This window comes from Saccopteryx bilineata, chromosome 5 (assembly GCF_036850765.1).
Source record: "Saccopteryx bilineata isolate mSacBil1 chromosome 5, mSacBil1_pri_phased_curated, whole genome shotgun sequence".
NCBI classification, from domain to species: domain Eukaryota; kingdom Metazoa; phylum Chordata; class Mammalia; order Chiroptera; family Emballonuridae; genus Saccopteryx; species Saccopteryx bilineata.
In genome coordinates, this window is record NC_089494.1 from 53874104 (window position 1) to 54018282 (window position 144179).

General features: G+C 37.2%; 1 protein-coding gene, 1 long non-coding RNA gene and 1 other non-coding gene across 4 annotated transcripts; 1 reads left to right on the forward strand and 2 right to left on the reverse strand.

Moving 5' to 3' along the window:
- Positions 1-3589: 3589 nt before the first annotated feature.
- On the reverse strand, positions 3590-42399 carry ITPRID2 (ITPR interacting domain containing 2). Of its 2 annotated transcripts, none has more exons than XM_066278697.1 (18): positions 41835-42399; positions 41427-41472; positions 38426-38475; positions 37529-37585; positions 35233-35272; positions 35045-35140; positions 33634-33842; positions 31854-32551; positions 25430-25502; positions 20745-20833; positions 16794-17996; positions 14255-14332; positions 14048-14175; positions 13505-13655; positions 12359-12424; positions 11209-11673; positions 5033-5154; positions 3590-3726 (listed from the first exon to the last, which is right to left on the reverse strand). In XM_066278697.1, the coding sequence occupies exons 1-17, from the start codon at positions 42046-42048 to the stop codon at positions 5050-5052; spliced, it is 3768 nt and encodes a 1255-aa protein (XP_066134794.1). In that variant the 5' UTR covers positions 42049-42399; the 3' UTR covers positions 3590-3726; positions 5033-5049. The 2 variants fall into 2 exon arrangements, with proteins under 2 accessions (XP_066134794.1, XP_066134793.1); XM_066278696.1 differs by having other exon boundaries at positions 35045-35143; positions 41835-42397.
- Positions 23206-23281, forward strand: TRNAD-GUC (transfer RNA aspartic acid (anticodon GUC)). The gene has a single exon. It is a non-coding gene; the product is annotated as a tRNA-Asp (tRNA).
- Positions 42400-48513: 6114 nt separating the features above from the next.
- Positions 48514-105088, reverse strand: LOC136337515 (uncharacterized). The gene is made up of 3 exons (XR_010731846.1): positions 104958-105088; positions 103437-103579; positions 48514-48607 (listed from the first exon to the last, which is right to left on the reverse strand). It is a non-coding gene; the product is annotated as an uncharacterized lncRNA (long non-coding RNA).
- Between the last annotated feature and the right edge of the window lie 39091 nt (positions 105089-144179).

Genomic DNA, 144179 nt, shown 5'->3' on the forward strand with positions numbered 1-144179 from the left:
TGTTGGCCATGCCTGCTCTAAGGTGATATCTCCTTAGAGATAAAATGTCCTTTTTCTGTTTAATAAATTTCTCCAAAGCATCTGGCAGACATATAGTAAGACCTGTTATTCTAAATCCTTGCTACCAACAGAGACACTCTAATTCCTAAATGTAGTGATTCTCTCAAAGTTCTAAACAATGTGTTTTATTACCTTTTTCTTAGAACATGTGGTTATTCATTTTCTTTATATATCCATCTTCCTAAGGGTGGATATATAAAGTACTGTAAATTTTTAATGTGAGTGAATGGAGTGAGCAAGTAAGCTAGTTAATCACTGTTCACAAAACATTTAGTTGCCTTCAGGGTATCCAAAGACATTCCAAAGGAAATGAACCCTCGTATCTGGTTGCTATGTTTATCTTTGAGTACATTTCTAATTTACTGCTGAGCATACTGACATTGTGTATGCAAGCTAGGATTCAAAATGAGTATCAGAACATCAGCTGTGATAATGAAAACAAAGAAAACAAGGTAAATGGCTTAATAGCAATAGAAATCTAAAAACTGTTTAGGAGATATTAATTAGATGTGACACCTTAACTTTATACTTTAAATGTAGCCAAATTAAGTGCTAAGTTCTTTCAATATTCCCAAATGATTCCAATAGTCATATATACCTTACTACAAAATTTAGATCCTTAGTTTTAATGACAAGATAGAATGTTTCCTCCTCTTACTTCCTAGAACTACAATAAATTCTTCCTTTCCAAGAGGAAAAAAAAAGAAAAAAAGGAGAGGGGCTCCTCGTCTTCTTCAGTTTTGAGCTATTCTTCCACCAGCACCATTTCCATTTGGACAGGTGAGGAACATAGGCAGTACTTACCTGCAGGAGTCCTCCAAACATACTTTTTTTATTACCTTATTTTACATCAATTCTTATTTTTCTTTTAAAAAGTTTAAGTATGTCTTAAACTTAAAACTGCTCTAAAAAAGTCTTAAAAAATGTTGAAGATGGCCAGCTGAGCAGTCTTAACTCACATAAAGCATATTTTAAATGTTACTGAAATTCAACTGAATATACTTAGAGGAACATGTACTTTAAGTGTGAGAAGCTGCCCATTATTGACAATGGTAGATCATCATTCACAGTGATGACTCCCAACTTCCAAATCACCATTGCAAGACACTTTTTCTTCTCTGCCTTCTCCATGCAGGGTGTTAATACAGTATGTGCAACCTATAGACAACTTAGGTTCTGAGAAACATTCCTTTCACGACGCACAGTCATTGAAGCAGAATTTATGCATTCTGGATAACCTTTTTGCTAATGCTCTTAACTACTTGAACCCCATCCTTTCCACCTCCCATTCTTTAAGATTTTACTCAAACTACATTTCCTTGGCAAAGACTTCTCCAACTATCCAATCACTCAAATTCTTTTATATTTTTCTTCTTCTCCATACTTTTCATTTGGTACTTCCATACTTACTCATAAAGAAAAAAGTGCCTTGCTATTCCACTTAAGTTCATACACTGTCTCATTCAATTCTACGTAGCAGCTAGCATGGTGGCTTGAATACAGTAGCTATCAAAGGTTCAAGTACACAAAGGTTTACAATGGGGAGAGGAAAGATGAAAATCTAATAGTGTTGAGATTGATCTTATTTTATTTGTATACTATTGTGATTTGATCATTGGCTAAGCCTGTATTATTGCAATTGTTAATCTGTAATTTTGATTAGCAAATTCTGGGTATCTTGTATCATCAGAAATGAACTAAAAGTAGCTACAAAGCTGAGTAGTAAAAATCATTGATGCCTATATTACTATTGATATGGGGTGTTTGGTTTATCCATATCATTAGTAAGAATCAACTACATTGCTAAATAATTTTACCAAAGAATAAGATATTTTAATGTCTTAGTATTTTTTAGTATATTTTTTGTTTTGTTTACAGTATTTTTCATAACTATTTTCTCCCTGCCTTGTAAAGACATATATTCTCATTCACCTCTATGTGATTTGTGGCATATTCTTTTTGGTATCTTGCTTTTAAGGATAGATTATAAATCTATGTAACACATGCCACATCCAAAGGTATACTTTAAATAAAATTACGTGGATCCATTTCTTGATGCTGACCTCTCTTAAAAAAAACAGCAGGTGCTAGGAGTGGCTGCCCCTTTATGCATTCTAACCAGGAGTTAACCACCTTGATGTTGTATCAAAAACACAGCTTTAGACAACGCCCAAGGACAAGGAGACATGTAGAGGAAAGCTCCACAATCCTGAGCACTAAACAGATTGTTGTCGTAAGTTGACAGTGTATTTTAAAAAGTTTTATCTGGCCTCAGATAGCAATCATTTAGAACCAAAGAACTAGATGAGAAAAAAAGAAGCATCAGCAGGTACTCCTTCTCCAGGGTGGTCTAAGATAAACTGCATTTTACTCCTTCGGGGAAAAAAAGAATATCAGCCTATTAGTTATATGCTGTAATTCTTCTGAACCTTATTTGTTACTCATCAAATCTTATCCAATTTCTTCATGTTGTGGTTCCAGAAAAGAAACTGCTAAAAACAAGTTAGGCAAAATAAATATTTTATTGTTTTATTTTTTCTTTTTAGAAATGAACCTTTGTGTGATAATTCAAACATTTATAAATCTTTTAGACAGTTTTTCAAAGAATATTGTTAACATCTTGACCACTTTTGATTAAAATTTCACACAAAGAAATATAATAGTTGAAAATTTTAAATGCTAAAGGAATTAATTCTAATAACATTTGGTTGTTACTTTACATATTTATTTAACACATGTATAATCAAATAGAAAACCATCATTCTCTTTTTTTCCCATAAAAGCAAACCAGTTCTCAAGGTTAGAAGTGAATTAAAACCATCCATTATAAGGAGAATAAATCTAAATTACTTCCATTTTGAAAAGAGAAACAGCTTATTTATTTCTACCCATTCAAGTCACAGGCCCCATTATTTTGGTAACTCTCTACTATAAGTCTGAAAGAGAAAAAGAAACATCTTAAAATAAAGAAGTCTGGATGATGCAGAAAGTACATAGTGTTTAATATAAGGCACATTTCCAAAAGAAAAATACTACCATAAGCTATAATAAAATAACATTTGTCTTGGGTAAAGTAATAATGCTTACAGTGTAAGAACATTAAGTAGTTGTAAGAAACCTCATATGAGAAGTCTATCCTACTGCTATTTGTAACTTCCTTAAGAACTTTGAGCAAATTTTCACAACAGAACAATTTTTCTTCTTGGAAGTGATACTAATTAATAGCAGTAGAGGGAAAATCATTGGTTGTTTCAAGCTCTCAAAAAATGAATCAGTTATTGCACAGTAAATACCTCATAGAGGTCAGTGTTTAAGGAAGCTAGTCTGAAGAAATATGTTATTAATACGTTGGTTAAGTCTGGAAGTTTTCAAGTTTTAAAATTAATTCTATATAGGGAATCGACTGGAAAATATTGATATACAAATAAATATTAGGCTTTTCAAATGGCTACACTTTTGACAGTTTAGAAAAGAAATAAAGTCAGCAAAGTGCCTAAGTTTCTATGTATGTTTTTAAAAAAGATATGTATAGGAGAAATAAACGTTGTACACTGTATACAGCAGCCCAGCTTGGCAGTAGGTCTTCTGAAGCACAAATAACACCTCCACCAGTGTATAGCATTGATACCTCCAATATTACACAGCTCATACAAAATCCACACCAACCTAAAAGAGAAAAATAAACATTACACATTTCTCAAATATTACTAAAAGATTCTTTAAAAATGAAATGAGAATATCCTCTAAACACACACACACATAACACACACGCACGCACACATGGTCTTGCTCTGATCTCTATACATCTTCCTAAGAGATAATTCTTTTATCTCTGGCTTTGAAAAACATTTTGTTAGTTATTTTCCTTAACTATTTTATATATTTTTCAAATTATATATCTGTGTTCATATTCTATTGAATAAATCCTTTTAGTTCTGTTAAAGGCATTATTCTACTGAAGTGTATTATTGACTTTGGCATTCACCAACTATTACTATTAATATATACTGTATTTTACAAAATGTAACTAGAGCTATGAAATAAAATTAAAGTAATTCATTTAAATAAATACAACACATAAAATAATTCTATATATATTATAACATGATTAGATATGGACCTATGGGATATATTTCTTTAAAAAAACAAAAATTAAGAGAGGTACTAAGACTTTGTGATTAATTCTCAAAATCCCAGCCCATAAATTGTACATATGTAATGTCATTTATAACCAGTGGTCCCCAATCCCCGGGCCACGAACTGGTACTGGTCTGTGGTCTATTTGGTACCGGTCCGCAGAGAAAGAATAAATAACTTACATTATTTCCGTTTTACTTATATTTAAGTCTGAACGATGTTTTATTTTTAAAAAATGACCAGATTCCCTCCGTTACATCCGTCTAAGACTCACTCTTGACGCTTGTCTTGGTCACGTGATACATTTATTCATCCTACCCTAAAGGCCAGTCCGTGAAAATATTTTCTGACATTAAACAGGTCCATGGCCCAAAAAAGATTGGGGACCACTGATTATAACCATTGCAGTCAAAAGATGACTTGGGTTTGAAAGTCCTTATTTACATAATGAACTTTAGCATTTATTTACATAATGAAATTGCAGTAAAGTGACATAATACAGGGGTGGGCAAAAGTGGGTCTGTAGTAGTGAGTATAGAAAACAAAGTTTATTTTTGTACTTTATTTATTAATTATTGTATTATTTTCCATACTAAAAACTATAGAGCTACTTTTGCCCCACACCCTGTGTAACAATCCGTTAGAGGTTAGGATTATAAATTTTGACTTGCTTATATTTCAAAAGGGGTTGCTTGAGGTTTTCACATTGTAGGAAACATATTACATACATTCTAAAAATTAAAATTTCATTAGAGAAACAGACCTGTGTACTAAGAAAAAAAAGTATTAAAAACTATTTTACATAAATCTAAACAAAGAAATTCCATAAATTTACCTCTTAATTTCTTTTAGTTAGTGAGTATCTTGTTTAGAGTTAGATGCTTTACTTGAAGACACTGCTGCCAAAAGTCCACTTACAATTTCCCTCCTGATTTCCCCAACAATAGAATCTTTAATCTAGGATAAAAAAGAGAAAAAGAAGCATTTAATATGAGTATAATCCATTTTTTGTTTTCAAATAAACATAACTAGCATTTAATTCCTGCAATCATCTAAACCCTAAAGAAAACTAAAACATTCATGTGAACCTACAAGCAACAACACACAGAGTGTGGGGAATCATGTCCATCTAGCCTCACACAGGTCAGACTTCCTGGTCTGGTCGACCATAATTCAGACAACTATATTATAAAATATCACATTTCTTAGCTTGAGAACATTAGAAAGTATTACTTTACATATTAAAAAACTTCTATTAAATAATTTGTTTCATGACAAAATAGCCTGAAGAAGTGATGAAATGTTAGGTTCACTTCTATGGTTTTCATTAGTGTTCACCTTTGTATGGAAATCGGCAGGATACTCAAGGGTTTTCATTGTTAAGAAAACCCCAAATTGCTTGTCTTCTATTTCACTAATCCTACCTTCTATCTGGGCTGTTCTATTAGCTAAGCTTGTTACCTAGTTTTTCAGCTCGTGAATTGAGTTTTTCATTTCTGTTTGATTTGTTTTTATAGTTTCAATTTCCTTGGTAATATATTCTTTGTGATCGTTGAGTTGTTTTCTGAGCTCCCTAAATTGCCTTTCTGTGTTTTCTTGTATATCTCTGAGTATTTTTAGGATTTCTATTTTAAATTCTCTGTCATTTAGCTCCAAGGTTTCTAATATGTTAAATTTTTTCTCCATAGATTTTTCCACATGTATTTGTGTTACCTCTCTATCTTTTGTATCCATTATATTCAATTTCCTTTTTCTTATTGGCATCTGAGGGTGGTCTTGTTGATAGCACTAATGAGAATTAATAAAGAATAAAAAGTAAAAAAAAAAAAAAGGAAAAAAGAAAAACACCCCACAAAAAAGAAGTATGGTGAGATCTTGATAACATTATACGGAGTGAAATAAGTAAATCAGAAAAAAAACAAGAACTACATCAGGGGTCCCCAAACTTTTTACACAGGGTGCCAGTTCACTGTCCCTCAGACCGTTGGGAGGGTCAGACTATAAAAAAAACTATGAACAAATCCCTATGCACACTGCACAGATCTTATTTTAAAGTAAAAAACAAAACGGGAACAAATACAATATTTAAAATAAAGAACAAGTAAATTTAAATCAACCAACTGACCAGTATTTCAATGGGAACTATGCTCCTCTCACTGACCACCAATGAAAAGAGGTGCCCCTTCCGGAAGTGCGACGGGGGCTGGATAAATGGCCTCAGGGGGCCGCATGTGGCCCGCGGGCCGTAGTTTGGGGACCCCTGAACTACATGATTCCATACATTGGTGGAACATAAAAACGAGACTAAGAAACATGGACAAGAGGGGAGGGAGGACGTGGGAGGAAAGGAGGGAGAGGGTTAGGGGGAGGGGGAGGGGCACAAAGAAAACTAGATAGGAGGTGACGGAGGACAATCTGACTTTGGGTGATGGGTATGCAACATAATTGAATGACAAGATAACCTAGACATGTTTTCTTTGAATATATGTACCCTGATTTATTAATGTCACCCCATTAACATTAATAAAAATTTATTTAAATAAAAAAAAAAGAAAACCCATTAGTGGCAAAACAATATACAGTTCATACTGTCTGTTTATATCAACTGAAAGTGGAGTATCTGAAAAAGTTGTATGTTTTTCTAAACTAACATGCACTTCTAAGTGAAAAGAAATGATCATTTAGCACAGAAAAGTATTTTTAAAACATGAAAACATTATTTAAATGACCATAAACGCTAAAGAAATAAGTTTTTCATTAATTGTGTAGTATGTTTGTCACCCGTCTGAAACTTTAGCTTCAGATAAGAATATACACCTCACTTTATTTCTGGAAAAGGCAAATAGACCTAGGGGCAATGACAATTCCACCAAGATTTTCTATTCCTAATGCCTAAACATGCCTATGCATGCCTTTTTCTCTCTAGTTATAGCGTCACCTCCAAGTAGCCCTTTGTAAAGTCTTTAAATGTGTATTTCCTAAAATAAACTGATAATGCCTTCCTAAATTAGTACTTGAGACACTCAACCAGCTTTTAAAAATTCTACATTTCCACAGTTTCCTGTCAGCCTGATCTATTTCCTAAAATGTTTCTAAGTACATCCTGAGCATATTTCAACTGAAGTCTTCCCCAAAATGGCTTTGCATTAACTTGTCGTGCAAAATTGGTTCACAATATATAGATTTATACATAAGTAAACATAAAAACAAATGCTTCTTAGCTACAAACCCTTGGAATATATAGAATAAATATAAGCTTCTCATTTTGCCTTCTACCAATATTTCTAAACTTTAAACATCAAAAGTTCTTTAAGTTTATAGCACTTCAGATTCATTTTCTAAACAAATACATTAGATACAAACACCATGAGAACCAGAACCTCTTAGCCGCAATAGATAAGCACAACGGCTGCACATCTTTATTTATAAGACAATGAGTAGTTCATTGCAATATGTAATTTTATTATATCTCCTCATTCTTCAACATTAAAAAAAGAAACTTGTCAGAAAGTTATCATTTACCAACCAAAATATATGTCAACATATCTGGGGAGTACAGACATTATTGGAGTAAAGCATACAAGTCTTCACTATCGAGGATGTTATAATATTAGATGAGCATAAAATAAATACTGTTTCATAAAATATTGAGGAAAAATAATTTATGACATAAGAACAGAACAAATTGTGAAAACTGACAGACTACTTTGGGCTAGAAGAAGAGAAAATAAAGATTCTCAGAGAATGGTGAACTTTAACGTAGCAGGTCAGGAAAAAGGAAAGAAGATTTCAGATGTGAGACAACTGAAAATTGTATCAAGAGCCCCAGAGGAGATGGTTCGAGCAAAAAGGAGTCTAGCTAACAAGACAGTTCCTGCTAGGGAGTTAATGGAAAGCGTTTACTGTGAGCTTCGTGGGGAAGAGCACTGTGTCTCCTTTGTATTTGTATCATGGCATACAATAAGTGCTTAATAAATATTTGAATCAATGACAAAGCAAGAAAGACAGAGGGAGGGAGCACAAGAGGGAGAAATCATATCACATGTACAAAGAAACAGAAAGGAGAAAAACAGAGGACTACAAACTAGCATCGAAAATGACTAAAATGCCTTTAACAATTTATTGAATTAATGTATGAACAAATAAATTAGTTCTAAAGTCCACCATGCTACAGAGAGGCTGGAAGGATTAGGAGTGAGAAAACACTACTGAGATGGATGGTAAAGTTGCCTTTAGGAGCACAATTTCCAAAAGTGACACCGGCCGCAGACAGGCTACTGGAGGTTAAGAAATGAATGCTCATTGGCAGTAGAGACAGACCGAGTCTGAAGTATGCATCCACTGAGTGCTGACTTCATGGCAGTCATTATCAAGTGATCATTAACAGAAGTTATAAGAACACAGACAAGCTGGGCATTTACCAAACACATGTTTAAAGCATGTCAGATGAACTGTAATGAATATACTAAAAGGCATGACTGAAGTCTACCAACTTCAATGAACAAAGAACAGCTCTCTAAACACAAAGCAATCTATGTTTACACTTTGACATTTAATTCTGTTAAATTTGCCACTGTGGGCATATGTGCACTCATTCTGTTAAGTAATCTTTTTATTTATTTACTTTCATTTTTTTAAAGTAACTAAACAATTTCAGGTCACTGATTACATACATCACAACCACCTGGGCAAATTCCAGGAGAGTACTTTTCCCGCACAATATATACAATCTGCACAGAAAAGAAGTAACTTTAATCTGAGAAAAGTTTATTATTGCATAAGTATATTAAACATTTGGCTGAAAGGACTTTTTTGAAATACTGTCCTTCAAAAGAAAAATTCTACTGTATTAATACATTATAAACAATAAAAGCATTCTTTTCAAAAATTCCATATATGGTGAAATGATAGAAACAAAGGCCTGACAGACATCATTGTTTTCATGCACCAATGAGTGAAATAAGAAAACTTCCCTGAAAGTGTCTGCCGAACATGCTTAATCCTCACCTGCAAAACTGTTCAACCCACACTTATAACTTGCTTCCCCCTTTGTTAATGGGGTCAGGGGTCCAGAATTTACTGGGAAGACAGAATCTAATTTAATTTTCTTGGTAGTTGATACAATAAGCTTAAAAAATAATCGGAATTCAGTACCAAGTATATTTAGATAAAAAAGATTGTGGATTTGAAATGAATGGATGGAATCAAAACTAATCTGAATTTTAAATATTCTGTAAACAAAATTTAATAATACAACTGGCAACCAAGCTAAGGTTATATTAACATAAATTACTTTTTAAATTATAAATGGCATTGGACAATTTACCAATTAAACTATTTAAAAGCATATATTATTTTCTTAGCTTAAACCAATTATATATTTCACCTTGTTTGGTTTATATATTTTGTTTGATGACTTCTTTTTAGACAGTAAATGGGTAAATGGGGTAAATGTTAAGCCCAACTTTCTCCAAACTATACAAACTTCTGAATGAGTGAATTAAGGAGCTTCTAGTTAACAGGTTTAGTAACAAGTTCTGAAAAGTTTTGGAAACATTTGCCTTGCATGTCAGTTTAAATGTCTTCAAACTGTAAAATCTTCCCTTCTTAGTGGGACGTTCTCAAAGATGTTTAAGTAATTCTCTAGAACCAAGAGAACAATCAACTTTCTACATGCTATGTTGTCAAAGAATCAGCGCCTCATCTAGGAATATTTTACTCCTAGAACACTACTTACAACACACATCAGATCATCCATTAATGACTTTAAAAATGAGGACTCAAATGAGCATCATGGGAGCGTTTGTGACAGGTAAGTAACCTAAAGTCGAATTTTCAAAGAAAACTCTCAAACCAAAGCAAGCTAAAGGGAACAAAATTATCACATTTCTAAGGGGGGAAAAGAACCTTAAAACTTACTTTCTCAGTTACCAAATAATAGCATGAAGAAAAACAATTTACTTAATTTCACTCAGAAATTGATTTTTGGCAAGGAACACACATAAGAATAGGTGATAATCAGCCATACCTAACTGAGCAAAGGTGCATGCACAGGCTTGATAAAGCATCAGCCAGCCACACCAGCTGAGAAAAGTAATTACATCTGCAGGACAAAGAACTTTACAGAATTAAGACCTTCTAAACTTTAAAAGTTGGTATCTCATGTCAGGAAAAGAAATTACATACATCCGATTATAATGCTTGTTTTGAAAATATGAATTCGTTTCAAACATGACTGAAATATTAAGAAACAATATGGTCTCCCCTTTTAACTATATATACTATTCCTTATTATCTGATCCTAGTGCCAAACAACAGATATTTTGCTAATTTTCTTAATTAACTTTGGCCTTTTATTACTCATCTTCCTAAATTTTTGCAGTCTTTTTGATGACCTAGTCCTAGAACTATGGTTAAATGCTTCAGGTTTGCACACTGCTATCTGCCAGGGTAAACTTTCTCATTTCATTTTTACATCTTTGAACAATTCATAAAATTTCCCTAGTTCCCCACCCACTAAACCAAACAGATCAAATTATTTATACTTATTAAAGTCACAACACCATTTTCTCATGCCAATTGACTTAATATCCTGGAAGAGATCTAAATTGTAATCCCTCACTTTACAAATGTGTAAACAGAGATCTAAAATTGTATCAAGAGATCTAAAGAGTTTGTCACATATTTATTTCAAACTCTACAAATACCTTCTTCACCAGAGTGAATACAGAATTGCAATGATTTCACACTGTAGTATGAAATTTACAAAACTACCATTACACATATTAAAAAATATATCTTAATAGGTATAAGCTTATCGCTTCTCGGCCTTTTGGCTAAGATCAAGTGTAATAGATATAAGCTGGACCAAAAGGAAGGTTAATTTAAAAACTCCCTGAAAATTACTGAATATACTGAATCAAAGGAATATCTCATAAATAATTAATGTTTAAATAAAACCTCCTCTAACACATATTACCAAATAAATTATTGAGGACGGATGTTACTCACTTCACGTATAACTTGCTGCAACTCATCTTGCTCTGCATTTTTATGCATTTCCTCAGCAGCTGGCATTAGTGGGATTTTTCCATACCCTTCTTCCACTTTGGATTTAGGTCCTACAGCCTCCAAGGCCTCTTCAGCTGCTCCGGCTTCCTCAGAGCTTTCCATTTCTGGAGGTGTCTGCACAGAGCCTGCTCTAGAAGGAGCAGTTGGCGTTAGAGCCACTGATGCTCGGAACACTTTCTTGCTTGGTACCCGATGGGTCTTGGGTTTGCGTGGTAAGTCACTAGAAGGTACTCCAGCTCTCCTAATAGCGTGAGAGGGACTAGAACACACAGAGGAGGACTCCGATGTTGCTTGTGAGAAAACAGATTCTGAGCTTTCGCCACGAGGAATTTCAAATCCCATTTCTCCAAGTCTCAGGCCCAACTCAGACTTCAGGTATGACTGTTCCCGCATCAGTTCAGTGACCTGAAGATCAGAAAAACTGTAATTCTTCTGTCTTGAAATTAAGATTGGTAGTTAAAACAAATTAAAATCCTAGCTGTATTGCCAAAAGTCTCTTAATATGTAAAAACATGATTCTAATTCATTCATTTATTAGTTACACAATTTCATTTGTAACAATAGTGAAAGTAAAAATTAAATTCATAGTGAGATTAAACCATAGAATGTATAACTAGAATATCTAGTTAGATAAAATTTTACTTGTACCACATGAGTGTTCAAATTACTTGTAAGGAAGAATAACTAGTAAAAAACAAAAGAGCTACTTATAATGCTTTTGCCCTCAAATAAACTAATTTGTTTAATGTATAATAAAAATCAAATGTTCAAAAAGTAGTCATCCTTACAGTTCCAACTACCAAAGACCTAGAATCAGAGGGTGGAAGAACATTTCCCCTGGAGTATGAATTAAATACTTTTTATGATGCATTATCTCCTTTATAGGCCATAAAGATAAGACATTTATACAATTAATTAGCTGAGGTGTCAAGGGACTTTCAAAAGTGCCAAACTCAATTCCAATAAATTTAAATAACTTAATGAAATTCTGTATTTAAAAAAATACATATTTCATCTACAGTTAGAAAGTGGTGTTTATGAAATGTTTTATCATTGTCTTCCCTAATGATTTAAAAGGACAGAGACTTACTGGTTCCATTACATTCAACGGGGAAGTGCAGAACAAGTTATCAGCACTTCTACTGCCATACCTTCCCTGAAAAGTAAGAACAGTTTACATATGTATATGTAAATATATATCTCTCTATATATTGAAGATACATTATACAAATATTTTCAAATTGCAACTGTTTTATAATAAAATAAATTAATTATTACCACAAAGCATTCCTTTATGTCACAAAGGTTACCCTCAACTGTCATGAGATCCTATACAATGTGCTACTGTGAATGAAGTTGTATTAACACCTGCCATCATCAACACATTTCTCAGAGTGGGTTAAAACCTTTTATGGAAAAAGATATTCATCAATGACATAGAATAGCCTTATTCTATGCTATCCATACATATGTGTACACACACAAACACATTCCTATTCTACTTTATATGCATGTATATATTCATGTCTGTAATTATCCATTTATTTATAATAAAATCAAATATGTTATTTAGTTAACAGAGAAAAGTTCATTATTTCAACATTTCAAAACAATATATTCAACAACTGCAAAAATATCAGCGGAAATAAGTATTTAAGTTCAAACTTTGTGGAAAGGAACATGAGAGGTATAAAAAGTGATACTTTTATAAGTATAAACAGGGTTTCTTTTTATTCTCTTAGTTGTACACATTTTCCACCTTTACCTAGATCTTATTTGATTCCTTAAAAAAACACACAAAAAAGAATACAAAATAAAGAAAAAGCTTAAAGAAATCAGTTACTTATTCGAAGGCAAGAAAGGAGGGAAGAAAACTGAGTGAAATATATATTGCATTCTTTGCAATTAATGCAGTAAATACAATTTAAATGTCATTCACTAACTCATTCTCATTTTCCTTTAAAACCCCTAAATTTTTGTATTGCTGCTTATTCTCTATTATTAAAAATAATAATTAGAATTTTTCAATGTATTTCTAAATATACAAAATAATGTTCCAGAAAATAATCACAAGGTATATATTCAACTGGTTTTGGGGAAAGACTCCTTAAAAGTTCTGCATGCCTCTAATGCCATTAAAATAGGTGTTTTACATTAGGATATTTGTTTCAAATTACGTGGCGTACTATAAACCAGCCCTTACTGAGGAGTACTGACAATGCCCAGGGTACCGTACCATGAGCGCTGCGGAGCGGAAGGGAGAAGGAACGTGCCTCGCGCGCAGCTGCTCCTCCAGACCCAGCAGACGCTCCTCCAGCTGCAGTTCCAGGTCTTCAAGTTCCATTCGGACTGAATTTCGCAAACCCTGGAGCTGATCAACTTCACACCTGTCAGTATGAGACAGGCACAAGGTCTGAGTACAACAGTGTGGGCATTCATCGTCACGATTCTCTCACCAGCTATCAGAAGGGAGTGAAATTCCAAGTTCTAGAAACTGGCACAATAGCAACTGCAACTGGTGTGACCACCAGGGCAACTGGTCTTTCTCCCTCTTCTCTTTCTCATAGATACTCCAAACACTGAAAAGAGATGACAACCACTAGCTTCCTGACACACTGAAGGCAGGGAGGTTTACTTAGTAATTTTATCTATACTGGTTCACAAAACAGGTAAAGGGGTACACAGCAGTAGAAATAAAACCTAGTTAAAAAAAAAAGTTGACAGTGCTTTTTAGAATAAAAAATATTTTGAGCTACATTAAGACAAAATGAACTTTCACCTTTCCTCCTCAGTCATGTGATGGTAAACCATGGTTTGCTGACGCAGCATTGCCAATTCTAAATCCATCATCTGTGTTCTAAATAAATTCAGGCTCCGTCTCATTACTTGTAGCTCCTGAAAGGTATTCTGAAATACAATTTAACAAAATTATACTTCTATATCATACATACTGCTGTGTAACAGAATGATTTAGGGAGAAACTTACTTCATAAAGAGGTAGGACAGATGATTTCTGAGTACTGTATGGAGCAGCAGCGAGGTCGGGTCCTCTCATCATCGGGTACTTCAAGAGAGTAAAAGCATGGTTACAAATGAGTGTTACGGTGACTATTTCCAAATTATTTACAGTGATAGGAAGGTGGAGACTGAGGCCTTCATAAGCTTTCTCTATGAGGCAAAATTATTAAAAACAAAAGAAAACTTCCTATTGTAAGCAGGAACCAAATAAATCAGTCCTTCGTGTTGTTATTCCTATGTTTCAGGTAAAGTCAGTGTATTTGGAAGGAGGCTGAAGCAAAGAAACGTGTCCAGTTCATCTATGTCTTATAGAGCTTCCCTCTTGTCTTGAGAAAGTAGGAAAACAAATCTCAACAATGTAGAAGCAATAGCAGATGCCATTCTGACATAAGAGGACTACAGACTTGGAGAGCATAGCAATCAATCATTACAACCATTCTTAGACATTTGAGTATCTACTATATGTTCCTATTTTAAGCAGTGAAGAAAAAAAGGTAAAAAGAAGATAAAAAACATTCCTAGCCTTCAAGTATTCTCAGAATGTAAGAAAAAAACTGAAGTTAAAAAATTATTATAATATTGGGGTTAGCCCTGGCTGGATGGCTCAGCGGTAGAGCGTCGGCCTGGCGTGCAGGGGACCCGGGTTCGATTCCCGGCTAGGGCACATAGGAGAAGCGCCCATTTGCTTCTCCACCCCCCCCCCTTCCTCTCTGTCTCTCTCTTCCCCTCCCACAGCCAAGGCTCCATTGGAGCAAAGATGGCCCAGGCGCTGGGGATGGCTCCTTGGCCTCTGCCCCAGGTGCTAGAGTGGCTCTGGTAGCGACAGAGCGACGCCCCGGAAGGGCAGAGCGTCGCCCCTGGTGGGCGTGCCAGGTGGATCCCGGTCGGGCGCATGTGGAAGTCTGTCTGTCTCTCCCCGTTTCCTGCTTCAGAAAAATACAAAAAAAAAAAAAAAAAAAAAAAAAAAAATATATATATATATATATATATATATATATATATATATTGGGGTGGAGAGGAGTGCTATGATGGAAACACAAAAATCCAGTTTAGGGGATACCTAATCTGGTATCGGTGCTGATACCTGACTGAGCTCAGCCCTAACAGTAAACAGGACTCTGTCAGGTAAAGAAAGGCAAGGGAGGGGTACTCCAGGATTAAAAAAAAAAAAAAGGTGGCATATGTAAAACCAGCCACCTAGGCGAGCACGATTCAGAGGCCTGCGTGCAGTCCAGCGATGGCTGGCTCACACACATGAGGAGTAAATAAGCCTGGAGAGGAAGGCAGGGCCCAGGTCACAGAGAGCATCTGTCTACTGAGGTGGCAAGCAGAAACTAATTCGCTGAGACACTGATGGTGCATCCAGGAGGAGACACACCCAGAGCAGAGGAACACGCGGGTCTGGACAGAAAGGTGCACAGCGCAGGCCCAGCCTCACGCCATTAGAGTGGAAGGTTAAACCCCTCACTCCCACAGAACTCCTTTTTGTAAAGAGAAAGGAAAAACACCCACACTCTGTTTAGATTGAAAATCAGTTGGAGATAATGGTCATGACGAATGAAATCTGCATTTAAAAGAAGATATATTTTACATTTTACTACATAACTTGAAAAGTGACAACTTTAATTTTTACTCTCAAAGGGGCTTCCTGTCTACTGTCGTCATGGTAAGAGATGTGTTATACATGTTCCTGGCCTCCTGACTCCCTAGCTAAGCACTATGACCACTGCATTACACTGCCGTTTTCTTCCTTTCCTTAACTTTCTAAATATAAGTAGTTCAGAAAGAGATTTATAAAAGAAATATGAAATATAAAAGGCAACCCTAAGGACATTTTACTTATTTTCAGGGCTTTTTAGGCGGAATTATTTCTAGCCCACTAACAGTTCCGAGAGGAATGACTTTAAAAGTGATAAGACACACAAACTATTTTTAATCAAGTTCACATTTTTACCTGATTGTTTCCTTTCCTGGGGTAGTTTCAGTCTTTGAATCCACTGGAAGCAGACTGAGTCTGAGCCAGGAAACAGCCTCAGGAGTCAGTAGGTGAAGGGGAAAGCTTAGGCAGAGAGCTAGGAGCAGAACCAGACACACGGCGCCACTGAGGCCAAGGGCACGGACACTTAGAAAGGAAGAGATGGTGAACGCTGTCAAATGGCAGAGAAACGGAGAAAAAGTCCTTGAGAGGAAAGGCTTTTTAATAACAGGGACAAAAGAGCAGAGGCTGAGAAGGGAGCAATACCTAATGGGCAATATCTCTTCTAGAGAAGGGAGAACAGGAGCAGAGAACTGTGCCCTGCCCAGTGTTAGTTACAGACGTTCCCAAGATGGGAGGGGAGAGTGCAGGAGGAGGGCAGGTGGAGACGAGCTCAGGCGTGGAAGAAAATACAGGTGAGGAGCCTTGATTTTTGTGCCTAATGGGTCCTAGCTTCTCAGTGAATTAAGAGGAGCTCATTTCAATAAAAGGGAAAATAAAAAAGTTCAGAAAGCTATACTTTTCCTCATACCTGTGAAAGATTCTGCAGGGAGTTCCTAATATCGTGCAATACTCTTCGCAACTGCATTTCAATGGCGGAGGGCGGGTTCACAGAGCCCGCCCCGTAAGGGTGGGCGGCGTGTCTGTGTGAGTAAGAGCAGCCGAACGGGGAGCTGCAGGCACTGCAGGAGGTGGCGCCCGAGATGTTGGGGACACTGCGAGTGCTCAGGGTCCTCATGTGCTCGCACAGGGGCCTTTCCGGCCACTCCGAGTGCAGGGAGTGAAGGGAGCATGCGGACCGGGACATGGGCCCAGGAGCGTAGAGGGAACAGGTCGGAGTCCTTCGAGGATGACACTCCTCCATCTGGTTCGCCTCCCTTTGAGAGGCTTCTTCTTTCTTCGCAGAAGAAGGAGAGATGAAAATAGTGGATTTCACTACAGACTGACCGTCATGCTCCACCGGCTCCTTTTCCGATTCCTGTTCCCCTTCAGGTGTGTACTTATAGGTGAAGGAAGGTGGACTGCATCTGGTCTCTTTTCCTGGGGAGAGTCGAACATTGACAGAGGACACAACCCTTACTGGGCTCAACAGGGTGGTTGGTAAAGACTGAGACCTTCTTAGAGGATAGCCGGCTTTGGCAAATAGTAACTTCTGTTTCAACAGGTCTTTCGATTTTACCAAGCTACGCCCTACTCGTTGACCAGACAGACCACAGATCTTCATTTGCGCTCTTTGCAAAGCTGTGTTAACTCTGTCCACAGAAGAGAGAGGTGCAGGTAGACTTCCAGAGCCCTTCTCACTGCCTTTACCTTCAAGGGAAGCCAAGGATTTAAGAATATGGTGTGTGGTATACTGCACAAACTCGCAGTCGGCGCCTGGACTCGCGTCACTGTCCGCACTGGCTTCCCGCGGCAGTTCCTCCGGCCCGGCCGGAGACTGAGACGAGTCCTCTTCCACTGCAGTCACCTCGGCAACAGGACCCCAGGCACTGCGGGCGGGCTGTTTACTTCCTGTATTCTCCACAGTCTCGCCCAGGAGGAAAGCCTGGCTATCGGACCTTCTTTTGTCAGCAGCTCTTCCCTTCTGAAGAGTAATGAGGGTCTCCTCAGATTCAGGAAAGTAAGGCTGGTCATGCGCTGTGGGCGTGGCAAGGTTTTCACCAACTGAAGTGACTGTTGTCTCGCTGTCACAACTGTCAGCACTACTCCCCATGGCTTGCAATGATTCCTGAACCTGAGAAAGAAAAACAGGTGACATGATGAAGAAGTCAAATAAGCATCATTAACAAAATGCCAGAGATACAACACTTCTATATTTTTAGGGTCTCCTACCTCTGCTGTGACCCTGGTGCTACTGAAAACTGCTTTTACTGCCCCGAATCAGCAACCCTTCCAATTTCCACTAATATTATTCCAGACCTTTACTATTTTCCTTAAATTCCCTGTTCAACACCCATCACATTTTTTTTTTTTTTTTTGTATTTTTCTGAAGCTGGAAACGGGGAGAGACAGACTCCCGCATGCGCCCGACCGGGATCCACCCGGCACGCCCACCAGGGGCCACGCTCTGCCCACCAGGGGGTGATGCTCTGCCCCCCCAGGGCATCGCTCCTCCGACCAGAGCCACTCCAGTGCCCGGGGCAGCGGCCAAGGAGCCATCCCCAGCACCTGGGCCATCCCCGCCCCAATGGAGCCCTGGCTGCGGGAGGGGAAGAGAGAGACAGAGAGGAAGGAGGGGGGGAGTGGAGAAGCAAATGGGCGCCTCCCCCATGTGCCCTGGCCGGGAATCGAACCCGGGTCCCCCGCACGCCAGGCCGACGCTCCACTGCTGAGCCAACTGGCCAGGGCCCCATGATATTTTTATCCAACACATGACAATCACTCAGAGAAAAATGGACTAAACTTGCCTAACTTTCTTCCCTAGCACCTTCAAACTTCCCCATACCTCTCCCCATCACTCCTTCTCCAAATTGGAACAAAACTGTGTCTCTTTCTTCAAAACTAATGCCTGCAGCCTGTCCTTCTGATCACATCCTCTCTAGGACTAGGGTATTTCCCCAGAGTTTTATCCCAAATTATACTGCAGCCAACACTATTCTCTTAGGGCCTATTTCCTAACAACTTCCCTACGTCATTGCTGTATGAAGAAGACAGAAAGACCTATCACCCATAAACCTTTGAGTAGTAAGAACGTTCATGTATGTCCTCATACCTCCTGACCATCCAGAGTATGATCGATTTATTTTAAAAACGGGTAAGGTAACATTAAAAAATGGCAAATGTATGTTCTTCTTGTTTCCATAAACTGGTTATCAAACAAACATGATTTATGTTAATAAAATTGTAACTGGAACTAATTCCATTTTTTTGAGAAAAAAAAAAACAAAAACAACACCTCACTCCCAGGGGTCAGCAAGCATGAAAAAAATTCACTTCTCAAAGGTTTAAGCTATCATCCTTATTTGAAATAACAGCTAACATTCTTATTTTCTCTTCCTTATAGTGGATTTATTCTCCAGTAATGCATCTACCTCATAATATCAGTAGTTACTCAAGTACTCAATTTCCAAACAACCAAATTCTCATCTTTGCACTCCGATGCCCATAGCTTTCAAAAAGTTTCTCTTCCATATCCCAATTCTTCTGCTCAGTGGGTTATTCTTCCTGAGTCTCCAAGACACTTCTCTTATATGTGTACCCCAATGCTGTTCCTAGGAGCTTTTTGGTTTTTTTCTCTTACTTCAATTTTCTTTAAAATTTGTGCATAGGTGTTTTAAACATCTGTCATACATTCTGTGTACTGCACACAGACTACATGCTCCTTGAGAATAAACATGGGTTATCTAACATACTCTCACATAAAAGTCATATAATGTAAGCCACTGATCCACACTTAATGTTAGTTATTAAATAAACAATTCTTGGAAAATACTAAAACGCAATTATGGTAAGAAATAAGAAATATAACAGATCAGGTTAATAATTAAAATTCCTCTGGTCTGACCAAGCAGTGGAGCAGTGGATAGAGCATTGGACTGGGGCGCAGAGGACCCAGGTTTGAAACCCAAAGGTCACCGGCTTGAGCGCAGGCTCATCTGGTTTGAGCAAGACTCACCACCAGCTTGAGCCCAAGGTCAATGGCTTGAGCAAGGGGTCACTCAGTCTGCTGTAGCCCCCCAGTTAAGGCACATATGAGAAAGCAATCAATGAAAACTAAGGTGCCACAATGAAGAATTGATGCTTCTCATCTCTCTCCCTTCCTGTCTGTCTGTCCCTGTTTGTAACCCCGTCTCTCTCTTTCTCAAAAAAAAAAAAAAAAATCCTGTTTACTGGTGGTTCAAAATAAAATATTTTTCTGCTGTTTTTAATTATTCAGTCACAGAGAGATGAAGAATTAATGAAACTTAAAATTTGTAGTCAAATGCTTAGGTTACACATCTGCATTCCAGAAAGTTTTATTCTTATTGTCAATTAAAAGATAAAGAAATCACAGATTCAGTCTTGAAATACATAGCTACTAAAGTCACTTAAATATGAAGAAGTTAGGCCCTGGCTGGTTGGCTCAGCGGTAGAGCTTCAGCCTGGCGTGTGGGGGACCCGGGTTCGATTCCCGGCCAGGGCACATAGGAGAAGCGCCCATTTGCTTCTCCACCCCCATCCCCTCCTTCCTCTCTGTCTCTCTCTTCCCCTCCCGTAGCCAAGGCTCCATTGGAGCAAAGATGGCCCGGGTGCTGGGGATGGCTCCTTGGCCTCTGCCCCAGACGCTAGAGTGGCTCTGGTCGCAGCAGAGCGACGCCCCGGAGGGGCAGAGCATCGCCCCCTGGTGGGCAGAGCGTCGCCCCTGGTGGGCGTGCCGGGTGGATCCCGGTCAGGTGCATGCGGGAGTCTGTCTGTCTCTCCCCGTTTCCAGCTTTAGAAAAGTACAAAAAAAAAAAAAAATGAAGAAGTTAATCATACTGCTTATAAGAGTAGAAAGTTTTACCTGAAGGTGATTAAGGGAGACACAGTCTGCCGAGTCCTCAGCAAAACCACTGCTATCAGAATGCTGACTTGCAGTACGTAACAGATGATCTAGCAAAAGAAATGTAGTTTTACCAAAATGCTATGCATGACTTCGATGAGAACATTATAACAGATATGTGGTTCTCAACAGATACAAGATATACAACGTTAATTCTGTCTTAGAAAAATACGCATCAATTAGACAAAATTGTGTCTTCAAAGCACAGGTGTTAAGTCAAATTCAAACAAAAACTGAATCAGATCTATCAGAAACTCAATGTTCAATTATTAATTAAGCTCTAATTATAGTGTATTTTGGTTAAGTCCAATTAATGTGTTATCCATGGAGGACAATAGCCTGACACAAAAAAATGGTTCTAAAAAAATCCAAATAAACCATATCTGTTACATAAATATATAAAGGTGAAATATGTGAATATGCACTAGGTAAAGTCAGAAATGTAAATGTAGTGTATAAAAATTTCTGATACCTTTCTAATAAGAAAATAAATTATAATTAAGGCCAATATGCTAAATAATTTGTATACAAGGGTACCTAAACATCATAAACATTTGTAAACTAGGAAATAATTTTTTCAAAACAAATTGCATAAAACTATCAGTCAAATAGGTTCAACTAGTACATAATATAATATATTAATCTTATAAAAACCTTGTTGAGTTTTTGGTCCTAAAACTCTAATTTCCAGTTAGTATAACCTAAAAAAAATCGTCAAGTATGTAAAAAGGCCAACTAAGCACAACAAGCATAATCACACTACAAATACCAGAGTGGGAGAAGCTTTCTAACTATCCTATTTACTAAGGGAGACACTTCATGAGATATTCGAGTTCTGTGAAACTTCAAAAGCAACAGGCTAAATAACGTGTGATTACCAAATCCCTTCATTTAAGATTTGAATGATAGAAATAAAAAACTCCACATATATATTTGAATAAAGTTCAAAATCAAAGTTTTCTTGACTTTGAAAAATATCCCATTGTAGCCTAGAACATCATGGAATGGAGTAATTTTTTTTTCTCATAAATAATTTAGAATAATTCTGTAATATCATTTGGAAGTTAATAAGACTTCATAATAAAATATAAAAAACTGATCCATACCCTAGATGAGTCTAGGTAAACTGGAATAATTGTAAGATTGAGGCCCTAGCCGGTTGGCTCAGTGGTACAGCAATGGCCTAGAGTGTTGAAGTCCCTGGTTTGATTCCTGGTCAGAGCACACAGCAGAAGTGACCATCTGCTTCTCTACCCCTCCTTCTCCCCTCTCTTTCTCTCTCTCTCCCTCCTGCAGCCATGGCTAGAATGGTTCAAGCAAGTTGGCCCCAGGCCCCAGGTTGGCTCCATGACCTCAGGAGCTAAAATAGCTTGGTTGCTGAGCAACGGAGCAGCAACCCCAGATGAACAGAGCATTGCCTGTAGGGGACTTGCCAGGTGGATCCTGGTCAGAGCACATACAAGAGTCTGTCTCTCTACTTCCCTGCCTCTCATTTAACAACAAAAAAAGTGAAACTGAATTGGAATAAGCTGTTAGTTACCACAGGTACTAATTATGCATTACAGTAATTGAGAAAATGATTAACATCTTATGTTACAGCAGTTATCACCTTAATTGCATGTTTCTATATCTTTTTTTAAACTACATTGTAAGCATTTTGATGGCAAGAATTTTATTTACTCTTCTTTGTATCCCAGTATCTAGCACAAGCAAACAATAAAAAATGTTAGCTGAATGAATCAATAAGTATTCTCCTTAAAGCAACAACAGAATTAAGTAATCAGTTAGAGGATTTAGAAGTGAAACTGCCTATCTGGTTGGGCAAAGGGCAAGCTGCCAGAGGGCCCCGGGAAGCCTGCATGGCCAGCAGCACTCAGGCTCCCACTGCTAAGATCTGCTCTATCTGCAGAGGAGCAGTCTGTACCAAGTGCACCCTCCGTGGTCAGCCCTGTCTGAATTCACACAGTTAGTTAGGTCAGAGTGTAGACTGCTTGGGCTTCAGAGAAGGTATAAGGCAGCAGAAAGATTAAAGAGACCTGGGTTCAAGTTCCTGCTTTTTTTCTGTAAGCAATAACTTTCTGAAAAAACAGAATGATAATTCTCCTATCTCACAGGCTTACTTTAGAAACCATGTACAAAGCAGGTAAAACTATTCTATAACCTAAAAGTCACAATCTAGGTTCTTTAGACATTTCAGTTTCACAAAAAACACTATTCCAACAGGAGACTTGTAGAACTAAAAAGAAATAGACTTCTGTCCTAACTGAAGAAGTAGGACATTTCTAATTAAAAACTGGAAAATCAGAGCAAACTAATTAAAGTGAGAACAAAACAAAATCTGGATATTTTATTTGATCAGTATCATAAAGAAATAAAATAGAACACCTGCATACTCTGTTAGACAAAAAAAATACTGTTTTCGGCCCTGGCCGGTTGGCTCAGTGGTAGAGCGTCGGCCTGTCATACAGAAGTCCCAGGTTCGATTCCTGGCCAGGGCACACAGGAGAAGTGCCCGTCTGCTTCTCCACCCCTCCCCCTCTCCTTCCTCTCTGTCTCTCTCTTCCCCTCCCGCAGCTGAGGCTCCATTGGAGCAAAGATGGCGCGGGCACTGGGGATGGCTCCTTGGCCTCTGCCCCAGGCGCTAGAGTGGCTCTGGTCGCAACATGGCGACACCCAGGAGGGGCAGAGCATCGCCCCCTGGTGGGCAGAGCATCGCCCCCTGGTGGGCGTGCTGGGTGGATCCTGGTCGGGCGCATGCGGGAGTCTGTCTGACTGTCTCTCCCGGGTTCTAGCTTCAGGAAAAAAAAAAATACAAAAAAATATATAGATATACTGTTTTCTTATGTAATAAAAAAAATTTGCACTGCTCTCAAAATATTACTCTCAAAATATTTATGTCTAAATGATAGTGTATGACATGAGTTGAGTCACTAAACCTGTCTGGGCTTCAATATATGTAAATCCCAAGACTGGATTTGAGATTAAGATCATTGTTAATTTCAAAAGTCCTATTAACAAACTGCAGTACTTTTATACATACACTCTATGCATTTTTACTAAAGTTATAAGTATATACCAGTGATTCTAATTCTGCCATTATGATTAATCAAGGATATTTGCACATTTTCATCATTTCAAAAATGACTAAAACACTACATTGTTCTCTCTCCATCTCTCATGCACACACAAAACCATTTTACTGTCAACTGATAAAAATGTGACTCATAAAAGGTTAACATTTTTACTTATTCTGCCTGAAATAAGAGACTCTGTATCGATATGAGGAAGAGAACAAGATGTGACTACAAACCACATTCCATTTTTCCTACAAGAAGGAGAAACTTAATTTTGAAAGATTTTAAAGTAATTATATGGTTTTATTTTAATATATAAAATTTCCCCACATCCTAGAAATGTGGCAAACTAGCCTGATAGAGGGATTCCAACCTTGAACAAATATGAGTACAAATAGCAAACAGGTTTTAGGTAGCGTCCTGGCAGCTTTGAGCAATGAATCCATTCAAGAATAAGAAATGTTTCGTAGGCATGAGAGTAGAATGACCAACGTGAAAAACAGCTCAGAGGTTAAAGATACTACTACCCCGTTTGACACAGGGCAAGCCGCTTCTGCAATATATATATCCTTTGTCTACCGGTCTAAAGCAAAGACTCCTTGATGGCTATGAACTCTGCCTTAAAGCTCAGAAACATATACATGTATTTATGGATTTACAAGGAGAAGAAAATTAAATAATAAAGTTGGTTCTGTGTCTGATGAGAACTATAGTGACCTAGTAAGTGGAGCTCTTGTTTCTTAGTAACATATTGCAATAAAAAATATGCAAATTGTCTTTTATGAAGTCATTTCAGAGATCAGAAGAAAACAAACATGCAATTTCCTATTTTAGGAACATACATATGAATCTTCGCTTAGAAAAAGCAGGGTGGTTCAGCATGTGTAAAGTTTTAAAAATAAACAGTCCTACCTTCAGTGGTCATTTTAACTTCCACTTCCTCTGTCTTTTTTGCTAAATCTCAAAAGCTTTGTGACTTTAAAGGAGATCAGACATGCCTTTCTTGATGTAAATTAAAAGCGAAAGAAATGAATCCAAAGGTTCTTTGGTCAATAATTAATAACTCAAGAGAAGAGCGGTATCTACAGCCATTCACCTTTGATCCACAGCCTGAGTTTAATCTAACTAGTTTTAACTACTGCTGAGATGTTGGTGATTTTTGCCAGAGACATATTCATGGATCATACCTAGAAGCCATATTTAAATAAAGAAAACCCAGAAGTAGATAATACAAGTATATATTCCATCATAACCACATAAAACCCACAGGCTTGAATCTGTTGCTCTATCACTTCCCACCTAGCCCTACGCAGAACTGCAAAATATTTCAAGTACACAGAATTGTGCAATGAGGTCATTACAGGATAAGCTAACTAAAATTATGAGCACAAAAGTCTTCAAGAATACAAAAAATTCTATAACCAAACCATAATGAAGCATGCAAACCTGTGTTCTTAGCTGTCTTTTTTACACTTCTATGTACAACAAATACTGGTGGATAAAACCCTTTTCCACATCAACGGATGACACTTTGGTAATGTGTCTGGATCTAGTGGACATCTGTCTACTTACCTCGTTTTGACTTAGTGGGACCGAGCTGGTGAGTGGCTGGAATGTGAGGAGCTTCTCCCTCTGTACTTTGAACCTACAGAAGAGTTTTAAGTAATTAAAACTTAAAAGAATCTATGGCAAAGAAGGATACCTCTTGATAATCATTTATTAAACAAATTGACCTAACTAAAAGGGTACAAAGCTTTGTATATTTAAAAATTGCAAGACATCTTATCTCTAAATTATTAAAATGCCCCAAATCTATTTATCAATTAACAATAGGAATGCAAGTTTGTAGCTAGCAAAGAAAAATAACTACATGTATAAGCTTTCTCATTAAAAACAAATTGCCATTATATGGAAAATAGATCCATTACAAATAAGTTCTTTTCTAAATATTAAACTTTAAAGTGTACGGGCAACCCCAGGAGAAATGCTAATAGATTCACAGCAGCAGACCATGACATGGCTGACACAGAGCTGAGGCAAGGACAAGTCAGGCATCTTTGAAAACGGCACATTGTGCTCTCACTGCAAAATTTCATAGCATCTCATAAATGTTGAGGTAAAAAAAAATCACTCATGAGCAAGACTTCTTTGTCCATACATATTTTGTTCTTTTTAGACGTAACTTGGGAGCTAGCTGTAGGTAAAAAAGCATGTTTCACTGCAGAACTAAAATGTTGAAAGATCCTTAACCATAATTCCCCCCTGAAAAATCAGTCCAAAGAAAAAAATCAAACCCATAAAAGTTGTCTCTGTATTTACAGTCTTTTTTGCCAACTATATAACTCAGGAGTTTTCTGATTCCTTATTCACTACACCCACCCTCTAAATACTCTTATCTATTCTAACATAACCAACTCTATATTAAGATTGAACATTGGCCCACTGATGGGGAGAATACTAATTCCCAACACTTTATACCCTGTAATGATTAGTACTTAAAATAATAAAGAATATCCTAGTTATGTGGGCAAATTAACTAGCCAAATATATGAGATTTCAATATTCAACAAATCAGAGCAAATAGCAGACAGGTTTTAGGTAGAGTCCTGGAAGCTCTGAGCTATAAATCCATCCAAAAATAAGAAATATTCTGTAAGAATGAGTGGAATGACCAATATGAAAAAGCCCTAAGGTTAAAGAAGCTATTACCTAATTTAAAAACTGGTCTGATCTATAATATCTTTGTCCTAAACAGTTCCATGAATCCAAGTTTATAAATCTTTTGAAAACTGAAACCACACTGGCCATTTAAAAGCATCACCTATGAATCATATATAAAATAGTTTCTACTTTTCTGTTATTGAAATGTTATATTCTTCAAAGCAGCAGACATAAATTCAACAGGAAAACCATTGTTTTGTGTGCAAGGAAACAAAATATATTTTCTTTTTATATTCAACAAAGGGTCTATTATTAGTCTCTATTCAGGCCTAACCTATTTCAATGAGTTTTCTATAAAGTAAATATCAAATAGACTAGAAAAGTATAAAAGAAATACATATGTCTCTTTATATTCTAGGAATCTCAATTTAGGAAGAGCATGATGATATAACAAAATTATAAACTCTCACTTTTAAATATAGAATTATCACATATTCTGTTACTTAGATTTACAAAATTAGTCACAAAATAACATGACTTTAATGACTATCCTTAGTAGACTATCCTTCAAGATGCTCTCTACAGCAAAAAATAATCAATCTATTTCCTCTCTCCTTTCACCACAAACCCCAAAACTGATTGAAAGAAAAATGCCTTTTAAAAAAGAAAAAAGAAAGAAAGAAAAAAGGTGTGAGGGTCACATTTTACAAATAAAACTATTAAAGTCAGGAGCCTTCTGACCACTTAGCAAAATCATCACATTCTGTTGAAGGCAGAAAAGACACATTAGTGATAACGGTTGAATTTCATAGCTTATTATGTTCTATTATTAGTCACAGATGAGCAAAGGAAAGCAGTATATTTGGGATGGGGTGCACCTGGAAAATTAAGACACAAACATAGAACTTAGATTTACGTGGCATTATTTTGCTGCACTCAATGCTTTCAATCACAGGTAGAATTCTGGTCATTTACTCCAGGATGCCTTTCATTAAGTTAACTACAGCTCAATAATGACAACTGAATTGAGTGATGGATAATAGGTGCTTATTATCTTATTTTTTCTAATCTTTGGGAAAGCTTGAAACTTTTCAAAATAAAATGACAAACAAACAAACAACAACAAACCCCTTCAAGTCCTGCACTAAAACCAAAATGACAAACTCGCTGGCCTCAGAGTTTGGGGATTTAAAACTGTATAAAATAGCTTTAGAAGTAAGCCACACATTTGAGTTACTTCATTTTAAAACCATTTTAATAAAACAAAGATTATACCTTTTGAATCAATGTCCTGTTACCATGGCAGACACCTACTCTGTTTTTTAAACATCTGTCACATTTATATTTTAGGCACAATACTACTGTATTGTGTTTTACAGAGCAGCAATAAGTGGAATGTTCTAACTCAAATAACCCTTCCTCGGAGCTATGAAAAGATTGTATGGCAGTTTTTTAAAAAAGAAAATCAAAACTGGAGCTTTAGAAATTACAGTTCTGCCTAGTTTTCAATGACATCTCAAAACAATTCAAAGGGAAGCATTATTTTTCTAAAGAAGTAGTATGGGGCTGTGCATTAGATGAAATGAATTCTTGTCCAATGCCTGTGATAATTCTGTTTTCTTAACTACAAAATAAACCTTGAAACTCCCACCTCACAGATCCTTAGAATGATCAAATGTGGTTATAAGTATTTCTGAAACAGTGAAGTGGGAAAGATTTACAACAGCTCTCTGCCACCTCCCCCCCAAATCCCAATACTGACACACCCTTACCCCTCCCCTTCGGGAAGACACTGATGTCAAAGGGAACAGAACTACTCTCAATTATGGAGAGCCACTGCTGTCAGGTACTATCAGATATTAGGAAGGAAAAACACTGCCACATTCATTAGGGAGAAAATTGGAAAATGAACTCAAAGAACTCATTCTGTGCTAATTTATGATTCTATATATATCTTTTAAAACTTTTATCTTTAAAAAAAACCCTTTCAAGTTTTAAAAACACACATACATACAGATAATTAATTTTTACTGTTAGGTAAATACTTTAAAAAAAACAGCTAACTTAACTCTTTTAGATAAATATCAAATAATGAAACAATGGTTGACAGGGCTTTGAAGTAACAGACATGGGTGCATATGTCATGTGTTAGAGTCACATTCTGTTGCAGACCCAATGCTTGCTTCAAAACACATATGATTAAATTTGAAAGGTGAAAGGAACAACTTAACTGGCAAGTATCTGATTTGAGATTATTTTAGTTTAGGTCAATATATAAAAGGAATTCTTAAACTTAATTGCTAAAATAATTACAGTAAGTCTTCACTTAATGTTATCAATACGTTCTTCGACTTTAAGTGAAACGACGCATAACAAAACCAAATGTACCATATGCTAGTTAATATAAACAAAAGTTAAGTTCCTAGAGCGTCTCATCAACATTACAACAAAACAATGTTGAATAAAATGATGTTAAGTGATAACCTACTGGAATGAGGTACATTAGTTAAATCAACAATCATTGTGAAAACAGGATTAGAAACTTAGTAACCTCCCATAGCTTATGTATACTTCCAATTATGTCTATATTTAAATATAAATTCATTTTCAGAGTGAGAAAATAAGAACAATCTATTTACAGAAATATACAGATAAAAATCCTCTTTTCTCTCACATTTAAGGAAGAGAAATTTTTCCTTAACACAAAAAGAACAATTGCTTAGTGAATAGGATCATTTGGTTTAAATGTGAACACTACTAGTTTATGGCTCTAGAGTTATCATGGATTTATTCAAAATAAACAATTTCAAAATCAAGAGTTATCCAGGCAAGTCATTAAGAATTAGAAAACTCAAGAGCAGGGTTTTATAACTGTTAGACACACTGAAAAATTTTAAATAGTCTACAAGACATTTTTTATAAGCTGACTTTTAATTGAAAATAGTCTGTTTTTCCGTTTTTCTATTAAAAGAAATAGTCACTTTCATTCTCCAAGGCCTGAGTCATTTCTGTCATCTATTAACTCTCTTTACAATTACATTATTTCCTCTCTTTGCTCCTGGTGATGGTCAGATCTTACCTTCTGCCTCAAAGGTATCAGGCAGCTTCACGCAGAGCTGTGAGTGCAGCATTTTCTGCTACCTAGCTCCCAAGCAACTGGCAGTAGGACAATCTCTTTGAAAACTGGCTTACTGACAGACAGAGAATGCATGCTCTGACTTATACTTATTTGCTATTTTTACAAGATGAAATTTCCCAATAGGAATCAAACCTCAAGGGAAAGGAATCCAAAAGAAAAACAGTAACAACACTTTGAATGGGATCTTAATGTCTGCTTCAGTAAGATTGTTCTCACTCAGTACGATTCAAATCAAGCTTGGGAGGAGAGGAAATTCAAGAAACACATTATTTCCCCTCTTTATCCATTGTTCTACAAGCTTTCTTCAGAGTTCCCGAAAAAGATTAAAACACAATTCTAGGAGCTTTTTATCCATATTTAAAATATATCTGAAGAACAGGATTAATAATTCTTAAAATTCCTCATATTTACAATGTAGCTACGGTTAACCATATATTCGTTTTTAGAAAACAAAGTATTTATTCCCCTATTCTTCAACCATCAATGAATGGTCAATGTCACATTACTTTCTTTTCATTAAGTGCTTTCCGCCAGCAGAGGGAGCAAGAACAGCCCAGTCTATCATTAAATGTTACACTGCAGCCAAAGTGCATCAATCTAGCACTTTATAAACATTTTAAGACCTTTTATGTGTATGGTATCAATATGGTTTTTTAAAACTACAGCTTAGAAATCAGGAATTCTAGAAATTAAAAAACAGCATAAGAGAGTGTCGCTTCACCTGAATCACCGATATCAGATTTGTAAAAGTCAAACAATCTGTTTAAATTTTTATACTCTGCTATTGCATTGAAGCAAGTAAATCGTCATATCTGATTGTTACAGAGAGGGGTCCTAATGGAAGGCAAGATTTTACACTTGAATTATGAGTGCTAGGACAAGTTTTGATCACAACAGTTAAAAAAGGAAATAATAAAATGAAACAAAATGGAGTATTAATTAATCATTTTCTGAATTCATTCTAAGAAATATGTAAGGGATTAAAGAGTACAAATATAAAAATATATAAAATATAAAGAAGTTAGCCAAAAAATATAAAGTGTTTCAAAGGGCTTCTCCAGCTCCCTTTTTATTTCATTTTTCAGTTGGAATTAAAGTATTACAAGATATATTCAAAGACTACAAAGAGGTAAATGGTTAAATCAACAATTGTAATTTTGCAATAAGTGAAAAACCTTCGCTAATGAGAGATACACACTCACCTAAGAGGGCATTTATGGGCAGAATCAATTACCCATTTTCCAATTCCCTAATATAAAGACATGTGATTCTAAAACTACTTGGGCTGTAACTAAATTTATTCTGTAATAAATTTTAAAAAGAAAAATTGTACATAATTTAGAGCCACAACTCTTCAGCAGTACATATATGCCTCCCTTTCCTTCTGTGTAAAGTAAGACCACCACTGCCTGCCTCCCAGACTGAAAGAGAACAGTACTTCAAGGGCCTCAGTATAGTGCCTGCCACAGATAGGTTAGGTACTGGATAAGTATCAGTTTCCTGCTTCAAGCTATATAGCTACAACTCATTAGTATCAGCTTCTGATATTCAAAAGCAGTGTTTTTTGTCCAATTCAAAACTAGCAGGACTAACACTATGTAAAAGAAGAAAAGTAACCAAATATTGCTACTGGGCTTGCAGAAATCCCATTTGGTGGCCTTTCAAACCTCCTTCCTGGGGTTCCTTATCCTTCCCTTCAGGTGCCTATCCTTCTGGTATTTCCAGTCCCATACCCAAACCTATCCTCAAAGTCGTCTTCACACTTACTTCCGCTGAGATACATTAATAAAACCTTGCCCAAAGGCACACAGCAATTCAATGGCAGAGTCAGAAATCAAACGTGTTTGATTTCAAGAGACTATGTTTTTAACTCTTACGCAGTATTGAGTTGAATATGAATATTCTCTCAGGACTTTCTCAGGCATCAAACTCTGAGAGAAAGGGGGTTAAAGTTCAAGTATTCTATCAGCAGTGGACAACAGAGGATCTAGAGGAGCTGATAAACTGTACAGGACCTTGTTTCACATATTCCTGGGGCCACTTCTTGGTTTGTGAAACATAAAACAAAAAACCTAAAAAGTCAAAACTAGAGTTTTTTTCTAGTATAAATCTAGTCATCTTTCATTTAAAAAAAAGAAAGAAAACATATTTTTTGGCACTTTTATTTGAAACAGGTCTTAGTAATGTTTTACCTACCTCTTCCATTTCAAAGGAGTCCTTCTGCGGTACCATTATATTTCTTATGGACGGGATCGTCAGCGGTGCACACGGCTCTTTTTCAGCTGTGGATATGTGCGTGTTTTTCACCTCACTGCTATTTTCCAGCTCACTGTGGCTGGCCATGTGGAAATCACTACCTAAATCAGATCCCATATGACCAGATTCCTCAACCAGTTTATCATGACTTTGAGTTTTTTTGCTTTGTTCACTTTCAGTTTCTTGGTTAAAATTACTGTTTGCTTCATCAGAAAGTCTACCAATGTCATCACTCTCCATAATAGTTGAAGAACTAACAGATACTTCTTCTTTAACTGTAGCCAACATATAAGATGAGTCTTTCTTTTTTACAATTTTCTGAGACTTTTGATCATTTTTACTGCCACTTTCTTCACTCACTGAAACATTCAGAATCTTTCCTTTTTCAGTTGTTGGGGAAGGAGTACTACCTTCTCCTTTCTCTGTTTTATCAACACATAAATTTAGTTTTGATAGTGTTTTCATTAAGCGATTTGCAGTGTTACTTCGGGTTAAAGGTGGAGGCGAGTCTGTCTCCTTGTTAGAGGTGACTGAGGACACGCTTCCAATTCTCTGCAGGGGAGTCCCAGAGACTTGGGAGTACAAAGAGGAAAACGCATTGGCCACAGTAGTAAGCACTTCAATTTGACGAAAACGGCCTACAAAAAGTAAAAGTGTTAATTTTATGTATGTACATACACACACACACACACACACACACTACATCTTAAAGTATTAAAATATATATTTAATTTAAACTACCTCACAAAGAAACTTCTAGAGTAAGATTGGTTTCACAGGAAAATTCCACCATATACTTAAGGAATTAACACCAACTACATACAATCTATTCCAGAAAATAGAAGAAAAGAAATATATTTCAATTATATATTTAAGTTTTATATATATTAAGCCATTGCTATTGTTCAGAATTCCAATAACTGCACTTAAATCTAAACGATCATGAAACCAGATTTATTTTTTCTCTTGCCTAAACCTTAACTGTGAAGATTTTCCCCTCTAAGCACTAGCATTTACAGTTTTAAAAACCAGAAAGAAGCACAAAGCATGACAACACTGAATAAAACAGAAAGGACTAGGTATCAATCTACAGCTGTGATTCTGTTTTTAGGTCTTGGGCTCCATTAAGACCCTTCCAAATGTTCTCCTAATAAAGTATACATAAGTACATATTTATATCTAATTAGGGAGGGGGATGGATTTATAGATCTCTTAAAGATAACCCAAGGACTACCTAAAGATAGTGTTTTTGGAAGTTCTGGTTAACAGAGAAAAATAAGCAAAGTAAAAATGTAAATAAAAATTACCAAATTAGTCAGACTATTTTAGATTGACAGAAAAGCACTTGAAATTGACTTCATTTAAAAGTAACAAGGTCCCTTCCCTACTTCTTCACTTCTTGAAAAGCCATCTGGGATAGCCATAAACCTAAGGTTTTAAAAGTGCCCCTCTACAAGATAGCAAGTGTCACTCTGCAAGGTAACACGTAAGAATCTGGAAGGAGCAGAAGAAGAGGTAAATTAACTTCTATAATAAAATTTTAGATATTAAAAGTAGAATAATAAAATTTTCAAATAAGTAAAATAGCTATTGTGTCAACCTCAATAATTAAATCTATCTACAGTGCGAGTCCTAGAAATTAGTAAGGCTTTAAAAATAAGACCATCTTGCTATGGATGCTATAATTTTAAAAAATAACGCTAATATTTAAAAATCTTACTTGTTAAAGCATAATTTGGGTTTTCTACTTCCATCCGTTGCATCTGAGCACTCAAAAATACTTTAATATCTATTCCTCTGGCAAATGATGATGAACTGAAAAATCTGGGAGGAATTTTGGAAGCAATATCCGGTTCATCTCGTCCAAACCCAAGATTATAAAGAATTTCTTCAGGATCTTCCTCATAAAGTTCCAACAATTCTGAAACACTATAAAAAAAGAAAAGAAATACCAAGATATAAAATAAGTTTACAGTCCACATTACATTATAAATAAATTCATATTCCTGCTTTCCTATAATAAAATCTTTTTCTACAGCTTTAAATCATTGCTTATTTCAGTATCTTTATACACTGTGTACTAAATGTGATAAATAACTTTAAAAATGTCCATTCTCAAGCTGTTAATATTGGGGGAAAAGAGCTAACCCTCAGTAAGAGATTCTCTAAGTGATTCCTCACCTTATTTTTTTTGTCATTTTAAGAGAGTCTCAGTAAAGTAGCTAATACAAAACAAATGGAGGAAATGTGGGAGAGAATTAGGAATAAAAAGATTAAAGAAGAAATGAACAGGGAAAACACAGAAGGAAGTTGGAAGAACTATGGTACCAAATGACATTCTGTAGAACTTGAGCTTTTCTGCTCTCTTTGGCTGTAGAAGAGGTAATACAGGTAACAACCTGATCTCAGGAAAGTGAAGGAGGAGCTTGTTTGCAACTTCTCCCTAACCACTTCCACTCAGAAGTAGGAGGAGTCAGGTGAGCATGGATTATACAAAGGTAACTTCTTACTCTAATTCCATTGAAAATTGAACATTTAGCATCTCTCCTCTCTCATACCACTGATAATCCAAGCTAAGACTCACTGAGAAATACAGGACCATTTAGAGATAGAACTTGAACAGAAGAAAATTGCAATTTGTTTTTGAGAAAATGCTCAGATTCTAATGTAATAATTTGAATAACTGGTTCCAGAGGCACATATATTTGCTTATTTTAATATATAAAAAATCTTTGATTCACTAATGAAGAAAAATCTATGCTTAACTGTCAAACTTTACATTAAAAAGGTTGATCTGATTTTTATGTCAGAGCAACTCAAGACCCTAACGGAATAAAGAATTTTGGAAGCAGAAGTTACTCCACTATGGAGTTCTCTTTTGAGTTGTTGATGGGGCTCAAAATACCTGTTAATGAATTCCAACAGCACTATAAACATATTTGTTACTTTTTATGTAATCTTAATTTAAAATAAAAGCAGCAGCTGTTCCTATTAGTCATTCTGAAACATGAAACACTTTGGATTCCTTTTTATTTCATAATATTAAGCCAAATCCAAGTTAGAAAAAGTGGCAAGAGTAGTAGGTCATCTACAACACAATGTAACTGCAGCATAATTTCACAACAAGTTACCTTGAGACTGTCCCACTACTTTTCCCAGATCCAGTGGAATTCATACTTCTCCCTTTCTGATGAAACTGTAGTCTTCTCTCCTTGGCCAAGATATTACTGCTATAAATAAAATTAAATTATATAAAACCTTATTCTCCTAAATGTCCTTCATTTAAAAAAAAAGAAAGAAAACAAACACAGTTACATACCAATTTTCGATTTGAGCATCAGTTTCATGGAGGTGGTTGGCTACAGGTAAAAGAATAAATGTGGAGTCCAATTGTTAGTAGGACAGTAACTACTATAATACAATCAGCAAGAAAGCAAATTAGTCATAATAATATTGCTAAATGCTTAATATGCCAAATTCTTGTGTTGACTTATTCAGTCTACATCATTAATAGTAATGTACAGATTGATAAGAATAGATCCAGTAGCTTTTGAAAGTTGTTTTTGTGAGTTAGCAATATAAAACTACTTCCACTGAATAAAACAATACAAAGACATAGATAACCAATTAAACTTCTTTAACAGTTTAGAAACAAGTGGTAAGCAGGTGTACAATGTATATGATATATGTAGTTCTAATTATTAAACATGAAAGCTGTTAAAAATATCTTAAAAGCAAAAACATGATTCAGCATTAAATGTAGAAATAGTATACATCAACCTCTAATGTGTTTTTTTAAGGCTAAAAATTCACTCCAGTTACAACCACGTTTTAATGCAGATACTTGGAAATTTTATACTCATTTCAATGTTAAAAATTGCCTTTCAAGTTTATCTTAGACTTACAAGTTCTAAACAGATATAGATTGTTATTCTTAAATTTACAGTAAGTTAAATGTACTGCATTTAACGTTTTTAGACAAACATAAAGCATGACATTAATTTAAAACATTTATTTATGCACATCAGGTTTTTTTTTTTCATTTCTGATCTGCAAAGTCATGGTAACTTCTTAAGTTTCTTTGTACATCAATCAGAAAGATCCCTAACTCGTAGCAACTCAATAAATATTTACTGGATGAATGAAAATAATTTTAAAATAATTTCCAGTAAAATGGTATGAACTTCCCTCTTCTCTGGGATATCCTTTTAGGGTTTGATTTCCCAGAAAATCATTCAATAAGGGTAAACAAGCAAAGCAAAGAGGATTTTTAGGGTAGTAAAAACATGCTAGATGATGATATAGAGATGGCTACATGTACCTAACATTTGTTAACATCTATAAAACGAACAAGACCAAGAATTAACACTAATGTAACCTATGCACTGACAGTAATTACGATGCTGCACTGCAGGTGCATTACTCGTAAGGACTGTACCACTGTAGTAGTGGTGTTAGTCAACGGGGAGGCTACACATAACGGGGACAGGAAATACATGGGAAATATTTGTACCTTCCCTTCCATTTTTTGGTGAACCTAAAATTACTCTAAAAAATAAAGTCTTAAAAAATAATTATGTATTGCAAGAAACTACGAAGACAAATGTCAAAGTGTTATTTACAGCAATGCTGAACTGCATCTAAAAATGGGGTGACATGTGCGACTGTGCTGACTGGAAAGCACTGAGTTTAAGCTCTTTACTTAAGAGTTCACTCCTTGAAAGCACACTAACAGTGATAATAAAAACGGATATATTCCAGAATTTTCAATATTGACTAGAATGTTCTAACTCAGACAGATTGATTGAAAACAGCAAGAGATCAAGGATATTAATTAAATTCAGTAGATAAATTCATTATTCATCAAATTACAATTTTAAAAGATTTAATAAAATCCTTATTTTTTTTTTATAAAAAGCATACTGTATTCAGCTATACAGATATAGATAGTCTTAAAATAGCAATAAAGTAATAAAATAACCAATTCTTAATTTTACATTGTGGAAAGCTTTATAATCTCAGGAAGAAACTGTATAATATATAAAAATTTAACCATAGCACAACCCACTTTTAAAATGCTAATGAAGTCTGCAATAGACATAGCATAATTATTTCTAAAAAATTCTAGTAACTCTATTTTGTCTTCATCCTTTAATCTCCTAACACTCTGGAAAAAGCAGAAAGGGGGAAAGGTAGGAGACACTTGAATGCAAAGAGAAAGACAAGCTGCAGCTGTGAGTCTGACATAAGGCTACCTCATACTAAAAATAAGCTTCAATTTAGTTTTCTCATGTATAAATATTTAAGTTTCCTTCCTTCTGAGGGACAATTCTTCCCTCAGTTATATCACCATTGTTTGCCTCCAAACAGTTCCTTTGAGCATTTAACTCCAAGAAAGACACATGGGCATTTAACAATGGTTTTTCAGCACCATTCCTATATGTATCTTATAGGTTCTGACTCAATTATTAACATACAGAAAGTCCTATAAAATATGTCTGAGCCATTTTAATGACCTTAATATTTAGCTCTGAGAATCTTAAACCTGAAAGCAATCAACTTTATTTTTAAATTTTAAAACTATATGAAAACACAGTTCTTCCAAACAAAGGTACCTTCAGCTCCCAGTGACAAATCATCTTCAAAACTTCCTCCATTTCTCACAAGCACACCTGAAAGAAACATTAAAAGATTCATCCTGATGTTCTGTTCTTGCTGATACCCAGGTAAAATCATTTTTTACTAAACGAAATCAACCAAGCAAACTCTAATATATTGTAAAGTGTTTCAGACCTGAATTCCCTCAGAAATTATTCTGATTACACAATTTCAAGAAGCAAGTATAAACTTTATCATAAAGTAACCATGATTTACAGCCAGGTAAAGTTCTTAGAAGCTGATCTACAGGCTATTTAATACATATGCCTTTGAAGATGTTCAGGTAGATAACACATCTTACCCAAGAATTTCAAAGAAAACCATATCCTAAAGCACTCTTTCCTTTCACGTCCTTTATATTAAGTCAGAAGCTCAAGCTAGATTTTCCTGATACTGTAACTGTTTTTTATATGCCTTGCCACTACCTGCACATTCTTGTTGTGCTTTGAACTTTAGAATTCTGTCTTGCACAGGTGACAGAATTTCAGGTGTGGCCATTTCAGTTAGTGTAAGCAAAGAAATGCTTCACTAATGCTGACCTAGTTCACATGATATATATTTTCTTTATGTTCACATGTCATATTTCTATACTTAATTACTCTTTATAATCTCTTTATATGAACAACAGAAACACAAATTTCACGTTGTAAAAAGATCTGGTAATTTGCTTAAACTCACCACTGTTTTTAAAGTTTATTGACAAGACTTCTCCCTTTTGGCCTCTATCGCAGAACAACGTATATTAAAAATAAATATTGCTTTTTATAATTCACACACACACATACTTTCACTGACAGGACAAATGAAGCAGAACCCTCTTAAAGAATAGACTTAGAAAGGCAACTTTTTCTTACCCTTGAGTGTACCGCTGCTTTGCTCATCCAGTGAGGCTCCCAAAGGGGTACTGAAACCAGAGAAACATATAAACCTTAGTCTTGAAAAAGCTGTCTGGAGACCTGTCACTGCACAGCCTAACACTTAACGGGTTATAGCTAATCAAGCTTCTAATCACACTGTAACTCTTCTCCCAAACACACAAGGAATGCAAGTGGATTACATAAGTAACATGCTACTAACTAAGCAAATACTTATGTCAAGTCAGTTTAGCAGGAATCATTTAATCACACATCTGATCTGTCAGCAATTAAGAGCAAGCATGGCAATTACAAATGATATGAACTGGCATTTTCTTTACAGAAAAAGAAAATGACAACGGAAATTGAGAAGAAAATGTTTGCTTCCCTCAGTCCCCTCCCTAAACACAGGAAACAGAATTAAAAGAAAACAAATCTTCATTTCAGTAAAATCAAAAAGTCAAATCTAGTGAGAAATAAGGCTCAACAGTTTTCTTAAACCTTATCTGTTAAATCTACCATTAGCATTTTAGGGTACCACTTGGCACCTCCCTTACCCCACCTACTATCTTTCTTGATTCAAATGGAGAAGTTAAAGATTTATTTTCTGCTTTTAAACTAAAAAGTACATATGTTGTTCATTTAACATTGAAAAGAAAATTACTAAAACATTGGCTTGAGAATCAACCTTAAGAACTAGCCATTACTAAATCCTTTCACATTCTTGTCGTTCAGATAACTCAGAAATCTTTTTTTAATGCAAAAATGTTTTTCATTTCTTTCTCAAAGCTACTTTACAGAAACAAATTGTTTTATTTTGAAAATTCTACTTTCATAACATTTTATACCTGTTAAAAATTCCATCAAAGTCAACACAAAAATATCAGTTTCAAATAAATGTTACTGAAATGCCAATTAAATGTTGACTATGCAAATATATAAGCAATGGCAGTTTGTGAACATTAGTGCTTTTAGTACAATTAGTGCTTTTTATGATTTTTTTCTTATGGTAAAAGAGCCATAAACAACTACGACAGAGAAATTAATACAACCTTTAAGCTAAGTTTTTACATATAATTTAATCTCTAATTTATGTCTTCAAAAAGTCATTCTTCTCGATGGCTACTTTCTTAGGACAAAACACTGGATTACGTCTTCTTCAGATGTGTCCACTGATCTGTGCACTAACACAAAGTGGCAATAAGCAGAATATAACTGGCATTTTACTTCAAACATAAGTCTCTACTCTTATAATTGCTCTCTTCCGAATTAAAAAAAAAAAAAAATCTGTCCCTTCTTAGATGCTTATTCAAGCAATCTGTTTCCACTTAGCCAAAAAAAAAAAAAATTGTTATCAAAGATTTCCTTTAAGGAAAGACAGAATGGTATCTTTACTTAGGATATAGACAGCAATAAGAAAATAAAAACTATTCAAGAACTTATGGAGGAAAAACGCTGATTTCAAATCATTTGTCTGTAATGTACAAAATATTTATAGATACATGCTCAACTTGGGAAGGATCCTAAATTGTTATAGAAAAAAGATACAGTTGCATATGTCCTAGAAGTCAAATCTGTAATAATAAAACCAACATAAAAAGGCCTGTTCCAGCTTTCCTAGGCACAAACGAATGCCACTTTTGTACAGAACAGGTGCAACTGTAGGAACAAAAAGGAAACCTCTGAGGACAGGAGCAGCAGACTAAAATCTGACAATATAAATCGAGATTAGCAATAAAACTTCTGGAATTTTCAGACATGATGTGTCTTGCTGAATACTAACAATTGCCTATTGCATTTATCTAAAAGATGCACTTATTTACTATCTACTTGATACAATCCAGGAGCTATAACTGATCCTTAGTATAATCTCTTATACAAGCTTAATTCCTTTACGTCATAAAATAATGTGACACTTCTCTTGCTCTTAAACCTTTTTTTGTACATCTTTAGAAAGAAGGTCCACATATTTTATCATATTTCAGAAGGGTATATTACAACCCTAATAAAGGTTATGGAGTTATGTAATAAAGAGTATTCAGGAAAGCTCCAGGCAATTAATCAAAAAACAACATCAATACAGTAGTGGCCAGTATTTGATATATCTCTAGGGAAAAAAGGCAAAAGATTTCCCAAACTCTGGCACTTGAACAAAAGATTAAGAAAAGCCCAAAATGATGTGGCAAAAAACAGGTACAGAAGCAAACATCTTAATCAAAGCAATATTCTTCATATAATTTTATAAGTAGCAAATAAATTGAAAAAAAAATTAAAATGTGAAACAAGCATATTTCACTGTCATAAGATTTACTTGCAATATGATTCATCTCCTCATCTCCTTTATCAAACATTTTGTACCAGTTGCTAAAGCATGTAATTAAATTGATTTATGCAGTCTGAATGCCTTCAAAGCTCTATTTCCCTTCCATGAATTCCAACGCCATCTGACAAATGCATTTCCAAGAACTAAACTACAAGAACAAAGTTAGCTAGTTCTAATAGCTTTCCAAACAGGATTAGGGCACACACACAAAAATTAAAGCCCGTTTAATATACTGTAGTTAAAGTAAAATTAAACTCATCTAAAACACATTTAAAAGGGAAATGATTCCAGGCCAGATGTACAGATGTCAAACAAAAGCAAAATAAAATATTGTGTAAAATATTTTGTGAAAATCCTCTCGAATAAAAACAAGGGAAGCATAGTAACGCGGCTTGATTATCTGTTTTAGGTTTGCATTCTCTGATGCTAAACTAACATCATGCACCAGAGCTCAAGTACTAACAACTGTAGCGGCACCACGGTCATCAAATAATCCGCGGTCACAGTACTTCCATTTCTACTTGCTTAAAGGAGGAAGCTATCCTCAGGCTCACTTTCCGGTTTCTATCTTACAAAGGCCACGGGACCTGCGGGGATGGCGGCCCGAATCACTGGGCTCGGGTGTCCCAGCTGCGTGGATCTGCCTCCGGGACGCGAGCGGCGCCAGTGAGGACTCACCGGCAGTCCTTGAGCCATATCGCGATCTTCTCGTTGGGCACGTTTCCTGCGGGGCAGAGGGAGGGGACAGGTCATTAACCAACACCAGTAGGGCCCCAATGGCAGGGTTTACCTGGACGCTTCCACGTAGGAAAATATACTGGGGGCAAAATGCAGCCTGGGCAACATGTCTTAGGGTCCATCTGAAGAGAAAGCAGACGGCACCGGACTGTCTCCGCCGATCCAGGAGACGCCCTGCCAAGCCCGCGTGTTTAAAGGTCGAAGCGTCTCCCTTCCCCTCGGCCTATCAAGCCCCGGAGGATCTTACACAATTTACCGGAGTCGCCCCAGGCGTACAAGACTCGCAGTGGCCCGCCACCCGCACGTCCCCCAGGGCCCCTCGGGCCGCAGCCGCAGGGGCGCACCGACCTCTCCCCACGGCTGCAGTCAGCTTCGCGCACGGGAGGTCCTCCTCGTCGTCCTCCTCGTCCTCCTGCGTCGTCGCCGTCTCTGTGGACAGATCCTCGGTCTCCGACGCCTGCCAGGACCCGCGGCACTTGGCCCAGGCCTTCCTCCGGCGACTAGCCACTTGCCACTCCAGTTCCTCCTCCGCCTCCGCCGACCCCCCCAGGGGCTGGTCCATGGCCGCACGGGGGGCTCAGCGGCCCCAGCCGGAGGCTGCGAGAGACAAGGCAGAGGCAGAGCCCCCAGCCCCTGCTGTCAGCGCCCGGCCCGGCCCGGCTAGGGGCCCGGGGCAGCGGGCGCGGGAGGAGGAGGAGAGGAAGGAGGGGAAGGAGGAGGAGAGGGAGAGGGGGAGGAGGAGGAGGAGGAGAGGGAGGGGGAGGAGGGGATGGGAGGGAGGGAGGAAGGGAAGGAAGGGGAGGAAGGAGGAGGAGGGCCAGCGCTTCACGTGAAGCCAGCGGAGGGCGCTGGGAGAGCAAGTGGCCCCCAAGGAGGAGCGCTGCTGGAAGCCTAGCTCCAGCCGGCCCCACTCCCTGTTCCCGCCCCCTGGCCCCGCCTCTCACCCCCACCTCCCCTCTCCCGCCTGCGGCCTCCCGCCTCCGCCGCAGCCTGACAGGCTGGGGCCCTGTCGCAACTGCGCTTCTGCGAGCCCCTCCCCTGGAGGCGTGCTACGCCCCCTTCCGGCGGGGGCGGGGGCGGGGCGCCCCGGTGCCCCTGCGCTTTGTAGTGGGAGTCGCAGCCCCACTGTGGGGCGAGATTATGTTTGCTAATTTGTTAGCAGTGCTTTCTTCCTCGCAACTTTTTCTGTACCACAAAGCAGAAAGTATGGAAACACTGGGTCTCATCTCACTGGAGTGACTTTTCACCACGTTAAAATAAATGACTCTTTGGGCTCCCTGAAAGTTATTCGAGGAGTTCCAAAGCATTGTGTTCAAGGGACTGTGGATAAAGATGAAAAAAAGAGGCGAGTCCTCCTCTGGTCAAAATGTCAAACCTGGAAAAGATTGTGCTTCATGGAGTGCTACATTCATGCATAAGGAAGTTATTTATGATGGTTGTGTTATGTATGCAAATGAATTGAGAAAATATTTAACTGGATATTCCATATTGAAGTTGGACATAGAGAAGGAAAGAAAAATTGAGCAAGGAATCTCTAGAGAAACGTGCTTGGATTTTGGTACAACAAGATGCTACAAGAAACAAATGATGTCAAGGTTCAGAACTATTTTTCAAATGAGTTTGAGCAGTTCCTTTTTTTATTTTTAAAATTTTCAGCAGGAAGACTGTAAAATCCAATTCAAAAACCAGGCATGAATTTATGGGTTGCCAGTATCTATAAAATTATAAAATCCAGACTAACTTTCCATAACCATCTTAAAATTCTGGGCCTCATGTATTCTACGAAATATTAAAGGAGCCACTTTTATCTTATTGGTTTGAAATTTCACTATTACTTTTTTCTTCTAATTTTAAAGACTTTTCAGACTTCAAGAGTCTTATACCAAAAGCAGCTAATAGTTTAATGGTCCTCCTATTTTGGTCAGTCTAGCTGCTCTAGGAAAGGTAAGGAGAGAAAGTGAGGGAGGAGGTACTCAAAGATTCTGGTCAAAACCCACAGAGAACAAAATACACTGTCTTGGGTTTCATTCAGAGTCCTGGAGGACCCCACGCTGCCCAGGTGCCACTGCCCACTTCAATTCCATCATCTCCACAGGCTGTTGCTGACTCGATCCTCACTTCTCAATTCATTCCTGTCCTTTCTGTCCAATACTTCCATGATCTTCAGGATCTGACTGAGCCAGAACTTTTCCTCCATTACATCTTTCCCACAATTTCCTGGTATACAACTGAATGTCTATCTCATTTATTTGGGGACTGAATTGTGCAGTAAACAATATGACTGACCTCTGAGAGATGTTTGATGTCCCAGCCAAATTGTAAACTGTGGAGAGTAGAAAGCGTTTCTCAGTATTCTTCCTGCACTCCTTACACTTTTAGTACAGTGTGAATCCTACAACGAGTTCTTTTGAAGTAAATTTTCAAATTTTTTCTGTTCTTTAGAATGGACAGTAGAATGGATAAAATACTTGCTTCATGTTGTTTCTCTAAGACTTATCAATCTCTTATTTAGTTTTGTTGTTTAAACAGCTTTAGAGAAACAACAAAGTTTTTTTTTAATTATAATTTTATTTTTTTAATGGGGCTACATCAATAAATCAGGTTACATATATTCAAAGATCAACAAGTCCAGGTTATCTTGTCTTTCAATTATACAACAAAGAATTTTTGAGAAAAGCAATAATGAACCATATTTTATATTTAAAAATCAAATCATAAGAGTCAAATAATAAAGAAAGAAAAAATTGCCAGAAGCTAACAGGAATTATTGAATCTCCAATTTTTCTTCTACATTATAATTTTTAATGCAAAATATTAAGTACTACAGAAATAATAGAGAAGGAAATCCTTAAAATGGCAAGCTATTTCAAAAAAGTAAGGGGTTATAACTGTCTTCTCAACTTTTAGATTTTTCAGAAATGCTTAATGTGTTTCATGTATTCAATAATGAATACCATACCACACATGAGGAGAGTCTAGCTGTTTCCTTCTTCAAGGACTTTTTTTTTTTCTAAACAAGTACTATATTGTAGACCAACTGCAAATCCACATTGCAGAAGCTCTGCATAAAGGATAATACCCAAGTCACTGATGCTTACAAGACAAAGGAAGAAATAGATTTATTTTACATGTGGATAATTTCATCCAACATGACATAGTAGAAACAGCAGGGTCTTTGGTGTCAGACTGAAGTTTTAGATCTGTTTTTGTATCTCTAGTTGTATGACTTAGGATAAGACAGCTAATATCTCTGGGCATCATGTTTCTCATTTGTGAAATAGCACAGCAATCATGAAAACAAGGACCTTCCCTTGGCATGGAATAAAGTCGGTGCTCAGTATAGCTACTGGAATTATTATACTGCAGAAGGCAAAAATCAATTTCATATGGGGAGAGTATTCTTATACTAATAAATGGCAACTATCTTCATGCTCAAGCAAATAAATTTTTAAAATGCCATAAACTCAGGTTAGGACAGAAAACATACTCTAATTAGAAAGATTTAAATGGAAAAGCTTATTTCAAAACTGAAATATGTCTAACCAGGGTGGTGCAGTAGATAGTGTTGACCCTGGATGCTGAAGACCCCAGTTAGAAATCCCTAGGTCACCACCTTGAGCATGGGCTCATTGGCTTGAGCACACGGTATGCCAGCTTGAGCACACGGTAGCTGGCTTGATTGAGCCCAAGGTCACTGGCTTGAGCAAGGGGTCACTGGCTCAGCTTTAATCTCCCCCCCCCCCATCAAGGCACATAGAGGAAGCAATCAATGAACAATTAAAGTGAAGCAATTATAAGTTGATGCTTCTCACTCTCCTCCCTCTTTCTCTCTCCCTGTTTGTCTCTCTCTCTAAAAATCAATAATTAAAAAAAACTTAAACACTACACTCAGTTTAATTTAGTTTTTGTTTGCTTTACCAGATTTTAACACATAACTCAAGATTATAAGACAAGATTTACTATTAGGTAAGTTAAAACATTTTGGTTCTAGTTATGATACTGCCCTGGCCGGTTGGCTCAGTGGTAGAGCGTCGGCCTAGCGTGCGGAGGACCCGGGTTCGATTCCCGGCCAGGGCACACAGGAGAAGCACCCATTTGCTTCTCCACCCCTCCGCCGCGCTTTCCTCTCTGTCTCTCTCTTCCCCTCCTGCAGCCAAGGCTCCATTGGAGCAAAGATGGCCCGGGCGCTGGGGATGGCTCTGTGGCTTCTGCCCCAGGCGCTAGAGTGGCTCTGGTCCCAACATGGCGACGCCCAGGATGGGCAGAGCATCGCCCCCTGGTGGGCAGAGCATCGCCCCTGGTGGGCGTGCCGGGTGGATCCCGGTCGGGCGCATGCGGGAGTCTGTCTGACTGTCTCTCCCCGTTTCCAGCTTCAGAAAAATGAAAAAAAAAAGAAAAATAAAAAAAATGATACTGTTTCTTCAATAACATTCATGAAATCAAAATTTTATTTTGTGCATCAAAATCTTAATATAATTCAGAATCTGATCAGAAAGTGGTAGCGATGCAGTTTACCAAATTGTCACGCTTTATTAAGACAAAGGGAAGCAGGAAGGTATAAGGTAAGGTAAGTGCAATAGAATTGCAGATTAAATAAACAGTAGCATTATATATTTCAATAAGATTATGTAGAGAGAAAAATTCTATATGAAACAAGTTTGGAAAGTGCTTCATGTTATATCCTCATCTTCTCCTACCCCAAGCTAGTCATAATGAAAATGTCAAAGACTTGAGAAATCCAAAAGGTTTAATTTTAACGCATTATTTGCAAAATTCATTTCAACATGAAATCTTTAGGGCCTTTTAGTATCACTATTAACATTTCCAGGGATAACAGTGGAATAATTTGCCATAGGATAAAAGAGAATGAAAAGAAAATGTTACTCAGCAAGTGAATTCTTCAAAAACTTTAAAAGATTTATTTACAAATCATATACTTGAACTATGAGGAAAACTGGTTTGACTTTGGTTTTTTGATATACTTTTAAGTGATTATTAATCATTAAAATATTTTTGATTTTTGTATATACTTTAAAGTAATAAAATTGCATATTTAAGGTCTATAATTGCACCTATTATTTATTATTTCACATTAGCAAAATCCAAGGGTTATTATCTTAGTTCATTGTCCTCATAAGGAAGCAATAACACAGCATAACAATCTGGTATTTTGATTTCCCTTACTTTCCCAAGTACATACTAGGGGAAACAGATGTCAGTACCACAGGAACTTTACCTGGAAGATTATTTACATAGTCTGGGTAAGTTTATATACTCTCTGATTTTGTGCGTGTTGAAAACTTGTAATTTTATCATTGTTCATAGATCATAATCTCTTCAGTTTGCCACATTATGCGAAATTTACTCTCTCCGTGGTTAGACCTTGTGGAGAGCTTGTTTTCTTTTCAGCGGCTCAATTCTTTGGTGTTTCTGAGCAACAGGTAAGAATGGCTCATCTATTCTTCATCAACAATGGCATGAAGCAAGATTATATAACAGAGTAAGCTCTATTTGGTCTCTTTCAATCAATTAATGAAACAACTCAAAAGAGGTTTTGAAATCCTCATAACTGGACATAGTTATGCCATAGGAATGCCAAAATGCTTTTAATTCAGCTGTGAAGTCTTAATGCTCAAGATTAGGTCAGTCCTTTTTTCTTTTTATTAGTCCTATTCTGAAATACTGCTTTTAAAGATCTCTGACATTTTTAATTATAAAAGCTTTTAAAAAGGTATATCTGTCGCTATCAAGTGCTCAATCTATGCCATTTGAGAGTAGACATTTTTCCACAGTGCACAACAAAACGTTAGGATGCATTTCTCAGTTTTAACACTGTCCTATTATGTGATCAATTTATTGAGACACATCTTTTTCCTAATTTAAGATTATCTCTGGTATCATATTACATTTGTGATTATTTCCATAGGAAGCCATTTAGAACTATTACATTTTTATCATTTCACCATGCATATCTTTGGAATTACATATTTACATGGAAATAAATCCTACATTTTATGAGGATCAGAAAAAAAGAAGCTAGTGACTAGATAAATCATATATCTATCTAATATAATGTATCTTTAAAAGCTTTAAGTTGATGCAGACCTTATAAATGGTTCTTGGAAAGGTACACACATGCATACGTAACACACAATGTCTTTTTAAAAAATAACTCCGCTATGTGCCTGAACCACACTGGCCTCTCCCATCACATTTCCCTTCTCTAATCTCCCTTCTGCAGCTCCTTCATGCCCATCTCAGAACAAACACAATCTGCATTCAGAACAGGACCATTTACAAGTTGAATGGAGTTATTTTGGGTGAGTCATTGTAAACACAGTACAAAACCTTTCCTCACTCACCAGAAATGCATTTTTAAAATAAAGCCAAAGTGAACAAGCGTTGGCAAGTTTGAAGGTGGACAAAATGGGGAGAGAGCAGGGTTTCTGCCAAATGCAGAGAGAATTCTTCTAAACCATTTTTGGCTGTTCTTTACATTCAACTCTACCAATTTCTTTTACCATCACTAACCAAGAAGTGCTAGATTGAGCAGGTAGGACTTCAAAACAGGGATACCCTATTTCAACCAGCACTGTGATAGGAACAAAACTAGATCTCATGTCATTTAGCAACAGTTTTAAATCCCCCCTTTTTTTGTCATTCTTTAATTCAGAAGCTATGAAATGCATCCACTTAATATTTTCTGATTAAATCAATTTTGAAAATTAATAATACTTATAACCAATTTTTTTAAAAGTTGTTATAAATTCAGTATGCAGCTCTTTAAAATTGATTTTAAAATAGAGTTCCATGAGAGTTAATCAAACAAAATGTTAAAAGAAAGAGAGCGAGCTATAAGCCAGAATATAAGCCAGTTCCTAAGAAACTTTAAAAATTGAACTGATATAATAAAGTCTATACAATGGCTTGATAAATTTTGGATATTTAACATGCAGATATTCAAGATTGATGAATTAATGTAGATTCTTAATTACATATCTATAGAACATATTACTCACCCTTTATCCTACACAGAACTTTCTAGCAGAAATATAAGTTATCACTCTTCTACAACTTGCTAGGAATCAGTTGCGGTTCACATCTCATGAACGAGGAGTAAACTGAAATAAAGATGGAGACATTCTTAAATGTATAATGCTAATTCAGAACTCTTTTGCTATAAAATGTGATAGTCTTTGAAAGTCACCTTTAACCCAAACAGATACTATGGGCTAAATAATACACCCTGTAAGGGGCTCTATAATTATATGTTCCCTGTTCACAAAGGGTCTATCATCAAGCTGTGGGGATGCACTAGGTTTTAATAGATGTTTTTGTGCAAGTATTCTCCTTGAACTCCCTTCAAATTATCAGTTTCCACAAGGCATGGTGACAATTATTGGTTAAACAGAATATTGGTGTCTGAAAGTTAATTTGGCTGTGGAAGCAGTAGGGTCATAATAAACACATTTTTCCCTCATTGTAGGTGAGAGCATACGAAGAACTCTGGTGTTCCACATTTGGAGGAAATTTTTTTTTTCTTTACTGGTTAAGCAATTGTTTTCAAATTATAAAATACAGTGCTTATACAGCCTTTAAGACTTACCTTATTACACTTAGTTGTATTTTAAAATAACCTCCACATGGTCAAAAGTTAAAAGAATTAAATATCTATTGATGAGAACTCATAACTAAGAACTTCCCCACCATCTTGTTTCAAAACAGGCAGAAAGGTGAAGCAAACCTCCATTAAGATTTCTGTGGAGCAAGAAAGTTTATTATTGCTCTTAAGTAGCATATTTGTCCTGATTATATTAGTACAAATCAAACATCTTAAAGTTGTGTTTATTAATAGACTGCTATTAAGTAAAAGAACTTAGGGTAAAGGTCAGCACACAGGTGGTTTTGTTTATTTTTAAAAATCCTCTGTCTGAGCCCATGTCTATCCAATTCTCTTCTAAACAAATCAGCCCAAGTTGGCACCTTTAAACCTTTAAATACTGTACCTATAATAGTGCTGATATGCAATTTGGAGAAATGCTGTTAGAAGAGCAATTATTTCAATGGATTCAAGGAAATCATGTTAAAAATAGATGCTTTTGACTGAGTACTTGTTGTGTGCCAGATAACTGTATTTAGAGCTGGACTTTACAGAGTCTAATGCAATACAATTCTATAAGGGCTTGTATTATTCTCACCTTACGGATAGGGAAATTGAGCTTCATAAGGATAATACTTGCCCCGAGACACATACTTGTAAGTTGCAGAGTGAAACAGGACTAGTAACCTGCAAAGCCCATGCTCTTACCTAAGATCTGTGACTATCTCAGAGTACTCCTGGTCCACTGTTAAGAAACATTAGTAATCACTCTTCCCTGACTGAGCGGATTCTTCACATATGGCTGACGTGAGGGTCAGTGTGACTTATGCGTAGGAGGAGGCCTAGGAAAGCGATTAATTATTACAGTATCCTCATTTTACAAGGCTGGAAACTGAGCTCAGAAACTTTAAGGAGCCTGCCTAAGGCCAGCCATCTACTTAAGTGACAGAATTAGTTAGGGACAAGAATCCATATCTCAATAGCCCTACAAATACTCATAAAAGCAAAGCTCAAAAAACTACTTCTAGTTTATCAAATATGAAAACCTCAAAGAGACTATGAAAACAAAGATTTAAGTAGCCAGGCTTCTTCTGTGTTCCACGTCAGTTGAGTCTGTTCTGACTCCTGGCAACCCTCTGAATGTCAGTCCTCAACAGTGCTGCTCAGCTCCTATAGACTCATGCCTGTGGCTTCCTTTATAGAGTCGATCCATCTCATATTAGGTTTTTCTCTTTTCCTGCTACCTTCTATTTTTCCCAGCCTTGTTGTTTTCCCCAAAGGATCCTGCCTTCTTATGATGTGCCCAACACAGTACAGCTTCAGTTTCGTCTTTTCTGTCCCTAGTGGTTTCAAGTGAATTGTGCTCTAGGACCTACTTGTTCACCTTTCTGGCAACCAGGGTATCCACAGGGCTCTCTCATCCAACACTGTATTTCACATGATTTTTTTTCTATTTGTCAGCCTTTTTACTGTTCAACTTTCACATTCATACATAGTCATGGGGAATAAATACAAGGGTGTAAATTATTTTAGCTGTGGTCTCTAATGACACATCTTCATTCTTGATGATCTCTCCTAATTCTTCTATTGCTACCCTTTCGAGTCTCAGTCTTCTCTTTGTTTCTCAGCTGCAGTCTCCATTTGAACTGACGACTCAACCAAGGTAAACAAAATCTTTAACAAATTTTATGTTTCCATTGTTATGTAAACATTGTATATTTCTCTGCAGTCATGATTTTTGTCTTGACATCCAGATGCAATCCTGCTTTGGTACTTTCTTCTTACATTTTCATCAAAAACCACTTCAAACTATTGTTATTTTCTGCCAATATGATGGTACCATCTGCATACCTTAAGTTATTGATATTTCTTTTACCAATTTTCACCCCTCCTTCCTTTAGTCTAGCCAGTTTTTTATATAATTTGTTCTGCATACAGATTTAGCAAATAGGGACATAAAATGTACCCTTACCTTAAAACCTTTGCCTATAGAAAGTCATTCTGTCCTTCCATATTCTGTTTGACAGTGGCTTTCTGTCCATGATACAGATTACATATCAGGATGATCAAGTGCTGAGGCATGCCCATTTTTTCCAGAGCAACTTAGAGCTACGGAGAGACATACCTGGCCCAGCCACATTCTTGTACTCAGAGCACTTTCCAAAAACAATTTTTACTTCTCATCCTAAAATCTGGTCTTTCCAGCAAGCCTCAATTGCCCACAATGGGACCTGAAGTTTTAAAATTTAACGTAAGGATTATTTAAAACTCAACCTTGAAGAGAACATACAGAAAGTTCTTCTTAAGGATAAAAAACTCAGCCATTACCATGACTAATATACATTATATGTGAGTATATTAATATATTAGCATTTAAGCATGATTTCAAGGAGTTGTGCGAGGAGCGGGGTGCCTTGATAGTGTCACATGATTTCCAGAAGGATGGTTTTTACAAAATCACTCTGTGACTTGTGCAGTGGTGTCCATCTCTGTTGATTTTTCAGTGTGAGTGAAGACATAAATTGATACGCACTGTCTCTGATAAGAAATCTTCCCAAAAGTTAAGTTTATCATCCCGTATTCTCTTTAGAAGAAATATTTTTTTACGATATGTTTTCCAAGAAGAGTCTAGATTACTGGGATTTTTTTTTTTAATCTTGAGAGCACTGGGACTTGGATAACTGACAAAGTTTCTGTTTTTTGCATTGGTTACTAGAAAATTGAGAGCCAAATGTGTGGCTCATCATGCTGATGAGTAGATCATCATGGTATGCATCTTAAACCTTATTCATGACTCTGTTTTGTCTCCACCCTTGTTTTCTGTTCCTTCTTTAATTCTTTTCTTTTTCTCAAAATAATACTTTGTAATTTTTTATATTTCTTCTCTGCAACATGAGAGAAACAGCTAAATAAAATATGTTGGAATATCATGCAAATTATGTTTACTGTACAAAGATGTACATTCATAGAGGAATATTAGGGGGGGCATAAAAATAGTCTGTTATAATAGCAATGTTTGGCTACATTTTTCCTTTGATTTCCCAAACTTTGAAAAAGTGTATTTATAATTTAAAGAGAAAAAGTTATTTGAACTTTGAAAGCTCTAGTTAATTATTCCAGAGGTAGAAGAAGTGTGGCAAGTATGTGCATGATCCCATGCAATGGACTTCAGTTTGATTATGTTAAGCCAAGTGGGGAACTGTCATAAAGTGAGGCTGGAATGGTAGGTGAGAACTAGATTTTAAAGGCCATGATGTGCTATTCTAAGAGACTGTACTATTGCCAGTGGGAAAATGTAAGCAGCTTTCAGTTTTTAACTCAAGTGCTTTATTGAAAGTTAACTAGTAACTATATAGTTGAAAGAGTAGGGAATGGGAAGGCTTCAGGCAAGGGAACTGATTAGGAGGCTTATTAGTATAGAGAAGGAGGCTGATAAAGACTCCAGTGAGTTAGAGCAGTGGAGATAGGGGCTACAATCAGATTTGACAGATTGAGAGATGGGTGTAGAGGAAGAAACAGATCATCCCCAAGGTATGTTTTCCACTTTAATGAATGGGTAGGTATTGGTGTCATTCAACAGGAGAGAGAATATAGAAGAATTGGGTGTTTGATATTAATTTGAGAGTAAAGAAAATGAGCAAAGAACAGAAATGAGTTTATTTTTGGACTTCTTGGATATGAGGTGCTTATATGACACACTGGTGGAAATGTAGTTTTAAACACTATTGGGCAGATAAGTTTATAAACTAATTTTTATGCTCACTTTGTTAAAGATGGCGCTGCCCACGTAAATGGCCAGCACCCAGGTGAAAATATTAATTACCTTCCTGCTTGGGAAGGGGCTTGGTTATGCTAATATGTGCCGGGGGAGGGCTTTTGTGCAGAAAAGTTTTAAAAGGAGGAGCTAGGAGACCATTTTAGGAGAGACTACATCAGTAGTAGTCAACCTGGTCCCTACTGCCCAGTTGTGGGCATTCCAACTTTCATGGTAGGCAGTAGCGGAGCAACCAAAGTATAAATAAAAAGATAGATTTAACTATAGTAAGTTGTTTTATAAAGATTTATTCTGCCAAACTTAGTGAAAACCCGACATAAAGTACTTAGTAAGTAATTATTATTATATGCTTTAACTTGCTGTAACTCTGCTTTATAAATTTTATAAAGTAAAGTTACTTCCCTACTTTATAAATCACCATTACTGTGGAACCAGTGGGTGGTTAGAAAATTTTACTACTAACAGAGATACAAAAGTGGGTGGTAGATATAAAAAGGTTGACTACCCCTGGACTACATTGTTGCAAAGAGGGGAGGAGCCCACACTGTTTTAGGAGAGAGAGGCCACGTGGTTGGAAGGGAGGAGGCAGCCAAAATGGAGGCATGCAGAGGGTGCTGAGTGAGCCTGGTGAGGCCTTTAATTCTAGGAAAAATTGGAGAAAGTCAGTGGCTTTGGGAGCCCTGAATGGAAAGGAAAGTGTTTTCCTGCTGTGTGTATTTTCTCACCTGCCGGTTGCAAGCAGGAATAAAGGATGGCCCATCAGTTCTTGGATCCATTGATTCATTACTGATCCAAAATAAATGGGAACCTGTGTGGGCCAGGTGACTGTGATGGTGGCCATGGCTATGGGCTCTACAAGCACTCAGAAATAAACTACAGAGCTGGAACTCTAGATAAAAGTTTGGCTTAACTATGTAGTGGCATGTGCCTGTGTGTATGGAGGGATCATTAATACCAGACAGCCATCTTTTTATATGAACTTGGTCAACCCTTTTCATATTTCCCAAGAAAGCTATTCTAAACTAAATCTTTTAAGGTAATAGTCATCAAAGACCTCTAAAATGTCAAACCCAGTGGATGCTTTTCACTCCTTACTATATAGGTATCCTTATAGCTTTTGTTAGGATCGACTATTCTTGTTTCTTTCTTGATCTTATATTTTATAATGTCATTTATTTCTCTTAGATGGGAAGAAGATAGAAATGCAACAATGTAGTTAAATTTTCAGGGGGAATAATTAGAAGGAGTTCATGTCCTGGTGGGATAGCTCCGTTGGTTGGAGCATTGTCCCGAAGTGCAGAGGTTACCAGTTTGATCCTTAATCAGGGCACATACAGAAACAGTTCTCTCTCTCTCTCTGTCTCTCCCTCCCTTTCTCCCTTTCTCCCTTTCTCCCTCTCTCCCTCTCCCTTCTTCTCTCTTGCTAAAATCAATAAATTAAAACAAAAAAAAGGAGTTCACACCTAATGTCCTATATGAACTCAGAAAATCAGGCCTGGTTGTCCGCTGAAATGATAAAAACTGAGCTGTTTGGAGAATGAAAAGAATAAAAGTTTAGAATAGCTGTTGTTAAAAATGGAAACAAAGGTCCAAGGGAGAAGTAAAATATTTGTTTGTCAACTATATACGCCTATAGACATCTTGTAAATATTAGCTCACTTATTCATCCCAATATACCTATGAGAGATGCTTGATTATTATTCCCTTTTTGCAGATGAAGAAAATTGAGACACAAAGTGGTCAGGCTGTTTTCCTAAAGGCACCCAGCTAAGTAAATGGAAGAGCCAGGAACTGAGCATCAGTGGTCTGACTCTGGAGTCCATGCTCTTAACCACTTCACAACACTGATAACAATGCTCTATGACTTTATTTTAGCAGGTTTAGGTGCATAAATATTGAATTTCAAAAGAAAAAATTTTAGGTTCATCCAGGATAGGAGTTCAGAGGTTGAGTGTGATAGAAGTTAAGGGATTAGTTAATGAGCTAAACCATGGATTTCTGGCTAGATGGAAGAGGAAGCGCGGGAAGAAAGTAAGCAGCCTGTAGAAGACTTGAATGTTTGCTATTTTCCTAAAGTTTCATGTTCCTTGGGAAGTCCAAGAACAGTTTGACAGAAGTAAGGAAAAGAGAGAGTTGAGCCCTGGCTCCTTGGCTCAGCGGTAGAGCGTCGGCCTGGCGTGCGGGGGACCCGGGTTCGATTCCTGGCCAGGGCACATAGGAGAAGCGCCCATTTGCTTCTCCACCCCCCCCTCCTTCCTCTCTGTCTCTCTCTTCCCCTCCCACAGCCAAGGCTCCATTTGAGCAAAGATGGCCCGGGCGCTGGGGATGGCTCCTTGGCCTCTGCCCCAGGCTCTAGAGTGGCTCTGGTTGTGGCAGAGCAACGCCCGGAGGGGCAGAGCATCGCCCCCTGGTGGGCAGAGTGTCGCCCCTGGTGGGCGTGCCAGGTGGATCCCAGTCGGGCGCATGTGGGAGTCTGTCTGACTGTCTCTCCCCGTTTCCAGCTTCAAAAAAATACAAAAAAAAAAAAAGAGTTGAAAGGAGTAGGAATTCATATTAAGTCAGTATGATGATGAGTGTAATTAAGAGAGGTGAGGAGTTGCTGGATGACGAGGCGGCACTGGGGTGCGGCGCTGGTAGTAGATCACTGAAGTCTAAAACTTAAAGGCTTGTGCAGCAGAAGAGGTCAAGAAATGGTGAGTCTAGGGTGCTGGGTGGGGCATCTCTATAAATACTGAAGTCACTTATGAATCACTCAAGATGAGACAGGAAGTGGGGTGGAGAAAACAACTACAGAAACCAGTGGTAGGCAATGTGAGTTTAATGAAGGAGTGAAAGATGACATAAGATGAGAAAGCAGGAGGCAGTGGAGCCATAAAGCTTTGTTATCAGTGCCCATACCACTAAGATGCCTTAAATGGGCAGCACTGCTGAAGAGCTTTTTAAAGGGGTTGAATTTTTGAAATGATTAAAGCCTTGAATTACCTCAGAGGTCCAGCACATTAGCAAAGTAAATATTAACACAGATTAGTTTATCTGGCCCATATAAAACCATTATCATTTAAGTACAGATAGGGCCCTAAGAGCATGGATAAAGGTTCGAAAGGTGGGAGGGTGGAGGGAGGAAGGGAACACCGGAAATGAAGGTTCAATTTGGCCCTAAGTAATATGAACGAATATAAAGGAGGAGAAAAGAACCAGCAGCCTCAAACATAGAGAACCTGGCATTTGTGGCCTGAGAATAATGTAGAAAAGGGGAAATGTGAGCCATATTCTTCCCTCAGTTCAGAATACTCAATAAAAAACTATTTACTTATTTCAGATGCAGTGATGTAGACTTTCCCAGTTTTAACAAAGTGAAGAACCTCAAAAATAAAAATAAAAAATTTTCTGGAAAAAAATTCTATCTTTGGATTGGAAGACACGATAAATTACAAACTATGATAAAACTAACTAGCAAATATTAGAGGAAATCATGTTTTAGTCAACAAAAATTCAGATTTGCCTTAATGACTTACATTTAGTTTACCTACCAAAACACCACTCTTCCACCCTCTTCTTTACCAACAGAATCCTTTTGATATTACTGGATAATGGCATCTACACCTAACACTAAGAGATATGGCAGCTATCTCATAACCATAAATGGAGCTAGCCTACCAAGACAAACCAAGGTGCTGATAAGTTGCCCAGACTTGGGAAATAGTAATACAGGGGCCCAATTAAATTTAAAATTTCAGGTAATGAATAATATTGTGTGGGATATACCATGTATAACTAAAATTCAAATTTAATTGGATGTCCCATATTTAATCAGACAAGCCTAGATACTCAGGATGACAAAATGAAAAGTTGGATAGATCCTAAGTCATTGAGGAATTAACTGAACCACTGATTAGCCAACTCTGAGAATACCTTAACTCAAAACATTTTAATATTGGTTAAATCTTCCTTACTGTTAAGCTGGTTCTTGTTGCATTTTCTGTTAAAGTCAAAATCATGCCAAGTGATAAAGTTATATCACTCCTCTCATTGAGCAAGTCAATAAATAACACATATTGTTCATCACCAAGTATCAACTTGAAAATTCTAATTAGTATTTTTAAAATTTTTTTTGTGAAATTTCTTCAGTATAAAAACATATACTGTATTTTTCGCTCCATAAGACGTACCTGACCATAAGACACACCTAGGATTTTAAGGAGGAAAATAAGAAAAGTATTCTGAACCAAATGGTGTGTTAAAATATTTAATAAAATACCATATTTTTTTTGCTCCATAAGATGCAAAGGCATTTTCCCCTGCACTTTTGGGGTAAAAAAAAAAAATGTGTCTTATGGAGCAAAAAATATGGTATGTTTTTGGTAAGCATAGTTTTACGTCTTTGTGTAGTACTCCATAAAAACTATTTTTGTTAGATATATAACATGTAATGTCTTCCTCTGTATAGTTTATTTGTATTAGATGATCTCTAAGGTCTATTCTAGTTCAGACTATATTAGTTAAAATAGGACAAATAAAAATATAATATAAAGATAGGCAGGTATTTTCTTACTTGGTAAAGTATCTAACAATAAGGCTCTACAACAGAGATCATTCAAAGTTAAAATTAATTTTTATTTTATTTTTTTGTATTTTTCTGAAGTTGGAAACGGGGAGGTGGTCAGACAGACTCCCACATGCGCCCGACCAGGATCCACCTGGCATGCCCACCAGGGGGCGATGCTCTGCCCATCTGGGGCATCGCTCTGCGCAATCAGAGCCATTCTAGGGCCTGAGGCAGAGACCACAAAGCCATCCTCAGCGCCCGGGGAAACCTTGCTCCAATGGAGGAGGGGAAGACAGAGACAGAGAGGAAGGAGAGGGGGAGGAATGGAGAAGCAGATGGGTGCTTCTCCTGTGTGCCCTGGCCTGTAATCAAACCCAGGACTCCCGCACGCCAGGCCTACACTCTACCACTGAGCTAACTGGCCAGGATCTTAAAATTAACTTTATAAAAAAAAGATTTCTACTGACTATAGTCACTTGTTTTAAGAGTTAATAGAGGTCCTGGCCAGTTGGCTCAGTGATAGAGCATCAGCTCAGTGTGTGGATATCCTGGTTTGATTCCCTGTCAGGGCACACAGGAGAGGTGACCATCTGCTTCTCCATGTCTCCCCCTCCCGTTCTCTCTCTTCCCCTCCCACAGCCATGGCTCAATTGGTTTTGAGCACCTGGCCCTGGGTGCTGAGGATGAGTCCATGGAGCCTTTTTCTCAGGTGTTAAAAAATAGCTTGGTTGCGAGCATGGCCCCAGATGGGCAGAGCACATTGGCCCATCAAGAAGAAGAAGAAGAAGAAGAAGAAGAAGAAGAAGGAGGAGGAGGAGGAGGAGGAGGAGGAGGAGGAGGAGGAGGAGGAGGAGGAGGAGGAGGAGGAGAGGAGGAGGAGGAGGAGGAAGAGGAGGAGGAGGAAGAGGAGGAAGAGGAGGAGGGGGAGGAGGAGGAGGAGGAGAAGAAAGGGGGGAGAAGGGAGAAAGAGAAGGAAGAGAAGAGAAGAGAAGAAAGAGAAGAGAAAAGTTAACAGTTATATCCATAATACCACCCACCATGAAAGCAGCAGTTCAACAACTTCAACCTGGTGTTTCTTGAGTTATAAATACAAATTAGAAGGAAGTCCTTTACCTATATAAATATACAGTTTTGACTCTTTACATCCTAAAAAGTACAAAGTAACCTCAGTTAAAATACAACAAGATAAACAGTGGAAATTTTCTAAGTGATTATATTCATCTGCTCTGGAAGCACCAAAGTTGGCATTTTCTATCCATTTCCAAAGGCTTATCAAAAGAGTCAATCTGTTTGTGTGCTTTTAAAGTTCTATTTTCTACCATTGAGTATAATAACCACAGTGTTTCAAGAACAGAGTAAGTATTACATGAACTGACCTCTCTTAGTCAGTGGGGAAATGGCTTAAACTGAGAGGTAGAAAGATTTTTACATGGTAATATACATTTTTGTGCATGTGTGCACAGGTATGATAGTATGTGCACATGTCTGTAAATGTGTGTGCATTATGCTTGTGGGTGATCCAGAGATTAGATCAAGAAGCCCCTGCTCTTTCCCCCATGTCTATCCCCTAGCAGATCCAACTGCATAATACCAGAGCAGGTGAAGTCCTTTGAATTAAAGATTTCCAGGACTGGTAAATGGAGGGGACTACCAAGAAGATTATATTGGACATTGTAATCTGAGATATTAGTATTCTTCAGAATTATGCACTGATCTGAAACTAGCCTTCTCCCCTCTCTTTCTTCACACAGTTTTATTTAAATGTATCTTCAGCTCTCTTTCCAAACTTGCATTCTATGAAAAACAAAAACATTGCAGTTATATAAAGCATACATTTTAGAATACTGTCCAATTACTACTATTTTACTCAAACATACCTTTCAACAGACTCCCCCACGCACACCCTTCAACCAGTATATATCATACTGTTTATCCAACAAAACCAGGAAACTCCCACAATGAACTTGAGAAAAGAAAAAGGAGAAGAGGGAACATTTAACATGTCAATTGGGTGCTCTAAAGAAATTAGAGATTAAAGAAATATATTTAGAATTTAAAAAATTTTTTCATAGGGTAATTTTTATCTGAGACCTATTTCAACCTATGTAATAGAACGTTTTACTTTAAAAAATAATGGTTTATCTGCTTCCCCCCTAAAAAATTAACAAACATGAAATAAACTCTTCTAAGGACCATTCACTGAATTGACCTTGCAGGGATATTTCCAATTGACTGGTTCTTTCTTTATATTACTTATTTATACTAGGTAAAATTTTGTCTCCATGTCTTTTATTGTGAAAGAAAAGAAATAAAAGCAGAAAAAGAATACTTCTCCATAGTCATTTAATTCAAATCTTCCTAAGAAAAGTTCTTGCCTCAATTTTAATTATCTAATTATAACCATTATTTTTCTAATGTATCCAAATAATATTTCCACACTACTTTGAGAGACTATTTTATTTCAAATATCATTTTTAAACTAATAACACATTAAGCAAAAAAAATTTATTTTCTGAATTCTTTATAAAGGAATGATAAAAATTAAAAAATTATACATATTATATAAATCGGGCCTGAATGACAATATAATAGGTTATGGTGTATGCTTCCTAAGCTTTCTTTTCTTTTTTCAACTCAGTAGTGAGAGCAGTTTAAAATGTCCATGTATGTCTACTATTACATATGTAATTTTAAATCTATGAAAGCAAGCTGGCATCTTTTGAAATATCACCTAAAGTTTTCCACTAGTTATTTAATATAATAACAGGCAAGTCCCTTGAATATTCAGAATACTCCGCTAGCCAACTAGCACTAGGACATTTTAAACTATTGAGTACCAGATTTAATTTCATATTGCCTTTATGCCTTTATGCATATGTTAAATTCAACATCTTCTGTTACCTTCAAAGTGCTCCTTCAATATAACCCCATTTTACCAATTCAAGGTTATATCCCACTGACCCAGCACTCCTTTCATTTGGATCTACTTTCTTTTGATGAACCCACTTCTCTCACCCCCAATCTCTGTTCTTTCCAACAGGAATGCTTTCTCCTTTATCGTCTATTCTTACTCAAGCACTTCTTTTCCAGAAAACTCTTCCTGAGTCTTTTAGTCCATAAGGTGCTCTTACTTATGTCCATTTAAGATCCCATTATATGTTCATTTATGATCCCATTGTTCTGGGTTTTGTTAACTAGTTTGTTCTTATGCTTTTTTCTATGTGCTGCACTTGTTCCTGCATTCTGAAACACATTGGAAGTTTCTCCACTAAATCTTGTTTATTCACTGTTTATTTCAGTACAATTCAAATTTCCAAAATCCTAAATAATAAACAAAGTATAAGAAAATAGAAAAAAATGAACAAGGTTTTACTTGTATAAAAAACTACATTCCGAATCCTTTTATTCTTGTTTTGGCATGCAATTTTTGGGCATTTCCATGATTGCTACTAACAATACCATCATTTCAGATTTGAGTTCCCATAATATTTTTTTTTTCCTATGGTACATAAGGTAATATAGTGGTTTTCAAATTCGTTTTTAGGAACAGAATTTTTTTTCTAAACTCATTCTTACCCAGAATTTCAATGATGTAAAAGAGAAGCAAGGGGTCAGCCCCTAGTAAACTGCAGTGTGTGAGGGCAAGGTGAGGGGTTTTGCCTGCTTGGCCCTGTCACAGCCCAACAGCAGCACCTGTGGCTCCTTGGAGAAATTGTGAAGGCAATTTGTAGAAAGAAAAGAAACCTTGGTCTTGGCTCTGCTGTTTTCTCTCTGTTCAAGGGACTCAAGCAAGTCTTTCCTCAACCTAAAAAACAATGTACTTGATCTTCAGAGACCATTCATATTAATTACAAAGACTCATAATGCAACCAGCACTCAAATGATAAAATAAAAAAAAATCATGCCTAATCTATTTTGGTGATCTGTTATTTTATTGGTCTAATATTTTTAGATAATTTCTTAGAAAAAAATGGTTAATGTTTGATAAAAATTAGTCTCAGCCTAGTCCGGTTTGCTCAGTGGATAAAGTGTTGGCCGGCATATCCAGGTTCAATTCCCAGTCCCAGGTTCAATTCCTGGTCAGGCCACACAAGAGAAGCAACCATCTGCTTCTCCCCACCTCCCTCTCCTCCTTCTCTCCCTCTTCCCTTCCACAGCCAGTGGCTCAGTTGGTTTGAGCATTGGGCCTGGGCACTGAGGATAGCTCCATTGGTCAGCTTCAGGTGCTAAAAACAGCTCAGATGATTCGAGCATTGTCCCCAGATGGGGGTTATTGGTTGATCCCAGATGGGGTGCATTTGGGTGTCATTCTATTTCCCCTCTCACTTAAAAAAAAGTTAAGTCTCAGGGCTGATTAAAGATTGACAATTTTTGGGGCGGGGTTATTTAGATCCTGGTTTGTGAGTACTATTTATTAGTAGTCAATCTCAGCTTTTAAAATGCTACTTTGAGGTACCATTTCAAAAAAAAGAAACTGGGATGACCTGTGGTGGCACAGTGGATAAAGCATTGACTTGGAATGCTGAGGTTGCTGGTTCAAAACCCTGGGCTTGCCTGGTCAAGGCACATATGGGAGTTGATGATTCTTGCTCCTTCCCCTTCTCTCTCTCGCTCTCTATTCCTCTTTCCCTCTCTCTCTCTCCTCTCTGAAAAATTAATAAAGTCCTTAAAAAAAAAGTTAAAAAAAGAAAAAAGAAACTAAAGTTTGTATTCAGCATTCACAATTTCTAATCTTCTGTATTCTTTCAAGGAAGCAAGCAGTATAACATTGTGTTCCTGCATAGAAACAATCTGGTATAAATATCATTTAAATATTTGCTTTGGCAGTTGTTCATCTAACAGAATGTGTAAAAAAATACACAAATCCAGTGTCAGACAAATACTATTAAAGAATACTATTATTTCAATTAATAACGTATATTGGTGCAACTAGAACATTCCATTTTGGCTATATCTAAAAACTACTTCTACAGGGTACTGATTTACTTGTAAATGGAAAAAAAAAGTCAGGAAAAATATCAAAACGGTAAGTTCCACTTGGTTTCGAACAACCTGTTAAGTAAACTGTTGCAGCTTTTAACTGTAGAGTACTTCAATATAACTATCAATGTGTTTAAATTTTTTTAGAATTCCTGGTTTTCCCATCAGATAAACTTGACTTAGCTACTCACATAAGATTGCCTTGGCTGTCAGTTTGGCTTGATCAAAATAACTTTTGCTACTACTGTCTTTTGACCAAAATTTTTCATTTAAAAAAATAGATTTATAACATGAAAATCTCAATAAAACCCCCAATTTACCTATGTGTATATATTCATGTGTACATATATATGTATACACATATATAATATTAGAAATATTTATTTTTAAAGTTATTATTGCCAGTGAATAAAACTTTGTAAATACAAGAATACATTTATGTAACTTACTAAAAATTTAATTTTACCACAGTGTCCTTATTACGAGCAAGTTATCTAAGAATTAAAATACACTTAAATTAGGAATCACTCAGTCTATGGGCGTTATTATTCAGTCAAGAAATAGTTGTATTGTGCTTTCTTTTACAAGGAGATTTACTTGACCCAGATAGGAATTGAGTCCAGAGGTTTGATTTCTGATACCCAGAAACCTGAAAGCTAATGAGGCCTGTAATGAGGAACTGCCTCATAAGGTAATTATCATTTTAATGGTACAAGCACATGTTTTAAAATGTCATTTTAAAAAAATGTTAAAAAGTCAATGAGGTCTGGCATGAATCAGAAAGGAATATTTTGCCTGGAAAAGCAGTAAGAGTCTTGGTCACACTTTCTCTCCTTCCTCCTGCGGAACTCACACAGCCAGCATTAAAAGCACTGTTATTTTAAAAAAAGAAAAAGAAGAAAAGGTCTGGCAAGGGTGAGAAGAACGATTTTGACTTGGGAAAGCCTGAGGGAGGGAGGGAGGGGAAAGAAGTAAGATAAGAAAGAAAGGGAACTAACATTTATGAAGTACCTAGCAATTGAGCTTTTATTTCTATTATGAGATTATGTTTCTTAATAGGCTCAACTAGAAAGCTATGGAAACCACTGAGGTATAAGCAGGACTAAAAACTGGGCAAATAGAATGAAGTTTTTTTTTTTAATCTTGGCTCTATTCAACTTTGTCCCGGTTGATCAGTTCTTGAGGGAAGAATATCTAGCACCAAAGTAATGGAGAATACCGAGATTTTCTTTCAAAATGTATTGATGCCTTAAATTTAGAAGGTCAATATTTTTATGTGGTTTAGTTAAGCTGTAAGTTATAAGGAAAATGAGTAAATAGAGGTAATGCTCAGAAGAGGTATATATAATGTTTTTGGAATGGATGCCACCCATAAGCAGTTAAATAATTGCTATTGATAAGGCCCACAAGAAGTATACTACAGCCATGGAATAGACACTTGAAAATTTATTGCATCTTTATAACAATAAAGATGTGGTCTTTACGAAAAAGATCTCATTATTTTTCATGCAAATACACTGAAATAAAAACCAAAAGGAAAGCATTCCACAGTTAAAATGTTGTAGTTTTATTTTTTTAAAAATAAAGTCTAATTTTTTTTTTTAAGAAGGTTTTTTTTTTTTTAGTTTTTTTTAAATTTTATTTATTCATTTTAGAGAGGAGAGAGAGAGGGAGAGAGAGAGACAGAGAGAGAGGAGAGAGAGAGACAGGGGGGAGGAGCTGGAAGCATCAACTCCCATATGTGCCTTGACCAGGCAAGCGCAGGGTTTCGAACCGGCGACCTCAGCATTTCCAGGTTGAAGCTTTATCCACTGCGCCACCACAGGTCAGGCATAAAGTCTAATTTTAATACACATTTGTGTTGTTGTTCTTTATTTTATGCTCCCAATTAAATTACCCTCAAATTTTTACAATAATAAAGAGGAGTCTGGTTTTTTCAATTTCTTGAAAGTCAAATATCTTCAGAGTAGGAAAACAAGGAGCAGGCAATAATTTGAAGTTGTGTTTGCCTTTCAGAATATATATATATATATATATATATATATATATATATATATATATATATATATATATATATATATATATATTTAGTTCATTTGGATGCTTGACTGGTGAGAATGTATTATCATTGTTATAATTTTATATTGAATATCATAGAATTATAGCACATCTTGCCTGAAGAGGATATTTTTAAAGAAAAAGCCAGATATTTGTGTTCAAGGGTAAAACTACTGAATAGAAAATGATGTCTAAAAGTAAGATTAACAGCCTTAGAGCATATTTTAAAGCTGTAAAAATTATTTGGTAATTATTCCTATTAAGACTTAGCTAGACAAGCTAGACTATAATACTGACAGGAATGGAATCACATGCCACACTAAATTAGAATATGTTAGTTCTATTTTAAAAGGAGACTGTATTTCTTTGAGTTCATGCAAGTCAAATCACCAATAAATCAAAATTTCCCTAATTATTTACTGTCAACGTGCACATTTTGATGTTCTTCTCTCTATAATTGTACAATAAAATATGAACATTAAATGCTGTGTAATTTTATGTTTCAGCTCTTGTAGTATGCAGATTTTTCACAGCTAATGTACATATTATGTATCACACATTACAGTCCTTGTAATATTGGTTTGGTGGCAAAATTACCCTGAGACAAATGAAAATGAACATACAACAACCCAAATCAATGAAAGCATGAGAAGCAGTCCTAACAGAGAAATTCATAATAATTCAGGCCTACATCAAGAAGCAAGAAAAACCTCCAATAAATGATCTAAACTTACACATAAGTAAATAGAAAAAGAACAAACAAAGCACAAAGTAGAAGGGAGGAAATAATAAAGATTAGAGCAAAAATATATGACATACAGACTAAAAATAAAAAAAAAATAAAAAAGATCAATGAAACCAAGACCTGGTTCATTGAAAAGATTAACAAGATTCACAAAGCCTTAACCAGACTCATTAAGAAAACGAGAAGACCCAAATAGATAACATCAGAAATGAAAGAGAAGTAACAACTGACACCACAGAAATACAAAAGATTGTTAGAAAATGTTATGAACAACTATTTGCCAACAAATTGGCCAATCTGGAAGAAATGAGTAAATTTCAAAAACATACAATCTTCCAAAAAAGGAATCAGAAAGACACAGAAAATCTAAGTAGATTGAATACAACTAAGGAAATTGAAACAGTAATCAAAACACTCTGAGCAAACGAAAAGTCCTAGAATGGACGGCTTCATGGGCAAATTTTACCAAACATTCAAAGAACTAACACCTATTCTTCTCAAACTATTTCAAAAATTCAAGGGGAGGAGACTCCCAAGCTCATTTTACAAGGTTAGCATTATCCTAATCCCAAAGCCAGATAAAACACTACGAAGAAAGAAAATTATATGCCTGTATCCCTGTTGAACACAAATGCTAAAATCCTTAACAAAATATTAGCAAACTGCATTTAGCAATATATGTATATTAAAAAGATCATTTACCATGATCAAATGGGATTTACTCCAGAATGCAAGGTTGGTATAATATTTGCAAATCAATAAACATTATACACCACAGAAACAAAAGGAAGGCTAAAGATGACATGATTTTATCAATAGATGAAGAAAAAGCATTTGATAGAATCCATCACCCATCTATGATTAAAAGTCTCAGCAAAATTGGATGGAGGGAACATTCCTCAACATAATAAAAGCCTACATAACAAACCCTCTTATTGTAGTTAATTGTTATAGGAAACTTGTTTGAAACTAATTTGGTATATTTTGATATTACATTTCAAATACATGGAACTGTCACTATTTCTTTTCTCTTTTACACATGAAAAAGAGGAAGGTATTAATTTTTAAAGTAAAATGCAAATTGTATATATAATAATCCCATTATTTTACTATAAAATCAGTGTCACTGCCATATGATTTTTGGGGATGAGGAAGTTAGGAAAAAAGGCAGTTAAAGAAGTGACAGCAACAGCACTGTTGATAATGGAAGCTGATGTCACTTTATATAGGAGTAAAAGAAATACTAAATCTGAAATTGTCCATGTATAGTGGGAACTGTAAGTTCTGTCTGAGGCTAGACAAAAGTTAGTCCTTTAAATTATTTTAATATAAAGACAGTTCAGTTTAAAAACTGTGATTTCTCTATAATAATTTATCCATAATAGATTAAAGAATTCAGATTACAGTGACAAATAGCTCACAGATTTACATGAAAACTTTTCTGCCTCAAAGGCAGCAAAAATATTACTTTCCAGTTTTAAAGAAATATGTTGCATAGCTTGCAAAGTCTCATAAATTATAATATCCACATTGTGTTCTTAGGAATACTATCACACTTTAGGTAGTGACTTGACTTTAAAAATATTTTATGATATGTTACATAATCTAAGAAAACATTTCTAGTGAAGCAGGTGCATATTGCCTAATTTGCATTTTTAGAACACTTATAAGGGAGACCTGTGTGTTTAAAAGATAAGGGAACTAACAATTCCAGTTAATAGTATTACTCATTTGAATCAGGATCAACCACTAGACAACTTAGTGCTTATCAGATGTTTCTCTGACCTATATAAAATGATTCAACCTCCCACATCCAGTTTTTAGAGGAAAAAAAAATCAAATTACTTAATTATAATTTCTTTTCTCCTGGTTTGCAGATGTTCTCTTTAGATTCTCAAGTGTGATATAGGTTTGATGCATACTTCTATAACAGTGCTTACATTACATCATGGATATTTTATGTTTGATACATGTCAAATGAGTTCTGTAAAGGCAGTTATATCTTATACTATCTCTAGTGCTTAACTCAATATCCCTGGCATTTAGTCACCCTTTATTGGTTAAACTGAATTAAGATTATACCACAAGGAGTTCCACTGTCATTGATAATAACATTGTTAAGATAGTTTCTCCGCCTGCTTGCATCATACAAATAACTTTGTATTGAATACAAACTATCCAGGGAGGCATTAGATGGACACAACTGTTTTACAGGGCAAAGAAGGTACTGGGCTCAAATTTCCTTGGGTCTCCACTTAGCTTATATTTTAATTATTTCTTAATAAATGTTTTTAATAATAAACTTGCCCTGATTATTGAAACTGCCTATTATCCTGAGATAATCTAATATCAGGAGTAGAATTTAAAGAGGCCCTTAAAACCAGCACTTCCCTGTAAGCTATTCCATATATGGGACATTGAGTGTAACCTGTTCTACACATCATATACTGCTGTGAGAATGGTTAGATTAAAACACTAAAAATAATATTTTTCACACAAGAGGTCAGGAAGATGCTTTTCCATTAGAAACAAAGGAATTTGAATGTATAATTCGAATGTAGATAAGTTTCCTTAGGAAAGAATACCTGGAAGAGGGAAGTAGGGGAGATTTCTCTCAATTGTTAATGAGGTAATTTTCCCTAAAAAATATACAGTACCTATAGTAGAGATGGCTGACCTCCCCAGGCCTGGGACAGACATTATATTTAAAAGTAATGCCTCAAAGTAAATGAGTTTCAGCCTATACTTTTTTATTTTTAAATTCTATATAGAAAAATTAATGGGGTTACATTAATCAACAAGAGTACATAGGTGTCAGGTAAACATTTCTATAACATTAAACTGTTATGTTGTATACCCATCACCCAAAGTCAAATCATTTTCCAACACCATATATTTGTCCCTCTTTACTGCCTTCTCCCCACTCTCTTCTCCCAGGAAACACTTCACTTTTATCTAAGTCCATAAATCTCATTTTTATAACCCATCTATGTGTAAAAATATACAGTTCTTAGCTTTTCCTGATTTACTTATTTCACTCAGTATAATGTCCTCAAATTCCATCCACGGTCCATAAATGGCAATATGTCATCATTTCTTATGACTGAGTAGTATTCTATTGTATATCTGTACCACATATTCTTTATTTAATCCTCTATCAAAGGATATTTTGGTTGTTTCCATGTCTTGGCCGCTGTGAATAATGGTGTGATGAATATGGGGGTGCATGTGTCTTTACGTACCAATATTTTTTAGTTTTGGGGGTATATACCCAGTAGAGGGATTGCTGGATCATTTGGTAGTTCTATTCTTAATTTTTTGAGGAACCACCACACTTTCTTCCATAATGGTTGTACTACTTTACATTCCCACCAGCAGTGAATGAGGGTTCCTTTTTCTCCACAGCCTCTCCAACACTTGCTATTACCTGTCTTGTTGAAGATAGCCAATCTAAAAGGTATCAGGTAGTATCTCATTGCAGTTCTAAGGGTACTGATTGTTTGGTGCCAGTGTATATACATCATTGTACACAAGCATTTTTATTGCCTCTTCTTGACTTGTATTTCCATGGCTGGTAGCGGAGAAACCTTAACAACAGGCCCCTGCCCTACCCCAAACTCCCTTTTCCAGCTGAGCTGATCTATTGTAAAATACTAAACGTGGAGTGACATCACGGAAATGGCGCCGTGAGCAGCGCGTCCGACAGCTCTTCCCTAAATCACAACAAATTTATCAACTAGAAACAGAAAAATTTATCCTCGGAGCATTCCGGAGTTCCACACAAACTGATAGCGAAAGGACTGTTATCACTTGAATCTGAGAGACGAGGGTGTGGAGGAATCTACCACAGGGACGTTCTTTCAAACCGCAAGGAAGTGCGCCTATGGTGAGTCAGCCCATATACTTGGGAACCGCGAGCCGCCGCGAGCAGCCGACGCGAGCCGCCACCGCGAGCCCCTGCGAGCCACCGCGAGCCCCCGCGGCCGACGCAAGCCGCCACCGCGCGCGCCCGGTCCGGTTGAGCACCGCTGACGTTCCCAGCGGCCCGCACACTGCGAGTGGGGGTCGCCGGCCACCGGTGCCTGGAGCGCCCCATTCGCGCGCGTGCCTTGGGCATTCCACGCGCCCAGGGCGCCCTGCTGGCCCGCACACCCAGGGGGCTCCATTATCCTGCGCCTGGTGCGGTCCAGCCGCCAGCAGCGGGGCGAGCGGGAGAGGCTTGGGAGATTCTCTCCGTGGGCGGGGCACCTCACTCAGCCATTCAAGCTAACAATCAAGCGTTGGGGGAGGGGCGCGCGCAGGCAGCCTAAAATACCTTCGGAAGCACAGCTGCAACCCAATCACTGAAATTAGCTTAACCCATGAAATCTGCGCACCCTCGGTTCTAATTGATAAGATCTCTCTCAATTCAGCGTTCCAAGACAAGAGGTGTGATATTTTTTAGTGCCTCTCGCTAAAGGGGCGGGGGCAACTTCTGATTAATAGAGCCTCCATATTTAGGGATAAATGCTAACAAGAAGGACTTGGCAGATAATAAGGTCTATACTACACTAGTCGTAAGCAGAGACTAGTGCCTCTTCTTCCCAGCAAAAACAGGCTACAAAGTGTGGAAAGCCTGGGTTGAGAGGTCCAACTAAATGATAGGCGCTGAACAGTCACCTTGACAACAATTGACTCCCACCCCCGCCTGATTACACTGGAGGCCCTGACTCTCAGAGCCTTTCCCAAAGCCTTGCACTGAGTGGGGATAGAGTGGGGATTTCCCAGCTCTTTGAGCCTCTTACTCCCCAGGCAGAAGCAGTTGCAGCCTTATAGCTGGATCACCAGGCTGCTAATTCAGAAAGGGGGGACTAGGAGAGAGAATCCAGGAAAGCAAACTCTCTCATCGTTGGACCCTGCAAACACCAACAAGCCTTTACTTCCAGCAAGACTAAAGCCAATTATATGACATTGCCATAGAATCCCATCAACTGCAAATCCCTAACTAAGAGTGACACAGGGGCAGAGCCTGGGGTACAGAGTCACCGACTAGGAAGAGGGAGAGAAAAGAAAAAGGAAGAAGTTAACCTCTCAAAATCAAGAAAAACCCACAGACTTTACAACTTGATCCACGATTTTTTTGTTGTTGTTGTTTGTTTCTTCTATCTTTTTGCCTTTATTTCCTCCACCTCGGTCCTTCTATTCTCTGCCCATCTTATGCTTCCCCTTTCTTGAACTACACTACGCATGAGTGTTGCATTTTATTTTTCTTCTTCATCCTCACCCTCCTTTAAGGTTATACTCCAAAACACTTAACTCTCACTCTCTCCTCTTTTTTTTTTTTTTTTGTCTTGCTTTATTTGTTTTTTTCTCTTCCTATTTTATTTCTTCCTTCGTTTTTCTCATTTTTTCCTTTCTATTCGTTTTTTCTTTTCTCATTTTACTTTCCTCCCATATAATCCTCAATCACGAACAAATTAGTTAATTTGGGACTCAAGGCTTTTTTTTGGCTTTATTTCTCTTTTTTGCTTTTGTTTTTATTTTTTTTCTTGTTTGTTTATTTTTGTGGCATTTTGGGTCCTCCCAACCCAAGGTCTCCATTGTATTTAGTCTTCGCTCCACTTAATACAACAGATTTTTACTTATTATTTTTATTTTTTCTTCTTTATTATTCTTTTTTGGTCCTTTTTTCTGATTCCCTCTTATCACTCTCATTATATCTCTTAGTTGACCATCACTTACAAGCAAATCATCTTATGCTTGTCTAAGATTTTCTTCCTTTTTTTTTTTTTTTTTTTTTTTTTGCATTTAGTAGGTCCCTACTCCCTTTTTTTTGCCCCTTGAACTCTTCACCCCAAATCAGGTCCTCCATTATAGGCACGATATTTCCCTGAGGAGGGGAGAGGAGGGAAAGAGAAGAGAGAAAAAAAGGGGGAAATAATGAATTATTACTGTTTTTTTTTGTGGGGTGTTTTACCCTTTTTTTTTTTCTTTTAACTATTAATTCTAATTAGTGCTATCAATAAGACCACCCTCAGATGCCGATAAGAAAGAGGAAATCGAATATTATGGATACAAAAGAAAGAGAGGTAACACAAATAGATGTGGAAAAATCTATGGAGAAAAGACTTAACATATTGGAAGCCTTGGAGCTAAATGACAGAGAATTTAAAATAGAAATCTTAAAAATACTCAGAGATATACAAGAAAACACAGAAAGGCAATATAGGGAGATCAGAAAACAACTCAATGAACACAAAGAATATATTACCAAGGAAATTGAAACTATAAAAACAAATCAAACAGAAATGAAAAACTCAATTCACGAGCTGAAAAATGAGGTAACAAGCTTAGCTAACAGAACAGCCCAGATTGAAGATAGGATTAGTGAAATAGAAGACAAACAACTTGAGGCACAACAGAGAGAAGAAGAAAGAGACTCAAAAATAATAAAAAACGAGAAAGCCCTACAGGAATTGTCTGACTCCATCAGAAAGAATAACATAAGAATAATAGGTATATCAGAGGGAGAAGAGAAAGAAAATGGAATGGAGAATATACTCAAACAAATAATAGACGAGAACTTCCCAAGCCTGTGGAAAGAACTAAAGCCTCAAATTCAAGAAGCAAACAGAACACCAAGTTTTCTTAACCCCAACAAACCCACTCCAAGGCACATCATAATAAAGATGACACAAACCAATGACAAAGAAAAAATTCTCAAGGCAGCCAGGGAAAAGAAGAGTACAACATATAAAGGAAGGCCTATTAGATTATCATCAGATTTCTCAGCAGAAACTCTACAAGCTAGAAGAGAGTGGACCCCAATATATTTAAAGCCCTGAAAGAGAGGAACTTTCAGCCAAGAATACTATACCCATCAAAGCTATCCTTCAAGTATGAAGGAGATATAAAAAATTCACAAATACAGAAAAGATGAGAGAATTTATCAACAGAAAGCCCCCACTCCAGGAAATACTAAAGGGGGTTTTCCAACCACATTCAAAGAACAAAAGAAAACAACACCACAAGTAACAGCTCCACCAAGAACACAATAAAACCAAACTTAAACTGTGACAACAAAGGAAAAAAAGGGGGGAGAGGATGGAGATTAACAGTAGCAAAGGATAATGAAGTGCAGAAATACTTATAAGATAGGGTACTACAATGAATATGGTAGGTACCCTTTTCATTACTTAATGGTAACCACCCTTACAAAAACCACCACAAAAACACTTGACTTAAAAAAGGTAGCAACAGAGGAAAGAAGTATGGAACACAAACAAACAAAAACAAATGATAGAAAAACAAAAAAAAAGAATCAAACTAGATACAAAACTAACAGAAAGCAATTTATAAAATGGCAGTAGGGAACCCACAAGTGTCAATAATTACACTAAATGTAAATGGATTAAATTTACCAATAAAAAGACACAGAGTAGCAGAATAGATTAAAAAAGAAAATCCAACTATATGCTGCCTACAAGAAACACATCTAAGCAACATGGATAAAAACAAATTCAAAGTGAAAGGCTGGAAAACAATACTCCAAGCAAACAACACCCAAAAAAAAGCAGGTGTAGCAATACTCATATCTAATAATGCTGACTACAAGACAGAAAAAGTACTCAGAGACAAAAATGGTCATTTCATAATGATTAAGGGGAAGTTGAATCAAGAAGACATAACAATCCTTAATATATATGCACCAAACCAAGGAGCACCAAAATATATAAGACAGCTACTTATTGACCTTAAAACAAAAACTAACAAAAATACAATCATACTTGGAGACCTCAATACACTGCTGACGGCTCTAGATCGGTCATCCAAACAGAGAATCAATAAAGATATAGTGGCCTTAAACGAAATACTAGAACACCTGGATATGATAGACATCTACAGGACACTTCATCCCAAAGCAACAGAGTATACATTTTTCTCTAGTGTACATGGAACATTCTCAAGAATTGACCATATGTTGGGCCACAAAGACAATATCAGCAAATTTAGAAAAATTGAAATTGTACCAAGCATATTTTCTGATCATAAAGCCTTGAAACTAGAATTCAACTGCAAAAAAGAGGGGGAAAAACCCACAAAAATGTGGAAACTAAACAACATACTTCTAAAAAATGAATGGGTCAAAGAAGAAATAAGCGCAGAAATCAAAAGATATATACAGACAAATGAAAATGAAAATACGACATATCAGAATCTCTGGGATGCAGCAAAAGCAGTAATAAGAGGAAAGTTCATATCACTTCAGGCCTATATGAACAAACAAGAGAGAGCCGAAGAAAACCACTTAACTTCACACCTTAAGGAACTAGAAAAAGAAGAACAAAGACAACCCAAAACCAGCCGAAGAAAGGAGATAATAAAAATCAGAGCAGAAATAAATGAAATAGAGAACAAAAAACTATAGAAAAAATCAGTAAAACAAGGAGCTGGTTCTTTGAAAAGATCAACAAAATTGACAAACCCTTGGCAAGACTCACCAAGGAAAAAAGACACAGGACTCAAATAAATAAAATCCAAAATGAAAGAGGAGAGATCACCACAGACATCATAGATATACAAAGAATTATTGTAGAATACTATGAAAAATTATATGCCACCAAATACAACAATCTAGAATAAATGGATAAATTCCTAGAACAATACAACCTTCCTAGACTGAGTCATGAAGAAGCAGAAAGCCTAAACAGACCAATCAGCAGGGAGGAAATAGAAAAAACTATTAAAAACCTCCCCAAAAATAAAAGTCCAGGCCCAGACGGTTATACTAGTGAATTCTATCAAACATTCAAAGAAGACTTGGTTCCTATTCTACTCAAAGTCTTCCAAAAAATTGAAGAAGAAGCAATACTTCCAAACACATTTTATGAGGCCAACATAACCCTCATACCAAAACCTGGCAAGGATGGCACAAAGAAAGAAAACTACAGACCAATATCTCTAATGAATACAGATGCTAAAATACTAAACAAAATACTGGCAAACCGAATACAACAACATATTAAAAAAATAATACATCATGATCAAGTGGGATTCATCCCAGAATCTCAAGGATGGTTCAACATACGCAAAACGGTTAACGTAATACACCATATCAACAAAACAAAGAACAAAAACCACATGATCTTATCAATAGATGCAGAAAAGGCTTTTGATAAAATACAACACAATTTTATGTTTAAGACTCTCAACAAAATGGGTATAGAAGGAAAATATCTCAACATGATAAAGGCCATATATGATAAACCATCAGCCAACATCCTATTAAACGGCATAAAACTGAGGACTTTCTACCTTAAATCAGGAACAAGACAGGGTTGTCCACTCTCTCCACTCTTATTCAACGTGGTGCTAGAAGTTCTGGCCAGAGCAATCAGACAAGACAAAGAAATAAAAGGCATCCATATCGGAAAAGAAGAAGTAAAGCTATCACTTTTTGCTGATGATATGATCCTATACATCGAAAACCCGAAGGACTCCACAAAAAGATTATTAGAAACAATAAACCAATACAGTAAGGTCGCAGGATACAAAATTAACATACAAAAGTCCATAGCCTTTCTATATGCCAACAATGAAATATTAGAAAACGAACTCAAAAAAATAATCCCCTTCACGATTGCAACAAAAAAAATAAAATACCTAGGAATAAACATAACAAAGAACGTAAAGGACCTATATAATGAAAATTACAAAGCATTGTTAAGGGAAATCGAAAAAGATACAATGAGATGGAAAAATATTCCTTGTTCTTGGATAGGAAGAATAAATATAATCAAAATGGCCATATTACCCAAAGCAATATACAAATTTAATGCAATTCCCATCAAAATCCCTATGAGATTTTTTAAAGAAATGGAAGAAAAAATCATCAGATTTATATGGAACTATAAAAAACCCCGAATAGCCAAAACAATCCTAAGGAAAAAGAATGAAGCTGGGGGCATTACAATACCTGACTTTAAACTATATTATAGGGCCATGATAATCAAAACAGCATGGTATTGGCAGAAAAATAGACACTCAGACCAATGGAACAGAATAGAAAGCCCAGAAATAAAACCACATATATATGGTCAAATAATCTTTGATAAAGGGGCCAACAACACACAATGGAGAAAAGAAAGCCTCTTCAACAAATGGTGTTGGGAAAACTGGAAAGCCACATGCAAAAGAATGAAACTCGACTACAGCCTGTCCCCGTGTACTAAAATTAATTCAAAATGGATCAAAGACCTAAATATAAGACCTGAAACAATAAAGTACATAGAAGAAGACATAGGTACTAAAATCATGGACCTGGGTTTTAAAGAACATTTTATCAACTTGACTCCAATGGCAAGAGAAGTGAAGGCAAAGATAAATGAATGGGACTACATCAGAATTAAAAGTTTTTGCTCAGCAAGAGAAACTGATATCAAAATAAACAGACAGCCAACTATATGGGAACTGATATTTTCAAACGACAGCTCAGATAAGGGCCTAATATCCAAAATTTACAAAGAACTCATAAAACTCAACAACAAACAAACAAACAATCCAATAAAAAAATGGGAAGAGGACATGAACAGACACTTCTCCCAGGAAGAGATACAAATGGCCAACAGATATATGAAAAGATGTTCAGCTTCATTAGTTATTAGAGAAATGCAAATCAAAACTACAATGAGATACCACCTCACTCCTGTTAGATTAGCTCTTATCAACAAGACGGGTAATAGCAAATGTTGGAGAGGCTGTGGAGAAAATGGAACCCTCATTCACTGTTGGTGGAACTGTAAAGTAGTACAACCATTATGGAGGAAAGTATGGTGGTTCCTCAAAAAACTGCAAATAGAACTACCTTATGACCCAGCAATCCCTCTACTGAGTATATACCCCAAAACCTCAGAAACATTGATACGTGAAGACACATGTAGCCCCATGTTCATTGCAGCACTGTTCACAGTGGCCAAGACATGGAAACAACCAAAAAGCCCTTCAATAGAAGACTGGATAAAGAAGATGTGGCACATATACACTATGGAATACTACTCAGCCATAAGAAATGATGACATCAGATCATTTACAGCAAAATGGTGGGATCTTGATAACATTATAAGGAGTGAAATAAGTAAATCAGAAAAAAATAAGAACTACATGATTCCATACATTGGTGGAACATAAAAATGAGACTAAGAGACATGGACAAGAGTGTGGTGGTTACCAAGGGTGGGGGGGGAGGGAGGACATGGGAGGGAGGGAGGGAGAGAGTTAGGGGGAGGGGGAGGGGCACAGAGAACTAGATGGAGGGTGACGGAGGACAATCTGACTTTGAGCGAGGGGTTTGCAACATAATTTGATGACAAAATAACCTAGACATGTTTTCTTTGAATATATGTACCCTGATTTATTAATGTCATCCCATTACCATTAATAAAAATTTATTAAAAAAAAAAAATACTAAACGTTCTGTGTCCTCTCACAGCCCCGCAGCCTTACATGCAGAGCATCCTCTCACTCCTTTGCCTGCTGTTTGCTCTGCTTGGGACACTCTCCACCCCATCTAAGCCCACAGTTCAATTTCTGCCCACACTCCTAGACCTGGTTTAGCTGTAAATTTCTATAGAAGCCAAGCCCAGGCCTCACAGCATAGGTCCTTTTACCAGTGCTCTCAGAGTGTCAGTGCAGAACTGCCCACTTTTTGTTTTTCTCCCCTTTTAAAGCATTCTCCTTGAAATGGGACCCATGTCTTATCCATGATCATGTCTCTGGCACTACAAAAGCAAGGAGACAGAGCAAGGATTTGGAGTTGCTGAGGCTATAGGACTTACTAGCAGTATTGTTTTAAGCAAGTCTCAGTCTCTCTGTGCCTTGGTTTTATCATCTGTAAAACAGATACACTATTGTCTACTTTCTAAGCCCTTTGCATGCATTAACTCATTTATTTCTCAGTCCAAGCCTATGAGGTAGATAGTGTTATTAGTCATAATACTATGTGATTATTATATAAGGAAACAGAGAAAGATAACTTGCCCACGGATAGACATCTACTAAGGGCATCACCAGGATATGAACATGGGCAGTCTGACTCCAGAATACTTCTAAGTTCTCTATTCCAGTTCACTTTCATAACTTCTAAACTGTGGTTCAAAGAGTTGGATCAAGTTTCCAGTTTTACTACGTAGAGTAAGTATATTGTATTTGAAGGTCTTCATTTTCATGTGTTTTCAGCTTTCAGAAAGTCTCAGGAGGCAGTATTTTTGCTTTCTATTTAAATTTAAACTAAATTTTATAGATCCAAATAAAGGATTGTATTTATTGCTATGAACTTCCCTCTTAGAACTACTATATCCCATAAATTTTGGAATGTTACATTTCCACTTTCATTTGTCACAAGGTAGTCCTTTTTATTTCTTCCTTCACCTACTGATTGTCCAGAAGACAATTCTTTCTTAAAATGTGTATTTTGGCCCTGGCCAGTTAACTCAGTGGTAGAGCGTCCGCCTGGTGTGCAGGAGTCCCGGGTTCGATTCCTGGCCAGGTCACAAAGGAGAAGTGCCCATCTGCTTCTGCACCCCTCCCCCTCTCCTTCCTCTCTATCTCTCTCTTCCCCTCCCGCAGCCAAGGCTCCATTGGAACAAAGTTGGCCCGGACACTGAGGATGGCTCTATGGCCTCTGCCTCAGGCACTAGAATGGCTCTAGTTGAAACAGAGCAACGCCCCGGATGGGCAGAGCATCGCCCCCTGGTGGGCATGCCGGGTGGATCCCGGTTGGGTGCATACGGGGGTCTGTCTGACTGCCTCCCCGTTTCCAACTTCAGAAAAATACAAAAAAAAAATGTGTATTTTATTTCAGTTGAAAGAGGAAGATCAAATAGAATAATTACAGTTTTCTTACTTTATCCCATAAGTCTTTCTCTTAGGCCTTACAATATAAATACATTAAATTCTTGCTTTACTTCTAGTCTGACCTTGATACTAAATGCTCTAAATTAAGATATTACCTCCTTATGCTCCCAAAACATCCTAGTGTGTCTAGGAGGCCCCTAAGCTTAGGTCAATGCCTCTGCTTTCTGCCCTTTTTATTCCCTCTGTCAATGTATTTGTTCTAAAAATCTATTTTCAAAGTTGACGATTATGATTTCTGTTTGCAGAAAAAGATTATCTCCCAACAGACCTGCAGATAGGAGATGAAACAAACTATGCAAAGTATCAAAACTTTCCTTTCATTAAAATTCTCAGTTCTGAACAATCCCTTTTCTTTTTCAAAACATAACAATTTAACTTTCCTTGAAGAGATCAGATAGTGGGGGTGAATCTTGAGTGTAAAGGGTTTAGACTTCATTCTGTAGTCATTGGAGGACCACTGATGATACATAATATGATGTAAAATGTGTCACAAAGATTCACCCGGCAGGCATCAGGGAGGAATTGAGAAGGGAGGTAAGGAATTGAGACTGCAGGTGGTAGACTGTTGCAATGTTGCAGGTGCAGGTATTCTCACGATGGGAGGGGCAGAGAGAATGCAGAGGGGTCCTTCCAAAAATAAGGTGGAGCAAGAATCCATGCATTGTCTCACAGAATATTGGTGTCCAGGGAAGAAGAAAAGGGGGGAAAACCATAGGTTACTCTGTTTTAAAGCTGGGTGTCCAAAGACAGGATATAAATAGAGATGGGGAGAGCTGATTTGGGCAGCAGACATGGAAAGTGGGGTAAGGTGTTGGATGAGAGAAGAGAAGAAAGAGTAATTTGACTACAGAGATGTTTCATGTAATGGCAGTGCATCTGCATCTTTAACATTCAAGACCAAGATTCTTTGGGTTAAAAATTAATACATTCTAGCCCTGGCCAGATAGCTCAGTTGGCTAGAGCATCCTCCGAAAGCTCAGAGGTTGCCTGTTCAATCCCTGGTCAGGGCACATACAGAAACAGAGGAACAGATCAATGTTCCTGTCTCTCTCTCCCTCCCCCTCTCAGTAAAATTAATAAATAAAAATTTAAATATAGAAAATTAATATATTCTAAAGACCCAAAAGTTTTATTCTTGAATTCTCTTTCTTCTAAGTAATTTCAAAATCATAAAAAACATGAGTCATTAACTTTTTAAAAATAGGACATCTAATTTAGTCCTATGAAAAGTTGGGAGTGCTTGTTAAATCAAGCAAATATTGAGATACATCACATTACACTTCTTTGTAGGAATGACATATTTAGGAAACAATCTCTCAAATGCTCAGTGGTCCTAAAATAGCCCTTTCATAGTATCTGCCCTATTTAGTAAATGAATGAATGAATAAGAGTATAGCCAGTGGGCAGTTAGTTTTAAACTATATAAGAGTGATCAAAAATAAAGATGTTAATTTTGGAACTGTCCAGATATTAGTGATAATTAGTTAAGAAAACCCTAAAGGAATGAGATTCAATACAAAAGGACAAAGGATCTAGGAATATGTCTTTTTCTTCTTTTTAAGCAAGAAAGAGAGAGTGAGAGAGATAGACAAACGGGAAGGGAAAGAGATGAAAAGCATCAATTATTCATTGTAACATCTTCATTGTTCATTGATTGCTTTCTCATATGTGTCTTGACGGGAGGGGGGGGTGTGGGGGGGGGGGAGGAGTGAGCACCAGCGGATCAAGTGACCCCTTGCTGCGGTCATGTCTACAATCTCATGCTCAAGTTGGCGACAGCATGCTCAAATTGGTGAGCCCTTGCTCAAGCCACGACCTCAGGGTTTCAAACTTGAGTCTTCAAGGTCCCAGGCCGACGCTTCATCCACTGCGCCACCACTGGGTCAGGCTAGGAATATGTCTTGTATTACAACTAAATTTAAGGAATGGAGAGAAGAGTGGGAGCCAAGGTAGAAGGCTGGGTAATGTCATAGAAATAGGCAAATGCAAAATATAAAAAGGTGGCAAATCCAATAAAATTCAATAAAAGACTTAGAAGCAGGAGGGCTAAAGAAAAGTTGCTGAGTATGTGTGCATTCTAGTTGAAAAGCCTCTAAGTAGGTAAGGATGAAAATTGTGCTAATGTAACAAAACTGGATATATATGCATAAAGAAACTGTTACATAGTTGGGTTTTTGATATTGTTCTACACCCATAATTTACAACATTGGTTTGGTTCACAAAATCAGGTAATTATTGATTGGCCTTCACCTTCATTCTGTACCCTGACAATATATAAAGTTTGCTTAAATTCTCAGTGCAGCTGACTGGGTATGATTGTGCCAATCACAATTCAGGAAACTTTCTTTATCTGCCAGGTATTGTTTGAGCATGAAAAAATAAAATCAAGTGACGCAAGTAGCTTTTCTGTGGCTGTATTGTGTGGTGAAGCTATGGTTGGATAAGGTCCAGTAATACTTTATGGGTAGGCCCAGACAGAAATAAAAATGCAAGGTGTAGTTTGAAAGAAAGTTCTAGAAGTATCACAGGATTTCATAGCTTTAGTTGACCTTAGAGATCATAGCCCAGACCCTCATTTACAATGAAAACAATTTAAGGCCAAAGTAGGTCAGATGAACCAATTAAGCTCACTATACAGTTATGGGCAAAGCTAGAATCAGAAGTCAAAGGTAATTCTTGTTCCTAGTACTCCTCCTATTTTACAAGTCTGATTCCCTTCATGCTAATTCACAGGACTTCCATATGCCAATACTTTTAGCTCTGATCTATTCTGAAAACATTATTTTTTCTATATAAATTAATCCAGTCACAACTCGCAAGTCCTTTTAGTGTCTCAGACATTCTGGAATTAACATTTTCTACTATGCTAAAATGAGTTAAGGTGAGCAAAATTTTGATCAAATATTTAATATCAAATGTTTAAATCAAATTAGTTTAGTTGATCTGCTTCCCAGATTTTATCTGCCTGTTGTTTAGTTTCACAGGTCTGAGACTAGTAAACATTTCACCTTTTTCATGAGGACTTTGAAAGGATTTTAATGATTAATAGTTACATTAAAAATGAATATCTTTTTGAATATACATCCTTTTACAGTGAGACAGTACAAGTAACATTAGTTCAAGTTCTTTGTAGGGAAAGATAACATTTTCTCTCTCTTCTCTCTCCCTCTTTGTCTATGTCTATGATAAATAAAACAATTCCCCAGAAACATTAAAAACATTAAAATTTTTTAACTGCTCTCTCTAAACTATGGCAGTCACTATGTTATCCCATATAAAGCTACTTGTTCCTAATGGTAGGAAAAATATATGATATAGGTTTGTTTGCTTTTTATCAGTATTTACAGTGTAGATTTTATTTTTCACAAGACCATTTTATATGTTAGTTCAAACTAACATTTAACGACACCTTAGCAAAAACAGTCCAAAGTTGATCCAATATACATCCCCCGTTACATACATATCCCCACACATCACGTACATATCCTACCTGCTCATGCACATTATACTACAGTTCTTTTAAAAATATCACAAACCTACAAATAAAAGAAAGTTATCATCTGATGCTCATTATATTATTGAGGATTCATCTCTCTGGCCTATCTGAACTTGGGTAAACCCACATAAGTATTATAATATAGTAACAGAGAAGACCATTTAGAATAAGATCTAGTTTACTTTCCAATTATTTTTTAAAACTCCTAAGGTTTTCTGCAGTTCATTGCTTAGGTGGTTTAAGGTTATACAAGCCAAAAAAACACACACAGAGGAGTCTAAACTATCCAGGTAAGTTCTGGCAGATATCATACTTAAGGGACACAATCTGGGAGGGGCAAAAAAATTGTTATACTTTAGGCTGGAGTCCAGGGAAGTCAGGTAAGGCCAAACATAGCTGGCAAGGGTCATCGTTCTAGGTAACCAAGGCCCAGAGTCCAGGAAGTCAAAGCAAGTTGGGAAAAAAAGTTTCTAGGGAACAGGTGACACTTTGTTCTTGCTGCTATGTGTGGCCTTGACAGGTTTCTGATTGTTGATTGCTACCAGTAAGAGGTCAGAAAGCTGCCTGAGACTTCTGCCTCTCAGTGGGACGGAGAAACCAGGAGCACTTAGTGCACAGGGTTTTGATATTTTAGATCACAGATTACTGACTTCTCTATTTCAAACTATGCTGTATATACATTTCATACTCTTGATATACCAATCAAAGCTAACAAGACTTAAATTTCTGATACATATAAAGATGATGGAATAGAAATAATAAAACAACAGTCGTTGGTAGGTAAATCCATCACTTCACAAGCTGTGTGTTTTTGGGCAGGTTATATAACCTCATTGATTCTCATTTTCTTTACCGATAACAGAAGATTTAATGCCACCTAATATACAAAACACTAATCAAACTAAAACACTAATCCCGGGAGCAGACTCAGTATTTGATATATAATTACTTACACTAATTCAATTATTCTTTTGTTAACCAACAAAAATTATTAATGACCCCACTGTGGGCCATTCTGTGTTCTAGGTTATGGAATCAGGGTGGTAAGCCAGCGAGAGGGCCTTGTCCCCAGCCAGCTTGCCCTCTTGCACACTTCCTCTGTTTGCATATGCCAGTTACCTGCTTTCTTCTTCACAAAGTAATAAAATAGTTGAGAACATCATTAGGTAATAAAGAAACCCATAAATAGTTGTAATGATAATGATCCAGGGTGTTGATTACTGAAAATATCTCGTCTCATTACAAATTCTGGCAAATCAAGTTGCAACAGATTAAATTCACCACTTCAAGTGATCCAAGATTATTTAATACAATATTAAACCTGAGTAGTTCACATTCATGTATCTTCAATGTCTGTTCAAACATCTGATTTAGCCCTGGTCAGGCAGCTTAGTTGGTTAGAGTGTTCTCCCAATACACCAAAGACTGTGGGTTCAATCCCCAGTCAGGGCACATACCAGAACCAACCAATGATTGTGTGAATTGATATAAAACAAATCAATGTCTCTCTCTTTCTCTTCCTTCCTACCTCTAAAAAAAATTAATAAATTTTAAATAATCTGATTCATTTTACTAAGAATTACTTTACTACATCTTATATAACTTGATGGCTTCTTTTCCCTACCGTCAAATCTTTGACTTCTTACACCTCTGAAATATAAATACCAGCTGAAACATAACCTCTTAAAAAAATAAAGACCATATTAACACATAAAAAGTATGTATTTTCTTATTAACATGCTTCATTTTGTTATGTCCTTTCAATATCACATTACCACAAAAGTAAATATAGTTAAGGCTTCAGTATTTTTGTTCCAAAAACTAAAGATTGAACTTCAAATCTCAATTACCAAAGATAGTTGGCAGCTCATGAGGTGAAAGGGTTACAAGTTTTTACAAAAATTCTTTGCAAAGAGCATACAAGAAAAGCAAGGGCACTCAAGGGAAGAAGATGTGCAGCCACCAGTGAGGATGGAGGGCCTAATTGAAGGAGCATCTTGTCAGCCCCTGCTAAACTTTGCACTGCTCTCATTTTCCCAGAATACAAAGCAGTACGGCTGGAGTGAGATGAAGTTGGTCCTTCAATACAAAATGAGGGAAACTTGACAGCTTTCCAGCATTCTCTGAGAAGAGCTTTAACCTCATTATTTTATAATGTATCATTATTTTTTGAAGTACTTACCTATCCACAATCCACTACTCATTCTAGTACACCAAGACAAATGTATTGTATTGCTCATCCTTTCAGATCATCCATAAGTTTATATCTCTTCTTTGAATATAAGATAATATGTGATTATGAGCTAAATTTTCTACATTGTTAAAATATACATAGCCAACAGTGTTACACACACACACACACACACACACACACACACACACATCTACATCCAGAGAGTATGGCTCTTCTACCAGGGCAAGAGGGGCCTCTGTTCTGTACCGTATGCTTAGAGAATCTCTCTGACCTTCCTCTGATTGCAGATTGATGCACAAGATAAAGAATCTAGGAACTGAAGTACTGTGCCTACCCAGAGCTTGAGCCATGCCCCCTTTTATGCCTTTTCTGGTCACCAGGAATTCCAGAATTCCCCCTCCAAATGGCATAAGCCTGCTTCATGTCCCTCCCAGGACTATTCCCAGGCATTTATTACTCTATCTGTATGGTCTGTTGGACACCCAAGCCAGCAGGTGTTGGCAGGGGATCTGATATTGGTATGTGAATAGATATGGCCACAGGCATACTCTAGAGACCTCTTACCTTGTGGGATGGAGCTGGGGATGGGAAAAGGGGTAAGGCTATGGGATTTGGTGCGGGCTCTACTAATATCTTTACTTTTTAAACATGAAGCTCCAAGATATCAAAGGATTTCAAATTTGAACTTTGCATGAAGGTATACTTTTTAAGGCAAGAGCATAAGAGACACTTCATTTAAAGATATTTACCATAATTTATAATTGGATAGATTACATGTAGGCCTTTATTTATACTTTTTTAAGTCCTACAAATGTTAGGAAAGAGACTATATGCATATGTAAGTAGAGTTAATTTCCCTCGCATTTCTACTTTATGATGGCAAAAGATCCTTAAAGTTTACAAGCTGTGCTTCAGACTGTGATTTCATACTGAGTCCACTGCAGTTTGGATTGCTTTCTCTAACATGTCTCAGCAAAACATTAGACAACCTGGTTAAACAAAGCCTCATTCCCACACAGCTCCACCTTCCTTACTTGGCAAAGATTTAATCTGGTAACACCCTTTAAAGACCATTATTCTAGCCACATTTAAAAGAAATAGTTATTACAATTCAATACAACTTTTTAAAAAAAGTTTAATTCTATTTCTGACCATAGGGCAGGTAAAACTGAAAGAAAAAGTATTTCTAAAAGAATAGGATACTTTAAACTTTTCTTGCCACTCAACCTCTCCTATTTATTTTTAACCAAAGCCATACAAATTAAACAAATAAAACAAAAAAAAAAACACCCCAAAAACAAAAGAAACCAAATAGAAACACAGTTAAACCTCATGGGATCATTCTAATATTAATCTCCCTAATACTTCCCAGCCACAATAATAATGCATTAGTAAATATTTATTGAGAATCCTCTACAGCCCTAGGTGATTATAGTCAAGGGACATATATATGTATTGTACAAGACAGTATTGAAAATGAGACGTAAGAAATACTAGATAAGAGGAAAGAGTTTTAATGTAAGTTCAGGGGCAGGAAGGATTATTTCACTTTAAGCAGTGGGTAGGAATTAAATACATTTGGTAGAAGGCAAGAGGGCATTCCATAATTGCCCTTTAGTTTAGGACCTTCTGGAATATTCCAAGTTGAAATATTGAAGGTATTAAAGTATCTTGCATTCACATAAGTAAGTCAGCTAAGATTTGCCAGCTGCCCAAAGGAATCTGAAATAGAGATCACAAACACAGGCAAAGAGAAATTGACAAAAGTTGGGCCTTGATTTTTCAAGACATTTTTCCTGAAAAGTGATGACTTTTTAAGAAAAGTAATGGTCATACAATACATTGAATATTTCATCTTTGGATATGGATAGTTTGTTGGAACATAATATGAAAGAAACATCTGATTTTCTGACATTAACTCCAATGAGTCATTGAATTACCAAAGCCATATACGGCATAAATGATGAGCTGACCCCATGAAACACATCTGGTGTCTCATAGCTGACGACGCTCCAGGTAGGCCATCTGGATTCCTCAACATACAGCATCTTGGAATTAAGTCAGCCCGGTGGTGCTCACTGCAGTCTGTACTGTCAGAATACAAATGTAGGTATCACCAATTCCTGAGGCCCAACCAGCTAGCTTTAGTCACTCAAACCATTATCAAGCCCCTGGCGGAAGTTCTGAACCACAAATATGGTCCACAAATTATGATTTGAGAAATATCACTGTAGGCATTCAATTACACTTGCTAAATTAGATTGAAGTTGCAACATCAGAAATAATGCAAAATATAATATAAAAGAAGTGTTTTTATTTTTAAATATCAGTTTTAAATTTATCTAATTTTGAAACATTTTCTAAACTCAATCTTTTTAGGTATGGTACAACGTACAGTCCATAATAGAAAAAATATTTTTAGAAAAGAAACTGTGGTGAAATAGAAATGTGTACAGAAATTATGCTGTTTGCATAAGAAATACAGGGGGAGAGGACAATCTGAGCTAAGCCAAGCACATTCCGCTGCAGGTCTCCCTCTTGCCATTCCCCCTGCATAAGATACACTTCCTTAAGATGTCTGCATAGATAGTTGCCCGTAGCTTCCAGCTAAATGTTTCCTTAATCAAAGAGATCTCTGACCATTCTATAGAAACTAGCAACTCTTTTCTGCATCACCCTCTTCCCTTGCTTCAATTTTTTTCCTAACATGTATCAACATCTCATATATTGTACATCTACTTGTGTACTGTAATTTTTCCTTTTCTCTCATAGAATATATTACTTGAGGACTCAGACTATGTTTTCTTGATTACTACATTTTCAGCGTTATGTCCATAGCACATAATAGGTACTCACTCAATTTTTCTTAAGGAAATAAATGGATAAATGGTTAGTTCTTTGTAGGTCAATATTAATTACTTGTAACAGTAGTCACCTATTTTAACCTTAAATACAGTAAATAATATATTTGCCTTGGGGAAGAGAAACACACTTAAATATCTGAGATATTCAACAGAACAAAACCCACAAAATATTCAGAAGCATGAGGAAATGTACACAGTGGTGGGATTCAGCCAGTTCACACCAGTTTGGCAGAACCGATACCTAATATTTTTGTTGAGTTTGGCAAACTGGTTGTTAAAATGTCACTTGTAATCAGGGTTCTCTTTAAGGTGGGTGCCTGGGCAGATGCCCAATATGTAAATCACAAATTTACATTCCTTACTCTTTTTTAATGTTTATTTGTGCAACAGCGTATTCTAAGCACTCGTAGTAATGTTCATCCCATCCACAGGTAAAGGAATGGGATCCTACTCCTACAGTGAAAAGATGGTTAAGGATAAATCACACAATGGATGATACTTGGATAAAAGAAAATTGCAAGTGAGGATGCCAATCAAGAAACAATATGGACATATCTTAACAGTTTTATTGTTTTTGTCAGGTATTATTTAATATTTTTCATTAATATTTTAAAACTCTTTCTTATCACATAATCCGGTTTTGTGTACCTCTTTTATTATCCTTATTTAAGTATTAAATACATGAAATAATAAACTACTTTTTGGTTTATCATTTTTTAATACTTAAAATGATAATTAAGGAAGAGAGCTGGTTGTTAAATTATTTTAATCTCACCACTTGATGTAGAGTGTACAAAAATGAACCAAATACTAATATCTGAAGCCTTTCAGAGTTGAATGTGTTTACTAATATACTCAGTGATAAATAGTTACAATAACAGGTTCATAGTGTAGTTTAAAAATACATGCAATTTTATCAAATGGTGCTGGATATCTGAATATCTAATGAAAAGAATAAAGTTAGACACTGACCTCATACCATACACAAAATTAACCTAAAATGGATCCTAGACCTTAAATTAAAAGCGAAAATTACAAAACTCTTTTACTCTTTTTTTTGGGGGAGGGGGCAAAAGAGAAGCATTAACTCATAGTTAATTCACTTTAGTTGTTCATTAATTTCTTCTTATATGTGCCTTGACCAGGAGGCTCAAGCCAGTGACCTTGAGATGCAAGGCAGCAACCTTGGCTCAAATCAGCAACCTTCGGCTTTTAGCCAGTGACCTTGGGATCTTCTTGATGATCCTGTGCTTAAACTGGCAACCCTGTGCTCAAGCTGCATTCAAGCTGATGAGCCCATGCTCTAGCTAATGACCTTGGATTTTGAACCCGGGCCCTGCATGTCCTGGGCCAATGCTTAATCCACTGTGCCACCACCAGTCAGGCTAAAATTATAAAACACTTAAAAGAAGACATAAAATTAAACTTTTGTGACCTTGGGTTAGGCAATGTTGTCTTGACTATGACTCCCAAAGAATAAGTTAAAATAAAAGAAAAAATAAATTGGACTTTATCAAAATTAAAAATATTGTGCTCAGAAGAAACCAAAAAGAAATGAAGAGGCAAAACACAAAACAGGAAAAAATATCTACAAATTATGTATCCAACAACTTACATTCAGGTTATATAAAGAAATTGTAACAGACAAAATTCAGGAGCTCAGAAAAACCCAGAGCTGACCATTCTACTACTGAAAGATATTATGGCAGGTTGACCTATATCCTCACATCGTTCCTTAAGAAAGAGTACATGGCAGTGAAATTATTTAGACCTATTGGAACAGATCTTCTGTCATCTGGAAAAACCACTGGAGTGACTCATTTTTTAGCAAGAGAGAGAGAGAGAGAGAGAGAGAGAGAAAGAGAAAGGGCGAGAAATGGGAAGTATCAACTCAATTATGGCACTTTAGTTGTTCATTGATTGCTTCTCATATTTGCCTTAACCAGGGGGATCCAGCTGATCCCTTGCTCAAGCCAGTGATCTTGGACTCAAGCCAGCAACCTTGGGCTTCAAGCCAGTGACCTTTGGGCTCAAGCTAGCAACCATGGGATCATGTTGATAATCACACACTCAAGCCAGTGACCCTGTGCTCAAGCCAGCAAACTCAGGGTTTTGAAACTGAGATCTCAATGTCCCAGGTCAATGTTCTATCCACTTTGATACTAACTGGTCAGACTAGAGTGACTTTTTAATCACTTAGAGTTCCCCATGAAGGAATCATGACTGGTAGGAGGGGTGGGGATGGTTCTTCCCTCTTTTAGACTCTGTAGTCACAGTAGGGACATGTTTACAGATAATTGTCTGATTACCCCCTGAAGGACTAAGGAAAGAATGTTCAAGTATCCAGAGCAACTATGCAAAGCACTGGTCTTCTAGAGAATTACTATCTTAGACCAATTCAGAGGCTAAAAATGCAGGTCTCATTCTTTTCAAGAATGTACTTATTACTATAAAAACGCTTAGCTTTTCCTTCTTCTTCAGAACAATCTGGGTATTGCTTAGTTATGTTTCTGGTTTGCAAATTCTAAGATTCTTGAGTAAATCTTCACCACTTATTTCTAGGGGGAAAAACCGCTTACAATAATAAAAAGACAATAACACAATTAAAGATGGATAAAGGATATAAATAGGTATTTCTCCAAAGAAGATATATAAATGGCCAATATGCAGAAAAATATGATCAATATCATTAGTTATTAGAAAAAGGAATATTAAAATTATAATGAGATACTACTTCTGACCTGCTCAGATGGCAATAACAAATATTGGAGAAGAAGTGAAAAAATTGAGACGTTCATACATTGTTGATGAGAATATAAACTGGTGTAGCCATTTTGAAAACACTTTGGCAGTTCCTTAAAATGTTAAACATAGAATTTTTATATGACCCAGCAATTCCACAACAAGGTGTACACCCAACAGATTTGAAAACATATGTTCACACAAACACTTGTACATTAATGTTCATAGCAGCATTACTCATAATAGACAAAAAGTGGAAACCCACATTTCCATCAACTGATAAATGGATAAACAATGGTGGTACATCCATATAATGGAATATCACTAGGCAATAAAAAGAAATGAAATATTATGATACATGCTACATCATGGATGCATCTTGAGAACAGTATGCTAGGTGAAGAAAGCCAATCACAAAAGATCACATATTATATGATTCCATTTATATGAAAGGTCCAGAATAAGCCAATCTATAGAGCCAGAAAACAGATTACTTATTACCTAATGTTAGGTTGGGGTAATGGAGCAAGAATGGAGAATGACTGCTGATGTACAGCAAATGATGAGAATGTTTGAAAATTAATGGTCATGGTTGCACAACTCTGAGTTTCTACTAAAAATTCTGAATGTATGCTTTAAATGGGTAAATTTTATGAAATATAAGTTACATCTGAATAAATCTATTTTAAAAAAGCATTTGGATGATTTAAGTAAGTAGTCACAGCTGGACAGCAGAATATCAGAGTTGGTATACTGAAGTTGTTCTACATTATAGGGCTAGTTCTATTCACATGCAGAGCAAGAGCCTAGAGTTTAAGAAATGTTCAAAAGCCCATCAGCTTAGATTTTCTCCTCAGCTTGTTGCCTCAGGGTCTGAAATGACTTTTATAGGTCATCTTTAGAAAAAGTCATGAAGGACCTTATTAAAATAGAAATACCATATGTGAAAATGAATGGTATATATATTAATTTATTAACACCCATCAGAATAAGCTTTTTTTTTTTTTTTTTTTTTTTTTTTCATTTTTCTGAAGCTGGAAACAGGGAGAGACAGTCAGACAGACTCCCGCATGCGCCCAACCGGGATCCACCCGGCACGCCCACCATGGGGCGGCGCTCTGCCCACCAGGGGGCGATGCTCTGCCCATCCTGGGTGTCGCCATGTTGCGACCAGAGCCACTCCAGCGCCTGAGGCAGAGGCCACAGAGCCATCCCCAGCGCCCAGGCCATCTTTGCTCCAATGGAGCCTTGGCTGCGGGAGGGGAAGAGAGAGACAGAGAGGAAAGCGCGGCGGAGGGGTGGAGAAGCAAATGGGCGCTTCTCCTATGTGCCCTGGCCGGGAATCGAACCCGGGTCCTCCGCACGCTAGGCCGACGCTTACCGCTGAGCCAACCGGCCAGGGCAGAATAAGCTTTTGAAGTTACTTAGCCAGGCATTTAGTAAGGCCCTAAAGGAATGAAATGTTAATTAAAATTGAAAGGAAGACAGCAAGATTTGGTACCTGGCACACTGCCTAAAGCACTGATTTTAATAGTAAAATCTGAGAAATATAAATACAAAATATGGGATGGCTCTATGGACTAATTGTGTTTTTTTTTAATTTAGCATAATTTACCTATCTTGCCTTACCTTTCCTGATAGGTAAATCTCTGGCCCTCTCGGCTAGATTTAATGACATTTCACTCTTTCGTTCTTTAACTTTAGTAGGTAAGTGGTAAATCTGGGATTATAAATCATAATTCTTGGCAGTGTAGAGATACTAAAGTGTTTTTAAGAAATGGAGTCTCATAGTCAGGTGATTTAGAAATACAGGTTATCACTGTAGCTACAGCATGCCGAACAGATTTGTGGGAACAAGACTGGATGTAGGAGATAGTCTAACAACCAACAGCTCACCAAAATGGTATGAAGATTACTCCAAAATCAAAAACATCTGCAGAAAGAAATCTGCTCAGAATTTCCCTTATCTGACTAAAGCAGGACTTTATGAGAGTTAGGAAGATGACTGGCCTTGGGCCCAAGGACATTCCAAAAAATTGTGTAAACAAGCCTCTTCAGAACCTTCCAACCTTTGACACCCTAAACTCACCCCACCTCCTTTATTAAGCTGGTATAGAAACCCTTACTCTCAGCTGTTCCAGGAATTACTTCTTACGGGGTGCTTCCATATGTGTGTCAAAATGGACTTTCTCCTGTTCACCTATTATCAATTCCTTTGCAGGTTCTAGGGCACTCAGACCTAAATCAATAGAGGATAAGTCTTTCCTCCCAGCAGTATGTTCAGAGGCTGTTACACTAGTCCTGGTGGAAAGACAGTACTGTTTTGGATTAGGGTAGCAGCAGAGAAGGAAGATTTATCAGGTAGAATCAACAGGGCTTGGGATTTGGATATGGTCAGCAGAGACTAGGGGAAGACAGAAATGATTCAGAGGTCTCTTCCCAAGACCCTTCAAAAGCTAATATTCTGCTGGCTGATGGCCTTCAAAATGTAGAGTGGCCACAAAACCTGTGTTGAGAGTAGGGTGGGGAAAGGGAGGTAACTCAAGAACAAGCAACAGAATCCCGTTGGCAAAACACTGCCTTATTTAGCCAAAACATCTCCATGAGCCATCTTTGATTTTGCATTTGGAACTTGTCTAAAATGAACTAAAAAATTGGACAAACAAAATATTGCCTGCACAATAGAGTGAGAACAATGTTTTGCTCCAGCCAGAGGTGAATGAATCTAGTGTTCCAAGACCCAGAAGAGCAGTGAGGCATCATAGGAGGTAGGGAAGATGGCCTAGCAAGACATCAGGCACTAGGCCCTGAGCAAAGTGCCACCTAGTGGCACGTGCTGCCAACAAAGAGGATGTCAGATGCTCAGTTTACCATTACTTGCCGTGCTGTGCTACAATTGCATGTCCTGTAGCCCAAGACAGACACTCAAATCTTGAACCCAGCTGCTTGTTGTGAATGTGTTGTAGAGAAATAAGTAAAAGTGCACGTTTTATATTTTGGTCCACACAGAATGGATAAGAGAGGGTAGCTGTAAGGGGAAGAATGTGAGAGAGATAATTCAGCAACAGTAGGAACTGAGAACAGAGAGTCAAGTGGGGAGGACAAGACCCCTGAGAGTCACCACGTCCACTGGGAAGTGCGGTGGGGGTGGCAGCAGGGAAACAGGAAACTTATCTTTCATGCTGTACGTGAGGCCTGGGGTAGGGGCAGAAGCAGGGTATCCAGTTAGCTAGTGCAGGGTGAAGCAATTCTGAGCAAACTGAATGACTAGGGCCACCAGGCAGCTGCTACGATGGTAAAGACCTCAATGAAATCTTTCAAAGTATCTTTTCAGAAATCTAACTTCTGAATTTCCCTGTTCTTCATTTCTGTGCAAAAATGAATTTGTAAATGTAGGTTATCTTAGAACCACATCTAGAGTTCAGACTATTAAAATGGCTACTATTTGTATCACATATAAAATATATAATTATACTAATACAGTGGAAGAACTGAGCATTGGAACATAGGACAAAAATATTGTCTGGAATAGAAAATAATATTGTACAATTTTTAATCTTATGACTTTTTAATGCTTCAGCAAAATATAGATTTTCTTAATTAAGACCTCTGAACTATTAAAAATGTCTAAATTATAATATAAAACTTGTACCTTTTTACTGACATATCTACTAAGCTCGATAAATATATTTTGAAGGGAAGATATATTGGAATGCTTTATCTAATTTTTAAAAGTTTATCTTCTCAATGTTTGAATGATTTCCCAAAGAGGCCTCCTTAGAAGCAGAGCCGTTTAGAAGATAAATAATGTACCTGGAAATTATCCTCATGTGCAAATCTTTTGAAAATTATGTCCTTCATTTGTGATTATTACAGACATTATTGTATTTGCCAAATTACTGGCTCTATGGTTAGGCAGAAACTCTAATAAAAAAATGGATTGTTTTCTTCTCTTGTTGAGATCAATGTGGTCTAGTACGCTCTTAGAATTAAAATAAGATTTAATAGAACATAACATGACAACAAACTGGAAAATGAGGATTATTCTCAAGGTTGAAAGCTGCAGATGCTTAGTTTAGAATGTCCTCTGAATATGTATATTCTCCCAGTAAAAGATATAAACTAATCTATATTAAGTTTGTTTTACACTATGGACGCATTTTTAAACTTTGCATAAATCAGGTTTTTATAGATTCTGTGGAAATTTTAAAATTAAATGTACTTTTTTACTAGTGATAGAAAAATGCAAACATGAACATTGTAATTGGTCACTGACTCTTCTGGCAGCTATTATCCAAGCACAACTATTTGAAAAGACCAGTGGTGTCATTGAGCTAACCTAAATCTACATCAGCCTGACCTCCTAAGCAGGTAACAATTAAAATAAAGTATTTTTTATCTTTGAAAGCTTTAGCTTGTCACCAAGGCTAATGCTAACATCATCTAATTATAGAAAACGTATGTTCCTAGATCTTTCACTGGAAACCTAGTCTACATTGGCACTTTGATATAAATTTAGTAGGCTTTCTACATAGAACTTTTAAGTAAGACTTATTATTTCTAAGATTTTCACTGGCAGAAAATTTTTGCAATGGCTTTACAAAATGGGAAGTGGGCAAATGTTTCTGTTTTAAGACATACAAATTCAGGAAATGAAACATAAGCAGTCCCTTTTATATTAGTTCCTTTCCCAGTCTGTTAATTACACTGCCTAACCGATATTGGATATTTTATCATATCTTTCCAATAGTTTTCTCATATCATAGTTCTCTCTGGAATTTGAGAAAAATTTTATGATAGCAATATGAGATTTATCAATAAAATATTCTTCTCCATCCACTCTCAAAGCCATAGATAAGGAGTTGGACTCTTAAAGAAAAGATTCTGTTTGTGTGTGTGTGTGGAATGGAATTATTGAAAGCAAATCTTTAGCAATATTTTCTTTCTGGAGTGTGAGTACTTTGAACTTTGGGGAAGGATTTTAACAAAGAAGTGTTAGAAAGAAATACTGGACACTTGCAGGAATAAGTACATTTATCACAAAAATTTGGGTGAAAAAATAAAAAGTTACATTTTATTAATTAGAAGAAATATGTCAGCACTAATGTTAACTTCAGTTAGCTGCTATTTCCTGAGAAAGTAACACATGATATGCTATTCAGCATTTTATTCTAAAGTAGAATAGGTTTCGAGTCTTGAAACTGGTCAAAAATGGAAAAAATAAGATTGTAACTTAGGTTCTTTCTGTCTTTCAGCTTCAAATACATAAGCTTTTTGAGAAACTTCACCCAAATAATTAACATACCTAATAAAGTTTCAAGTCACCAACTTCAGTCATTTGTAGAATTTGTGGGAGTGAGAGAAATGAAAAAAAAATCCTAACATGTTTCCTTCCCACTGTCTCTTCTTCATGATAAAAGTCACAATTTTGCTTTATGATAGATTGGGTAATATAGACTGTTGGAGCTAAAAGTAACTCTTTCAATCATCTAGACTCATTTTTTTTTATACAGAAGAGAAAACTGAGGCCCAGAAATTTAAATGACTTTTCCAAGGTCACAAAGCTACAGAGAACAATGGGATAGGAGCTAGAAGATATAGAACAGGAAAGAATTTTCTATGTTAATTCTTTTTTGTGGTTGTTAGTTCAAGTATGTTAGTCTAATAAAAGATGAATTTAGGCAAATCAGGTCAAATTACTTGTACTTGATATTTCTCAATATAATAAAGATAGAAACAAAAATCTAGCACACAGGAATGAAGAGAGAAATGACCCACACAACAAGCGAGACACAACATAACATGCTTTGGCTTTTAAACCCCTGGGCCAAAAATCACACTTATGATCTTGGTAACCAGAAGGAATCTTGTTCCTGGAATGCTTGTAGAGACCTGAATTAGTCATAAGCTTCTTAGGAAACAATTCATTCTTTGTTTGATATTGAAATGATTCTTGATCAGAAAGGCAAGCAAGCCTAGTTAATTGTTATGGGCCTAGTCATATTGCAATTGCTGGTATAAGAAATCCTTTGGAAACATTTCACTAAAGAACTATCTATTTTGAATGACTTTAGTATGGATTAGATGATCTCATGAGGTCTCTCCTGGCTCTATCATTCTTTCCCTATTGGTGCCAACACAACAAATCTCACATGCTTGTTTCAGAGAATTAGAATAGCTAGCAACGACAGAATTTCTAATTGTAGATATATTCAACTGAGGAAATAACCATAGGAAGTATTCCAAAGTATTGGCATAATCATTATTCTAAAACATTTAAATGAAAAAGACTCAAATGCCGATATCCAGCACAATACAATTCCAACGAAGTCATGGCCTTGGACTAAATATTTGGACCATATGATAACTTAAGTGATAAGTCTGATTTCTGGTTTTCCTCAATCCCCAACCCTCCTCATGTCCACACATGTAAATCCTTTCCTGCCTGCAGCTGGAGGATAAAAATCCCTTTCTAATCTACTTCCACAGGTAGGAGTCTGACCAAAAGCTCCATTCAGTTCTTAAAGTTTTTCTATTAGCTAAAAGAAAGAAGCACTCTAATACTGAAGCCTTCAGGAACAACTTTAGATTGATGTTTTATTAAAACACAATATTCAAAATGATAACTGGCATCTTTTTGACATTCTGGAGGCATATTTAAAATAAGTGATGCCAAAAGAAGCTAAAAATGGTAAAGGAAATTACAGGCGTGTTTGGCTATCATCTGAGATTCTAACAGAGGAAAATTTCCCTTCACCCCACAAGTATCTTAAGGCTTTGTACCAAGAATGCTAAAGATTTTAACTGCCTGGCAAAATACAGAGCAAGTGGCAAAATATTTTTCACTTGGTAGCTGAACGTTTCCATTTTATTTACATACTTAACCATTTTATAAGTAAAAATGGGGATTAGGGGAAAAAAACATCTGGACAATTTCTATATAATGGAATTCATCTGTGTGGAAGCAGCAAGGATCTTCAACATCTTATGCAAATAGAAACTCTTTAATGCTCCATGTTGGATCCCCTGGTCTCCCCTGTGTCTCCCTGCTGCACTGACATACCGTGAACCACCCTTCACATTCATTTTTATGCATCAAGATAAAATTTGACGACACTTTTCCTTCCTCATTTCAGATATGACTCATTGCTCTTGGTTTTAATCCCTCAAGGACCAGAAGCTCTACTTTAAAGTAAGAAAACAAAAGAAAAACCTCTAATTGAAGCTGGTTTACTCAGAGAACCCTAATAGTTATTATTCACTGGCTTCCTAAGTACACATTATAAAGCCTAGTGCTTGAAGTGTCCTCTCTTCAGACCTCCCTGGGGAAACCAATGGAAAAAGCTAAAGGGGTCACCTGATGGACAAATCTTAGACTTGAAGTGTATCAGTAGTGCTATTTAACCACCCATTATCTCTAGGATGCTATTGGATTCTAGTGTGGGAGCATTTTATTTCATTTTCAAGATTTTGGATCGTCCTCCCTCCAGCCCCTCTGACTTTGCATACTCAGAGTAATAGATCTGAGCTGGTTCTTGAAAAGCCCTTTGAATTTAAAACTTGACCCACTTTCGGCTCTGTGATAAACCACTACCCCACTTCTCAGTCTTTCTCAGAAAGTGCTGCAGAGCTCAATTCACTGGAGAAATCTTTAATCTTCTAGAACAGCCTGTGGTTTTTCAAACCATATTCAAATTAGAAGGGGGAAAAAAAAAAGAATATGGCACTTTTAGTAAAATTCTACTATCCCTTACTTGAAAAGAGGGGAAAAAATAAATAAAAAGCTGAGGTCCTTTTACTTTTCTAAATCCTAGAAATATCTAGTCCTAAGAGAAACTGTTTCTTGGTTTAGAGGATGTGGAGAGTTGAAGTTAAGCAATGATCCTTTTTCTATTTCTTAAAAAATAAAAAGAAATTTAAAAATGCCAGCAGAAGTAAGTGCTCCGTTGGATAAATTGTTTCAGCAGATGTTCATTATCCCAGGAAGAAAACAGCTCCTACTTTGCAGCTTAACACTTACAAATTTAGAAACTTTAATATTTTTAACTTGAAATGGTCCACGTGGCATGAGTGAGAGGCAAATATTATAATCATTTATATAACCAAATGAGCAAGTGATTGTGTTTTACTATTAAGGCCACAGAATGCTGACACTGTTCTTGTATTATGACAGAGTGATGCAACAATTGTTGCCCATAAGAGCTCTGTGGGCTTCTACAGGATTTTTTTTTCCAATCATTTACAACAGCACCTTGGAAGAATATTAATAATTATAGTAACATTTATAGAGTACTTATGATGTACCAGGCACTCAAACTTATGAGGTTAAGTACTATAAGTATGCCTATTTTAAAACATGCAAACTGAGGCTCACAAAGGTTAAGTAAACTTATCTAAATCACAGAGCTCGAATGTAAAGGGTCTGACTCTAGGACAGGGGGGATCAAATGCAAAGGGCCAGGTAGTAAATATTTTAGGCTTTACAAGTCATCAAGTCTGTATTGCAGGGACTCAACTCTGTCTTTGCAGAAGAAAAACAGCCTAAGACAAAATGTAAATGAGTGAGCATGGTTTGTTCCAAAATAACTTTATTCATGGACACTGAAATTTAAATTTCATATAATTTTCATGTCACAAAGTATTCTTCCTTTGATTTTCTCAACACTTTTAAAATGTAAAAGTAGCCTGACCAGGTGGTGGTGCAATGGATAGAGTGTCGGTCAGGCACGCAGAGGACCCAGGTTCGAAACCCTGAAGTCACTGCCTTGAGTACAGGCTCATCCAGCCTGAATGCAGGCTCACCAGCTTCAGCATGGGTCCCCAGCTTGAGCAAGGGATCATAGACATGAACACATGTTCAATGGCTTGAGCCCAAGGTCACTGGCTTGAGCAAGGGGTCACTGGCATGGCTGGAGCCCCCTAGTCAAGGCACATGTGAGAAAGCAATCAATGAATAACTAAAGCACCACAACTATGAGTTGATGCTTCTCATCTCTCTCCCTTCCTGTCTGTCTGTCCCTATCTCTTCCTCCTTCTCACTAAAAGCAAAGTAAAGCAAAACAAAACAAAACAAAACAAAAAACCAATTATTACTGTACAGGTTGTTTAAAACTACATAGTAGGCTGGAATTGGCACACTAAATAGTTTATTGATTCCTGCTCAAGAGGTTTTTTTAAAATGACTATATTTTTCTAGTAGTATATTTTTAAAATTCTTTTAAATAGCTAACAAAACTACATATATTTTTTAGCATTATGTAGTTATATCAGACTTTTATCATGTAAAATTATATTTGGGAAAATAAGATTTATTTTTATGTTATATATATTAGGTTGGATTATATGAAATTGGCCAATATTGAACTGTTTGACCTATAAAAGTAGCAATATCATATGTTTCGACATAATATTTTTAAATGTCTGTTGCCCTGAAAGGTTAACACTTATTTTATTAGAGCTGCTAAAACATAGGCTAGTAACAAGGGGAATGTTATAGAAGCAATTCAAGTATCAGATGTGTGACACACTACATGGATCTTTAAGGTTCTTTTAGAATCTTTTCTATGAAATGAATTATTATGATCTAGAACTGAAGTTATGAAGAAAAGGAAACATCATATTATTATATAATTTCTGTCACAAATACTGTACTGTATCACCTCATTTTGTTTCCATAATGACACTAAGAGATATGTATTTTTACTCAGGTTGAAGAAATGTAGATTCTTAGAGACCAAGTACATATAAGTTGCCTGCATTCAGAGCACTAATAGCTGACAAAGAAAACCTAGAGCTGAAGAAGGAAAAAAGATTCACCCTTTGTTTTGCTCAGACTACAAAGACAGTTTCTCTGCAATCTGTCAACACCACTAAGCCTTTTCAGATACATTTAACGGCCCTGGCCGGTTGGCTCAGTGGTAGAGTGTTGGCCTGGCATGCAGAAGTCCCGGGTTCGATTACTGGTCAGGGCACACAGGAGAAGCGCCCATCTGCTTCTCCACCCCTCTGCCGCGCCTTCCTCTCTGTCTCTCTCTTCCCCTCCCGCAGCTGAGGCTCCATTGGAGCAAAGATGGCCCGGGCGCTGGGGATGGCTCCTTGGCCTCTGCCCCAGGCGCTGGAGTGGCTCCGGTCGCGACAGAGCGACACCCCAGAGGGACAGAGCGTCGCCCCCTGGTGGGCGTGCTGAGTGAATCCCGGTAGGTCGGGCGCATGCGGGAGTCTGTTTGACTGTCTATCCCCGTTTCCAGCTTCAGAAAAATACAAAAAAAAGAGAGATACATTTAACGTTTTTTTCAAATTCATCGCTAGAAATCCAGTTGTAAAATAAAAATTAATCACGATCATAATATTGAAATTAAAATGCTTTTCTTCATTTATTAACTGTTACTTCATTTATTCTTATTACTTAACTGTTGAAGAATAAATTATAGTATAGGTAAGGAATTCTAAAGAATTCACCAGAGACAGAGATGTCCACCAGAGGAAAAGAATTACTCAGAGTTACAATTAAATTGTAAAGATTCCTTCCTTCCTTTTTATCACTTCTTTCCTTTTTTTTCTTTTCTTTTCCCTTTTGTCATGGCATAGCAAATAAAATAAATTTCAGGTACTACTGGCCTTCTTCCTTTCACAATTTTCCATCTTTACTTAAATGTCTTTTTTTTTTCCTAAATGCCAAATTAACTTTTCATAGTGACATCATTTTAATTCATCAAATAATCTATATTCCTTCATTCCAAATTTACTTCAAAGTCAGTCTTCTCTAGAGTGAACACTGAGCAAGTTAAGAATAGAGACATCTGCCAGAAAGTGTGGTTTAGAAAATAATAAAAAGGTTTTTGGCATTCCTCAAGAAACACGAAAACAAACAAACAAACAAAACCTTTGCAACTATTTATAATGCAGATTGTAATTTTTTGTTTTGAGCATATAATAGGCCAGGAAGGAAAATGGTTGAAGGAAAAGGGGATTTGAAATCTTCTGCTTTCCACCAGAATGTTATCATTACAAAAGTTGGGGTTTTGTCTTATTCTTGGCTAAACTTCAACATGAAACAGTTTCTGGAACATGATAGGCATTGAATAAATATCTATAGAATAAACAAATGATTATTGAAGAGTGAATTTGGGCATGAACTCAGAAACATAGCAATTAAACAAATAATATGATTGTCTTGCTTAATGAGTCCTTCTTTAGCCACAAGCAAAAGCAATGAGGGAAATATTCTATGAGTCATTCAGAAAAACCAGTTTCATAATATGGACGTGACATGAGCATCAAGATAATGTAATCACTGTCATTTTGGTACTGGTAACAATCAAGGAAGGGAAGACTGGACAGTCCAGTAAGATCATGATTCCTAGACTTTACATAGGCAGATTCCAGAAAGGTCAGTGAAAAACTAAGTGTGATTCTATAAGCAAAAATTATAAATGAAAGGAATAAAGACACATGAGATTTCAGGATATTTTGGGGGTGAGAATGCAGGTTTTGAATCTTTTATGGGCATTTTATTCAGATGGCCAGTGATCTGAGGAGAAGGGGGTTATGTTCCCAAAGACATCTCTGAGATTTCAGGATACTCTAAAAACAGATAAGGTTTCTGAGACCAGTGATAAGATATGTGAGACCTGTAAACTAGGGTTTCTAAATCTCAGGATTATTGACATTTGAATTCTGATACTTCTTTGTTGTGGGAGTGTCCTGTGCAATGTAGGATGTTTAGCAGCATCCCTGTCCTCTACCCACGAGATGCCAGGCATACCCTACCCCCTCTGTTGTAGCAACCAAAAACTATTTTTAGACATTACCAAACTGAGAACAACTGTGGAAAAAGAAGAAACAGAATAGACCACATTTTCAGGTTTTAGAAATACTTACAAGTAAATGATGGAAGGCAGAGTTTATCACCTCAAAATGTGCCTTCTGGGAAACATTATTTTAAACTGGTTATTTTTAAGAAAAACTTAGGAAGATCCTTTGACCTATTTTCTCCTGTTAATCTGTCTCATATCATTTGATTATTAGACTAGCCAGCATAAATAAAAGTGAAAAGAGAAAAATTGTTCCCTTCCCTACACAAATGTGGAAAAAGAATTTATCAGAATAATTCAAAAATCATATCATTGCTGTTGAGGAGTTAAAAATCCCACATTAACAAAAATTTTAAGGACAAAAGACAACAATGTCCCTAGTGGCTTAGCAGAGCAAAATAAAGTTTGGTGCTGACCGGACAATTAAAATCACTAAATTATTTGGCATATATCTTCTCCATTTAGACAAATGATCTTCTAAAATTATAAAGAGACCATTTTTAGTGAAGACAAGAACAAGAAAGTACCTTATTATTTTATATATTATTCTAAATTTCTAAAGGTAGATAAATTTCATATCAAAAGACTATGGGGAAAACAGCGATCAAAGGCACAATAAATTTTTAGAAATCTTTGAAGTGATGTTTGAGTTGTACATAAAATAAATAATTCCAAATTTCAAAAAAAATTAGATGATGTATAAAAAATTGATAAACTATTTAGTAAGGATCCCTGAAATAATTCTAAAACAGTAAAAGAAATGATGAATGCCTGCAACAGAATTGACTGTCAAATACCATCTTGAGTGCAATATAAATGAGATATGTCCAGTCAATCTCACACTCAACCAGTTTTCTTGAAGTGGAGATCAGAATATTACTATAAATACAATGAATCTTGATGTCCATAAAGAAAATACTCTTTGGCTATCCATGTTCTTGCTGACAAACTCAAAAAGTATGGGCTGGTTGAAAAGTTTATCTTTCCTACACCACCAATTAACCATCCCCCCACCACTTCACACAATCACCATTGTTATAATGGTTGTAGAATCTCTCGGTCTCCTCAAAATAAAGTTTCAAAGCCATTAGATTCAATAATCAATATGTGCCCTTAAATGTCTATCATTGTATGGTATTTCAGTCACTATGATCTACAACCAATGCAGTTTAGTCTCTTCTTAACTAAGGTTGAACAAGAAATTTAAAGACTAATTTCCATTCCAAGCTAGATGTACATCATTCTGCATAATTTTTCATTCACAGAGAAGCAAATTGATATTTAATAATAGCTTGGATTTATTTAATTTTTAAAAATACCACTCTGATAAAACTAAGACTTTTTGGTTCACTATTAAATATTTCCTTTATAATTTATTAACATCACAAAGAAGAAATGGTGTGCTAGATACAGGAAGAAATCTGCCTATGAGATACCGTATCAGTCTGACTTTCACTCCACTCCACCTGTCCCACATATTTACCTGCCTCCTTTCCCCACTAATTGCAAAAACGACTAAGCAAAAAATTTTACCAGCATAGATATTTTAAGTACCATAGTACCAATAATATCAAAAGTTTTTTTTTCAGCATGAAGAATACTTTTTTTTTTTTTTTTTTTGTATTTTTCTGAAGTTGGAAACGGGGAGGCAGTCAGACAGACTCCCGCATGCGCCCGACCGGGATCCACCCGACATGCCAACCAGGGGGCGATGCTCTACCCATCTGGGCCATTGCTCTGTTGTATCCAGAGCCATTCTAGCGCCTGAGGCAGAGGCCATAGAGCCATCCTCAGCACCCGGGCCATCTTTGCTCCAATGGAGCCTTGGCTGCAGGAGGAGAGGAGAGAGACAGAGAGGAAGGAGAGGGGGAGGGGTGGAGAAACAGATGGGCACTTCTCCTGTGTGCCCTGGCCAGGAATCGAACCCTGGACTCCTGCATGCCAGGCCGACGCTCTACCACTGAGCCAACTGGCCAGGGCCAAGAATACTTTTTGACAAGATAAAGAAAGGGTTGCAAACCAGAACAGAATTGGTTAATTACACCATACCTGGAAACATGCAATAGTTCTTACAAAAATGGTAATGTTACACCAGGTATACATAACTATATACAAACGATGCATTTATTTGAATGAGCTGCTTCAATTTTATTGCTATGTAAATAAAAATAAAGTGTAATGAATTTTGTGGTAGCTGATAATACTGCGATTCTTTCAGTTAATTAAAAATGTATAGGAGGCCTGACCTGTGGTGGCACAGTGGATAAAGTATCAACCTGGAAATGCTGAGGTCGCCGGTCCGAAATCCTGGGCTTGCCTGGTCAAGGCACATATGGGAGTTGATGCTTCCAGCTCCTCCCCCACTTCTCTCTGTCTCTCCCTTTCCTCTCTAAAATGAATAAATAAAAAATAAATAAATAAATAAAATAAAAATGTATAGGAATTCAATAAAGGAAACTTCAGTTTGACAGGTTAAAAATAAATGGATGGATTGCATGTCACATTCAACTATTACTTCATTGACATTAATCCACATAATAGTTTGCTTACCAGAGTATTGGTTCACTGTGGAAACCCCAAATCATATCAGATCAAGTTATGCTACAATAATTTCTTTCAACTAGGATTCATATTACACAGGTCTTATTTAAATTCATGTTTCTTCAAACTTTGGCCAAATGGAAACTTAGCTAATAAGACAACAAATATTTGACCTGACTTGTATCCATTTTGATGATCTCTTATAAAGGAAATATATTCCTAGGAAACCCAGAGCTATGGAAGAGAGGAGGTAAAATATGACTTTGAAAGAATGTATCAACAACAGTACTCACTCAACTAGATTCCTCTGCTAATTTGAAAACACTTCTGTTCAACATATAATCTATGTAAACCATGTGTCGTTGTAAGGTTAAATTCATGGGATTGCACAGTTCAACCTAAGCCTATGTGAGTATGAACTACTGAGAGTAGGAGGGTGATTTGACCCCAAAACTCAACTAACAATGTTCTTTTCAAGCAGTTGCTCCACATTATTACCCAGAATGAGCACTGTGTTAGTGAGCCTGGGAGTAGCTAGCTTTAAATCAAGAAATGCTATTTTACTTCCTGAGAAAGAAGGGTGACTTTTTTTGTTTGTATGCCACCTATTAGTAAGCTCCAAGAAAAGAGGACAAGGATCCTATACTATCAAAATACACGGACCCTGATTTTGTCTTCACGTTTAATACAAAATTATGAAGATACATTATGATAATACAAAATTAAAAGCTAACAGATACACACACACACACACACATATACACATATTTTTTTAAAAAGAGAGAGAGACAAGCAATATAGTTAATCATAAGATCAACACTTTTTCCTTAAGTTAACAAATATAAAGCTCATGGCTCAGTTGGAACTAGTCACACAAGACTTGAAATCTTTTCTCCAAACAGAAATAATATTTGTTTTCATAACAATGATTTTATATTGTTATCCTAAACACACGACTTCTTGGTTTACATGTACTGACTACTCTGAAATCAGGAAACAAACTCTAGAGCCAGTTTCACAGACGTCTGTTATTATCTCTACTTCTTTTCTTTCCCCTCGGAAACTTCAGCTGTAAAAGAAAATCAATTTAGAATAATTTCACATAAAACTCTTCCAAGTAAATCATCCCTTTAAATCACCTCATTTACTAAACATACAAGTATTTAAGTGACTTAAGAAAAGTTAAGCATGAGGAAGAAGGTAGCACTTTCAAATCCAAATCTTACCTGGTAAATTGAAATGGAACAACACCCCTAAATGAGGTTCTTGTTTTGCTCTCCTCTCCTCAGGGGACGACTAAATCACAGCAGCCTATATTCTTAAACCCTCAAAGAAAAATCAGGAAGCTTGATCTGTGCACATAATGGCCTGCATAATGTAAGAAAGTGCCGTTTCTTGGCAACAAGAAAACAATCCTTTTCAATTAACTAACAAGCCATTGGCCCACATTTGTTGTTAAACACAGAATAAAGAAAATGTTTTAAGAACTCAAATGAACCTTCTAATAGCTCACTGAGAATGTCAGATCAGCTTTTCATTTTGAAAAGCATTTTTGATTAATTGACTACCCATTCCAATTGCCTAACCCAAGAACTTTTATCCACTTACCTGTCTCACTTCCTCATTGCCCATTATTTACTTAAAACTCCAATCCTGAATAGTTTCATCTATTGTTGCAGAAACACAGTAAAACTGTGAAAGATAATGCCAGCAAGACTGTGGTATGTAATGTTTTCCTGGTCTTGGTCATTTTGCATGCCATATTCGGCTTTCTAAAATATCAGCTTGAATGTAGCCCTGGATATTTATTAGGATATAAATTCAAAGCAGTTGTATGTTGTTTTCACTATTAAAGATGACCTCCAGGAGATACTAATTTTAGATAATTTGTAAGAAGTAGAGCTGAGCTAGGTTCAATTTGTACTACTTAACTGCTTTTTGGGTTCATATATACTTATAAAAATATGCTGAAATCTTTGGACAATTCTTAGGGCACTATCCATTCTCACATGTGTATTGGAAATTTCATATGTCAATAGCAGTCCATATGTGAGACAACTTTTTAAGAATATTTGTTCTGAAAGGAAAGTGGTGAGGGAAATATATTATATATAATGTCTGAGGTTAACCAAATCTTACCATTGCAAATAGGAAGATTTTAACTGTCTTTAATGCTGGTTGTTGAGGCCAGGCAGGTTCATGTTGAATTTGGGCAGACCACAGAGTAACTGCGGGGCCAAAGAGCGTCGGGGCACACCCGTTTATGGGAGGATCTCAGAGACAGGTGAGCGAATAAGCAAAGGAAAACCACTTTTCACAGTGGAGTGCAAGGGATCAGGAAAACCGCCCCTCCTGGTGGTGGCTGAGGGAATCAGGGAAGCGTACCTCACAGTGGTGGGAGTGTGATCTGGGAGAATCGCCCCTGAGGGAAAGCACCGGTTAGCTTTTCATAAAGACACACATGTGGCTTTGTGCCGCGTGCCCACACACTAATCGTGCAAAGAGCTTGCAGCTGGGAAACCAGCGAACAAGCCTAACAGCTGTTTTCCCCTGCACTATCTAATAAGGTTTTATTTCCTAAAGGAGAAGGCAGCTTAAGATGGATCATTTTCATATAGAGCGGAAGCCAATGGATGAATTTTGTCTTTACCACTCCTCTACTTGCCAAGTTTGACCAAGAGTGTATATATCCTGTGGTGCTAACCTTCGGCAACTTTTTTGGAATTGTTTCCCTTCTTTTATCATTCAAATCTCTCTACAATAAGCTGACCTTGTCTTGCTATTATTAATAGGCAATTCTTAAGTAATGTTTTAAATATGCAGCCTTCTGAAGGCATTATCTTCAGACAAAGTGTTCTCTGTTGGTGGGAATTTGAAGCAGTGTTTTAAACTGTTGGAGGTGATGTATTCGGGTAGACTTTCTGGCACCTTCAAATCTCACCCTCGACAGCTGTGTACACTTTCCATGGGTAGAACTGTTGGGGATAATTTTACAAGTGTTCCTTCAGCTTCAGTACTGTCTTTTGCCCTTGCCAGCTCTGACTTCAGTCAGGTTTGTTAAACATTTTGAGTCTCAGTTCCCTTATCTGTCAAATGAATTTAGTAATATTTACATCGGAGTGCTGTTGTGAGGATTGACTAAGATTACATAGGTAAAGCTTCTTTAAACAGTGCCCAGTGGATGGGAAGTGCTCCAAGATTAGCTATATTATTAACATCGTTGTTGTTAGTGTTCCTGAACTAAGTAACTTTCAGGGTGTTTTTCAGTTAGGATTTCCAAAATCTTATGTTATCCTTATATAAAAATATAAAGTAATATAAACAAAGGCTCTTGAGTTACATAATATAAAATGTCCATGCTTTTGGTATAGATTAATCCTCATTTGCCATCTGTTGGGAAAACAGCTGTGTTAGGCTTGCTCGCTTGTACTTTGCATGATTAGTGCGTGAGCACATGGCAGCACCACATGTGTGTATAGTCTATGTAAGGCTATGGGTGCTTTCTATTATGGTGGATTATGAATTGCCTAGCTACCACTGTGGGGGCTGTTTTTGCTGTTTGTTTGCCTGCTGCCGTGAGAAGAAGTTTCCTTCTGCCTATTTTTTTGTCCACCATTGCAAGACTCTATTAAACGGAAATGGTCCAACGTTTTCTGGCTCCACAGTTTCTCTACCATCTTCCTGAATCCATTGTGGACCTGCCTGGCCTCGGCCACCTGCATTACATCTGGCGTAGTTGGCAGAATTCATATCTTATCAGTGTGGAGCTGCCAATGTCCTTGAAGGGTATGATACAGGAGTGGTTGTTGTTCTCCAGTACATGGTTTCCTGTGGCTGTCCTTTTGGGGGCCATGGACTAGGTGTTTTTTTACAGCCCTGTGAGCAGAAACTGAGAACTCTGTGCGGGAGCCTACCTGAAGTCAAAAGCTCCAGGATGAGCTGCAGACTAAGCACCGACAGTGTCAGGAACTGCAACAGTTGCTGGAAAAAGATGCTGACTGCTTTTGAGAGCTGCAGTGTGAAATGTAGACCAAGCACCAATGACCCCTGGAACTGGAATGATCACTGGAGAAGGAATTTCAGGTTCAAAAGCTTCATTTTGCCCTAGAAGCAGAATGTTAGCAGTGACAGTTGTTAGAGAAACAACTCTGGATTCAAGAGCTCACACTTCAGCTTCAGGCTGAGAGCTGGCAGCAGCAAGAACTGAAGTGGGTGCTGAAGACAGAGCTGCACCCATGTCAGTGGAGTGGCTCTGAGTTGGTAGAAGCAGGTGTTTCTGACTCCCCTAAGGAGGAGGGGGAGGAGGTTTGGGCTGAAACTGCCATCCTCAGACTTGGAGCCCAGCTCATCATCACCCAGAACGTAAAAACCCAGCAGCCGGCCTGACCTGTGGTGGCGCAGTGGATAAAATGTGGACCTGGAATGCTGAGGTCCCCAGTTCAAAACCCTGGGCTTGCCCGGTCAAGGCACATATGGGATTTGAAGCTTCCTGCTCCTCCCTTCTCTCTCTCTCTCTCTCTATCCCTCTCTCCTAAAATAAATAAATAAAATCTTAAAAAAAAAACACCCAAACAACCCAGCAGCCAAGAGTGACTCAGGGGCAGGCATGACCAGCTCTGCAGGTAGTTGAGCACTCTGTGGTCGAGCCCTATACCCAAGTAGAGCTGATGGAGTTGGCGGTGAAATTCACGCAGAAACCCACCTTGTCCCTGACAACTTGGATGCTGCAGCTGTGGGACATAGGGGTGGATGGCACCATGTTCTTCAGAAAAGAGATGGAGACATTGGCTGTCGTTACCACACACTCCTCCTTGAGGCAGCATTTTCAGAACTGCCATGACAACCCAGGAGACCATACCCTATTAGAATGGGTGATGGCTGCCATTTGTACAGCCTGGCAGAATGCTGGAGACTTGTCAAGAGCAGTGAGTCGGTGGCAGTCCTATAAGAAGCTGCCCCAGGTTCTTCAGGAACTAGCTATGAGGAATGCTTCTTTCAACCCAAGGTCCTGTGGGCCAGATGAGAGAGTGTTTATGGCAGGGATAAGGGGCCTTATTCTCTGTAGCGCCCTGTCAGCATTTTGGGGTCACTAGCGGCTACCTTGGGCCCCTATGTGGGGCAGCTCATCAATGTGGCTACACAGATCGTAGCAGATTTGGGTGAGATGGAGGCCACTCGGGTAAAGCAGTGAGGGCTGCTGCCCAAGATGCCCCCCTGACTAAGAAGAGAAATGGGCCTATAAAGGTTACCTGAACACAGTTGTGGGTACATTTGATTGCAGCTGAGGCAGATAGGGAGAAATTAGATGGCCAGTCTAATAAAGTTTTTTATTTTTATTTTGGCAGCAGCTTTAAACCAGAACAGAGGTTCTAGCTACTGAAACAAATGGCCCCAGCAGCTACCAATAAAACGGTTGGTGTGCAGTGGCACAGTTACAGTTAAAAGATTATATAATGGAGACAGCTGAGGGAAAGGAAAATACCCAAGACCCATGGTTTTAATGGACATAGTCCTGGACTATATAGGACTTCCTACCTACTGTGGGGTAAGGAGCTAGAGGTGGCCTCCAATTAACTCCCTAAGTAGAGTGCTCATAGGGACATTATGAAGGGCACCTTTGTAATTGTCATTTTTTATATCATCTGTGGTTTTGTAATTTTGTTGCTGAAGTCTGTACTGTTTATGTAATGTATCTCACTCTTTGCACAGGGAACATCACGGAAGATACCTGTTGCATAGATTGTGGGGCAAGCAACCCTGAAGGGGGAGAATGCTGGGAAAACAGCCATGTGGCTTGCTCACTCGCATTTGGTATGATTAGTGTATGAGTACGGGGCAGTGCCACCTGTGTATAGTCTATGTAAGGCCAGTGGTGGGATTCAGCCGGTTTGCACTGGTTCAGCAGAACCATTACCTAATTTTTTATTGAGTTCAGCCAACCGGTTAGTAAAGTGGCATTTGTCATCAGAGTTCTCTCTAAGGTGGGCGCCTGGGCAGCCACCCAGTGTGGAAATCACAGATTTACATTTTGAAGGAATGGAATCTTCCTCCTACAGTGAAAAGATGGTTAAGGATAAATCACACAGCTGATGATGCTCGGATAAAAGTGAAGAAAATTGCAAGTGAGGACAGCAGTCAATAAGTAATCTGGAAATATCTTAAATAATAATTTTATTGGTTTTGTCAGGTATTAGTTAATATTTCTTCATTAATATTTTAAAACTCTTTCTTATAACATAATCTAGTTTTGTGTACCTCTTCTATTGTTCTTATTAAGTATTAAATGCATAAAATAATAAACTGCCTTTTGGTATATCAGTATTTTTATACTTCAAATGATCATTAGGGCAGAGAACCAGTTGTTAAATTATTTGAATCCCACCTGAGTCTGGGTACTCGCCCTCCAGGCAGTCTGAGGATTTCCTGGCCACCACTGTGAGGGTCCTTTTTGCTGTTTGTTCACCTGCTGTGTGAGAAGAGGTTTCCCCTTCCTGTTTGCTAGTTCACTGTTGTGAGACTCTTAAACGGGAATGGCCCAGTGCTTTTTGGCTCTGCAGTTTCTCTACCATCTGCCCGAATCCTATGTGGCCTACCTGGCCCTGGCCACCAGCTTTACACCATCCAATACATCTAATTTTTAGAGCCTTTCCATGCCATTTCACTAATAAAAGAAAATGTACAGTTATTTTGGAAAGGGGAGAATTTATTTATTTTTCTAAAAAATGCAGTCATGTTAAACACATTGACTTAAACAATTTAACTGATGACAGAGAGAAGCAGAAACTCCGCAAGAATCTCTTATTATAAGACATTTTGTTCCATGCAGTGTAATTATTAAAAATATCACAAGCCGGCCCTGGCCGGTTGGCTCAGCGGTAGAGCGTCGGCCTAGCGTGCGGAGGACCTGGGTTCGATTCCTGGCCAGGGCACACAGGAGAAGCACCCATTTGCTTCTCTACCCCTCCGCCGCACCTTCCTCTCTGTCTCTCTCTTCCCCTCCCACAGCCAAGGCTCCATTGGAGCAAAAAATGGCCCGGGTGCTGGGGATGGCTCTGTGGCCTCTGCCTCAGGCGCTAGAGTGGCTCTGGTCGCAACATGGCGATGCCCAGGAAGGGCAGAGCATCGCCCCCTGGTGGGCAGAGCGTCGCCCCTGGTGGGCGTGCCGGGTGGATCCCGTTCGGGTGCATGCTGGAGTCTGTCTGACTGTCTCTCCCTGTTTCCAGCTTCAGAAAAATGAAAATAAAAATAAAAATAAAAATAAAAAAAAATAAAAAAAAATAAAAAAAAAATATCACAAGCCTTTCTTCTCATATTCTGAAAATGTATGCACCATTTTCTTCACCTTTTGGCATCCATTTGGATGTATTTTTTTTTTTTTTGTATTTTTCTGAAGCTGGAAACGGGGAGGCAGTCAGACAGACTTCCGCATGTGCCTGACCAGGATCCACCCGGCATGCCCACCAGGGGGCGATGCTCTGCCCATCCGGGGCGTCGTTCTGCCACAACCAGAGCCACTCTAGAGCCTGGAGTAGAGGCCAAGGAGCCACCCCCAGTGCCCGGGCCATCTTTTGCTCCAATGGAGTCTCAGCTGCGGGAGGGGAAGAGAGAGACAGAGAGGAAGGAGAGGGGGAGGGGTGGAGAAGCAGATGGGCGCTTCTCCTATGTGCCTTGGCCGGGAATCGAACCCGAGTCTCCTGCACGCCAGGCTGACGCTCTACCACTGAGCCAACCGGCCAGGGCCATTTGGATATATTTTTAACCAGCAGCTGCAAATCCTAATATTCAAGAGGAAATGCATGCTTTTGAATATTCATTGTAAACACCGTCTAGCCAGAGTGGACCATAAAGACTACAACTGGTCCTTTCCAGTTTAAAAGGCCAGTTTAACCTTTGGTCTCAGCCAAATCCATTATGCAGTTCCTCAGTCATAATACCACACCATCTCTCTGTTAGGGAAAAATTTTTAATTATTAGTAAGAGGCCAAATAACCCAATGTTCTTCAGAGGGATTAGGTTTAGCTACTCGGGTAGGTATTTACTATTATCTGCTTAGTGTGTGGCACTGTCTCTCATGTTCTTTATATCTAACCTTCTTGTTGGCCTCAATATCCTGAAATAGCAAATTATGGCACAAAGAAATTAACCTATGAAATCTGCAAAAGACTAAAAGGACAATATTAGTTTAAAAGCACCAACCTCTGAGTTAGTTACAGAAATACTCTGGAAAACATCAATCTGGTGCCTTTTCACAGAAGATTGAGTGTTATGTGAAAGCGCTGTTGCACAGACTCCTGGAAACTGTGAACTCCTCATCACAGATTCTATAACAATCTAAGTCACAGAGGCATTCTCCTTCCGTAACACTGAGGAAGTTCTCAAAGTTCAGTGCTACCAACATAAAGAGTATGAGTATGGAAACAAAGCACAATATATGCCTTAAAATAAATATATTTTTAAGTAAAAGAAGGGGAGATAGAGAGACAGACTCCTGCATGTGCCCTGACCAGGATCCACAGCAACCCCTATCTGGGGCCGATACTGGAATCAACCGAGTTTTCCTCAGAGCCTGAGGCTGAAGCGCTCCGACCAGCTGAGCTATCTTCAGTGCCAGGGCCAATGCTAGAACCAATTGAGCTACCAGCTGTGAGAGGGGAAGAGAGAGACAAGGTGGAGAGGGATGGGAAGAGAAGCAGATGGTCACTTCTCCTGTGCAGGGATCCAACCCAGGATGTCTGCACGCTGGGCTGACACTCTATCCACTGAGACAACCTGCCAGAGCCAACATATAACATTTATAAGTAACTTTTGGGTGCCTTTATTTCTAATTCAAGTATAATATTGAAAATGATTAACATTGGAAATACTCTAGTTTAAATAAAAATAAAATCTTTTCTGTTATATAAAAATACATAGCAGTTATAGATAATACTTCCAAGTTTATAAATTTGGAAACAAAAAAAAAGATAAAAAAAAATAAGAAACAGATCCGGTATTTTTGTCTCCTCAGACATAAATTAATGAGGACTGTACAAAGTGATGCTCATGGATAGATATATTTAATGATGAAATAATTCATAAAATAAAATATTTTATAAGCATTGAATAAAAATATAAATAAAAGTTTAGCAGATTATAGTCAGTCAAAATACAGTAGAACCAAAACAAGTATTTCTGAGTTTCTATTTTTGAAGCTAAAAAAAAAAAGAGTATAATTAGATTTGGATGCCCACAGAAAGGTGCTGTTACTATGATCTAGGATTATAATTTTCAAGCCTCACATTAAGAAAGAAGTGACCTAAGCAATTTTGAAACATGGAGATTCTTGGACCCTAATCCCAGAGATCCTTATTGAATATCTTGAGTGTGGCCAAGGACTCCATGTGCATTTTAGTAGGTTCCTGGCACTGATGCAGGCAGGCTTAGATCTACTGCTGAAAACTCCTGAGAAACACGGGTAGCTGGGCTCTGCTTCTCTGACAGAAGGAACACTTGGATAACTGAAAGAGGGAGAAGGTAGTCAAAGGAATAAATGCACCTGGCCATGAAGCAAAACAGGAAAATACAGTACAGCTTTCCCAGGTCAAACAGAAGATGTAGACATAACTGTAATGGCTTCTCATTTTATACTTGTAATGCCATTTAAGCTAATGACGTAAAAGCCAAAGTTCTTATACTAGACTCTCAGACTGATCCCCTCTTAGCTCTCAGTTCTCACTACTCCACGTGGTTTGCTCACTGGTTCTTCAAACATGCCATCCTCCTCTACTGCCTTCACATCTTTCCTTAAATGTTATCTTTTCAAGAGCCCTTTTCTGACCACCCTATCTGAAAACATATCCCCTGCCCAGCCCAATTATACTTCTGATTCCCTTCCTGCCTTAATTTTCTTTGTCATTTATTACCACACTCTATATTTATACATATTGTTCATTTTCTGCCTCCTCCAACTAGACTGTAAATACCATGATGGCCGGGGTTTTGATCTGTTTTGTTTACTGGCACATCTAGAATATTACTGACACCTTGTAACTACTACTCTACAGAATTAAGGAGGGACCCCATTTAGAGACAAAAGAGTTTTATTCAGCACTAGAAGTAGAGAAAAAGTTTACTTAAAAGATTTGCTCTTAATTCCTCTGTGCTCTTCCAGGAAAAAAAAAAATGAAAGAAGTATGGGAATCTTTTCAACTGTTACAAAGCTTCAAAGGGTATTTGTTTTCCATTCTTTCACAAAGGTAGACATAGGTAGTTATTGTTTAACCCTATCAAAAGCTAATAATTGTGTCACATTAGCCCTAGGGAATTGAAAAACAGAAAACATTTTATTGAGGTGCCTAGAATCATAAGTAATATTTTAAAAGGTTATTTGAAGGGTGTTAGAATTGCTTTCAAACAGACTTGTGTTAAGTAATATAAAAATCAGGTTTCTTGAGAAAGCATTAAGAAAACACAGAACTTTGCCATAAATACTCTATTCCTTTATATACATGGCTAAACCGGAATATTATTTTTTTTAGAACAAACATTGTAGAAATAATCCTTAAGCAATAGAAATTATTATCCTAATTAGTAATGTCAAGATTACTGTATTATTTTATCTTTATTTTCTTAATTGAAGGTAGCAGGGTGACACTGGTTAACATACTTTTACAGGTTTCAGGTGCCCGCTTCTATAACCCATCTCTGTACACTGTACTGTGTGGTCACTCTCCCTAAGTAAAATCTCTGTCCATCACAACTTATCGTCCCTACTCTTCTCCACCTCCCTCCCCACAGAAATCATAAATATTAAAAACAGGAAGCCCTTACCAGTACATTTAAAAATAAATGAAATCTTTCAAATCTTTTTCAGTCTTTCCCCAACTTTTGTTTCTTAGAAAAGTCCATTTTTATTTGTAGATTATGCTGGGCTTTCCTCTCATAATAACATGAAAACACCTCTGTTATTTTCAGTAATATTATTATGGCCTGGAGGTTTTCCAAAAAATTTCACCTAGTGGACAGCTAAGTCTTATTCAAAGGACAGACTGGATGTGAACAAATACTGGGACTGGTCCAAAAGTATGATTAAAATGAAAACAGAATGGGGAGCAGGAGGTGGGAAATGATTCTGACTTTCTGTTTTGTTCCATGTATAGGAGACAAGTTTTTAAGACTCTCGCAAAGTAACATAAAGCTCCAAATGTTTTCTCACATACCATTTCTGTTCCATTCCAACATATTCAAAATTCAAAATCCCTTCATCAAATAAATTAATGTCAATAAATAACCATCACATTCATACAACAGTATGTTTTCAACAATATTCTTTCTCTATATGCCCTTCCCAAAATATTCTCTCTCTTTCCCTCTTTTCCCCATCTCCCTCCCTCCCTTCTCCCCTCTGTCCCTCTCTCTATCCCTCCTTCTTTCCCATACACACACACACACTCACACCCACAAACAAACATAATACCAGTCAAAAACATACGACTTGTTAATTGTGCAACTACTCCATGCCAAGCACAAGTTAGTAGTAGATTACTTATGTTATCCCATTTAACACTTACACCAACACTAGATGGTGCATACTTTTATCTTCATGTTACAAGTGAGGAAAATGAGCCATAGAGAGGTTAAGTTTCCTAGTTACACTTAGCAACCAGAGAGGCTAAAACAGAATTGACTGACTCCAAAATCCATGCTTTTTAACCATCACACAATATAAACTTTCCTCAATCCCTGCAATGTCCAACAAATGATTGTACTTGCCAAGTCTCTGACTTTTATGTGAGAAATAAATAATCATAAATTGGAGTGCCTGGAAAATCTACTGTTTATGACCTTTTGAATAGGTATTTTTTTATTCCAATTAATATTTTTTGGCTACTTATAAAATACCACAAAGTATTTTTAAGGACGAAGGAAACATTGTCATATAGCCTTATGTAATGATATGCAACTTAGACTTAATCTTTTTAGCCTAGAAATGGAAGACTGACACTCTAAACAGAACTCATTGTGCTCTCTTGTGGTGCCATAACAAGGTATTTAAAGGCTGAGATTCTGGCTGACAATGGGCATTTTGGCTTCACTCTCGTGCATTACAGAAAGTGTTTTGTTTCAGAGGATTCAAACAATGCTTGACATTTCTCAGAAGATATTTCCACTTATAAATAGGGTAACTTATTTGGTGGGGATGTTTAGGGACAATAACCAAAGTTTTTAAGGCTTTTATTCCATTTATAATGTTGCATGATGTATGAGAAGGGCATTTACTGAATCCCTTCCTAGGTATTTGGCCTTGGTATACAATATTCCTATAGCTCCTCCGATTCACACAAGAAATTTCTCTGTATCCTGAGGTACAAGAAATTTATACTCCATACCCAAACTAACATGAAACAGAGAGAGGCGTTCAGCTGGATGTCTGTGTGGTCAAAGTTGTTCCCTGGAATAGAATACTTGGAGAACACCCATGATCCTTCCAGATCACTATCTTGCCATATGTTTCCTGAGACTGCTACAAGGTTACCATAACTCTACATATTTTTGGAGTATGGGAACATGACTGTTATTCAAAAGTTTAAAAAAAAAATCTCTGATAATGTATGAATTTCTCTTAGGCCTAGAATAGTCAAAAAATGAAAAGGACCAAAAAAGTACACAAAGGTCAGCCTTTTGCTTTTAGACAAATAAGGGCTTACATCACCCAAAGTAGCCAATAGTGGGGTCTCTTCTTTTCTTGAAGATCCCCGAGGGATGAAGGATTTCAACGTTGCCTCACTGGTTGTAGCATCACACACAGAATTCCTTTTCTTTCCCTGCCAAAATCCACGATTTCAACCAACACTTACAGTGTATCCTCTGTGTATCTAGCATTATCATAAGGGCTCGTGATACAAGAGAAAACAAGACAACAAGGCCCCTTGTTGTGGTTTCTAAAAATGGCTGCAAACTTCTTAGATACTCCACACATTGAGAGGTGAGTATACCTTTCCTCACTTTGAATCTGGGTGGGCTTGTAACTATTTTGGCTAGTAGAATACAGGAGAACTGAGATTATGTGAGCTCTGAGACCAAGTCATAAAAGGCGATGCAGCTTTCACCTTGCTCATGAGAACACTAACATTTAGGGTCCCGAGGTTCCATGTAGGAAGTCCAGCCATCCAAAGTTGCCAGATGTGAGGAAGGTAAGCTATGTGTAGTTATATGTAAGGGCCACTTGTGTATACTCTGTTTAATATTTGAGCTGAGCTGCCAGTTGACAGCTAACATCAACTGTCAGCCATGAGAGTGAGCCGCCTTGGACATCCAGTCTCATCAAGCCTTCATATGACTGTAGGCCCGTCCAACATTTGACAACACCTACATGAGAGATTTCAGGTGGGATCCATTCAACTGAGCCTGTCCCCAGATTACTACCAGACAAAATCATGAGCGAAACAAAATGAATGTTGTTTTGCACAGTAGATTTTAGGGGGATTTGCCATGTAGAAAGAGTAACAGGTTTTGTTACCAGGAAGTAGGGTATTATTACCAGGACCAGTGAGCCTCAAAGTGCCTGTCAGTGAGGTCTTGAAGGAGAGTGAGTGAAACATTACTGGGGGCTAGAAGATGGAATGCCTTCGATATATAGTGGTGGAAAGTTTGGGAAAATCATCATCCGCAGAAAATAGAAAAGTGCCTATGAATGAATCAGTCTGGCTAAGGATACTTCTAGACTAACCATTGAAAGTGACAACTAATTTCTTTTAGCTGCATGTTATAAATCAAAGATAAAGAAATATCAGCTAAGGAATAAATTATTCCATTTCTAAGCAGAATGTGGAACAAATAACAATGGTCCTTGTTCGAAAATAACATTCAGAAGACTCTCAAAAAGTAAGGAAAAGTCTCACAGCAATGATCAAATCCAGGGTACAGTCAGGAAATAGGTATATATGAAGGGTAGAGATTTAGGGTATTATTAGAGAAGGGTAGAGATTTAGGGTAAATGTGAAGGAAGATAAAGGGAATTTAGAGTAAATAAAAAATCTGTGATGGCAAAAATCTTTTTTTTTAATCAAAAGATTTAGGGTGATTCTTCCAAAAAGAGCCCTTCAGAGAACCTCTCAAAAAGCCTTCAGTGGATTTTCTGAAGGTGCCTAGGGCCGTCGGCCCCATCTATGACACTGTGGACGAGCCTAGGGTATTTCTTCCAAGAAGCAGGTAAACTGATCTCATTCGCACAAGGGCCACTTAACTATGTTTTGCCTGAATAGTCAGGTTTTTTATTCTTCCCTCAAAGATCTCTGTTGTGGGTGTTGGTAGTCCTACTTTCTGCTGCTTTGCTTAATACATAGTGTTTCCTTTATCCCTCCTACCTCAATGCCCCACTCATATTTCAGGCTGGGACCTACTCCTAATTTAGAGCTCTCTTTCCTCCTTTTGCCAACTTATATTATGAATTTACCTTTGCCACCCAGCTTAGTGTATCCCAAGGTTCTCTTTACCAGGCCACAGTCACAGAGCTTCAGGGAAAAGCAACCTGGTCTCAACTCCCCAGGCAGAGGAGAACAGAAGCTCCATATCCACGCATGCTGCAAATGGCTTTTTCCAGTCTACCTGAATCATTACCAGCTAGAAGCAGCGGTCATTGGGACTTGGACATGAGCTGTATAGAATGGTGACAACAATTCCAGTGCCATGCGGACTTTTCCTGTGGGGAACTTTCCTGGACTCCTGCTCCCTGTGACAGCTCCTAACAGACTGAACTGTGGTTGGGTTGCATTTTTCAGGGATTTGGCATGGTGATGGGGCCAACTTGAACTTGGTGAACATGTTAAGGACACTACTCTTTTAGGGATTCTTGCTGTATTGGCCAAGAGTTTGCTTAAAGGCTTTTAATCACTGTAAAAAAAAATAGAGGACTGGATGAAGAAGATGAGGCACATATACACCATGGTATACTATCCAGCTAGGAGAAATGATGACATCGGATCACTTGCAGCGGAATGGTGGAGTCTTGGTAGCATTGTGTGGGGTGAAATGGGCGAATCAGAAAAAAACAGGAACTGCAGGATTTCATACATTGGTGGGACATAGAAGCGAGTCTAAGAGGCAAGGACGAGAGTGTGGTGGTTACGGGGGGTGGGGGGAGGGAAGGAGGGAGAGGGGGAGGGGGAGGGGTACAGAGAGAACTGGATGGAGGGTGGCGGAGGACGATCTCTCTTTGGGTGATGGGTATGCAACAGAACTAAATGACAAGATAACCTGGAAATGCTTTCTTTGAATGTATGTACCCTGATTTATTGATGTCACCCCATTAAAATAAAAATTTATTAAAAAAAAAAAGCCTTCAGTGGATTTTGAGAATGGGCCTCATAGACCCTCTATTTTCAATTGAGTCCTTCTAAGAACCTTAAAGGAACAGATTCACAATAGTCTCACAGGGAATCCAAGATAGAGATCTACTCTGAGGTCAACTTTTCAGTTTTTGCAGAGGGGCATGCTGTTCAAGATTGCATATTTTAAGCAAGAAGCCAAGTATTTTGGCTTATTACATAAGCCAAAACCATCCCAAGCTACAAGTGAGGGTTGTTTGTTTATTTATGTGTTTTAAGAAGTTTACCTCCTCAACAGACGCTAAAGTGTAACAACATAACATTCTCTTTTGAAGGGGAAGTGTTTAAATGACATTGTGATCTTACCTGACCAAAGACCCCTACAAAGCTCCATTTGTTGACAAAGTCCCTCAGATGCAGGACATCTACTGTTTAAGTAGTTACCAGGCAAGTATTGAACTCTCAGTAGGGGCTGCTAACCTATACACTAGATTTTGCTCTCAGTCCAGTTTCAGAGAACAGAAAGAAGGATTTTGAATTTGAAGGGAGCATGCTCTGTGCTAGTAGTGGAAGGTTTCAGAGGCAGAGATGTGAAGGAGATTAAAGCGTATGGGCTTGGCATTGGTAGGTGCACATGACCTCAGGTTCTGCCAGAACTTCATCTCTGTGACGAAACACTCGACAGCATCAATACCTGATAATGGTGGAGAGTTGCTGGGACTCGTACATCTATTCCCCCACCGTGCACCAACAGGAAAGAGAAAAGTTCCCTGGAAATATGTTAATACTAGAGAGGCTTTTGCAATGAGCCAAATGACAACGTGCTATTGAACAGTTTGGAAAATTAGATTCACTTAAAGCGTGTTATTACAAGAGCAACATACAGTAAGGCATTATTCAAGAAGCTTTTGAACTCATGGGAGATACAAATTCTTCTTCTTAGCAAAGCTTTACCTAAGAAGAGAAAAGAGAGAGAGAGGTGACAGATGGTTTTATGGAACCCAACCAGATGGCAGATTTGAACTGGAGGCCGTAATTGAAATGTGAGGAGACATAGTTGATCACGCTGGTTTAATAGCCTTCCTAGTAAATCAACTTGCCTGCAAATAAGGTCACAGGGAGGGGTCCCCAACCTCCATCTCTGGTCTGAAACCCAGCAAAAGTAGAAACCCTGGTGAAACATTGTGTTCATTAATTAAACTTCAGTGTCTGAGGTCTGATCTCAGAACACCTGGGACCATCCAACTACAAACCACTTCTGACTTAGGAGCTACTCATTTATATGGTGCATATTCAATGCATTGGGTTGCCAGATGAAAGGAAAGTATCTCCATTCTCTGTCCTCTTAAAATTTTGTTGTAGAAAGGTGGGTATTTTCTAGAAAACAACATCTATTATGGGAAACTTTTCTTAGCCATCTGGAAATTACAACCAGAAAAGAGGGAGAAACCAAGGAGACACATCATGATTGCAAGCACACTTGGCCAGTACATATTCTAGCCCCTCGTAGGAGGCAGAGATCCGGCATGGAGGGGGCTGAGGAGAACAGCAGCCGGTGCGCCTTTCTAGTCCAGACACACCTCATTTTATTGAGGTTCACCTTACTGCATTTCACAGAGGTCGCATTTTTATCAAATTCAAGGCAGGACCCTCCACCAGCAAAAAAGATTACAACTTGCTTAACTGTGATTCTCACTTTATTGCGGTAGCCTGGAAGCAAACCTGCAATATCTCTGAGATAGGCCTATGTGTAGGAGTCGTTAACTCAGAAGGAAGCCTTGATTCTGAGAGAGAAAAAAACAATAGAGGACAGTGGTGAAAATTTTTTCCTCAGGATTATATTCTCTAATGTTGTGATCTTCAAGCTAGACTCAACAGGATAGCCCCAGAAGGCTACAGGCCGTGGAGACGTCAGCTGATGCAGGGAGACCCTGCCTGATGAGGCTGGGGCCACGGCAGTGTTGGCATGGGTGAATAGCATGGTGTGAATGTGAGAAAATTTTCCCAGTATCCAAAAGACAGGGCAGACCCAGAAATAAAGACCTCAGGTGCCAATTCAATTCCTCAAAGAGAAAGCAGAGTTTGGGGCTTAGGGGAGGAGTTCAAGGTTTGTGTGATAAAAGTAAATTCTGGTTTATCTTTTCACTCATACCTCAGAAAGATGATTTTTATAAAAGATGACCAAGAGACTGCATTTTTCCCTCTCAGGGATGCTCCATTTGATGCTGTCATGTGCCATCCATACCCTCTTTTCGAATTAGTCGTTCTTCTAGTTAACTGGAATTTTGGATGTTGATGACTCACAGCTGTGTCCTTTTTCAGGCATTGATCTTAGGTCAAGGTCTGTCCCCCTTGCCTCCATTCAAGACATTTCTAAAGGTCCACTTTACCTTCAGAGATCCTCATGGGATTGTCTGAGAATATTCTTGTAATTCCATCACAGGTCAGCTTTGCTTCTCATGTGTCCTGAATTAGCAGCTATTTCCTTAATCAATTAACTTAAATATTATGATACTAACTTGGTGTTAAGACACTTTGTTAGTTTTCTTGAAAATCAAAATTATGACATAGGGTCTGACTTGAAGATTTTTTTTTTTTTTTTTTGTATTTTTCTGAAGTTGGAAACAGGGAGGCAGTCAGACAGACTCCCGTATACGCCCAACCGGGATCCACCCGGCATGCCCACCAGGGAGCGATGCTCTGCCCATCTGGGGCGTTGCTTTGTTGTAACCAGAGCTATTCTAGCACCTGAGGCAGAGGCCATGGAGCCATCCTCAGTGCCTGGGCCAACTTTGCTCCAATGGAGCCTTGGCTACAAGAGGGGAAGAGTGAGACAGAGAGAAAGGAGAGGGGGAGGGGTGGAGAAGCAGATGGACGCTTCTCCTGTGTGCCCTGGCCAGGAATCGAACCCGGGACTCCTGCATGCCAGGCCGATGCTCTACCACTGAGCCAACCGGCCAGGGCCTGACTTAGTGAAGATTTTTAACTTATAGAAATAATAAATGAGTCCAAAATATAATAGCCTAAGGATAAGGCATTCATTCGTCAAACCTTAAACATGTGTATATGCTTCATGTAGCAGTATGAAAGTCAGTAAGACAGGGGCCCTGACAGTGAGGAGTTTAGTGGGTTCAGGGAAGGGAAGATCTGTTCTCTGCAGTTTTCTCACTGAGACTCAATTTGTTTGTTTATTTAAGTCCTCATTTATTTCCAAAAAATAATTTGAATTAGATCATAAGAAGTAATTAAGTATTTCACAGAGGGTTAGATTGTGAAGGGGTGGGAGGAAAATTCCAGGTTGAAGTAATAACATAAAGACAGTAATTAGCAGAACACAATAGTTTCTGATAGGATCTTTTAAAGTTGAAGCTGGAGAAGAATATTTAACAGGCAAATGGAGTTCCAGGATGGGAAGAGGTCTGAAGATCAAGGTAAGAAACTTTGCTTTTGAGCAGTAGAAAGCATAAGATTTTTTTATAGTTTATCTCCTATATTTGTTTAAAGCCTTATTATTTAGCTTACAGTTCTTTTATCTCATGTCCTGCCATTGTTTATTGATGGTAATATCACAATCACTATTGTAGACAATCTTAGTTTATGGTTTTTACCTTCATGCCACTTCTTTTGTCTTCATTTTTGGTCATGTTTGTTCTCTCTCTTTAAGAAATAATTAACTGTTCCCTGGTTGGGTTGCTCAATGGATAAAGCATCAATCTGGCATACAAGAAGACACAGGTTCAACCCCCAGTCAGGGCACGTAGAAGAAGCAATTAATGAGTACACAACTGAGAGAAACAACAAGTTTATGCTTCTTTCTCTCTCCTTCTCTTTCTCTCTCAAATTAATGGAAAAATTTATTTTAAAAATAAACAACTATTGTTGTTTTAAAACAATTAGTTTTGGGGTGATTTGTTACACAACAGTAGATACTGATATCTAATTTGGATTCTCACTCAGGGGTGGCCTTGAAAGACAGTCGGGGCAATCTTCCCTGTTGGCAGACATTTGGGTGGTGTGCATAATCATCTATTTTGTGTAGAAAGAGAAGTCTGTTGATATAAGATTAAACATGGACACATTGGCAGTGACAAATGGTTCGACTTATTGTGCATAAGCCTAAAGGGAAAAAATTAGAAGAATGAGACAAAGATGTCTGAGGAAGAGGCATGTGACTTGACACATAAACATGGGCATGAACTGTGATTATGTTTACTCACTTCATAATGCCCACCAGAAAGAATCTACTACTGAAAAGGTGCTAAATAATCATATAGAATAACATAGTCAGTTGACAATAGGCAGTCATTGTCCAAAATTACCTGAATGTTACACAAAGTGTTTATACAGGCAGGACAAGCTATGGAGTTGAGAATGAAGACTGTGCATTGGCCCGACAACATGACCCACCTCTCACTGATGTGGACCTAGTACTGCTTGCTGCCAGTCATCTTGCTTGCCAGCAGCAAAAATAACACTGGTGCTCTAATTTGACACCATCTTTTGAGGGGACCAGCTAGACAAAATTGATTAAATTGTATCCATTCCATTTTTGTTTTTGTTTTGTTTTGTTTTTTGACAAAGAGTCAGAGGGAAGGACAGATAGGGACAGACAAACAGGAAGGGAGAGAGATGAGAAGCATCATTTCTTTGTTGTGGCACCTTAGTTGTTCATTGATTGCTCTCTCATATATGCCTTGACTAGGGGGCTATAGCAGAGCGAGTGACCCATTGCTCAATCCAGTGACCTTGGGCCCAAGCCATTGACCTTGGGCTTCAAGCCAGTGACCTTTGGACTCAAGCCAGTGACCATGGGATAATGTCTATGAACCCACACTCAAGCCAGTGACACCACGTTCCAGTTGGTGAACCCGTGCTCAAGCTGGATGAGCCTGCACTCAAGCCAGCAACCTCAGGATTTCAAACCTCTGTCCTCTGCATCCCAGTCCGATGCTCTATCCACTGTGCCACCACCTGGTCATGCTAGCCTGGAACAATTCTTTAAGAAGGTAGAGAGGTCTGCAACAGATCTGGTACCCTCTACATCAGCTGCTTCTCGAGATGAAACACCTGTAGTACAGGTAGAATCATCTCCAGTGTCTCCTACATGTTCCTTATGCAATCCTGATTCACCTGACCCAGTATCTCCAGCACCTTCTGCAGGTTCTCCTGCCTCTCCAGCTTCTTCCTCCCAATAGGTCACTCTCTCCCACCTTGAAATGCCACATCTAGTGTGAAAGCCAAGCACAGGAATAAAAGGTAAGACATTTTTTATACTCATTTTTGTCACTTTTTTGTTACTACAGTACAGAGTATAGTATATTTATGTCCTTTTCCCTTTTTGTGGCTTAGTTGTGTTTTCATGTTCTAGATTATGATTTTACAATGGTGTTAGGATAGGTAAGTGACTTAGGCTAGGGTGTATTTCGACTTACACCAAAATTCAGGTTACATCACTGTCGTAGGAACGAAACTGTGTCATAACCTGAGGATCCCTTGTATAACAAAATACATTCAGAATTCAACTACATCTCAATTTGACTTAATGATCCATTACTCTTTTCACTGGATTATTGCAAAGCCTCCTCACTTATTTTCTTATTTCTACCCTTGTCCACTACAGTTTTTTTCTTAATACAGTGGTTATATAAATTCTGTCAGATCATGTCACTTTCAAAAACCTACATTGGCTATCCATTTTTCTCAATGTAAACATTAAAGGCCTTATTACACCAACTTGACCCTATATTTTTGGCCCCAGTAATCTCTCTGATTTCATCTTCTGATTCCTCTCCCCACTCTCCCTCCATTCAGACACATAGCCATCCAGCACCTCAAACACGCTCAGCCTTTTCACTGGCTGGACTTCTGCCCACAACAGTCTTCTGCCCCAAAGCCATGAGGTTAATTAACCCCTTCACCTCCTTTAAATCTTTGCTTAAGCATGCTTTCATTTTATTTTTAATTTTTTTAGTGAGGCCTATCCTGAGGAATCTATTTAAATTTGCAACATGCCCCTGTTATTTCCATAGCCTCGATCCTGCACTGTACTTTTATAGCCTTTGTCACTTTCTAACATACTATATATTTTCCTTTGTTAGCTTATTTTTATCATCTGTTACACTTTCACCAAAATATAAGCTCCTTGAGGACTGTGATATTTGTCCCCCCCCACACACCATTTTGTCTGGTGTGTCCCAAACCCCCAAAATAGTGCCTGACACATATTTATTTATTTCTATGGTAAGCCCTTTAGAAGTTTTTTATGGTAATTTTCATATATCTTTCCAATACAGGGTTTTATAGATTTTCTGTCTCCTTAAGTCTGGTATTTATGTGATTAAACATGGAATGAATAACGTGGAAGGGATTGGCAGCATGTGTGTCTATGTGCCCTGGAAATTCTATATCAATGTACATAGGCGTGGTTAGTCTCAGGAGGGTATCTATATTCTGAAATGGGTTTGTGTCTCAAAAAAGTTATTGACTATGTTCACTGATTGTGTTCATATGACAAATTAGAGCTTAAGAAGGTGTGCTTTAGATTGAGACTCTGTAAGTGTCTCTTACTCAGTGCCCCTGCAGAGCCCCTTGCTAGCTGTGCAGTTTTTCGCATGTTATTTAACATTCTGGGCCTCTGTTTCCTGTGTAAAATGGGGATGTTAATACTGACTTCATTGTTGTTGTTTTTTTGTCAGCACAGAAAGAGATGATGTATGTTCAAGGCATAACAGAATATATAAGACTTAGTAAGTATTCAAATCACAGTTAATTACAATCATTTATATTTATAAAAACCCATTTTTACATCATCAATTATTCAAAATTTATTGGTTTCCCTTTGTAATTTTATCCAAACTGAATGAACTCCTAGACTATATGAGAGAGCATGCAGAAAGCCAATAAACATATTTAAATTACATTCTACATCTAGATTGATTATATAAAATTGTGCTAATAGAAGAGAATTGAATTTTCACAGGCAGGGGGTGGGGATGGATAAATATCTCTATTTATTCACTGAAATTATTTTTCATCACCTTCTATTTGCAAGGTACTATCAGTGCTAATTTCCTTTAAGAAAATATACACTCAGAGTTATGAAAACCTCCTGCACAAAAGCTCTAAGAATAGACCAGGACACTCCCTGCCTCTCAGCCCAGTGCTTCCACCTGCCAGGTAGTAAGTAGCCTTGTAGACCTCCTCAGCTTCTGCCATTGGCAATGGTTCCATGACTTTAGCAAGGCCTATCCCCAGAGCTATTTTTCAGATTCAACTGTGTTCTTCCAACTGTTTCTCACTGACCATATTTTTTACTACCACTAACTTTCTCCCTGTCATTGTCTTGGTCCACATAAGATAATTCATCTTCAATTTCTCCCCAAAGTTAAATGTCTCCAAAGAAAGTGCTATATCATTTTTTTTTTTACTGGTATCAATGAGCTGAAAGGCAAGGGCCAATAATAACAAAAGTCTAAAATATTTTCTCCCCCACAAAAGCCTTTAAAAATAAATAATCCTGGTAGTATAACAGAATCTAGCTTCCAAAATGTATGGTTTTTCCTTGATTTTTAACTACAGCTGCATTTTTATTCTTGAAACTCCTCCACAGTGTAAATGACAGATTCCGGTTCTTAATGTTTGCTCAGAAATTGATTTAATTTTTAAACCTACCAAAAATGGTTGACAATGAGACAAGGTTATGTTTTGATTTCTTTAAAAGGGTCAGATTAGCCTGACCTGTGGTGGCGCAGTGGATAAAGCGTCGACCTGGAAATGCTGAGGTCGCCGGTTCGAAACCCTGGGCTTACCTGGTCAAGGCACATATGGGAGTTGATGCTTCCAGCTCCTCCCCCCTTCTTTCTCTCTCTCTCTCTCCTCTCTAAAAATAAATAAATAAATAAATAAAAAAAGGGTCAGATTGGCAGCTTTTCATTGGCATCACTTTTCAGGCAATAATAAACTAAGACACTATCAAAGTCTGTTACAAAAATGCTAAACCAGTTCGAAACCCTGGGCTTGCCTGGTCAAGGCACATATGGGAGTTGATGCTTCCAGCTCCTCCCCCTTTCTCTCTCTGTCTCTCTCTCCTCTCTCTCTCCCTCTCTGTCTCTCTCTCTCCCTTTCTCTCTCCTCTCTAAAATGAATAAATAAAAATTAAAAAAAAAATGCTAAGCCATGTGCAAGTACGTGTTTTTCACTGTGGGAGGGGATGTTGCTTATTCTGACAGTCTAGAACCAGTAAAATTCATACTAGAATGCCATTGGGATGCCTATCAGCATTTTATGATTTTTCAGTCAGCTTGCATTTTTTCTGTCTAAGCATAATATACTTTTTCTTTCAGATTTTGGAAATTTAATTTAAAGTTATTTCACTGGCTCTGTGAAAAAGTTAAGCAAAGCTGTAGTTAGCCTTTCATTACCTTTCAATTAGTTATGATCCTCAGGACATTTTGCGCATGAGAATTTAAACTGGCAAATTTGCCTTCTGGGATGCTTTTCTTTCACAAATTAGTGTTTCTCAAAAGTATCTCATAAAAATAATAACACTGATGCTCTAGATAAGTAAAGCAGTTGGTTGTCTTTCAGCAGATATCTTTGAGCTAGGAGATAAAATTTTGCAGCTATAATTACATAACAGGCTGTCCTTCAAAAGCATTTTTAAAAACTGGCATTCTATGCCCTGCGGTTGATGAAACCTAGGCCCCATTGTTGAGAAACATATGCTTGTGAATAACTTTTCTTAATTTTTAGAAACTTGCTTGATGGTCAGATATAAATGATGAATTTTTAAACATTTATTTAAACTTTTTGTCTTTCAAAGTACTTGTTTAGAAGTGGAAGCCATGCCCCTCTGAAACATCCTCCCTCTTTTATTATCCTCCACTGCAGCTATCATTAATAACACGTGAAAAGAACTTTATCTCCAAATAACAACTGGAAAATCAACAGAGAGTATTCACTCACCAGATATTTTTTGACTATCTGTATGCAAAACTCTATGCTATATCTTATACAGGTAGAACATATATAGTTCCTGAGTAAATTTAAAAAAAGAGATATTGACATAAATACGTCATAAGGAAGAAAGTTTCCCTTAAAGATCCATTTTATTTTAATGTAGAAAACCAAAGTATAATCTGATGTAATGTTTAAGAGACTCACAAAAGAGGAACCCTTATAGCAGAAACTGTCATTTCACTTTATTTGGTTCCTTTCCCATTTCCTGTAATTTTTCTTCTTCTTCTGTTCCTCCTACAAATAAATACAGGCATCAAGTCTTAAGATTTACTTCCTACATGAGCTATGCTTTAGAATTTCTATATAGTCACCTTGGCTGAGGCTCTCTTTCCATGCTAAACATGACATAAATTATACAGCTCAGATACTCATCTTGTTTCTTTCTTTCCTTTTTTTATTCAATGAGAGGACAGGAGGCAGAGAGACAGACTCCTGTATGTGCCCTGACCAGAATTCACCCCACAAGCCCAATAGGGGGCAATGCTCTGCCCATCTGGGGCATTGCTCTATTGTTCAGCAACTGGCTCTTCTTAGCACCTGAGGTGGAGGTTATAGAGCCATTCTAAGCACCCAGGTCCAATTCATTCTAATCAAGCCATGGCTGCAAAAGAGAGAGAGAGAGAGAGAGAGAGAAGAGAGAGAAGTGAGGGTGTGTGTGTGAAGAAGCAGATGGGTTCTTCTCCTGTGTACCCTGACTGGGAATCAAACCTGGAACATCCACACACCGGGCCAACACTCTACCACTGAGCCAATTGGCCAGGGCCACATCTTGTTTCTTATTCCTCTGAAAGTGTGGTATATATTTGGTCCCATTTAATATTTTTAAATTAAATTTATTGGGTGACATTGGTTAATAAGATCATATTGTTTCAAGTGTACATTTCTATGATACATGATGTGATCTATATATTGTATTGTGTGCCCACAACCCAGTCAAATCATCTTTCATCATCATATATTTGGTCCCCTCTTTTCCCTTTACTACCCTTTCCTCCTTCCCTCTGGTAACCACCACACTGCTGTCTGTGTCTATGAGTTTGTTTTATATCCCACATATAAGTGAAATCATATGGTTCTTAGCTTTTTCTGCTTATTTTATTTCACTTAGTATAATATTCTCAAGGTCCAACCATATAGTTGCAAATAGCAGTATTTCATCTTTTCTTATGGTTAAGTATATAGTATTCCATAGTATATATGTGCTACATCTACTTTATCTAAGCCTCTATAGAAGGACACTTTAGTCTCATTTAATCTTTAACAGCAAGACATTGGTAGAGATTTATTTGCTTATTAAGAGAGGCAATTAAGATAGACATAGGCTGTTATCCAATATTTCACATATCTCATTAGTTATAAACCTGACATTAGAGTCTGGTTTTCCAAAAGCTCTGACCAAAGGAATTCTTTATTAGAGTTTAATGATAGTTTATAACAATAATTAGCAGTTCCTAGCTATCCTAGAACAGCTAACCTCACCACAGACATGGCCTCTCCACCCTGCCAGGAAACATTAAAATCAAAGTGCACAGAGTTTAGGGATATACAGTATCAGGAGACAGATGCTGCTTATCTCCTCAGACTGCCAGCTGTCCCAAGGAAAGTGAGCAATGATTGGAGGCTCAGAGGACCCTCTCCCTCACCATGAGCTGCAAACACAGAGCTGATATTGGACAAACCAGTGATGTGTATAATCCAGATCCAAATCCAAATCCCTAGATTTCAGTTCTACTTTTCTTACATTGTTTTTTTTTTTTTTTTTTTTGTCTTCACAGATGACATCACTTTCCTCAAGTAGTTAACTGCAAATTACACGTTTGCTCCCAACCCTGAGGCCCACCCCATCTTAGATCTCATCTTTCTTTTCTCTTTCCAGGCTCAAACACCCCATCATTCCCTCCTCCTTATGCTTCATCATACTAACTGTAAGTCTTTAGAAAACAGGCTAGGGCAAGGGAGGGGAAGAAGGAGGTTGGTGCTGCCACAGTACAAGCTGCTCTTTCAGACTTGATTGACTTTTCACATCCTATGTTCACTTCTGACTGTGAAGGGCAACCATTCCATCAACCAAAACAATAACAACACATCAAAGCTCTAGCCATGTTCCAGGGAACTGTCTGGCATATCATCTCTTCAATGTCTAGAGAAAATGCCTACTGAATAGTTTCCCACACTGCATTAGGATATCCTTCTCCCTCACTATATTTCTCTGATCTTTGTGATCTTATACATTTCAATACAGAAATTTCTATTTAAGAAAATAAAATGATAAAAATAAATTTCAAATAAGCTTTCATCTTCATGAAAAATATAAGTGTTCACAAAACAACCAATATTTTCTTCAAAATATTCTAAAGAATAATAATGAACAAGATCCTAAATTTTCACATAAGCATTAAATGGATACATATATTCAAAGGAAGAACTGGAGGAACAAAATTTGTTTTTATAAAATTTCAAGTCCCAGTTAATTAAATTAATACAAAAGCTTTTATATTAAAGAGATTCTTATTCACTCTCAGTTTTCACTAATAAAACCCAGATAATAAATATAATAAGTAGTAACATCATGTCTTATTTACCTCCAAAGTTAAAATTGCAGATGACTCCTTCTAAGCCAGCAAGTAATTTCCAAGTCAAGTCTATTCTTGCTATAGATTTCACTACATCAGACGATTCTTCATTGCATTGAATCCAGAGGTTATCCAAAACTCTACATTAAACAACAAAAAGAGGAGTCAAAATTGAGGGAAGCAGTCTCTGGTTCTTGTAATTTTCAGTCCAGAATTTAAAACTTTTTTTTTTTAATTAAGTACCAGTAAATTCCTCTGCATGACCATGTTGGCAATGACTTCTCTGAGCAGGAAATAAGACTGAAGTATCGGGAATGGGTCAAAGGTCCCTGAATCTTTTCATTCCTTCTAACCAATTGAGTTATTTCACACTGAAAACTCCACTCCTATTATAACATAAATGCCGTTATCTGTGAAGGTTTCCAAGAACAGAGTTAGCCTTGACTCCTTAAAGCAGTATCTCTTCAAGATTCAAAAAACCCCAACTCAAGATTCCCCCTACATCCACTATTGTACAACCTCTGGGTTTTAGCTTGCTAAACTTTCTGCCAAGATTCCCTCAGGAAGTTTGAGAATAAATAAGAACTTTAAGAAGAGAAGGGTAAAGAACAAAGAAGTCACTAAAAACCCAGGTGTTTCAGCATCAGCCACTCCTTTCCAGTTACCTTACAAAGAATGTGCTGATGCTATTCTCATTATTAATGTTTCCTTTAGTTATAGCATTGTGTTATAAAATCTACAGGGCAATAACAGGGTTTATGGCATTCTATGAATTCAGTCCTCAATGCCATGCCAAAATTGGCACTTAATATGATATATACCTTTATTATTTTTCCTATTACTTTATTTATTTATTTTCAATTATATGTATACTTGATATTCAATATTATATGAGTTTCCGGTGTCCAGCCTAGTGGTTAAGAATTTATATAATTTACATAGTAATTCCCCCAATAAGTCTATTATCCACCTAGTGCTATACCTAGTTATTATAAAATTATTGACTATATGCCTTATGCTGTATTGATATCCCTACAACTGTTTTATAATTGTCAATTTGCTTTTAGATACTACTGGCTATAATGCAGTGGAGCCAAGCACATTATAAACTAGGAGGGTAACAAGCAAATTCTATGTAACTCGTTTTTACAGATATAGAAAATGAATTTCAGAATTTTGTATGAGTCATGGCTATACATATAGTTCAAGTCTGCCTTCTCAGATGTCCCTAAAGCCACATTGTGCTGAAAAATATTTTGCATACTTTAAATTTTTAAAAAAATATTTATTGTAGAGAGAGGAAAGGGGAAGAGAGAGAGAGAAAGAGAAAAACATCAATTTGTTGTTCCGCTTATTTATTCATTTGTTGGTTGACTCTTGTATATACCCTGACTGGGGACTGAATCCACAACCTTGTTTATGAGGACAATGCTCTGGCTGACTGAGCTACCTGGCCAAGGTTTGCCTAATCTTCTGGGGACTACTTCGATGTAGCCCCTCTGTCAGTGGAGTGCACTGCTGATACATTGCTATTTTGTTCTTTAATCATTGTCCTGACTCTTCATTCTCCCTCTCCTCTTTAACTCTTCATTGTTATCACTAGAGAATGCTGTTAGTAAACTTGGAGTGTTAGTATGTTTCTTTGAATGCTTAACAGTCTTGTTTACACAACAAAACATAATAGTTATATATGGTGTTCTACCTAGGCTGTGTGGGCTTAAATTTCCCCAGCTAAGCTAGATGGGAAATGCTTTTAAGGCAGAGTCTACATCTTATCATTTTTATCATCCTCTCAGGGCTTGTGCTATTGGTAGACACAGAGGAACACAGAAAGCACCTTCCACGTTCCTCTACCCTACAGACCTTTAGACTTCTCTGGCGTGATCCTCTCCTGTGTTCTGCTACTATAGAGATCTCACTCATGACTTGTTCTTTTCTTCTCTTTTCTTGCTACATAAATATCCTATCCTCATAATACAAATTGATAAGTAGTTCTTCCAGCAATAATCTTCCATGATTATGGTGTTTCACCAGCAGTGAACTAGGGGCCAGGCCCTGCCTCTCTAACCAATGAGGAACCAGGATCATGACAAATCAATGTTCAAAAGATCAGATGATGTGTGGTGTTTTGAAAACCCCAAATTACATAAAAATTACCTAAGATGACATAAAGCAAGTGGCCAAGGACTCCAGCTGGGCACCATGCTAGATTCAGTCCTCATATCCTGATCATTCAGCATGTTGCCTGCCATATTTACTTCTTTTTCACCAGGGAAGCTGTTAGAGTAAGTGTAGATCAACAATGAAAAAGCTCATGCTGTTTTCAAAAGCATAGAGCGCACTGTAGAAAAGAAAAAGAACAGGTGAAACATTATTTTTTTTAATGAAGATACTATGTTTGACAGATGTGAAGATAGAAAACAGAGCTCTGGAAATAGGATAGAAGACACGTAGGGGGAAGAAAGGCCCCAGTGTTTTTGAAGAGCAGGTGAACTAAGCAAATCAGAAAGAGAAGTAATAAAAATGAGTTGACAATTCTGGAGAAAACTGTGAGTTTTCCAGAAACACTGTAAACATTAGTCACATGACCCATTGATCTTAATCTTCTCACAATTGAAACATGATGTTCAGTATGTGAGTAGTAAAGCAAGCAGGGAGAGTTAGAGTGAGGGGGATAAGGAAATTTGTAAAAATTGGTTATCTTCATGCAATATTTGGTTTACAGTATTATCCTCAAGTGTCTCTGGAGGAAAATTGATTAATTTATAAAACTGTGTTTCTTTTAAGACTAAATTATAGAATTATATTTCTTCCAAAAATTTTACATTTGGCCCTGGCCCCTTGGCTCAGTGGTAAAGCTTCTGCCAGGTATGCAGAAGTCCCAGGTTCTATTCCTGGCCAGAACACACAGGAGAAGTGTCTATCTGCTTCTCCACTCTTGCCCCTCTCCTTCCTCTTTATCTCTCTCTTCCTCTCCATCAGCCAAGGCTCCAATGGAGCAAAGTTGGCCCGCAGCTGAGGATGGTTCCATGGCCTCCGCCTCAGGAGCTAGAATGGCTCCTGTTGTAATGGAGCAACACCCCAGATGGGAAGAGCATCACCCCATAGTGGGCATGCTGGGTGGATCCCAGTCATGTGCATGCAGGAGTATCTCTCTCTGTCTCCCTGCTTCTCACTTCAGAAAAAATACAAAGAAAAAAATTCACATTTTATCCAAGCACATACAGTTAGAACCAGGCTGTTCATGAATAGTTTATTGAAGGTGTAGGACTGATTTTTGATTTGAACTTATTAGTCTATAATGATTACTATCAAATTATTTTATTGTTTGGAGAAAAGTCTATTTTTTTAATTTTAGCATTTCATCTTCTTATATTCATTTACTCAGTAAAGCCAACCAAAGATTTATAGTATAACTAGGATTTAATGGAGCAGGATCACTAGTATTCAGACTCTAGTTCACTTTGGTCCATTAGATCTTACTAGCTGTGTAATATTAGAAAGTTACTTAATTTCTGCAGGCACCATTTACTCATCAGTAAACAAAGTTACTACTAATTTCTACCCTGTAGAGTTAGTGGAAGGACTCAATGAAAAAAAAAATACTAAGTGTGGGTCAGTTATAAAGCAATTATTTGATTAATATTTGTTGTTTTCATTCCTGTAGTAATACAGGTACCAATCTGAAACCATGACTTGTAGAAAATATCTTAGAAAAATATTTCAAAATCTAAGAATTGGTACGAGGGCGCTATTGTTTTCAGAAATTCTATTTATAATGTATACATTTAAAAAATTTACTTTGAGCCTTTAACAAAAACTAGTAGTAGATTTGGGGGATAAAGTTAGTCATACTAAGCTGTTGATTGTCATTAAGAAATTTTCAATTAACAAATTTCACTCATAAAATATTTCTGATCAAATTAATTTTTTTCTATGTATCGGAGCTTGCTACAATTTTGGCCACTTTTAGGTAATACTTATTGCTTTGTCTCTCTCATAATAATTTTAACATGTTCATCAGGTAAGTTGACTTAAAATTCTTAATTCTTCTTCTTCAATTACATTATTTTCAACATTAATTGTAAGTGAAGTATGCAGAAAATATAATTTTGGGGTGGGTGGGGTTCACAGAATGAAGAGGTAAAAAAAAAAACATTAGATTGAGTTTATACAGATCTGGATTTTAACCCTGGCTCTGCCACTAATAGACCATGTGCATTTGGCAAGTATAATTACTTATCAATATTAACAACCATCATTTACTTAGTCTTTAGTCTTTGTATGACAGACACTTTCCTAAGCTCTTTATGTTTATTGGCTTTACTCGATTCTTACAGAAACCTGTTGTTAAGAACTGTGAAGGTTCAGAGATTTTACTCTACTTGGTAGCTAATGTATTGGATGTTGGCAGAAGACATAGACTCTTGGGTCAGAAACAAAGATCTTTTTTACTTACATCAATATTAAGAGCCAGAGTATCAGCTTTGCACCAGTTCTCTGAGATCCAGGTGATGCCTCTACATTCAGTGGGCTATGTTACAGAAGAGGAATCCTAAAATTGGGAGACCCAAGTCTTTTTAATGAGCAGTAAGCACACCTCACTTTTGCTCCAGAAGCAGACATCTATTTTTTTGTTGTCATTGGACAGTATGCAAACCTGCCCTTTCCTCTGGAGGTAGACACCATCTCTACCTTTCAAGCTTGTTGTCTAAGAAAACATCTTAAGAAAAAACAGTTCAGAACAAAGGCAGGCAGTGTCTCTGCTCAAATGATAGGCAGAAACATGGGAAACCTTTCGAGATTTGTCTACCAACACTCATGAATAGGTATTATAATTACCTGATTTCATAGATGCAGAAACTGAGGAACTAAGAAATTCCTAAGTGACTAAATAATTTGCCTAAGGCTCATTTGGAACTGCATTCAAACCCAGACAGTCAATTCCAAGAGCCCAGTAATTCTACCAATGTAAACAAATGATATTCCCTTGAATATAAATATTATTATTGAAATATCCAGCAGCACTCAAATATACATTCTAAGAGCTATCACTCCTGCATCTTACTCTTCTCTTCTATGAAGTCAGTGGGAGCCAGGGAAGACAGGGCTGGGGTTAGAGGCTCTCTTTGAGATCCTTTCAGATTTAGCATGCCATAGTCCTAAGATTTATATCTTAGAATGAAGAAACAGCATGTGTAAGTGGATGTGAGGCAGGCTGGAAACTCAGAGAGGAAAATAAGAGCATCTATTTCATTGTCAGTATATACTTTAAAATTTTTATTAAGACCTTTGCATTTCTTAATTAAGTTTTATGAGAATCCTGAGAGACAAAAGTGTTGGGTGACTACTTAGGGTATTTCGGGCTTTTCTAATTATAGCTCTTGGTTAGAATAAGCAGATACTTTATTTTCCCAGAACCCCTATTATCAAACTTCCTTTTTCTATAATATGAGTAAGAATATTATCTAAGAATAAAATGAGGGCCATCTACAATCTGCTCATGCCTGGCATGTTCCCAAAGAAGCATGTCCTGGATAGAGCATTATTACCAAAGAAGGGAAGGAAAAGCAAAGACTGTAATAACATTAGGGAGATAGTCAGACCCTGAGTCCTCTTCACATCCAGGGAAGATCAAGAGATGTTGTTTTGCAGTTGGACGCTGGCTTTAAAGCTATATTTAGATATTGAGTGACACTCTCACCCAGAACATAATATCAAACTTTATATCTCATCACAAGTTAGATTGTGGTCACATGCTGCTTGTTGCCTAAAACCCTTTAAAATCCTTTTTTCCCCCAGAAAAATACGAGAGCAGCCCTCCTCCTCTTTTACACATCGAGGTTCATTAGAAATCTATTCTTGACCCTGCTTTCTTGTCATTCTATCACTTTTTTCAGGGTGTCTCATCTGCTTTCACATCTTTAAAGACCATTTACAGGCTTATGAATCCAAAATCTTTATCTGTGGTTCTCCTGAGTTCCTGATCCATGCAATCAACTTTCTGTTTGACATTTCTACTTAAATATGTTAAGGATATTTCAAACTCAACTTATTCAAAATGGAACTCAGTATCACCACTTGCAAACCTGCTTTTTTTTTTAAAATGTTTTCTATATCATTTAAGGGCCTCACCAACCACTCATCTCATAAGCCAAAAATCTAGGCATAGGTTACTTTATTTTCCATATCCAGTTACTATCCAAGTCTTGTTAATACACCCTACTAAATTTTTTCATGTCCACTGACAACAACTTTGCCAAAATTGCTATTCATTTTGATCTTGACCATTGTATCATTCTCTGAGTGGTCTTTTGCAGCCAGGATTATCTCTATAAAATGCATACCTAATCATGGTAACCTTCTGCATAAAGCCTCTCAATAGTACCCCAGCTACCTACTGGATAAAGTCTGAACTCCTACTATAAATTACCAAGCCTCCATAATTTGACCACTACTCTCCTCTCCAGCCTCACATTGTCCACTATCTTTTGTTGTTGTTGTTATTATTGTTAGAGATGCAGAGAGAGAGAGAGACAGAGAGACAGAGAGACAGAGAGACAGAGACAGAGAGACAGGAGCATCAAGCTGTTCCTGTATGTGCCCTGAGCAACATTGATCACAGGACTTTATTTTAGCAATGGTAGTCTATTTTCAGACCTTTATATTAAGCTCTCTCTTACCATCTTTCACAGATTGCTCCTCCAGCCTTGGACATCATTTTCATTATAAAATAGCCATTCCTACTCACCATACAGAGCTTAAATCATGTACAGAAAGAAGTTCCCTGATCCCTGGACCACTATGGGTTTCCATTGTGCCTTGAGTTTCCTCTATCATCAATACTGTTTTCAGTTTTTAGCAATTACTTATAGCAATGCTGTCAGCCTCAATGAACTTTAAGCCTTGGATGGCTAAACCTAGGATACAAGTTTTCGTGCTTGAATTCCTAGCATCTGACTTTGAACATTGCACTTGGCAGGAACATAGTAAATTTTGAATGAATGAATGAATGAATGAATGACTCAATCAAACAATCAATTAATCTACCAAGATGTACTTGTACAAGCAGAAAATTTTTCAAGTGTCATATTTTGGCATTGAAGGTCTAGAATTAACTCCTTTGAGACCTCTTTCCCAATATGTAGCTGGTAGAGCCTATATAATTTCCTGAATCAGGGCTCAAAGTGGTTTCCTTAGAAAGTTAAGATTTAACAGTAAAGTTAAGACAGTTCAGAATCAGTCTTCAAAATAGAAAATAGGCAATGTCAAATTTTGTGTTTTGTACGTTATATGTCTTCCATGTTTTAAAATTAGAATTTTATAAAATACAAAAGCATTTAAAATTATCACAGTTCTCCTTTTATCCTTAGCTTAAAAAGGTGTCTTTCCTCAGGCGAACAGCAGGACTAATTGTGCATATCAAATAAAAACTTATAGCACGATGTATAACCACATTTCTGCCTCCACATTTGGTTGGTGTCTTGAATGCCATTAAGTATAGCATCAAAGTATATTTTGTATTAAACAGCAGTAGAAAATAAGCTTAAACTATAGAATTACAGAAAAAATTTATAAAAGTTCTCCACCCTACTTTTAACCCTTTAACTTTAAAAGCACTTCTGTGGGGTAGGGGGCAGGTGCTATTCTTGTGGGTTGGAAGCATTCTGTTTTTCTTCAGTTGGTAAAATAGGAGAAGCAGCAAACTAGGTCATACACTTTTCTTCTTCTACTTAACCACTTACCACAAACTATGTTGTGTTCATGATCCCGTGATAAATAACCATTAAGTGTCCAAGAGGAACCTTGGGTCTTCTGTGCCAACAACAATAAAAAATTTGAATGATTAAAAAATTATGGTATCAAGAGATAAGGAGTTCTGACCCAATCAACAAAGCAATGGGATTATAATTAGAGTAAAATATACCTTCAAGTTTGCTTAGGACCGTCCTTGTTTCATCTACTGTCCTGAGCTAATTCATAATCATGATGCTTTCACTCTCAAAAAATATCTTTGGAATATAAACTGTTATATGGTTATCCTAAATATAATGGGCATTTAGCATACCACAAACTCACTTGTTTTTTTTTAATCATTTTTTAATTAAATGTATTGGGGGTGACATTGGTTGATAAGATTCTATAGGTTTCAAGTGTACAGTTCTGTAATACATGATCTGTATTATTATATTGTGTGCTTACCACCCACAGTCAGATCTTCTTCTGTCACCATATATTTGACTCCCTTTACCCTTTTCTATCTCCCTCCAACCCTTCCTCTCTGTTCACCACCAGATAGTTGTCTGTGTCTATGAGTTTTTGTCTGTCTTATTTGTTGTTGCTTCCAGTTTTATATCCCAGAACAATCGGGCAATAGAAAGAAATAAAAAGCATCCATACTAGAAATGAAGAAGCAAAATTGTCACTTTTTGCAGGCAACATGATTCTTTAGATATAAAACCCTAAAGATTCCCCCAAGAAACTATTAGAAACAATACAACAAATACAATAAAAATGTAGGACACAAACTTAATGTACAAAAATTCATTGATATGCTAACAATATTTCAGAAAACAAGTGAAAAAGAAAACAACTCTTTCTGTAATTGCAACAAAAATAAAATACATAAGATTAAATTTAACAAAGGATGTGAAGGACCTATACACTAAAAACTGTAAGACACCCTTTCTCTCTTTCTTCTTTCTTTCTTTCTTTTTAATTTCTTTCTTTCTCTTTCTTTCTTTCTTTCTTTCTTTCTTTCTTTCTCTCTTTCTTTCTTTTTCTTTCTTTCTTTCTCTCTCTCTCTCTCTCTGTCTCTCTTTCTTTTTATTTTTTGGAGACCCTACTATGTGCCATCTGTGATGGTTCTCTTTTTCATTTGCAATCTAATTTATTTTCCACAACATATCCAGTAGGCATATAATATCACTCTTTAAAAGACAGAAAACTACAATATACAAATGTTAAGGCATGACAGCCACAATATAACCCCTTCTGGGCAACTGGAAAACTATTCTCTTTTAATTGGCTCGACGCAAGATAGAGCAGGTTTACTTCTAGATGACAACTGAATCAGCCACAGACACTGGAATAGATCATAGATTCTAACACAGCTTCAATGTCCTGACTATGATTTAGACTGCTGCATACACGTCTTGGGTGCTTCCTTAAATAAGAAAAGAACTCCAGGACAACTTTCACTGTATGCGCCTCACTCACTTTGTAGCACTGGGAACAGAACGGAACTCCTCCCTTGCCTGCTGCCCACTGCTACCAGTTTTTCCCACACCCCAGATATGAGGAGAGATAATAAGGCCCTCAAATAGAAGTTTCCCGATTATGAGTCATGGCTTACTCAGCCTTTGTTATGGAGAACCTGGCAGCCTTTGAAATATACTGTTGATTTTGGCACATTTAACTCCCCGTGCTCTTATCAAGAAACAAGTTACATGACTAATTTGCTTGAGAAATCACTTCTGTAATGAGTATAATAAGAACGTCCTATGTTAAAGGGGTTGGTGTTTAATATATGGTGTTTAATGTTTGTATACATAAATATGTACTCATTTCTTTGAACAATGCTTCACAGCTAATAGTTTGTCCATAAACATCTGTTATATTGAATTAAATAAAAATACCAAAAAAAAAACCTGACAGTATTATACAGTACTTAATATGAGACAGGCATTATTATATACATATATATATATATAAATTATTTGTATTTATTTACCCATTTTAGAGAGGAGAGACAGAGAGAAGGAGAGAGAAAAAGAGAGAGAAAGAGAGAGAGAAGGCAGGGAGGAACAGGAAGCATCAACTCCCATATATGCCTTGACCGGGCAAACCCAGGGTTTCAAATCAGCGACCACAACATGATGCTCTACCCATTGCATCACTACAGGTCAAGCCGGGGCATTATTATATTAAGAGCTTTATGGAGATTGTCTTTTCTCTCTCTCTTTCCATATGCGCATTTCCATATATACATTTTTCATATATAATGTGTATATTTCTGTATCCATCGTATGTATGTATTATATATGTCTCATATAATAGATACATAAATATATATATTCTGTGTGTTTTTATACAGAAATATATATATTCTGTGTGTTTTATACATGAAAACATTCTGTGCGTTTTTAACACAATATACATGTGTTATCTATAATAAAGACATATATATTTACATTTAACTAAATAAATCAGATATGAAAACAACCACATACATCAATATAGCTCTCTTAACTTTATTACTTTTGAGATTACTTCTTGGAGATAATTTCTGAAACAAATGAGTAGAATATATTACACAGAGATATGAAGTATATAGTTTTCAAGAAATTGAATCATTGCATTCATTTAAATTATTTTATATTTGTAATGTTATTATATAATACTGCAGTATAGACACTGTATAATCCTTATGTACAAAACATAAATAATAATATTACCTAATTATTAAGGTTGCCAAGTGGATAGAATTAGATAATGCATGTAAAATTCTGTTTCTGGCATATCTCAGTTACTGTATAAATTAATGACATCCTCTTTATAACTACCATGAGACTTTGCATGTAGAGAGGTACCTATTTTATTTAGTAGAAAAATCTCATTCAAGATTATGTGTTCAAGGCACTATTTAAAAATATATACACTTATTCTATCATTGTAAATATTGTATATTGTTATTACTATGTAAACTGAAAATATTAGCTTTAAGGTTGACTTGGGAAGGTCAAATATCAGAGGCTACACTTTTTCCAAAGATATATTCTAAAGATTTTTCTTGAAAGAAGGCATTTCTAAGTATATTTTGAACCAAAACAATAGAAAAGGTAAAATAGTAGTTTTTTTAATCTAAAAACTACAATTCCTGCACTTTAATGTTAGTTCTTGATTAATTTCAGAGGCATGTCATGCTTCTTGACTGTTTAGGATCATAGACCTAAGCCCATCAGCAAACAGTGCTCCTCTGCCCATTAGTGTTTGTTCAAGAAAGAAGAGGTGATCTAATTTAAGTTGTAACCCAAAGAAACTTTCAGAAGGCTTTGTTAAAGAAATTTCCTTGTTCTTATAAAGATTGCTGAAAAAGCTGAGTTCTCTTTTCTTGAATATATTTGTGTGTAGATTCAAGGCTTAAAATGCCCACAGTCCTCTGTCTAGTGTTTGAGGGTTAGACAGACACACAGAAGAGATAACAGCTAAGAAAGACACAGAGAAATGGAGCTTCCTTAAGAAGCCCCTCAGAGGCACGGGCACACATAACAGACTGACAGCTGTCAGAAGCGGGCTGTGGGGGTGGAGGGATTAGCACAAATACGTAGATAAATAACCCATTGATTCAGTCAACAATGTGGTGATGGCCAGAGGAAAAGGGGGTTGGGGGCAAGGTGGAGGTGGGCAGAGGTAGGGAAAACGAGGATAAAAAGAGAAGTTGCTAGGGCAGAGGTCACACAGTGCAGTGTGCAAAGGGTGGTTTGTTCAGGTGCGCACTTGAAGCCTGTATGATTTTATGAACCAATGTCATCCAATAAATTTAATAAGTAAATAAACAAATAAATAAAGGTGAGATCAATGACCAAAAAAGAAAGCCAGAAGCCCCTCAGATGATTCTGATGCAGACTAACATTTGAGAACAACTGGTTTAAGCCCAGTTAAGTCATGTTTTCTGCTACCTGTAGTCGAGATGTAGCAAATGTAACACATTGACTTATAAATGTATACCAGTCATATACTTAATAAAAAAAAAGATTGCTTGAAAGTATACTCTAGTTCAGGGGTCCCCAAACTACAGCCGGTGGGCCGCATGCGGCCCCCTCAGGCCATTTATCCGGCCTCCGCCGCACTTCTGGAAGAAGCACCTCTTTCATTGGTGGTCATTGAGAGGAGCACATTGACCATCTCATTAGCCAAAAGCAAATTATTCCCACTGAAATACTGGTCAGTTTGTTGATTTAAATTTACTTGTTCTTTATTTTAAATATTGTATTTGTTCCCGTTTTGTTTTTTTACTTTAAAATAAGATATGTGCAGTGTGCATAGGGATTTGTTCATAGTTTTTTTTATAGTCTGGCCCTCCAACGGTCTGAGGGACAGTGAACTGGCCCCCTGTGTAAAAAGTTTGAGGACCCCTGCTCTAGTTGACAAATGCTAAATTAAAATGGAAAATTCAGAAAGAAATCAGGCATAATAATACTGGAATTTTGCCCCATTCAAGTGTAAGAGTAAAACTCAAAGACTTTTGACCCAAACTGTCTGGGTTTTTTATATCCTAGTTGTTCTACTTATTAACTGTATGACCATGTGAAAACAACTTTAGACTTTTCCCCTATAATATGTAGATAATCATAGTGCTGTTTGGGGTGTTAAATGAGTTAATAAATGGAGAACAATTAGAACTTTTTCCTGCCATACACTAAGCACTCTGTAAATGTCAGCTATTATTATTATTCCTACTATCAGCAGACCAAATACTCACCACATCAGAGAAGTCCCAAGGAACAAACACAATCTGACTGAACTGACCTCATTAATACTTTTTCAATAATGTGGAGTTGGTGCCAATTTACTCTCATGATGGCATTTGGGTTCAAAGTTAATAATTTTATTACAAAATTTATATTGCATTGTGAGGATAGTACTATAATCACTCATTTAAAAATTCCTCTAAAAAATAGCTTTCAGAACCTAATTAAATGTTACCTTTTTAATTTACTCAACAAATATTTACTAAAGGCCCAGTTATATGGCACAGATATTAAACTTTTTAAAATATACTGATTTTAGAGAGAGAGACACTTATTTCTACTTATTTATGCATTCATTGATTGACTCCTATATGTTCCCTGATTGGGGATCAAACCTGCAACCTTGGCACATCAGGACAATGCTTTAACCAACTGAGCTACCCAGCCTATGTATGGCACAGATACTAATATTTTATTATATAAAATGCACACACACACACACACACACATTCACACACACTCCCTTCTAGTAGAAATAGAAAAGATTGGATGTTAACAGTTCTGTTTCAGTTTTTGTCTTTGAGTAAAAACACTACGGTTTATGTTTAAAAAGTGTATATTTATGGATCCATTCAATGAAAGTACACTTCTGAAAAAAAGACATATAAAATTGCTTTTTGTTGAGAGAATACAGAGGTCCAGGTAATCTCAGGGCACCCAGGTTTCATTTCCCACTTGTGACATAGTGGCCAGTGGATCCTATATTGCTCAGCATTCAGTTCCCACACTGTAGATTTCTTTTTGTTCTTATAGCAAGATTGGGTCAGAGTTCACTGTTTGAGTTCAGTTATGTCCCTACACTTCAGAGTGGAAAGTCACTGGTGGATGCTTAGGGCAGAGCATAAGCACATAAATATACAACGAGCCAATGCAAACGAACCAGTCCATTCTAAGAGTCCTATGGGCTTTAGTCTGGGAATGCACAGAAGCAAGTTGACCAAGTTTTTAAGGTTACATATCTCAGACACCAGTCAGACTCCTTGAGCCAGACACCATCCTCAAGTCTCACTCACACTTTC

What these genes read in the sequence shown, in the direction of transcription:
- ITPRID2 (XM_066278696.1), bottom strand. Translation starts at nt 42,048, where the DNA reads ATGGACCAGCCCCTGGGGGGGTCGGCGGAGGCGGAGGAGGAACTGGAG. An exon ending in AGTAGTGGGACAGTCTCAAG is followed by an intron (nt 33,843 to 35,044) that starts GTAACTTGTTGT and finishes CTTTTTTTATAG; the next exon opens with TGTTTCAGAATTGTTGGAAC. An exon ending in TCCGCTCCGCAGCGCTCATG is followed by an intron (nt 12,425 to 13,504) that starts GTACGGTACCCT and finishes CTTACTTTTCAG; the next exon opens with GGAAGGTATGGCAGTAGAAG.